General features: G+C 42.7%; 1 protein-coding gene and 2 pseudogenes across 1 annotated transcript; 2 read left to right on the forward strand and 1 right to left on the reverse strand.

Annotated features, from left to right (window-relative positions):
* Window positions 1–6,864: 6,864 nt before the first annotated feature.
* On the forward strand, window positions 6,865–8,835 carry LOC137641488 (zinc finger protein OZF-like). The gene has a single exon (XM_068374107.1). The coding sequence runs from the start codon at window positions 7,419–7,421 to the stop codon at window positions 8,424–8,426; it is 1,008 nt and encodes a 335-aa protein (XP_068230208.1). The 5' UTR covers window positions 6,865–7,418; the 3' UTR covers window positions 8,427–8,835.
* Window positions 8,836–21,932: 13,097 nt separating this feature from the next.
* LOC137643782 (adenylate kinase-like) lies at window positions 21,933–81,952 on the forward strand (annotated as a pseudogene).
* Window positions 81,953–82,514: 562 nt separating this feature from the next.
* On the reverse strand, window positions 82,515–117,249 carry LOC137647006 (crustacyanin-A2 subunit-like; annotated as a pseudogene).
* Window positions 117,250–135,000: the final 17,751 nt, after the last annotated feature.

The following is a 135,000-nucleotide window of genomic DNA, read 5'->3' on the forward strand; positions in this document are numbered from 1 at the left end:
TGGAGTTCTGGGACTCTGTGAGAGATGAAGGAGAATGATCTTGCGTCTAGAGACCATTCCGACTCTATCGGGTTTGTCCGAGATAGAGCATCCGCTGTCACATTGCGGAATCCTTGTAGGTGAACTGCAGACAGGTGCCAGTTCTTCCTTTCTGCCAGACGGAAGATTGTCAGGAGCACCTGATTTATCTTGGGCGATCTTGAGCCCTGACGATTGAGACAACGCACTACCACAGAGCTGTCCAGGGTCAGGCGAATGTGTATCGACGGGGGCGGGGAGAGTTTCTTCAGCGTCAGAAGAACCGCCATGGCCTCCAAGATGTTGATGTGAAACGTCTTGAATAGGGGAGACCAAGTGCCTTGAGCCTGTTTTTGGTGGGAGTGACCTCCCCAACCCTCCAATGAAGCATCCGTATGGATGTTGAGAGATGGAGGTGGGTGTTGGAGAGGAAGGGACCTTTTTAGGGCCCTCGCTTCTGACCACGGCTTTAGAAGAAGTCGAAGTCTGCTTGGGAGCCGTCTCTTGAGGTCTCTTCGAGCGATGGATGCGGAACGTCTCCAGACTCCCGCTGCATCCTTTAGCTGTGCACGGAGCACTGGGTTTGTGATCGAGGCGAACTGTAGAGAGCCTAGAACTTGTTCCTGCTGGCGTCTCGAGATCCGTTTGGATTTTTACAGTCGCTTGACAGACCCTGCTATTTCCTTCCTTTTCTTTGCTGGAATGGAAAGGCGGTGTGACTGAAGATTCCAGTGGATGCCTAACCATTGGAACTTCTGAGCTGGAGATAGACGAGACTTTTTCGCGTTTATCTGGAATCCCAGGTGTTCGAGAAACTGGGTAACTTTTCTGCAGGATTCTATACAATCCTCGGGCGAGGGCGCCCACACTAGCCAGTCGTCGAGGTAGGCCATCACCTGGACGTTTCGGATGCGGAGCTGTTGTACTACTGCGTCCGCTAGCTTTGTGAATATCCGAGGGGCCACGTTGAGTCCGAAGGGCATGGCCCGGAAGGCATAGCTTTTCCGTTGGAGTCGGAATCCTAGGTAGGAGGAAGCGTGATGGTTCATTGGTATGTGCCAGTATGCGTCCGCCAGGTCTATCGAGACCGTGAAAGACCCTCGAGGCAGGAGGGTTCTGATCTGTTGAAGAGTCAGCATCTTGAACTTGTTGTTCGATATGAATACGTTGAGGGGGGGATAAGTCCAGAATGACTCTGAGTCTGTCTGAGTCTTTCTTGGGAACACAAAACCGTCTCCCTTGGAACCTTGTGGACTTCACCCTTCTTATCACCTTCTTGTTCAAGAGGTCTAGCACATATTCTTCCAGGGGGGGGTTGAACGTTGGAAGGATTGCCGGAAGGTTGGGGGTGGTTGCGCCCAGCTCCAGCCCAGACCTTTCTTGATGATGCTGTGTGCCCAGGAGTCGAAGGTCCAGCGATCCTGGAAGTGGCGGAGTCTTCCTCCCACCGGAAGCACTTCATTGCTTCTGGGGTCCCGAGGACTTGCTGCCTCGGCCGCTAGCTCCCTGTCCTCCTCTGCCTCTGGAGGGCCGGCGAGAGGAATCTCTGCCGGAACCCCTGCCTGAGCTTCTACCCTTGGGACGTAAGGTAGTGGAGTGCTGCTCGAAGGCGGGATTGAAGGCCGGTGATGAGGACAAAACCGGCTGTGGGACCAAATGAAAGGTCTGTGGCGGCTGAGCGGCCACTTGGGGAGTAGCGGGTGCCGGAAACTAACGTCTGTGCTGACGTTGCTGGGGTCTATGCTTCGACTGCTTCCTCTTAGGCTGAGGACCGTCATCCTGAGAGGGCTTTCTCTTCCTAGACATGCCCCATTTGTTGAGAAGGTTCCTGTTCTCAGATGCGGCCTTGTCTGTGATCTCTTTCACTAGATCAGACGGGAAGAGGTACTTGCCCCAGATGTTGGAGGCAATTAGTTTCCGGGGTTCGTGTCTGACAGTGGCACTGGAGAACACGAATTCTCTGCAGGCTCTGCGAGCTCGCATGAAATGGTACAGATCCTTGACTAAGGTTGCCATATGAGATTTGGCAAGGACCATGTAATGGTCAGGGACTCTGGTGTCACCAGCCATTACGTCCATCTGGACCTGGAGAGTGAGAGATGCTGCCAGCCTCTCCTTCGTTTCCTGTTCCCTACGAAGGAGGTGTTCGTTTAGCTTGGGTCCGGATACGCCTCAAAGCGGGGGAAGAACTCCACTTCTTCCAGGGGTATGGAACCGATCTTATCGCTGACGAAGATCTTGTCATCAGCGATGCCCATATGCTCGGCGAACCGCCACGGATTGTCGCTCGAGCATGCGGGGAGGTCCTTGATGGAGATTTTGCGAGATTCCTCGGAACCTCCCATCGACCGAATGATCTTGTGAGTTTCTTGGAGCTTCTGCTCCATCACGGATTCAATGAGCCGAATCATATCCTGTGCCGTAGGTAGAGGAGTCGTGGTGGAGGACGTAGATGGGAGAGACACTTCCGACGGTGTAGGAGTAGGAGGGGGGATGGAGGGAGGGGCATCCTCCTTATCGGACTCGGTATATACTACCCGGTCCTCTTCTTCATCATCCTCCCCTTCACCCTGGGCCATAAGGGTTTTCTCGGTGTCCTCCGAGATCTCTGACATGTGTTCATCATGTTCTGAATCCAGGTGACAATCATTCATGGACTGAGCCATGACAGTATCAGGTTCCACTGTGATCTGGACGACGGGGATCTGTTCGACTGGGACCACTGAGTCTGGTGAGGCCTTTGGGAACAGCAAAGATCTCATTTCTTCTGTGGCTAGGTATGGTCCAATGGCGTTCTTTTGAAAGCCACGTACCCTCTTGCGTAGGTTGTCCCGAGCAGTGTCCCGAATCTCCGCTGAGGGAGGATCATAGAATGCTTTCTGTAGGCATTCTTGGCAGACCGAACAGGTGGTGGGGCCCCAGTACTTGAGATCCCCTCTCTTGTGAGCACAAGGGGCGTGTGTCCTACACGCCGTGTGTCCATAGAAGTGTGGCCGACGGACCGCGCAGAAGTCGTGGTCACACTTGACGTACTCCTCCTGTAAAGGAAAGAGACGATGAGTATTGTAGAGTCATAATATGGCTCGTATATAAAGTTAATTATTAACAAGTTAATATTAACATAAGTTAATTGTGATGCACAGAAGGGTGGGATGAAAGGAGACAGACGCATGCCTCGTGTAACCCGCCCGGCTGGTTGCCGTAGCATCAGACAGTCCCAGGTGGCCGTAGGCCTCCATGGAAGGTGTCTTGATGATGGGAATTCCATTTAGAATTACCATATTATAGACTAGGCTTGAAATCTTATCAAGAAAGTCTGGGGATCATGAGATCCTAGTAAGGTTCCGGCAACCAGACGTGCCAATTACACGTAGCGTGCTGGAAAGATGAAACACGCAAGAAGACAGAGTGAAAACTGAACAAAATGTACGATTCCGTACCAGTTTGTCTGCGTTAACAAGCCGTCTAGGTGCGGTTTTTAGGAGCTATCGCTAGTAAAGATAGCTGAGAGAAGGGGTGCAAGGCATCTTGCCGCCTCCGGACAGGTCCGGCATACCCCCGGCACGCCGGAAGCCGCTCGAGCAGAGTTTCTGGCATTCAAGAATGATCATTCTATGGTCAAAAGAAGCCAGGGTGGCGGCAGCCGGTAGCGGCGGCCGCCGGCAAGGAGCGGCGGTTCCGGCAGCCGGAGGCAGTCGGAGGGTGACAGGGGTAAGGATAAAGGAGCATAGCCGGGGCCGGGGGCCGGCTGCTAGTGCCGGCACTCCGGGAGGGGTCGGCAGTGTGCCGAGGCTATGAGGGAATGGAGAGACCACGGCGGTAAGCCGGCGGCCGGCGGCGATCCCCCGGCACTCGGGGGAAGGCGGCAAGGATAAGGAAGTCACCCGTAGCGGCGGTAATGCCGGGGTAGAGGCGGCAGGGGACAAGCACCAAAGAAGGAGGTGGGATGGCAAGGCTGTACTAGCCTAGTCAAGACACCTCTGGAAAAGGTACCACCATGATAGAGGTGAATCTATCATCCTAAGCAGGGGCCGCAATGACCGGGGGCTAAGGCAGTCCAAGAGAGGACAGGGTGTACCCAAAGAAGGGGTGGAGACTCTTCATGTCGACCAAATGATAACTGACTCCATAGCACTATGGAGGGTCTATGTATCAGAGCGGACAACACTGGGAGCACCACGGGGTCCAGCACTCCAGCCTAGGGTGGAGTGTAGGACAGGGGACATATGAAGCCTAACCTACTGGTAGGTTAGGCTAGGCAAGAGATAGGTTGGGGGGGGGGGGGAAAGGGTCTTCTTATAAGAAAGGATGGGTTATGCACCAGAGCGGCCACCTAGGAAGGGAGATGCACACCCTAACCTATAGTAGGTGGACCAACTGAAAAACGGTGCACGCGTATATTTCAGCAAGGTACATAAACCAACCCTTTCAACCTAACCTGGATTAGGGTTGTTAGACCCTAATCAAGGAAGGGAGAAGACATATCGCAAGGAAAAGGTCAAGGACCGATTCAGCTTAAAGGAGGGGATCCTACCTTTAAGGTCCGCAACACTAAGGGAGGGGTCATTCCCTTAGGTGGGGAGGCGATACAGTACTCTGAGGAGTCTTGTCCTATCACATGTAATAGGATACAAGATTACCAGAGGGAAGCCCTAGGGCTAGGGATGAAGAGAGCATATAGGGGTCCTATCATAAGGTTAGGTTAGCAAGGCACTCAAGATAACCTACCCCCTATATGGTCCCTGAAGGCGAAAAACACTTGCATCACTGTCAATGGTATTGTAAAATAATGCCAATATCTTCATAACTAACACTAGGATCACTGAAATATCATGCATTAACACTGGAATAGGCTCACTGGCCTAGGGGCTAATCAAAGCCTACAGGTATGGGGTCAGCGAAGACCCTAACTAATGCGTCAAAAACACGATATAAAGTTCCTAGCTATGAAGACTAAATAACTAATAGCGCTGATTAGTAATTTATATACCGGTAAGGCTGTTGCGGCTAACTAAATAAGGCATGCAAGCAACAGCAGCGTCATAAAATGGCGCTGACCGGTCTGGCAAAGCTCTGCCACAATTATGCAAATATCTCGAAAAGTAAGATTTACTTTAAGGCCAGAGCTTATTTAAACAATACCTAAACCTTTGTACTCAACTTTCCAGAAGAAGGTGAAGCTGAAGGTTGAGACATAGCGAGGATGCAAGTAGATAAAGTCGCACAAAGGGAAAAATACGTCCAAGCGAGCGAGCTACTAGCAAAGGAATGAGGATGGACGTGACGTCATCGAAAGCAATGGCGTCCGTCTGTTTACATCGCGAGTACCGATATCGCCACATCTAGATTGGCTGCAGCTCAGCTCCCAGCCACTCCCTGTCCGCCATATTGAAGCGTTAACTCTATATGGGGTGTAGATAGCTATGTGGCACGTCTATACATGCGTGTCCCCTGTTGTTACACGATGTCTTAAGGGGAAACCTTTAGGATACTCGCTCCAGAAGTTAGAATTCTGTGATAACCTGTGGTTTAATTCTCTGGGAAAATCCTAGTAGTGATTACCCAAGGAAGCTACCAAAAAGGAACCTTCCATCAGGACGCCATGGCTTGAGCCCAAAAATATATATATATATATATATATATATATATATATATATATATATATATATGCGTATATATATATATATATATATATATATATATATATATATATATATATATATATATATATATATATACACACACACATATATATACAGTCAGACTTCGTTAATCGCGGTTTCTTACTTCGCGGTTTCGTTTTTTCGCGACCAAGGAGAGGAGAGAAAATTTTTTTTTGTGATGATTGTTTACCTAACATTAGGAATTTGATTTCTAATAGTTGTAAATAGCATTGGGATGGCCAAGAACTGTGCAATACCTATTAAATAGAAATTCATAAAAATTGCAATAAAATTCAAGCTGGGCCATGATTTCAAATAGCCCACACTCCTTTACAGTGGGAGTGCTGCGCGCCACTACCTATCTCTACACCCAGCTGGTCCTAGCTCTCTCTCTATAGTGTGTATCCATTTACGGTGGTAAAAACTTAGTTATATTTGAAATAAACCGGGTTTTGATCAAACTGGTGTTTCACTTAACTGTATCAAATATTAATGCATGTAATATTTACATTTTAGTATTGTGTTTATAATTTAAAACAGTGAATTATAATCTCATGCATTGTTTACATTCAAATCAGCTGATCAAATCTACGTAGTCCATCGTCAACCTATATTCATGTTCACGATATCCCACTGATATGACCATTCACTTTCACAGAATTACTTCACTGATATAACCTATCATGCGTATGAATATGATATCTCCTTCACTTATTATATCATTACTCCTTTTACCAATTGCTTCCCAAATCCCTTTCGTACATTTACTTTGCTCTCCCACACACATCTACAACGTATCTTTCCAACTCTTTTGATTCTCATTATTTTTTGTGATTTCATTCATTTTATCTTTTCTAGCCTTCATTCGTTATTTTCATCTTATTAATCATTGTGAACCTCTTTCTTATCCCTCATTCCACGTATTCCCATTCCTATTTTTTATTCTTCCTTCTCGCATTTCCCAAGTCCATTGATTTTGCCAATTTATTTGAATTAACGTAAATGTGGCAGAGGAAAAGAGATCCAGGTTTGTATAATCAGGAAAAATACAAATTATTTCCTAATTTGTAATGTTAAATTATTTCAGGTGTCTGTTGTATAACATGTAAATTACATTTTTATTTTTTTTACCTTTTTTTAAGATATTGGCATGATAATGACATGAATATCATTTGATTTCAGAGCATTGATTAAGAAGATGTAATCAAGAAACTGCTTGGAAGGTTAAAGAGAGATGTTTTACCACATACTATATTCATATATTTTGCCGTAATGAACACATGGTCTCTGTGAAAGAAGGAAAGCAGCTGTAGTTCTTAAAACCTAACACTATAAGAATTATATATGGACTAATGATTCTGAAAATTTGTGAATTTCAAGTTTCTTCCTTTGTAATTAGTTAAAAGTGTAAAAGAAAAATTAATAATAAAGTTAATAGAATTAATAGCTGATCAATAATTCTCTCAATTTATATTAGGTGTAGACCTAGAATTTAAGAGAGATCTTTTTATTAATAATTTGGGTACAGTACAGGAAAACATAGTTATCAAATTCACCATGTAAAAATGCTCTGTCATTGACATACAGGAATGGTGAATACTGTAGTGTAATAATTCGTAGATATCTTTATACCAAGTTCTGTATTACATGATTAATGGTGAGTAAATGAAGTAATATTGCCTGTTACCAGGCAAGTTTTACACATTTACACAAGTTTCTGCTAATTAAATTATAAAAATGAATGCCATCATTAAGTCTGAAATCTCTTTAGAAGAGGAGCCCGAAAGTAGACTATCATTAGTTACTGTCAAATGTGAAAATACTGATGTTGGTCACTCTCTTGATTCAAATATAAGTGTGTCTGAGGATATTTTTGCCACACCACTGTTTGTGGGAAAGGAAACACATTATTGCAAAACAGCAAAAGATGATACCGAATCTTTACCCAAATCAGAAAATGTTAATGATAATTGTGACCCATTGTTCATTGAGGAAGAGACTGCAAAACAAGTTAAGAACAAAGGAATCCCGGATTCAGCTGTTAAAACTATGACAAATAAGATGTTTACATGCTCAGAATGTGGAAAAGCTTTTCGTCGTGTATTTCACTTCAATACTCACATGAGAACTCACACAGGGGAGAGGCCATTCACTTGTGAGTATTGCGGAAAATCATTCAATGAAAAAGGAAATCTTCGCATTCATGAGTTACTTCACACTGGAGAGAGACCCTTTGTTTGTAAGGAATGTGGAAATTCTTATAGTAAGAAGGGGGATCTCGCTTCACACATGAGAGCTCATACAGGTGAGAGACCATTTAGCTGTAATGTGTGTGGGAAAACATTTTGTCAGAGAGCCGGTGTAAATGTTCACATGCGAATTCATACAGGAGAGAGACCCCATGTGTGTAGTGAATGCGGAAAGGCTTTTCTCCAAAAAACAGTGCTCAAAAACCATTTGAGAACTCACACAGGTGAAAAACCATTTAAATGTAGGGATTGTGGAAAAACATTTGGACAGAAAGTGCATCTTAAGAGCCATATGAAAATTCACACGGGTGAAAAGCCCTTTGAGTGCAAAGATTGTGGAAAAACATTTAGTCGAAAAAGACTTCTCACTGTTCATGCAAGAATTCACACGGGAGAGCTCCCATATGTATGCACTGAATGTGGAAAAACATTTAGCCTGCAAAAGAGTCTAATAAGTCATTTAAAGGATCATGCAAATGAATCTTTACGGGAGTAGACATTTAACAAACCATATCGTGCAAGTACTGAACAGTAGTAATCTTCAACTTATGTTGTAACATTGTTTGAAAGCTATAAACAAATTTAGAAAATTGCTATGATAATTTGCCTCACCTTAAAATTGATAGTAAATGTACATGGAAGAGATGAATTCTATTGAAATTTGTACAAATAGTTTTTAATCAGAGAGAAAGATTTCCTTACAAATTCATCTCGGTGAAATTCAGTTGTTTGGTGTTAATCATGTTTGAAGGAAGAGTACATTTAACCTGGAAACAGGAGAAAAATTTATATTTGGTGATCATGGTAAAATCTCTTGTAAGAATATTTAGACTTATAAAACATCTACTGTACTGTGTACAGTATATAAAAACTAAAGTAATGATAGTGTTCAAATATAATAATAAGAAAAAAATATGGAGGAGTTTTGATAGCCTGCTCAATTTCAATTGTAAAGACACTTCCTAAATAATATTCAGTATTAGAAGTACAATAACTAACAAATTAACCCTTTGAACTCTAACCCCTCACTAAATTATTTGGCACCCAGGCCTGGTGCATTATTATTATTATTTTTTTTTTATTTAACTCGACTCTTCTTAGTACAAAAACTATGCAAGATAGAACTTTACAACTTCTATTACCTTATAGTTGAATTAATTTCCTTTCCATTAATTTATAATTTACATATTTTGTCAAATTTTCATATACATAGATAATAAAAGAAGAGCAACAATAGGTTATTGCTAGACGTAGATTACGTCCTATGGCGCCGATGAGTAGAAATAGTCCAACATGACTTAGTCCAATGGCGCTCAAAGGGTTAATACTATAGTTTGTATGGGTATCTTTAGAAATGGAAATTTTTCAATATTAAACTTACCCGATAATCATGTAGCTGTCAACTCCGTTGCCCGACAGAATTCTACGGGAGGGATACGCCAGCTATCACTATACTAGAAGGGGGTGTACTCACAAGCGCCACCTGTGGCCAGGTACTACAGTACTTGTTGTTGACGCCACCTCACTTTTTCCTCTGTCGTGCTTCCGGCAAGACGTTCTTGGATACGCTTATGATTTTGGAGTATTGTTCACGGTTTGGTGAAGTATTTCTCTAAAATTTGCAGCTATTCGCTATACTGGAAACTTCTATATTAGCTTAGTTAGCTTTTGGAATTAATTTGTTTAATTATGGTGACGAAGAGAGTATTAACTCTCTTTCACCTTTAAATGGCCGACCCTTCCCTTAGACGGAAGTGTTGGTGTCTAAGAGAGTATAGACTCTCTTTCTTAATTTTGCTTAACAAAAGTTATAGATTTATTTTATATCTCTCCGCCTCTTATAGGCCTCTTCGATTAACTTCCTTTTATTATAAACTTATTAAAATTAATTTTTATATTTGTTTTTATTCGACCTTCCTAATAGTAGGCGGTCTTTTCTTGGTACCGAAGTTAATTAACTTTGAGCCCGTCATTTCGGTTTTACCTGTTAACATATTATGCTATTTTAATGTCTTTGAAAGAATTTCTTTGATAGTCTCGTACTGTTTTCAAAGTTGAACTAACGTTTTGTTTTGTCTCTGCAGTTGTTGACGTTCAGAACGTTCAACTTGCGCTCTATCGTTACGATAGAGAAAGAATTTTCACGGTTTCACGTTGCAGTAAGAGTAACCGTGTCTAGCGTTTTGTTCATTCTTTCTTAACTTAATGGTTTTAATCCTAATAAAGGAACTTTTCATTTTGGGAAATATTTCAGTTTTTTCCTTTAACAATAATATGTTTTAACGATATATATGATTGGGCTCTTCTCTCAGGTTCTAAGTCAAGAGAGAGAGAGAGAGAGAGATATAGAGACGGAGGGAGAAAGAGGAGGATAAACGTTTCATTCAAGCGAGTAACGTTGTTATCGTTTTTGCTCTTCTCCCTAGTCTCTTTAGGGGAAGAAGGTAAACGTTTCTAGAGTGATCTAGTGTTTAGTCTCTTTCCAGCCACTGAATTATTTATCTTTCATTAGATTTTTCTGTTGCATTGTAATTCTGTTTTCGCAATTACTAACTTTTGAGAAAGGATAGAATTGCGTGTTTCAGGTACAAACCACTTAAAGTTTCGAGTTCAGTGAAATAAGTGCAAACAGAAAATCAAAGTGATAAGTGATTAGCGCAAAGTGTGTCAGTGTTGTGCGTGAGGGTACTTCTGTGCGCGCCAGTCGTCCTCCCAGTCCGGGACCTCTTGCAAGCTCCCAAGCCCAGGGGAGAAGCAATGTCGAAGGGCAAAAGGGTTCAGCAGGCCTTGATCGGCGCACAGAAGTATCCTCGGTGGTCGCGGGCGTGTCTTACCGAGACCGTCACTCCCACCCGCAGACGATTGAGCCCTTATTTTGCTCGTCTGCAGAAAAAATTTAGGGGAGAAAACGCTGGTCTCAGGTCTCAAGACCTCTTAAACGTAAAGTCCAGACCTATGCCAGACGTACGAAGTTAGAGTTCAACAACCCGGATGCAGTCATTGGGTTAGCTCTGACTCCCCGCAGTCATCAGTTGAATGCACTCCGTCTAAGAGGAGTAAGGTTCTGCCGCAACAGATCTCTGCTGTTAAGGCTTTACCTCAGCAGACCTTAGTGTCTGCCGACCCCAAGTTGACTCTACTGCAGTCCATGCAGTCACAACTTTCGGTCTTGATGCGTGAGTGTCGGGCTGAGAAGGTTGCGCCTCCGCCTGCGCTCGCTCCGCCTGCGCTCGCTCCGCCTGACCGCAGTACCGCCTGCCAGGCGTACGATGTTGAGCCACGTTATGAGTTTACTGATCCCAGTGGTGTGCAGCTCCCTCCGCCTTCCTTAAGGCAACCTCAGCAATGGGAACAGGAGGCTTATACCTCTCTTCCTCCGCTTCCACTTGCTGTTCCACCAGTGAGGCAACACTCGCTTGAGGTACAACAACCTCTCCCATCCATGAGTCAGTCTCCTCAGCTCTCGCTGCAGCGAGCTCAACCCTCCTCAAGGCAAGCACCTCAACACCTTAGCCTTGCGCCTCAGGAGCCTCAACTTGCGAGACTTTTACTGCGTTCTGCGCAGCCACTACCTTTTCGCTCTCAGCTCACACCGCAGGAACCTCAACTCGTTCCTCAGGAACTTGCTACTGCGCATCCGCCAACCACTCAGCAAGCTCAACCCTTGAGTTCAGCCACTCATGCCAGGAGTCAGCCTCCTCCACCCATGCGCCTACCTTCTGCTGATCAGCCTTTGCAGACTGAGCCTCAGGTGTTCCCTCAACAGAGTCTTGAAGAGGAAACCACAACTATTGTTGTTCCAGCTCGTTCTGACTCTGCTGTTCAGCTTACCTTACCTCCATTGTCAAACATTATGATAATGGAGGTTATTTGTATTACTTATAAAAATATATTTGTATTCCTTGCAATATATTTTTAACAATATCGCAAAATATGGCAAAAATATGAATCATGAGTTATGAATGTAAGGTAAATATTATGTTGATATTAAAACCCCATGCAAGCATGCATAAAGCACTCTAGCACTGGTCATGGAATTTCTGAGAAATGTTAAACGCCATGCACACGCTCTGCTTACCTTACAGCATGCTCTACATACAGCATGCTCTGCTTACAGCATGCTCTGCATACAACATGCTCTGCATACAGCATGCTCTGCATTCAGCATGCTCTGCATACAACATGCTCTACATACAGCATGCTCTGCATACAGCATGCTCTGCATACAACATGCTCTGCATACAGCATGCTCTGCATACAACATGCTCTGCATACAGCATGCTCTGCATTCAGCATGCTCTGCATACAACATGCTCTACATACAGCATGCTCTGCATACAGCATACTCTGCATACAACATGCTCTGCATACCTTACCGCATGCTTCTCAGTCACACATCTTTGGTTGTTGCCAACTCACTAGACTGTCAAGCAGTTTCATAACGTTGCCTTCTAGTCTGCTGCTTTTGCACCAGTGAAACCCTCACTGAGAGAACTTAGCTTTTCTAGGATATGGTCCCTGTAGATGAGAAAGTTCTTTTCTCCCTCCTTCTGATATTCCCTTGAGGACTCTGTCATTTGGAGGGAGCCTTTAGCTGCGTAGCCTCCTATGGACTTTTATTTAAGCATAACATGCTTCCAGGGAAGGTAATGGTTCCACTTCAGTCGCTAATCCCGTCTGTTACCACACCTGCTCCCATAGACCTTGAGCTGTGTTGCAAGACATGCAGTCCAAGCTTAGTCCTTGTTAGAGGATTTTTTGTTTACGGAGTCAATGTGTCACGGGGAAGACGTTCAACAACCAGCAGAAGTGACTTGTTGTGACGCAGTGCGGCAACCTCAGCAACCCGATAAGGAGTTGTCTGTACGACCCAGACAGTCTAGACAGATTCGGGTTGTCACTGTACTTCCTTGCTTGCCCATGGTTGACAGTTCACAGACTGTGCAGCAGTACCATGATCTTGTGTCCGGCTCCGTCAGACGACTGGCTTTTAAGAGCTCCCACAAGTCGTCGCTGTCTGGAGATTTTCAAATGGACTATGGATCTGACCAAGGAACTGGGCCTCCTGGTCAATTTTGAGGAGTCTCAGCTCGTCCCATCCCAGACCATTGTCTCCTTGGGTATGGATCTTCAGAGTCGAGCTTTTCGGGCTTCTCCGTCGGCCCCAAGGATCTTCCAAGCCCTAGAATGCATCCAGAGCATGCTGAGAAGGAACCGATGCTCAGTCAGGTAGTGGATGAGTCTAACAGGGACACTTTCATCGCTGGCCCTGTTCATCGTGTTAGGGAGACTCCACCTCCCCCCCCCTTCAGTATCATCTAGCTGCTCACTGGATAAAGGACATGACGCTAGAGACGGTCTCAGTTCCTGTTTCCGAAGAGAGGAGGTCTTCTCTCGCGTGGTGTAAGAACAGCTTTCTTCTCAAGGAAGTCTACCTTTGGCTGTTCAGAAACACGACCGCCGTCTCCTCTCGGACGCATCAGACACGGGCTGGGGTGCGACTTTGGACGGACAAGAATGCTCGGGAACATGGAATCAGGAGCAAAGGACACTTCACATCAATTGCAAGGAGTTGTTGGCGGTTCTTCTGGCCTTGATAAACTTCAAGTCCCTCCAGCTTAACAAAGTGGTGGAGGTGGACTCTGACAACACCACAGCCCTGGATTACATCTTCAAGCAGGGAGGGACTCTTTCGTGGAAGTTGTTCTAGATCGCAAGGGACCTACTCATCTGGTCTAAAGATCGAAAGCTAACTGGTAACGAGGTTCATTCAGGGCGGTATGAATGTCATGGCAGATCACCTCAGCCGGAAGGGTCAGGTCATCCCCACAGAGTGGACCCTTCTCAAGAATGTTTGCAGCAGACTTTGGGCCCTGTGGGGTCAGCCAACCATAGATCTGTTCGCTACCTCGATAACCTAGAGACTCCTGTTGTATTGTTCTCCGATTCCAGACCCAGCAGCAGTTCACGTGGATGCTTTTCTGCTGGATTGGTTCCATCTCGACCTGTATGCATTCCCGCCGTTCAAGATTGTCAACAGGGTACTTCAGAAGTTCTCCTCTCACAAAGGGACACGGCTGACGTTGGTTGGCTCCGCTCTGGCCCGCGAGAGAATGGTTCTTAAAGGTACTGCAATGGCTGGTCGACATTCCCAGGACTCTTCCTCTAGGAGTGAACCTTCTAGGTCTACCTCACGTAAAGAAGGTACACCCAATCCTCCACGCTCTTCGTCTGACTGCCTTCAGACTTTCGAAAGACTCTCAAGAGCTAGGGGCTTTTCGAAGGAGGCAGCCAGAGCGATTGCCAAAGCAAGGAGAACATCCACTCTCAGAATCTATCAGTCTCAAGGGGAAGTCTTCCGTAGCTGGTACAAGACCAATGCAGTTTCCTCAACCAGTACCACTGTAACCCAGATTGCTGACTTCCTGTTATATCTAAGGAAAGTAAGATCCCTTTCAGCTCCTACGATCAAGGGTTACAGAAGTATGTTGGCAGCGGTTTTCCGCCACAGAGGCTTGGATCTTTCCACCAACAAAGATCTACAGGACCTCCCTAAGTCTTTTGAGACCTCAAAGGAACGTCGGTTGTCCACTCCAGGCTGGAATCTAGACGTGGTCCTAAGGTTCCTTATGTCATCAAGATTTGAACCTCTCCAATCAGCCTCTTTTTAGGACCTCACATTAAAAACTCTTTTCCTCGTGTGCTTGACAACAGCTAAAAGAGTAAGTGAGATCCACGCCTTCAGCAGGATCATTGTTTTCACATCTGAAACGGCTACATGTTCCTTGCAGCTCGGTTTTTGCTAAACGAGCTTCCTTCACGTCCTTGGCCTAAGTCGTTCGAGATCCCAAGCCTGTCCAACTTGGTGGGGAATGAACTGAAGAGAGTACTTTGCCCAGTTAGAGCTCTTAGGTACTATCTAAAAGGTCTTAACCTTTACAAGGACAATCAGAAGCCTTATAGTGTGCTATCAAGAAACCTTCTTTTCCAAGTTCTAAGAACTCAGTTTCTTACTATTCAGGCTTCTGATTAGAGAAACACATTCTCATCTGAAGGAAGAAGACCTTGCTTTGCTGAAGGTAAGGACACATGAAGTGGGAGCTGTGGCTACTTCAGTGGCCTTCAAACAGAGCCATTCTCTGCAGAGTGTTATGGATGCAACCTATTGGAGAAGCAAGTCAGTGTTCGCATCATTCTATCTCAAAGATGTCCAGTCTCTTTACGAGTACTGCTACACCCTGGGACCATTCGTAGCAACGAATGCAGTAGTAGGCGAGGGCTCAGCCACTACATTCCCATAATCCCATAACCTTTTAACCTTTCTCTTGAATACTTTTTATGGGTTGTACGGTCGGCTAAGAAGCCTTCCACATCCTTGTTGATTTGGCGGGTGGTCAATTCTTTCTTGAGAAGCGCCGAGGTTAAAGGTTGTGATGAGGTCCTTTAGTATGGGTTGCAGCCCTGTATACTTTAGCACCTTTGAGTTGATTCAGCCTTCCAAGAGGAACGCTGCGCTCAGTAAGGAAGACGATCTTATTAAAGGCAGAGTAACGGTTCAAGTCGACTTCCTTACCAGGTACTTATTATTTCATTGTTATTGTGGATAACTGATTATATGAAATACGGGATACTTAGCTATCCTTTAGTCTTGTACACTGGTTTTTCACCCACTCCCCTGGGTGTGAATCAGCTACATGATTATCGGGTAAGTTTAATATTGAAAAATGTTATTTTCATTAGTAAAATAAATTTTTGAATATACTTACCCGATAATCATGATTTAATTGACCCACCCTTCCTCCCCATAGAGAACCAGTGGACCGAGGAAAAAGTGAGGTGGCGTCAACAACAAGTACTGTAGTACCTGGCCACAGGTGGCGCTTGTGAGTACACCCCCTTCTAGTATAGTGATAGCTGGCGTATCCCTCCCGTAGAATTCTGTCGGGCAACGGAGTTGACAGCTACATGATTATCGGGTAAGTATATTCAAAAATTTATTTTACTAATGAAAATAACATTTTGTTATTAATTTCTTTGAATTCCAATATCTAAGATATCACTGGTTGTATTAAAAAAAAATTTATGATCATGTTATAACTTTTTAGCAGTCCATATTTAGATATGATGATCCTTTTGCCACCTGATTCTGGTGTGCATATTCCTATTTTTTTTTTTTTTCAAGCACTGTCCTGTACCTTAAGTGGAATCTCATTTGATATCAAGTAGCAGATATTCAATGTTGGATTGAGCTTGAAATTAACCAACAAGTATGTTCTTACCAAACTAGATTTATAACTGATTTGCCTTTAAATCGTTATCATTATATTAAATTGGTTCTGTGAGACCATTGAGTCCCTGTCCCCAGAGCTGATCTGTATAAACCATCACATTTTAGACTTTCATAAGGCTCGTCCAAAGACTTTTTTTTCTTGTGTGGTAAAATTAATGAAGTTGGAAGATTGCTTTACTAGAACAATTCTTTTGAAGGGAATCGTTGTGAGAAAAAATAATACAGTACTGTATTGCTTTTTTAACACATCGTAACCTTCCAATTGGGTTATTGTTAAAATTTTCTTTGCAAGTTCTGTTTTAGGGCTCGGCCAGACCAAGCGCGGCTAGCGGCGAGGTTCCTGCGGCAAGTTGAAACCTTAGGTATCTTATGTAGGTGGCCAGATAGGAGGCGCGAGGCTTCCCGCGCCTCCTATCTGGCCACCTACATAAGATACCTAAGGTTTCAATTTGCCGCCATAATCTCTTGCCGCTAACCACGCCGCTAGCCGCGCTTGGTCTGGCCGGGCCCTTATAGTGAAGTGCAGTACTGCATTTGGATGGATAATGTGGGCTGAGCAGACTTTTTAAAACCATCCAGCTGTATGCATAATTTATTTGGGTTAGAATCATTACAGTACTGCTTTACTGTATAATTATTTTTATCATTGTTATCATTGCTATAATTAAAGTGTGCCAATTTATACATTTGGGAGATTGGTACTTGCATGAAATTTTTTTGAGGGGCCAGTTTCAATAATGCCACAAGGCTTGAAATCATTGTCAAAGAAAAAAATATTGTAGATATTCTGTGAATCTTAATATATTGTTAAGCACTACTACATAATGGACTTTCATAAATACTTCCAAATGTAAGAAACAGAAATATTTTCTTCATATGGTAAATTATAAGGTTAGTTCATATTAATTTAACACTACACAATCGTTTAATGTAAGTGCTAAGTTTCCTTTTGGGCATTTTTGTTGACCAGCTTTTAGTTTCAACTTGCAATAATTTAACTTTATCTTGACTGGAATCAGATTACCAAAGAATGCAAGTTTCAGGAGTTTAGAAGATGAATGTAAAGGTTACAGTGTGTTCGTATAAAACCTTTGCTTTGTAATGTACTGTATAATCTTATAATTTGATTCAAAGTGAGTGACTGCATGTCCACCAAACAAGAAAGAGGGAGAATCCTGCTAACCGAGGTGGTGAGAGATAACAATTGACTAATGGTATGACACCCATAATTCTCACTTGCCATGTTATAATATACCATAGATATTACCGGTAACACTTTACAGTACTTGTGTTTTGCTAAGAGTCAATAATATTGCTTTGTTCTTGAAAATGACACATTACCCAAAAAGTTTTCAATATTTCCCACTTTCTTCCTTTCAAGAGGCTTTCCTCTCGTGGCCATCAATGTGCCCTCTGGTGAGTAATAGCAACAAACCACAGTGTGGCATGACCACACTTACTTCCTGTTAGCTATAACTTCACTGAAAGTATTTGCCAATACTGTTTTAAAAATCCTTTTAGTATAACTTTGAGAGTTTCTTCCGGATTCGTTAGTAATAATTATTTATAGGCATTCATGATCATTATTCTCTTTTTGTCTTGTGCAGGGACTGCATTGTGATTTGAATTATTGTTGTGAAGAATGAAAAAATCTTTCTATTCCTCTTATAAAATAGTATGTTTATTTAAAAGCAGAACAGGTTGATAGTACTGACTACACAGTAAAAGAAAACTACCATTAACTTCAGGGAAAATTCAGAAAATCTTAGGCAAGTTGATGACGCTGTAGCCTGTAGTGGAGACAAGTATAGGAATGGTATGCCAGTTATCAACAAGTCCTCAGACGTTAACAAACCCTCTATTATTATCAACTACTCAGTCGTTAGCGAACCCTCAATTGTTATCAACAAGCTCATCTCAAGCTTTCCCTAATAATATAAATATAGTTGCTAGCACCTCTACTGCCATAACAAGTTCCTTACCTTATGCTAGATCAAAGGCTTCAGTTATAGGTAAACAAAAACAAACAGAAAAGGCAGTATTTATCATAGAGTGTTTCAGAATAGGAAAATTATAATTAAACTGGTGTAGAGGAAGAATCCTGCTATGAGTGGTATCCTATTTCTAGTCATTTTGAGATCATATTGCTGAAGGTATCCAAGTAAGTTACTCAAGGTATGTTCTGTTTATTCTTATTCTTATAAATTGTCAGAAGTAGTGACATCCAAGTTTTCTTAAACTTTGTTGGCTAAAATTAATAAATTATAAGGTTGAGTAAAAGGAAAAGTTTTTTTTTTTTTTTTAGATTTTTGCTTAGTGGTAAAACCTTCACAGCAAGACATTCTGGGATCTATTATTATTATTATTTGTTAGAAACCAAGAATAAATTATAGAGGTACGAATTGCAAAAGAAATGGAAAGCAAAACTGTTTCCTTATAAGGATTACAGTTAACGTAAATATTTGTGTCCGACTTTGGGGAATAGCCGTTCGGTCGTTAGCTTGACTCGAAGCTTTACCTATTTTTCTTAATAAATTAAAAGTAAATAACTTAATGCTACTTAGTATAGTAACTTAGTGTTAATGATAAGTTAAATGAATAATAAAATTAAACTTATGAATTAAATGACTTAAATTAGTAATTGCCTAATAGGCCTTAAGTTCGCGCGTGCGTAATATTTACCTGTCAAAGGTAAGAAGTAAATTACCTCCGAGGTTACCACAGCCACGGCGAACAGTTCCAATAAAAAGTACATAGTGGAAAGGCCGGCATTTTCATAGAATATTAACTGTGAACAAAACTAAACGTTCAATACCCAGAACTACGACAATTTTGGAAGACTTCAACATCTACCTTGTGATAAGTGATCTGCATTATTCTGTATCTTAGGACATGTCTGGGGAAAAGGGTAATGTAGGGCAATATCACAAAGTATTACTAGCGGATCTATTCTTTAATGTAAGTTGTTTTGGGTTTTGAGTAATTGTTTTGTTTATTAAATATAAATAAGGTTGGAATCAGAATAAATTCCAATAACATAGAGGGAATCAAAGTAGTTGAAAGTTTAACATACTTAGGAATGAAGCTAGACAGTAATAGGAACATATTTAAAACTCAGGAAAGGCTAATGATAGAAAAAGCAAAAAAAAAAAAAAGTTAATTCAATATATTCAGTTTTAGAAAAAATTTGCAATAAAGTAATAATGGGAAAAACGTTCTGGAAAAGTATTGCTTTACCATCTATTCTGTATTTTGTATGGCACAAACATTATAAATCTAACAGAAACTGAAATAGAGAAACTACATAGGATAGAGAATGGGGTATACAGGAACATTTTAGGTGCCACTAAAAGTACAGCTAATACTACTCTATGAGGAGAGATAGATGCATCTTATGAAAGCAAGGGTGATGGATGGGAAGCTGCAGTACTTGAATCGTACCCTGAATGGGAAGAAGGAAATATTGAAAACAATTATCCTGGATATTCAAGAAAAAGAAGGAAGATAGTGGAAACAACCAGCAAAGTAGCCTACTTAAAAGAATTAAGTATAGACATAAGATATAAGAAAAATTAACAAGACAGAAATAAAATCGGAAACCAGAAAGTGGGATATTGAAAAGTGGAAAGAAGAAATAGAAAGTAAAGTGAGCTTAGAAATACATAGAACGTGGAAGAAAGAAATTAAAGAAATGACCACACATTTGTTTCAGTGATATTCTTAGAGCAAGAACTAATACGTCAAAACTAAACAAAAATATAGTTTTTTTGTGAAAATGAGGAGGAAGATTTGATACATTTTTTTGTTGTTTTGCCAGGAATATTAAAAAGAAAGGAATGAAATAATTGAGCTTCAACAACCATACGAGGAAGACCTAAAGAAAACAGCCGGATTATTTTTTATTTAGTAAAACAAATATAGAAAAGAAGAAATAAGTATTAAACCTGATGTAGAGGAAAAGACAAAACAGTTTAAGCAGATAAACTTTGGAGGCGCCGTTGCATAGGTTATGTCCTACACCTGAACCTGAGTATGAGTTAAAAAAAACGAAAAAAAAAAAAAAAAAAAGCCAGAGGGTCGCATATATGACTCAAGAAATACGAAAATATGGGGATACGAGAAAAGTAGGAAATATGGCATTGGAAGTCAGAAAGAAAATATATGAAACAGTAGTAGTACCAACAATATTTGCTAATGTGGAGACCTGGAGTGTAATAAGAGATAAATATATGAAAGGTCTGGAAAACTTTCAATATAAGATAATAAGGAATATGTATGAACAACATGCAAGTACTCCATATTGGGGCATCCTTGCAGAAACAGGAATATGGTCAGTGTCCTGCAGAATAGAATATAAGAAATTAATGCTCTTCATAACATCATAAACTCTGATAAAAAAAAAAAGACTAGCAAGAGAGATAATTGAGGATCAGTTGAGAAGCCCCTATGGAAAGTGCTGAAGTAAGAGCATAGAAGAAATCTGTCGTAAATATGGGATGGAAGTTGAGGAAATGAGAAGTTAGAGGAAAAGGACCCGGAAAAAAAGAAATCAAGAAAAGAATTATGGGAAAAAATAAAGAAACTATTTTAGAGAAAAAGAAAGTGATGAAAAATTAACATTTATAGAAGTAAATGGCCAACAGCCTTATATCAGAGAAATGAATCTGGATACCCTTGTAATAAAGACAAGATTAAATATGCGCAATTTAAAACCGAATTTCGGGGGAAACTGTGGCGATAATTTGTGTGACCTGTGCAAAAATGAAGAGGATGCTACTGAACATTTATTTGTATTCCCAAAATTATGACAGTTAATGAAAGTAGACATAAGTATAGGTACGCTGAAAAATCCTAGCAGGGATCTGGCTGCATTTATAAGTAGGGGCAATGTGTATAAAAGAAGAATTTAAGAAGTCCAAACTGACAACGATAGGTTACCAAAACTCATGATAGCAGGGTGTTATCTTATCTGATTTCAAAGTAGAATGGGAAAAAGTAAAGATTGAGAATCTCATCATTAATTTATCTATGGTACAGGTAAAATAAACTTAATTACAATAATAAGAATAAGCTCAGAAGCTTTGCACCTATTTATAAAGTGATAGAGTGCCCACAAACTTATTTTGCGAAGTGAGCAACTAGGAATCACGAACCAGTGCGGTTATATGCTGGCTTATGGGAAATGGGAAAAAGTAAAAGTGAAAAAGGTACAGTAACAAAGACAACCCAGCAAGAGGTAGATTCTGTAATATTATCCCTGAAAAAATAAGAATACAAGAGACAGGGAAGAAATGAGCAATAAAATGTTGAAAACATGGGCCAAGACATGAAGAATAGCTTGAGAGAAAATATAATGTAATTGAAGAGAGAACAGAATTACCTGATGAATGGGATGGTCTAGAAATATTATCAGCGAGTAAGTGTAAAGACAGAAGATTAGATATAGACAATTGAAAGAGGACTTTATTACGAATACAATTAGCAAAATGTTTGAAAAATTAAGGCTAATGAAAATTAAAGATAAAATTAATGACTTAATTAGCAGATTCCAGTGTGGTGGGATAGAGGGTAGATCTACAGCAGATCACCTCATCTCAATGAATGCTGTAATAGACTATAATCATTACCTGGGAACCTCAACATATATATGGTTTGGGGATGCAGTAAAGTGTTTTGATTAACTGTTTGAAAGATTGTATCAAGGAATTAAGTATGATGGGAGAGAAAGATGATGAGAAGATGATATATAAATCAAATGAAAAAGCTAAAGCAATTATCAAGAGCTCCGTTGGATATACAGAGGAAATTAGGATAGAAGGAAACGTAAATCAGGAAACAATATTTGGACCAAAGTTATCTTCAATAGTCACGGACAAAGTTATATCAATAAGTGAGAAGACGATAACCCTGATTAGAAACATTAGAATCGAAGCCTTAATTGATGAAGATGATATGTTCCCTGGCAACAATCGACACAAAGTAGGAAGTCCCATAAGCAACTGCCGCAGTTTGGAAGAACTAAAGAAAATTACGTCTAGCACAAATCCACAGAAGTCTAGGGTGTTAGTAATTAGTCACCCCCCCCCCCCACAAAAAGAGGTTAAAAAGGTGAATAGAGTGGTTAAAAATGAAAGGATAGAAACAGTTAAGGAATATAAATACTTAGGAGAATGGTACTCAGAAAAAGGAAACCATAGTATCAGCATAAGCAAAAGTGAGGCAAAAATAGAACACAGGGTACAGAAAGTTAGAAAGTATGGAGACCGTAACAGAGTAGGATATTTGGCATTGCTAGTGAGAATAAAGATCTAAGAGACAGTAGTAGTGCCTACAATGTCTGCAAATATTGAGACATGGGGTGTAATAAATGAAAAATAAATAAAAGAACTAGAGAGTATACTGTACAAAATCACGAAAGAAATGTTTGAACAGGTTCTACCACACCATATTGGGGGCTAATAGCAGAAACAGGAATGTGGCCAGTTGAAAATAGAATAGATTATAAAAAGGTGATACTATTTATGACATGATAACATCAGATAACAAACGGCTAGTTAAGTAGGTAGGGGAAGATCAAATAAGAGAACCATATGGAGAATGTTGGGAGAAAAATATCATAGAAATATGCAATATATATGATATTAAAATTGAAGAAGTAAGAAAGTATAAAAAAGCTAGAATTAAAAAAAGATAAAAAGTAAAGTGGGAAATTAAATCAAAAGAAAAAAGAAAGAAAAGAAAGCAGAGATGACCAAACAAGTTAGTGAATAGTTATGGTAGAAGAGATTACATAGGAGAACTTAACACTAGCGAGCCCGTAATAGTTATGAAAACAAGGTTGAATATGCTAGAATTAAAAGAAAATTATAGAAACAGGAATGATAAGGATAGGCTTTGCGTGTTATGTAGGGAGGCAGAGGATAGCCTACTACTGAGCATATTTTTAACTGTAATAAGTTAAGGAAATTTAGGAATTAGAACTTAGAAATAAGGAATTTAGAAACCCCAACTAAAGAGGTTGCCTGGTATATTAGAAAGGGCCTAGAAGTTAAGTAAAAGTATGCAAGCTGTGCTGTCCGTGTTGGAGGTAACTAATGATAATGAATTTTCTGTAGATTGCAGCGATTTGCACCTATAACGCTTCATCTAGTAGTGTGCCTACAACTATCAGTGTGTTGTGGAGAGACTAACGAGGAACCTGGAGCCTGTGCGAGACTGAGAGTCCAACAGCTGATTGTTGTCATCGAAGCCTTCACATTTTATATGATAATCACTTTATAGTTTTTGCTTGAATCCTGAGGATATCCATGCGGTTAGTTTCACGATTTCGACTTCTCATTGTTTTTACTAATAGATTTAGTAAAGATTGTAATGGGAAGACGGAAATTTAATATTTCAACTTTGTAGTCTATCTTTTAATGATTCTACCTATAATTTTGAGATTTTTTCCTAAAATTCCGGGTTTGATATGACAATAAATTTTCTCACTATAAGCCCCATGATCCCAAATGATTTATGCTCATATGTTTACATGACAATATGTAATTTATTTAAGCTAAGCCCTACCTTATGAGATGAGTGCAGCAGGTTTTAGTCTACACTAATTTAGTTGGGTTGGGTAATTTTGTATTGTATTACAGGGTGAGATTTCGAACAGAAAATATGTTTTCCTATAGTAAATAACGTGAATTAACCGAATTTGATGTTCATTTCAATCGGAAACAAACAGATAAACCAATTCGGCTAACTTTGAGTTGCACGGTGTCACTTCTCTTACGAATGTACTGCGAACGATAACATTAGCAACGTTACCAATAATAGTGTTACCAACGTTGACGTATGGTACACAGAGTTACCAACGGCACTCTGACATTACTAACGACAGTAATGATAGATATTTCCATACGCATTTTAAATAATTTTTCCATATAAGTTTTACTCAATATATAAAAAGTACAAAAAGGGCACAGAACCTAACAAACCCACCTAACCTAGCCTAGTAGTGTGACAGGTCACAAAATAACATTTGATATACATCTGACTTTGGCAGCACTGGTTACTGTATTTTTTCATGACACAATCTTTGCAACGGCGTCTCCAAAGTTTATCCAGATATACTGTTTTATATTTTCCTCTGGTTATTATAATTTCAAGAAGGTAATGTATAGAGAAGAAAAGGCTTGTTTCACATTTATATATTGATTCCCCAGTATTTTTTCCCCACCCAAAACTCCGAGTTCCCACTGGGGGTCCCCCATTATCGGAGGATATAGATGTATATATATTTCTGAAACTATTCATTTGCGACGGGAACGAGTGTCATTTTCGAAGAGAGCGTAATTTTTTCTATAAGAAAAAGTAGTTGTTTTCCTAGGTTATATTGCCCTGTAATACACTACAATGAAACCAAATGTCTCTAGTAACACAATCTTGCTTTGGTTTCATTGTAGTGTATTACAGGGCAATGTAACCTAGGAAAACAACTACTTTTTCTTATAGAAAAAATTACGCTCTCTTCGAAAATGACACTGCGCAGAAACCCCTCCCCCCAGCGCAGAAGCTTTTTCCCATTTTATTACTCGTTTTATTATCCTATTCCTTTTAAAATCATCTCATTTTTCAATATTAAACTTACCCGATAATCATGTAGCTGTCAACTCCGTTGCCCGACAGAATTCTATGGAGGGATACGCCAGCTATCACAATACTAGAAGGGGGTGTACTTACCAGCGCCACCTGTGGCCAGGTACTATAGTACTTCTTGTTGACACCTCCTCAATTTTTCCTCTGTCGTGCTTCCGGCAAGACGTTCTGGGATACGCTTATGATCTTCGAGTATTTTCACGGCTTTTGGTGAAGTATTCTCTCAGATTTCGGCTGTCGCTTTACTGGAAAACTTCTATATTAGCTTAGATAGCTATTATTTAGTCCTGATTTAACGGTTAACGATCTTTTGCTTGATTTTGAAACCCCACTTGGCTAACTCTTTTGATTCAAGATGTCTGACATTTCACAAGCCCCCACCCATAGACGATGTAGGTCTTGTAATAGGCGTATTCCGAAGGCCTCGGTAGATCCTCACACCGCTTGTTCTGACTGTAGGGAAAGGCCCTGTCAGTTAGAAGATCGATGTGAGGAATGCGCCGGACTTTCGGAACTTGATTTTGTCCGTCTTCTTAAGTATTCAACCAAGTTAGAGAGAGAGAGAGTTAGGAGGAGTTCTTCTCACTCTTCACTTTTTTCCTCACCTCATGATCCCCTGCCTTTTCCTACCCCTGTAGTGGCTACCCCCGAACCTACTATTTGCCCTCAGCCTGATATGTCTGTTGTTTTGCGTGCCATTCAGGCCTTAGGCGATAAAGTAGAGTCAGTGGTTAATGATCATAAGTCTCTTATGGCCGAAGTCAAGGAACTTAAGGTCAAGAGTGCAGTGGGTGGAATTAGTGCCAGTGCTGTGACGAGTGCTAGTGTCAGTGCAGTGCCAAGTGCTAGTGTCAGTGTCAGTGTGGTGCGTGAGGATACTTCTGTGCGTGCCAGTCGTCCTCCCAGTCCGGGACCTCTTGCAAGCTCCCAAGCCCAGGGGAGAAGCAATGTCGAAGGGCAAAAGGGTTCGGCAGGCCTTGATCGGCGCACAGAAGTATCCTCGGTGGTTGCGGGCGTGTCTTCCAGAGACCGTCACTCCCACCTGCAGACGATTGAGCCCGTCTTTTACTCGTCTGCTGAGCAATTGTCAGGGAAGAAACGCTGGACTCAGGTCTCAAGACCACTCAAACGCAGAGTCCAGACCTCAAGAACTCAACCGGGCTGCAGTCATTGGATCAGCTCTGACTCGCCGCAGTCATCAGTTGAATGCACTCCGCCTAAGAGGAGTAAGGTTCTGCCACAACAGATATCTGCTGTTAAGGCTTTACCTCAGCAGACCTTAGTGTCTGCCGACCCCAAGTTGACTCTACTGCAGTCCATGCAGTCACAACTTGCGGTCCTGATGCGTGAGTGTCAGGCTGAGCAGGTTACGCCTCCTCCTGCGATCGCTCCGCCTGACCGCTGTACTGCCTGCCAGGCGTACGATGTTGAGGCTCCTCAGGATACCTTACCACGTTCTGAGTTTACTGTTTCCAGTGGTGTGCAGCTCCCTCCGCCTTCCTTAAGGCAACCTCAGCAATGGGAACAGGAAGCTTATACCTTACTTCCTCCGCTTCCACTTGCAGTTCCACCAGTGAGGCAACACTCTCTTGAGGTACAACAACCTCTCCCATCCATGAGTCAGTCTCCTCAGCTCTCGCTGCAGCGAGCTCAACCCTCCTCAAGGCAAGCACAACACCTTAGCCTTGCGCCTCAGGAGCCTCAACTCGCGAGACAATTACTGTGTTCTGCGCAGCCACTACCTCATCGCTCACAGCTCACACCTCAGGAACCTCAACTCGTTCCTCAGGAACTTGCTACTGCGCATCCGCCAACCACTCAGCAAGCGCAACCCTTGAGTTCAGACACTCATGCTAGGAGTCAGCCTCCTCCACCCATGCGCCTACCTTCTGCTACTTCTTTTGTTCAGCCTTTGCAGTCTGAGCCTCAGGTGTTCCCTCAACAGACTCTTGAAGAGGAAACCACTAATATTGTTGTTCCAGCTCGTGCTGATTCTGCTGTTCAGCATACCTTACCGATCTCTTCGCTACACTCTGGTGATGAGGCGTCTGATGATAAGGCGGCACACCTGGATCCCTCATCAGACGTGGATGAATCCAAGTCTTCTCCACCTTCTATTGACTTTCGTAAGGTCTTGACTCTGTTTAGGGAGGTATACCCAGACCACTTTGTCTCTGCTATCCCCCGCTCTCCGCCATCTGAGTTTTCGCTGGGCATGCAGCCAGCTAAGTCTACTTATACTAAGCTAGTCCTAGCAAGGTCCTCTAAGAGAGCGTTAAGGATCTTAGGGGAATGGTTGCAGACTAAGCAACACCTTGGAAAGACTTCGTTCATGTTTCCTCCGACTAAGCTCACTTCTAAAGCGGGCGTTTGGTATGCCACAGGAGAGGAACCAGGCTTGGGAGTACCTGCCTCTGCCCAGGCTAACTTCTCAAGTCTGGTAGACTCGCCTCGTAGAACAGCAATGAGGCGCTCTAAGGTTTGCTGGACCTTCTCAGACCTTGATCACTTCCTGAAGGGTGTTTTTAGAGCATTTGAGATGTTCAACTTCCTAGACTGGTGCCTGGGGGCCCTCAGCAAGAAGACCTCCCCTGCGGACAAGGATTCTGCCATGCTATTAATGTCCTGCATGGATAAGGCCATTAGAGATGGATCTGGCGAGCTTGCTTCGATGTTTGTGTCAGGGGTTCTTAAGAAAAGGGAACAGCTATGTACCTTCCTTTCCTCCAGCATCACACCTTGTCAAAGGTCTCAACTCCTTTTCGCTCCGCTCTCGAAGTTCCTCTTCCCCGAAGAGCTTGTTAAGGACTTGTCTGCTGCCCTGATACAAAAGGACACACATGATCTTGTGGCCTCATCGGCGCGTAAGACTAAGGTTGCTACCTCAGTCCCCAGGACTTATCGCACCCCAGTGGCTGATACTCCTGCTACGAGGTTCATACCGCCCTTTTCGTGGTAGAGCCCCCAGCCGAGGAAGCTCCCGTCCAGACTCTTCCAGGAGCAAGTCTAGGAAAAGTTCCAAGGCTTCTAAAGGAAAAAACTGACTCTCCGCATCTCCAGACAGCAGTAGGAGCCAGACTCAAGATCTTCTGGCAAGCCTGGGAAAAGAGAGGTGCAGACGCCCAGTCTGTCAGTTGGCTGAGGGAGGGTTACAGGATACCATTCTTCCGCAAACCCCCTCTGACCACATCTCCCATCAACCTCTCTCCCAACTACAAAGAAGAGGACAAGAGGCTAGCGTTGCACCAGGAGGTGTCGCTCCTTGTACAGAAGAAGGCAGTGGTTATAGTCCGGGACCATCAATCCCTGGGCTTCTACAACCGTCTCTTTCTGGTGGCCAAGAAGACAGGAGGTTGGAGACCGGTGCTGGACGTCAGCGCGCTCAATGCGTATGTCACCAAGCAGACGTTCACGATGGAGACGACGAAGTCGGTCCTAGCAGCGGTCAGGCAGGAGGACTGGATGGTCTCGTTGGACCTGAAAGATGCCTACTTTCACGTTCCTATTCATCCAGACTCCCAACCTTTCCTGAGATTCGTTTTTGGAAAGGTTGTCTACCAATTCCAAGCCCTGTGTTTTGGCCTAAGCACAGCTCCTATGGTGTTCACGCATCTGATGAGGAATATAGCAAAATTCCTCCACTTATCGGACATCAGAGCCTCCCTTTACTTAGACGACTGGCTGTTGAGAGCCTCCACGAGTCGTCGCTGTCTGGAGAGTCTCAACTGGACTTTGGACTTAATCAGAGAACTGGGTCTGTTAGTCAACATAGAAAAGTCTCAGCTCATTCCCTCCCAATCCATTGTGTACCTGGGAATGGAGATTCGGAGTCAGGATTTTCGGGCTTTTCCATCGGCCCCAAGGATAAGCCAAGCCCTAGATTGCATCATGAGCATGCTGAAGAGGAGCAGTTGCTCGGTGAGACAGTGGATGAGTCTCATAGGGACCCTTTCATCGCTGGCTCTGTTCGTCGAGCTAGGGAGACTCCACCTCCGCCCTCTTTAATTCCATCTTGCAGCTCATTGGGACAAGGGTTTGACTCTCGAAGCAGTCTCTATCCCAGTCACCAAAGAGATGAAGACCACTCTCTTGTGGTGGAAGACCAATCTCCTTCTCAGGGAGGGCCTATCGTTGGCTATTCAGACCCCCAATCTTCATCTCTTCTCAGATGCATCGGACTCGGGCTGGGGTGCGACCTTGAACGGAAGGGAATGCTCGGGAACGTGGAACGAGGAACAGGGAACGCTCCACATCAACTGCAAGGAGCTACTAGCAGTTCATTTAGCCCTGCTGAACTTCAAGTCCCTCCTGCTAGGCAAGGTGGTGGAGGTGAACTCAGACAACACCACAGCCTTGGCTTACATCTCCAAGCAAGGAGGGACCCATTCGAGGAGCCTATACGAGATCGCAAGGGACCTCCTCATTTGGTCAAGAAGTCAAAACCTCACTTTAGTCACGAGGTTCATTCAGGGCAACATGAACGTCTCAGCAGATCGCCTAAGCAGAAGGAATCAGGTCATTCCCACGGAATGGACCCTCCACAAGAGTGTGTGCAACAGACTTTGGACCTTGTGGGGTCAACCTACCATGGATCTGTTTGCCACCTCCATGACCAAGAGACTTCCGCTGTACTGTTCCCCAGTTCCAGACCCTGCAGCAGTTCATGTGGATGCTTTTCTGCTGAACTGGTCCCATCTCGACCTTTACGCATTTCCACCGTTCAAGATAATAAACAAAGTCCTTCAGAAGTTTATCTCGCACGAAGGGACACGGCTGACGCTGGTTGCTCCCCTTTGGCCTGCAAGAGAATGGTTCACAGAGGTACTTCAATGGCTAGTCGACGTCCCCAGGACTCTACCTCTAAGAGTGGACCTTCTACGTCAACCTCACGTAGACAGGTTGCACCCAAACCTCCACGCTCTTCGGCTGACTGCCTTCAGACTGTCGAAAGATTCGCTAGAGCTAGAGGCTTTTCGAAGGAGGCAGCCAGCGCGATTGCCAGAGCAAGAAGGGTTTCCACTCGTAGAGTCTACCAATCTAAGTGGGAAGTCTTCCGGAGCTGGTGTAGAGCCAATGCAGTATCCTCTACCAATACCTCTGTGACCCAAATAGCTGACTTCCTTTTACATCTTAGGAATGAGAGATCCCTTTCAGCCCCTACGATTAAAGGGTACAGGAGTATGTTGGCTTCAGTTCTCCGCCACAGAGGTTTGGACCTTTCTTCCAACAAGGACCTTCAGGACATCCTTAAGTCTTTTGAGACTTCTAAAGAGCGTCGTCTATCCACTCCAGGCTGGAACCTAGACGTAGTCTTAAGGTTCCTTATGTCACCTAGGTTCGAACCTCTCCAGTCGGCTTCCTTCAAGGACCTTACCCTCAAGACTCTTTTTCTCGTCTGCCTTGCAACAGCTAAGAGAGTCAGTGAGGTTCATGCCTTCAGCAAGAACATTGGTTTCACGACCGAATCTGCAACATGTTCTTTTCAGCTCGGATTCTTAGCTAAGAACGAACTTCCTTCACGTCCTTGGCCTAGATCGTTTGAAATACCTAGCCTCTCCAACATGGTAGGTAACGAACTAGAGAGAGTTCTTTGCCCTGTCAGAGCTCTTAAGTATTATCTTAATAGGTCTAAACCTATTAGAGGACAGTCAGAAGCCTTATGGTGTGCCATCAAGAAACCTTCGAGGCCCATGTCCAAGAACGGGGTTTCGTATTATATAAGGCTTCTGATTAGAGAAGCCCATTCTCACTTAAAGGAGGAAGACCTTGCATTGCTGAAGGTAAGGACCCACGAAGTAAGAGCCGTAGCTACTTCGATGGCCTTTAATAAAAACCGTTCTCTGCAGAGCATAATGGATGCAACCTATTGGAGGAGCAAGTCAGTGTTTGCATCATTTTATCTTAAAGATGTCCAGTCTCTTTACGAGAACTGCTACACCCTGGGACCATTCGTAGCAGCGAGTGCAGTAGTAGGTGAGGGCTCAGCCACTACATTCCCTTAATCCCATAACCTTTTTTAACCTTTCTCTTGAATGCTTTTATTGTTGTTTTTATGGTTGTTACGGTAGGCTAAGAAGCCTTCCGCATCCTTTTGATTTGGCGGGTGGTCAATTCATTCTTGAGAAGCGCCTGGGTTAGAGGTTGTGTAGAGGTCCTTTAGTAGGGGTTGCAGCCCTATATACTTTAGCACCTTTGAGTTGATTCAGCCTCCAAGAGGAACGCTGCGCTCAGTAAGGAAGACGAACTTAAAAAAGAGGCAGAGTAACGGTTCAATTCGACTTCCTTACCAGGTACTTATTATTTCATTGTTATTTGAGATAACTGTTATATGAAATATGGGATACTTAGCTATCCTTTAATCTTGTACACTGGTTTTCACCCACCCCCCTGGGTGTGAATCAGCTACATGATTATCGGGTAAGTTTAATATTGAAAAATGTTATTTTTATTAGTAAAATAAATTTTTGAATATACTTACCCGATAATCATGATTTAATTGACCCTCCCTTCCTCCCCATAGAGAACCAGTGGACCGAGGAAAAATTGAGGAGGAAAAATTGAGGAGGTGTCAACAAGAAGTACTATAGTACCTGGCCACAGGTGGCGCTGGTAAGTACACCCCCTTCTAGTATTGTGATAGCTGGCGTATCCCTCCATAGAATTCTGTCGGGCAACGGAGTTGACAGCTACATGATTATCGGGTAAGTATATTCAAAAATTTATTTTACTAATAAAAATAACATTTTATATTCCCATTCAATATTATTTATCATTCATTCTATTTTATCTTCCTAAATTGGGTTTATTTCTTTTGTTATTTCCTTTTCACTACCCGGTTTCACATAGATTCTTCCTCTGGACTAGTTTCCCTATCCAGTTCATTCATGGTAAAACCATCTCATTTTATATTTCCTTTCAATATTATTTATCATTCATTCCATTTTACCTTCCTATATTGTTTTTATTTCCTTTTCACTCCCCAGTTTCACAAATACTTTCCCTGGACTAGTTTCCCTACCCAGTTCATTTATGTTTACCCTCTAGACTCCCTTATTTTTCTGTTGAGCAATCAGGAACCGATACGTATTCAAAGTTTACACAAGGGGGTTGACAACTGATATTTCCCTATCCCCTTCCTTTGTCTCTTTAAGTGGTCTGTTTTTTCCTCTTCCACGAAGCCCTTTTCCTTTGTAACCTTTGAACTAGTCAGGTGTCTGCCATTTCGAGTGAGATTTATTTTTTCGTATTTTACGATGGAGGAAATTATAGATACTTGTAACGGCTGCAGTATTCCGTAGCTAAAAGCATTTGCTAAATTCCATGGTGATTTTTATGATTCTTCTGCCAATGTTGATATTTTCCTGAAATCACACAATGTAATTCCTCAACGCTTGCAGTGCCCCAAGTGTCGTTCCCCCCTATCTTGCAGGAAAGATATTCACATGTTTTATTGCAATACTGAATCCACCATACCTAAAACCAAAAAGAATCTTCGTTGTGGTTATACTGTTACTTCCTATAAAGGTACATTTTTGGGAAAAAGTCGTCTACCCCCATGGAAGACTCCCGTGACCCGGAAGTTTTGGCGTCTTCTTCGTAAAGGTAAGTGGAGAATTTTACAGTCTTCAGTAAATACCTGAGGTTTTTGACCTGTCATACTACTAGGATAGGTTAGGTGGGTTTGTTAGGTTCTGTGCCCTTTTTGTACATTTTATATATTGAGTGAAACGTATATGGAGAAATTAGTATGGAAATATCTATCATTGCTATCATTAGTAATGTCATCGTGCCGTTGGTAACTCTGTGTACCATACGTTAACGTTGGTAACACTGTGTATTATTGGTAACGTTGATAATGTTATCGTTTGCAATACATTCGTTTAGAGAAGTGACCGTTGAAATGCATATATTTAAATATTTTAACACAACATATATGACATTAGTGATTATATTTAAACATTTTAACAGAAAATATATGTTTTCCTGTAGGAAATAACGTGATCTAACCGGTTTTCACCTTCATTTCATCCGTAATAACAGCAACCAATTCGGCAACTTAAGTTAGCCGAACTGGTTGATCTGTTTGTTTCCGATTGAAGAGGTTTCTGGCATCCTGACATCGTAGGTTATTGATGCCTTGGCTCGCTTCGCCCGCTAAAAAACACAAACTCACCATGATTAATATTATTATTATTATTATTATTATTTGCTAAGCTACAACCCTAGCTGGAAAAGCAAAATGCTATAAGCCCAGGGGCCCCAACAGGGAAAATAGCCCAGTAAGGAAAGGAAAGAAGGAAAAATAAAATATTTTAAGAAGAGTAACATTAAAATAAATATTTCCTATATAAACTATGAAAACTTTAACAAAACAAGAGGAAGAGAAATTAAATAGAATAGTGTGCCTGATTGTACCCTCAAGCAAGAGAACTCTAACCCAAGACAGTGGAAGACCATGGTACAGAGGCTATGGCACTACCCAAGACTAGAGAACAATGGTTTGATTTTGGAGTGTCCTTCTCCTAGAAGAGCTGCTTACCATAGCTAAAGAGTCTCTTCTACCCTTACTAAGAGGACAGTAGCCACAGAACAAATACAGTGCAGTAGTTAACCCCTTGAGCGAAGAAGAATTGTTTAGTAACCTCAGTGTTGTCAGGTGTGTGAGGACAGAGGAGAATCTGTTAAGAATAGGCCAGACTATTCGGCGTATGTGTAGGCAAAGAGAAAGAACCGTAACCAAAGAGAAGGATCCAACGTAGTACTGTCTGGCCAGTCAAAGGACCCCATAACTCTCTGGCGGTAGTATTTCAACGGGCGGCTGGTGCCTTGGCCAACCTACTACGATACTTTTATTACTAACAAAACGGGAATTTGGTTTAAAAAGATGAGTGCTGGCTAGTTTTCCAGTTTTCTGTATATGAGTGGAATTCTCTATAAGAATGAATGATTGCTGGCAAGTTTGTCTTTTTTCTGTATTATGTTTAACCCTTTTACCCCCAGGCTATTTGGAACTTTCCAACCCTTAACCCCCAGGGGTTATTTTTTTTTCAAGCACATTTTGCAGTATATTGTTTCTAAATTGCTCTAACAGCCTTAATTTTTGTCATAGAGAGGTCAGGTTGGTCTCATTCTCTTGGAAAATGCCTGAAGTTTCTCAAAAAATTATCAAAAATATGCAAAAAAAATGTAAATGGCAGATTTTTTGCAAGGACGTACCGGTACGTTCATGGGAGTAGAGGGATGAGTTTTGTGAAATGTAAGGTTCGATTAAAAGGTGAAGTATATTTCTAACTCTAACTCCATTGTTCACATTTGGGAGACTGATGGTGAGTTATTGCGCATGCGTTGCTTGCATTTGCCAGCTCTTCTGTTTTTTTGTAGTAATACGTTATCATTATTTGGCTTTTTTAACCATTTACATGAGCTCACAACTATTTATGCACAAATTCCTGGATGTTGTCCTACAATAGCCATTTTTTCCACCCTCCCCTTCAGTTTGTTTCACCACTATCACATAAAGAAATCTCCAAGAGGGAAGTACAATCTTTTTCAAAATTTAGTGTAATTTTATCTATGTCGGTAATTATGATGAAAACCCTCTTTGTATAGTGTATAGCTGTTGTTGCTGATGTGAAAGTAAAAGATATCCCCGAAATTATGATCCACGGGGCTAGCGAGCACAGTTCAACATGCACAACTTGCCAGAACATAAGAGCAGTGATGTAATGTTAATTGTGCGAGCGTAGCAAGCCACGCCGGAGCAAAAACCATTAGAAGGACATGAAGTGAATCATAGATGATTAATTTACTTCCATTTTCAACCACTTACATGGACCATATAGTTTTCCAGTTGGGTATCTTGTATTTAGATTGCATTTCTGACCATTATTATTGCTGCAAATTACTCGTTTTCAAGTCTTTAATTTTAGTGTTGTACAGTGCAATATTGAATTTTATGAGAAATACAGTCATTCTTTCACTCCCTCAGGCCCCCAAGTTGAAAGACCGATACCGTGTTTGTCATCTGGCCACAGGCGATTTGCTTCGTGCAGAGGTAGCATCAGGCTCAGAACTAGGAATGCAGCTCAAGGAAATTATGGATGCAGGTAAACATACTGTGTTTTAACTCTTAAAGTGCCATTTAAGGTATTTTATGTTCGATTTTGCTACTGTACTTCCTTTGGCGCTATTAGATATGTGATGTTTTCAGTAATTATCAATTATTCCTACACGAATACAAACTTTCTTCCTTGATAGGAATGTACTTTCAATGAAGCTGCTTACAGCTGTTAAAACTTAACGAGGTTATGGTAGTTAGCTGGAAGGGTGGCTAGTAAGCCACATGACTGGCCACTAAACTCCCACTTGGCTTTCAGTCGCAAGATAATAAGGACGTACAGTACTATCTTCCACCTCTTCTGGCTTTTTTTAATCTTTTTATTTCTTTTTGACATAATTGTGATGGCCTATTGTGGTGTGAGAGGGATATTTAGAAGGAAGAAAGTCTCTGCTGGGGTTTCCCGATAACTGAAGCTGCATGACAGTTTTCTGTTGAAACCTGTCCATATCTGCATTTTTGTTACTGTGAAACAGCATTCCTGTTTGCTGTTTATTTCCCTATTTATTCTGGTTGATGACAACGTAATCCCAAGGAAGTTGGCAATGCTTAGGCATAATGTTTACCATCAGAAGAAGAAGATTTTGTTGTCGAGTGTTCCTATCATCAGTGTCTTACTGATCCATGAAAGATACTAAGGATGTATCCCGTTGTTGTGCTCTCTTCATAGATTTCCTTTGGTTTATATCCTTGTAAGAGCATTATTATTGGCCTGTGTAACCCTGTAGAAGGCAAACTTCTAGTGTTCTTCCTTTTCTTATACCTTATCTTCGTTAGTGAGTCTTCGCAACTAATTCTTGGAGAAGAACATGTAGGAGAGGTCATCGAAGGAACCCGGGAAAACCGATCAATGGGAGTTACGTATGATTGACTCCTATCATTTTTCCCACCCAGTCGGGGAGAAAGTTCTGAACTTGGAACCTGCCTTCTTGAGTAAGCGCTGATAGTTGTCCCATAATGGGAAGAAACATCCGCACACTCAACTTTGGGAAGGTGTCTTGGTACTTTGTAAGGGTGTTCACACACCTTTCACCTGTGTTTGCTCTCGTACCGGGAGGAGTCGGTGCTGAGAGATGTTCCATGGCGAGAAGAAACGTTGGCCTTAGCAACCCTCGTTGTTGGAGCGGAACCCGCTCTGCCGTGCTGGACGGAAGGGCTCTGTCCTTCTATCCCCTCTCCTGGACTTTTTCTCTCTCACTCGTTAGAGATAAAGAGGGAAGAAGGAAGTCCTGAGAGATGTCGTTTGATGGAAGGAAACATTTGAATGTCCTGCTCCTGCTTGTGTTGGTTGGAGGGCAGTTCTCATGACATTCCCAGCTCGAGAATACATGCGCACTGGGAAACACACACATTATATATTCACACACAGAAAATCCTCGTGTATCAAGAATCCACCCCCACCAAGAATCCACGTGCACAGGGAATCCACGCCCATCGATAATCTATATGTGTCGGAAGTCCATGCACACCTGGGATGTACGCACTTGGTCCCCACAATGCTCATGAGGACCTCTTAGGGAGATCAAGCTGCTTGAAACATTTTGCAAGTTAGTATATTTCTCAAGTCTTCGAACCCGTAAGACTAGTGTCGGAAAGGGCTTCGACCCTCAGGAGTGTGCTTTATTAGCGTAGCCCTGACAAAGCAAATAGCAGCGGCATAACTAGCCAGTTTCTCATGGTATTCTGAAGGATGGAAAACCTTCATCACCTTGATTCAGGAGTTTGTGGCCAGGAACTAGAATCAAGCTGTTCATGACTTCAAGTCCTTCTTCATCTCTTTCCTACAAGAACTGAATTTTAAGGACCAAGATGACTAGCCTTCTGTCCTGGGAGGACACTACAATTCTTCCTACAGCAATGGAAGGAGTATGAGTTGAGATCTTAAGAGACCTGTTTCTTTCTGGCTTCATGGGACTATCAGACATGCTTTCCTGTAGGCGGAGACGCAAGGGCCATCCTTGATTTGAGCTTACAAAGCCAGACATAACAGATCTATCCCAGCTCTCATGAAGAACCTATCGGGCACAGTTCTTGACGACAAGCGGGTAACATTAGACAACCTTTTTGTGCTTATAACCTATGGTAGTATTCTCTCAGGTTCCTGGATATGTGTCCTTGTCCTGGTGTTAGTTTTCTCAACAGATCTTGTAGCAAGCCTGGCTCCTTCACAGGAAAGGTGACATCTCATCATAGATGAAAGTTGCAATGTAATTCTAGAAAGGTTAGATTGACTGACTTTTTACCTTTTATTACAATTTTTTAAGGGGTTACAGCAGTCACTCCGTCATTTTCTGATTTTTTTTAGGGGGGAAGGGGATTAAAGTAGTTGCTTTGTTTTTTGCATGATCGGACAAAATGCTGATAAGCTACATAACTGAGCAATTAGTTTTATCTAAGATTTGTTCAGAAATATCACCCCATCCTCCCTGACAAAGGGTGAGGATGGTCAAATGTATGCAAACCCATACATTCTGACATGTCCTCCAATTGATGTAGTTTTTCCTTGACTCTACCAGTCCCTGGTAGTGACCTAGCCTAACACCTGCCTCATTATCATGGCCAGGTTGTTAGCCATAACTTTGTATTGAAGTCCTTTCCCATTCCCCAGGAAAGTAAACCAGCTAGTTGATTATAGGAACCTCCTCCCTCCTAAGGGTAGGCGTTTGTAATTGTGCAGGGACAAATCTCAAGTTTTGAAAGTAATTTTGTATTTTTGTTAAGTACAAACTGAGCCCTCTAAGTCACAATGCCTGCCTCAACCACCCGGTAAGTCCTAGGTTTAGTGACAAAGTGCGAGCTCAGTGGTCCTTGGGTTGGGGCTTGCCCGCCACCCCTCCAGCGAACTACTGCCTCCTCATAAAGTTTTAATAGGTGTATATAGCTTTGCTGAAAGCATAATCCAAAGGTTTGTACAGGAAAAATACAAATTGAAGTACTTTAAGTATTAGTGATATTTTCCTCATCTTATTTAGATACTGTAGGAACCGTATGATTGACTTGAGTTGATTGCCTTTTGTCTCCTGCTATCCTTATAAAAGCTAGTGTCTCTAGACACTCCCGTTCTGTTATTTCATTGGTTTTTATGTACAACCAGTCCCAGTACAGAGCTTTCATTGCCACTGGCATTGTCAGGTAGCATAGGACGATCTGTTTACGAATGTGGGACTGGGGCCTTTTGAGTGAAGTTGCTAAAACTCCCCACCACTACTCATTCTACAGTTAGCAACAGCATCAGTGGCTTCTAGTGAGCCCTCTGATTGACTTTGTCCATTTTGAGGCCCCACTTTTAGTAAACTTGGCAGGATCTTAATTTCTCTATGAAGGTCTGGAAAGTAGGCTTAATGGGGAGAGCATTTTCTCCAATTTTATTTGCAGATTGGCACATCAGAGGAAGGACTGAGTGTAACTCCCATTGGATCCTTTGCTAGGTTCGTAGTTCTGGATATTTAGTCCTGGTTTTATCCTCTCACTATTCACCTGGCTCAAGCCATTTTTTTTTCTTTTTTAATTCTAGCTTATACAGGCCATAAAGTCCCTTGTTTTTCCGCTATCAAAATTATTCTGTTGTAGCAGCATTGATCTTGTGTTAGGAATCTTGGGCTGTTTTGCCCAACTCGAGAATGTTAAGGAAATGGAAACTTGATTTCATTCTTGAACCCTTCTAAGACTAAATTCTTAGCTGGTGTAGGCTGAGACAATTAAATGCATAAGTTTTTGTTTGAACTTTGCCAATTATTTAGATTTTCTGTATTATTGGCTGCAACTATGGCGACTTTTTCATTAGTTACATATATATCTCGGTTAGCAGTGATATAGAATCTTCTCTTTTACCAATACATCATCATCATCATCATCATCTCCTCCTACGTCTATTGATGCAAAGGGCCTTGGTTAGGTTTCGCCAGTCTCTATCTTGAGCTTTTAATTCAATACTTCTCCATTCATCATCTATTTCGCGCTTCATAGTTTTCAGCCATTTAGGCCTGGGTCTTCCAACTCTTCTAGTGCCTTGTGGAGCCCAACTGAATGTTTGGTGAACTAATCTCTCTTTGGGGGGGTGGGTGGGTTGCAAAGAGCATGCCCAAACCATCTCCATCTACCCCCTCATCGTGATCTCATCCACATAAGTCATTTATAACTAGGTTGTTGATTTTTCTGCATTACAAGTGTATTACGGTTGCAACAGTTTGATAAAGAGGATTTCTATACATGCTTACAACCTATGTGGTCGTATGTAGGTAGTGCAGGATTTCATGATCTTTTCCATGTATTACTGAGTTAAGTCATTGAAAATTTAATTTTTTGTACTTGAAATTTTAAAATTGTTTTATATTTATTTTCAGTATAGTAACAAGTTTACTTTCTCCCCCAGGAAAGCTTGTTAGTGATGAATTGGTAGTTGGAATGATTGAGAGTAATTTAGATAAGCCTGAATGCAAAAATGGGTTTATTTTGATGGATTTCCAAGAAAAGTTGTCCAGGCTGAAAAGGTATGGTATTTTTAGTTCCTAGTTACTCCATAAAGAAATATTGGTACTTTCCAGTATGTTATGTTTAAGATCAGTAACTGAAAATTTATGAAAGCTAGTGAATTATTAGATCTTGCATACTCTGTTTACTATATTGTATGTGAAAGATCATTAAAATTACAGTAGAATCTTTTGAAATTTATAAAACTTTATAGGACCAAATGTCAATATTGAGTTTTGTAGACGTTCAAACCTCTGCTTTACATTTGTTTCACCCATTCATTAACAGCTCTTAGAATAAACCATAGTTTATTCCTACATGACATACAGACCAGCGTCCTTTATTGGTGACTGCTTCAGCACAAGTTGGAGACGGTTGTTAGAAATTTGTAACAAGTGGTTAAACTACTGGTGGAGCTCTATCTCCCTCACCACTCTGAAAGCTTCAATTTTGTTTCGGCCACTGACTAGTACGGATGTATTTCTGGGCTCAACCTGTGTCGCTCCGTGAAATGCTCCTTAAAGCACCATTTCAAAGGTATAAATACTGCTAAATATACCAGAGAAAAAAGTTGCATGGAATGCTAGGAATATATCCAGCTCGCTCACCCTTAAAGGGTTTCGGTATTAAAACTGGGGCGAGTGATACCACTACCAGAGGTTCCCTCCCAATTAGACTTCTCCCTCCTCAAAATCCTCCGTTATTACGAGGTGTTGTTCATTACAGCTACTGCCCCCCCCCCCACCGCCACCACCTATCCTTCTCCCATCATTCCTTGTTAGCACCCGTGAACGTTCGGACGTGTTTTTCGTAGCTCTGTTATTTTGTTTGTGTACGGATGTATTTTTAGCTCCTGATAAAGATCTTTTCATTTGCTCCCTGGGATGTGAATGCTGGTTTTTGACATGTGGAATGGAAGTCAAGCAAGAGATTTGTACTTGTCTGGGGGAAGGGTGGACGTTGTTACTGGATTATGAGTAAACCAGCTGTAGATTCTCACACATTGTGCTTCTTGTAAGGGGCATGATTCTTCACAATCATTGCTGGTTGCAGGTCGTAGCCGCCTGTGCAGTTTTATGTGTATGCCTTGAGGGAGAAGAAGCTAGTTAAGCCTTCGCCGGTGTCTGTCTGCAATGCCCAAGAAGACATTAGATTTTGTCTTTTGCTGCTTTAGTCTCGGTGATTGCATCGACTGCTGCTGGCCCTGCCTCTGTGCAAATGCCTCTAGTTCAGTCCGCGGGGAGTATACACCAGACTTAAGGAGCCCTGAGGTTTTGGTGGTGTGATGTACCCCAAGTCATCGCCACACCTTCTAGGAAGTTGGAAGTTCTTCTTTAGTTACTTTGTAGACCGCTGACGAGTACGACCTAAGGAAGTCTTGGACTTTCTTAGATTTTTCAGGTATGCTCTCCATGGCTTTGTTAAGGGAGCTTGTAGCTAAGGCTACTTTTCCCCCAGTTCCCTCAGTGCCAGTGTCTCCGGAGTTTTAAGTGATGCCGGTGGTGAAAGGTGTGGTTGCGCCTGCAGTGTCAGGAACTCTGGTGTTTCCCCCTAAAGCCCAAATTACTGTCAAAGCTCGGAGAAGGGCACCTGTGTCGGTTAAATAGTGCTTGCACTCGGAGGTGTGGAGCCTAGAGTTGGGTGCAAGCCTGTCTCGAGGCTGAAAGTGCTTGTGATCTCAGTCCATGACCCAGGCCCTGTCTCCTCCCTTATCTCCATCCTTTCCCTTGTGCCTATCACCTCGACTCTTGTGCCTGGGGTCCAAGGTTACCTTACCTCTCCCCAGTGACAGTGTGTCCCAGTGTTGTGGCTCCTGTTAGAGCAACCTTTGTGGTCTCTTCATCCTGGAGGGGTGTTGTTTTCACTGGTCAGACTTCAACTTCTCTGCTTGCAGAGTCTGAGGTGAGAGCCAGGAAATTGAAGTAGCGTGCGTGGATTCTTTTTGCCTCCTCTTTTTCGTCCTCCGACTCTGATTCTGAGTCATCTTCTAAGATGAAGAGGAAGAAGTCAAGGAAGGTCAGCCATTGTTGGAAATTCTGTTTAATTAATGTTGTTCCTTTTGTCGTTGCTACAGTATTTGGTTAGCAAATCATATATTCCATTGTTTATTAATTTTCTTTCTGGGTAAACCTGTGTTACCCAGTGATAACTTATGCATTATTATTATTATAATTAATGGTAGTTTACGCTTGAAGGGAAACCCAGCATATTGTATATTTTCGTTTTGACGGTAAATCCTTTGAAGCGTGAACTACTAAACAACCCTTTCGGAACTATCTGCTGGTGGTCTTGTTTTTTCCAGTAATACGAATTCTAAAGGAAACATCGCCAGCAGAGAGAAGGGAGTTGATAGAAGGTTTTCGTACTGGACGGACGGCTGGATATTACAGGAGTTAATTATATCCAGAGTTTGTCGAAGTCATATAATGGAGGAGTAACATAAACTCACTTTTCTCCGCCATCCTGCACAAGACGAGACCAGCCATAAGCGTCATAACATCAGGACACTATCTTCGCCAAATTTCTGAGGAATTTAATTGATAAGGTACGTCATTACGAAAGATATGCTGACTTCTAAAGTGATTCCCTGTCAATTTGTTTATCGTGGATAAATATTCCCTTGCTCGATTCCCAATTAATAAACCCTGTGGATTGGGTATTTAAACTATTCATAATTTATCACTGCTGTAACTTTGCGTGTTACCATATGAAAGTTTTTTGGATTAGAGGCAGTTTTTACTTAATTAACCAATGTTATGTTATGTTTACTTTACGCCGAAGTTTTCGGATCATTGGGCCTTTCGTGGTTAGGTGGTTGCCACGTTAAATTGGAGGCAGAATATGTAGGCTATATATTTTTCATTGCTCAGAATTCAATTTAATTGTAAAGTTAACTACTGAGTTTAGTGACTTGAGTGAAATAGCAGAGCTTGCGCCTTTACCTCAAAAATCTTTTTTAATTTGACTACAGTTATTGAATTGAGTGATTTAGCAGAACTTGCCTTTACCTTTTGAAAATAGTATTTCGTTTATGTCCTCAGGGTTTCTTGAAAAGCGAGGAGGGTAGGAGAAGGAAGACAGCATACCTGTAGTTACTTCTGACACAGGAAAATCCTTCTCTACATCAACAAGCCCACCAGTAACCTGTTCTAAATTTAACTTCACATAGAAGTTCAACATTTCATTAAAGTGAACCTTTTTTAATGGACTTGTTTTATTCCTTCCATCTTACAATTTTAAATATAAAACTTACCCGCTGGTTATATAAAAGAGCTGAAGTCCCTGACGCCAGGGCAGAAAATTCAAATCTCGCGCTATCGAAGATACGCCAGGTGTACCAACCGCACCCTAGCGGTAGAACAGGTGGAACCACGCACCAACTCCAGTTCTTCTCTCTGCCGTCATAGCTGGCTGACATATAGAAGTTCGCTCTCGTGTTTTACTCTCTTGGGAAGTTGTTTAGTGATGTACAACGTTCTTTTTTGAGTTTAAGCTATCGTTGATTATTTTCCCTTGGTTCTTATCTTGAAATCTTTTTGTTTGAGATTTTCTTTATTGTTTTTTCCCTTACTTTTTGCTTGTCGGTCTCTCACGTTAGCTTTAAAAATGGCCGACTCCTCCCCTGCTCAGCGTAGGTGTGTTAGTGAGGGTTGTCGTACCCGACTTCCTAAAGGATCTATTGATCCTCATACTATTTGTGTAAAATGTAGGGGTAAATTTTGTTCATTAGATGATATGTGTAATGAGTGTCTTTCCTTAACTGATGATGATTTTGTTATTTTCGATCGTTATGTTAGGAGACTAGAGAGAGATAGTTAGGCGTAGTTCTTCCCGATCTGTGGATAGAGCGTTACCTAATTTGCCTGTTCCTAATCCTATTCCTTCCCCTGTGGTGGTAGATCAGGAACCTACTATGAAAGACATGTTTACTGCTATTTTGTCTCTTGGTGAGAAAGTTGAGTCCTTAGCAGCCGATAGAAATACTATCTTTTCCGAGTTAAAGGTATTGAAAAACCGTGAGCCTATCGGAACTGTGGAAAGTGTTTCAGTGTCTGATGTGGTACCGAAAAATCGTGACTCTCTCGGTGTTGTGACAAGTGTTGCTAATGTGTTTAGTGTTGCGGAGGGTGCGTCGGCACGATCTTGTCGTTCACCTAGCCTAAGACCTCTTTCGAGCTCTCGAACCCATGGGAGAAGTAATGTCGAACGGCTTAAGGGAACGAGAAGCGTCATCAATTGTGCAGACGTCCCCTCGAACGTTCCTGTTGCCGTAGCTCAGGTCGTTCACCCTCATTGTAGGAAAGGTGAGGTTCATGCGTTATCCCCGTCTTCCGATGAAGGGTCGGGGAGTGAGATCTGGCGTCGCGCGTCAAGACCGCTTAAACGGACGCATGATGTTTCACAGCGTCGGGAATCGCCTGTGCGTCCAGGATGTAGTTCGTGGGGTTCACCGGAACGTTTCCGTTCTCCCAGCGCTTGCACTCCGGCCAAACGTACAGATCACCGTGTTCGTGTGGATATGATTCCTTCCGATTCGGACCTTGTTACTATTCATGCACCCCCTCTTCCATCGGATTGGCTTTCTTCCCCCGAAATGCGTGGTGACGTTGGTGCGAATCTTCCTTCTAGGAGTTCTGTTGATCCGAAATGGTCTGCGCTTATGTCTATGAAGGAACAACTCTCGTCGTTGATGGATTCTTATCAACCAGGTGTTGGTGTTATGTCTGGGCGTTCGATGTCAGACCAGTTATCGCACAGACGTTCGATGGTATCTGGTCTTGACGAGTTATCACTTAGGCGGTCTCCCAGTCAGTGTTCAACGCAGGAATTGGTAGGCGAGGTGGCTACTGCTCTCGCGCAGAAGGCCACACATGACTTAGTTACTCATTCGACTAGGAAAGTTTTGCCTCCGTCTTTCTCCTCTCGTAAACCTAAGGAATCTTCTTCTGGGTTCCGACCTCAGTCCTTTCGTGGGAAGTCCTGTGGAAGAGGCTCTTTTAAACCAGAAGGAAGGAAGCCTAGAGGCAGAGGGGGCAAGTCCGGCCGAGGTAAAGACTGACTGCCCTTTCCTTCAGACAGCAGTGGGTGCCAGGTTGACTCACTTCTGGGAGGCTTGGGAGAGGAATGGAGCGGACCCCTGGTCCGTCCAGGTGTTAAAGGAAGGCTACAAGATCCCCTTCCTGGCCAATCCTCCTTTAGTCACAGATCCAGTGGATCTTTCGCCCAAATACAGAGGGGGTCCCAAGAAGCAAGCCATGCTACTGCAGACGTCTCTTTTATTAGAGAAGCAAGCAATAGAGGAAGTGCAGGATGTTACGTCTCCGGGGTTTTACAACCGCCTTTTTCTAGTACCCAAGAGTTCCGGGGGGGTGGAGACCAGTTCTGGACGTAAGTGTGCTAAATGGTTACGTCCAGAACTCGATGTTCATTATGGAGACTCAGAAAACAGTTCTGGCAGCTGTGAGGAAGGACGATTGGATGGTCTCTTTAGATCTTCAGGATGCCTATTTCCACCTTCCGATTCATCCCAGCTGCAGACGTTATCTGAGGTTCATGAACGGAAACAAGGTCTTCCAGTTCAGGGCTCTTTGTTTCGGACTCTGCACGGCTCCTTTATTGTTCACCAAGATCATGCTGAACGTGGCAAGCATGCTGCATTCGAGGGGCATCAGGGCCTCTCTGTATCTGGACGATTGGCTGATAAGAGCCTCCTCATCCGATTGGTGTTTGAAGGACCTCAAGATGACTTTGGATCTCTCCAGAGAACTGGGTCTCCTGGTGAGCTCGGAAAAATCACAACTGATTCCATCCCAGGAGATTCTTTATTTGGGGATGGAGATTCACAGTCGGAGTTTTCGGGCTTTTCCGTCGTCGGTGAGAATCCAAGCAGCCCTCCTAAAAGTCCAAACGTTCCTGAAGAGAGATCTTTGCTCCGTCAGAGATTGGATGAGCCTTCTGGGGACTCTCTCGTCGTTAGAGAAGTTCGTGACCCTGGGTAGGTTGAACTTGCGTCCTCTTCAGTTTCATCTCAACCGACATTGGAAGAAAGGGGACAGCCTCGACAGGGATTGCATTCCCATCTCGGCTTCCATCAAGTATCTTCTTCAATGGTGGGACAACGAGTCCAGACTGAAAGAAGGCTTGTCTTTACTTCAGAGGAACCCAGACCTCGTGTTGTGTTCCGACGCCTCCAATTCGGGGTGGGGAGCCACCCTAGAGAAGTAGGAGCTTTCGGGGACTTGGACGGTGGAGCAAACCTCTCTCCACATCAATCAAAAGGAGCTTTTAGCTATTCATCTGGCTCTCATCGGCTTCGAAAAGCAGATCAGGGGCAAGGTGGTCCAAGTCAATGCGGACAGCACGACAGCTCTGGCCTATATTGTGAAGCAAGGCGGGACCCACTCTTGGCCTCTGTACGAGATTGCAAGACTGCTTCTCGTCTGGGCGGAGGAAAGGAAGGTGACTCTTTTGACGCGGTTCATCCAGGGGGTCAACAATGTGAGCGCAGACAGACTCAGCAGGAAAGGTCAGGTTCTCTCCACAGAATGGACTCGGCACCCGGACATCTGCAAGAGTCTGTGGCGGTTATGGGGTCGACCTCTCGTGGATCTCTTTGCCACCGCGAAGACCAAACGGCTAGAGTGTTACTGCTCTCCGGTTCCAGACCCCGAAGCTTTGCACATAGACGCTTCTCTGATGAACTGGTCACACATGCAGGTTTATGCTTTCCCTCCGTTCAAGATCCTTTACAAAGTGATTCAGAAGTTCATTTCGCACGAGGAGACCAGAATGACACTGATAGCTCCGTTCTGGCCGTCAAGGAGCTGGTTTCCAGAGGTACTGGAATGGATGGTGGATGTTCCGAGAAGCCTTCCCATGAGACCCGATCTTCTCAGACAACCTCACTTGGCCCGAAATCATCAAAACCTCCGAGCTCTACGTCTGACTGCCTTCAGACTATTGAAAAACTCGCTAGAGCTAGAGGATTTTCGAAGAAGGCAGCCAAGGCAATTGCAAGGTCAAGAAGGTCTTCAACCATCAAGGTGTATCAGTCCAAGTGGGAGTTGTTCAGAGAGTGGTGTAGAACTAACGCGATTTCCTCTTCCAGTACCTCGCTTTCCTAATTAGCAGATTTTTTCTTGGACCTTAAAGTTAAGCATAACTTCTCGTCATCTACTATTAAAGGTTACAGGAGTATGTTGGCGACGGTTTTTCGACACAGGAACCTAGACCTTTCTAATAATAAAGATCTAAGAGATTTACTTAGGTCTTTTGATACGACCAAGAAGATTCAAACAGCTCCCATCGCCTGGAATTTGGATGTTGTCCTTAAATTTCTCATGAGTGACAGATTTGAGCCTTTACACTCGGCTTCATTTAAGGACTTAACCTTGAAAACCCTTTTTCTGGTTACCCTCGCCACTGTGAAAAGAGTTAGTGAAGTACACGCTTTAAGCAGGAACATTGGTTTTCGGAATGGGAAAGCCATTTTTTCTTTGCAACTGGGGTTCCTGGCCAAGAACGAAAACCCTTCTCGGCCATGGCCCAAATCCTTCGAGATTTCTAACCTTTCTGATTTGGCTGGCGGTGAATTGGAAAGGGTTCTCTGTCCAGTTAGAGCGCTACGGCTTTATGTGGACAGGACTAAGAATCTGAGAGGTAACTCAGACGCTCTGTGGTGTGCAGTCCGGAAACCCTCGATGCCCATGTCTAAGAATGCCTTGTCTTTTTTCGTTAGATTGTTGATTCGAGAAGCTCATGCTCAGTGTGATGAGTCGGATCAGAGGCTCCTCAAAGTCAAGACACATGAAGTCAGGGCGGGTAGCGACTTCAGTGGCCTTTAAACAGAACCGTTCTCTGCAAAGTCTGATGGATACAACATTTTGGAGAAGTAAGTCTGTTTTTGCATCCCATTATTTGAAGAATGTTCAGACTCGCTATGAGGACTTTTTTGCGTTGGGTCCTTTTATAGCGGCAAATGCGATAGTAGGTGAATGATCTACCACTACGTTCCCCTTTTTCCTAATACCCCTTTTCTATCTCTTGGAACTCGTTTGTTATGGTTGTTTGTGGAGATTGGGCGTCAGTCTTCCGCAATCTTTGATTTGGTTAGGTGGTCAATTTGTTCCTTGAGTGCACCCGGAACAAGGGTATTGGTTGAGGTTCTGTCATGTTATAGGTGGTTGTACCGTTTGACAGCTCTTAGAGATTTTCAGCCCGAGTGGATTACTGGATCTCTTAAGGATAGCGGACGAAATGAGGCAGAGTATCATTGCTGTCAGCTTCCTTATCAGGTGAGAACTGCTTAAGTTTATTGTATGTAACCCTTAAGTGAATTTTCTATATGTAGCTGTCTCTGACCCGCCACCAAGGGGTGTCAATCAGCTCTTTTATATAACCAGCGGGTAAGTTTTATATTTAAAAATGATATTTTCATAATAAAATAAATTTTTGAATATACTTAACCGCTGGTTATATAAATTTAACACCCACCCTCCTCCCCTCTAGAGACTACCTATGGTATGGCTATGGGGCATGGAAGAACTGGAGTTGGTGCGTGGTTCCACCTGTTCTACCGCTAGGGTGCGGTTGGTACACCTGGCGTATCTTCGATAGCGCGAGATTTGAATTTTCTGCCCTGGCGTCAGGGACTTCAGCTCTTTTATATAACCAGCGGGTAAGTATATTCAAAAATTTATTTTATTATGAAAATATAATTTTTCAAGAGCCATAGTAGTAAGAAGGCTCCTTTCGACACCACTACTCTTTCGGGGTTGGAGGGTGTACTGCTCCCAGGTGGCTTCCCATCTTTTGGTGGACGGAGCCATGGCTCTGGTTCCTGGTACCTCAGTAGCTGTGTGGGACGGGTATTTGGCCCAGTACACTTTCTGCTGTCCGCTTGATGGCAGAGCATCAATGCCCACCATCATGTTTCCTTTCAGGATGATGGACTTGTGCTTCTCTCTCTTCCAGTGAAAATTTGTTCAAGCTGTTGGAGAGGATGGCACTACTCGAGGCTGTCGTTACCCTCTTTTGTAAATGGAAGACAGAGAGTCGGGGTTGCACAGACCCTTCCACTGTCTCACCAATGGGTGACATGGTATAGACATGGGGCTGAACCTTATAGTGGATGCTCTTATGAAGGGTTATTTACTACCTTTCAGGACCATTGATCCACCATCTAAATAACCAATAGAGCTCCCGTCTGATCATCCAACAACCTCGCCAAAAGTCCTGACATTGCTGACAGTGGTGGAGAGGGTACTTCAGTAGAAAGTGCTCAAATTCGTTCTAGAATTCAGTCTCCAGGCTTCTACAGTCGACTTTTTCTGGTGGGGAAGTCAACTCCTCTGAACATGTTTGTTCAACAAAGTTCAAGATGGAAACGGTGCAGTCTGTGCTTTCTTTCATTAGAGAGGGAGATTTCATTCTTTCGGTTGATCTGAAAGACGCATACTTTCCACTGCATGTTCATCAGTCCTCCTGCAAGTACCTCCACTTCTTCCTCTCTGATACTGTACTAGCTCAAGACTGTGCTTCTAAATGTATACTGCTCCTCAGATGTTCACTCAGGTGTTCACCTTGGTAGCGGCTTGGGCCGTCTTGCTAGGGATATGTCTGCTGATGTATCTTGATGATTGGCTGATCGTGGCCTCCTCGTAGTCAGTTGCTTCAGGATCAGATTCTCACATTTTGCCATGATATGGGTATTGTGGTAAACTGGGAGAAGTCTTATTTCTACTCAAGTAGAGGTTGAAGTATTTGGAGATACTGATAGAAATGGCAGCAGTGAGAGATTTTCCCTCAGACGATCGATTGAGCAGGCTCAAGGAGGTTGCGCTACTATTCTTGCTTGAGACGAAAGTAACAGGTCGGTGCTGTCAATGCCTTCTCGGCCACCTTTCCTCACCGGACAAATTCTTTTCCCACGGACATCTCCACCAGAGATTCCTTCTGTAGTGTCTGAAGGCTCACTGGTCCACCGACATGGATCCCCTGCTCTGGTGGGACAAGAAGCTCTGGCTGACTTTGCCCGGTGTCTGGACGAGGAAAACCTCACCAGGAAAGTTCCACTTAGACTGTCAACCCCCGGACATACATCTGGTCGTCTTAAGCGTCTGGTCAAGAGGACAAAGACATCTGCACATCAGTGTCTTTGAAATGCAAGCAGCCTTTTAAGAATATTTGAGGAGGCACTCAGGAGTGTTGATGAACGACAACACCACCGTAGTGGCTTATATCAACACCACATAGTGGCATACGTCAACAAGAAAGGGGACACTGTCTTACTCCCTTTCTGCGAGCCAACGAAGTAGATGACCTCTGGGTGACGTTCCATGCTGTAGAGTTGTCGACCAGGTACATTCCGGCCATTCACATAGTTCCTTCACTTTAAGTAGAAAGATTTTATCAAATGAAAGGGCGATACTTTTACTTTTTTTTAGAGTAAAATGCAATAGACAAAAGAAAAACAAAAGATTTATTCTGTAATCAGCAGTAAAACTAACAAATATGGAAGTATCTGTATACGATGTAGTAGAATATGTGCTCATGTATATATCTGATGGTGACAAATCTCATATGTAGCTACTGAGGGGGATTCAACACATTGCAGTTAAGGGGCTAAAGGTTGAAGTTTTGTATTATGTATAGGAACAAATCCTTTTTTTTTTAATCAATTTGTATTTTTCCTGACCATAGAAACCTTGAGACCTTTTTAAGTTGTACTACATGGCTCAACCATCCTGCTAGTCCTAGGCCAAAGGTCAAAGTAAAGGAGAGCGCTATTTGTCGGTTGTGCGGGGCTTCCCTGCCGCCCAATAGCCAGTTGTGTTTACTTCGTTAAAAGCTTAACAGCTTCGCAGAAGTCATACTCCTTTCAAAGTCTTGTGTTTGTATGGTTTGGAAAAATAGAAATTGATTAAGAAATCACATTTGTATATTCCAGTATGTTACTCGTACAAGAGATTTAATACTCCTTCCTTATAAATACTGTACAGTATAGCAATGAATATAATGTTTAACACTTGTAAAGTTCCATTTCAAAACAATTACAGTCACAAATATGGATGATACATGAAAAGAGAGTGAGATAAATTTAATGTAGTGTTTAGAATACTGAAGTTTTGATCATCAGCACCTTATTGTATACGGAATAGTCTGTAGCTTAAATCCATTCTTATGTTTGGATACAAATGTAAATTCTTTGGAGGTATTTGGAGAACGAATCTCTCTGATTGGCCATGTTTTGTTAACCGCTTACGTGATTTCCACAGCTGGATGATATGCTCGACACTAGAAATCAGAAGCTCGATTCCGTTATAGAGTTCAGTATCGAGGACAGCCTTTTAGTCAGAAGGATTACTGGCAGACTGTTTCATCCGGCCGCTCTTACCACGAGGAATTTTATCCCCCTAAGAATCCAATGACCAATGATGTAAGTTATTCCTTTATTTTCGTGATGTAATCATTATTATTATTATTATTATTATTATTATTATTATTATTATTATTGTTATTTCTGGGCTCTGACCTGTGCCTCCCAGTGAAATGCTCCTTTTACATCATTTCTAAGGTAATAATTGCTATGAATTTTACCAGAGAAAAAATTGTATAGGAATGCTAGGTTGAACCCAGCTCGCTCACCTTCAAAAGGTGTCGGTATAATACTGGGGCGTGATAAATCACAACCAGAGGTCTCGCACCATTTAGATATCTCCTGTCAACATCCCCGAACAGCGAGGAGCCGTTCAACATCCTAACTCCAATCGCTTCTACGAACGATCCCACCCACGCTAGTGACGTCACTCCTTTTCATAGCACCTGCTTTGACGCTGTTATTCTTTTCTCGGTGTGTGATTTCCTTTGGTTTACCCAGGATTTATCCCAGGATGTCGGATTCTACTGTTACTCCACCTAAGTTAAGTACCAGATCTATGACGTTTGAGATTTTGGAGGTAGTCTTGCCCTTGGTTATTAATTTATCTCAGTTTTTATATTATGCGACCCCGCATCGGGTCCGCCATGCTGGCTGGCTACCTCCTCTCTCTCTCTCTCTCTCTCTCTCTCTCTCTCTCTCTCTCTCTCTCTCTCTCTCTCTCTCTCTCTCTCTCTCTCTCTCTCTCTCTCTCTCGTTCTTGACACTTAGCAATCAGTCTTCTATACTGATTGTTTCTCGTCCTGAACTTTCTGGGTATCCACGGTTCACACCCCGTGTTATATTATGCTATGGTATTTATTTGTTATTACGATAAGTTATTTTATGATATTACGATATCTTTGTTCACTTAGGTTGGCATGCCTGGTCGCCTTCGGGCGTTACTAGTTTTACTTCGTTTTACGTTTTTCTCGTTCGTAGTAGCGATCATATTAGCGTATACGTTATTTTACTAGTATTATCAAGTTCGTCGGGACTTTTGCGAGGCAGTACTTAATTTATGTTTTTTGTTGGCACCTCACCGACACCTTGTTATGTTGGCAGCCCTGCCTAGCTCGGTCTCCCCCGCGCTGTTAGGCTTGGTCTTCCCCTGCCTCTCCGTTCGTCCCTTCGGGCTATCTTACGTTTATTATTATCATTGTCCAGCATCCCTCCCTTTTTCATTTATTACCATATCAGTAATATTATTATTATTATTATTATTTCATTAATCTAGTCTTTCCGTGTGATCTTTGTCGTGGGTCTCGGTTCAGGTTGGTACACCTGTTCTTCTGCCCCACTCGTTAGCCTCCTCCGCCCCGTACCCCCACTTCAGGGATGCCATCACTCGCTCTCATATTGAGGCTCGGAGTCAGCTTTATGTTTCATATCCCCTCTGGAGACATCGCCTTGCTCCGTCCCGGGCAGACCCTGATCGTGTGTGAGGCTTTTTATACATTATTGTTCAGTTTTCCCCCTACCCTTCCGTAGCTGTTTCTCCCCGCCGTCTCGATTGGCCATCGGTAGGCGGGTGGGATCTGGCTCGGTCTGGGATTTTATGTTGTGTATATTCATATTTATACACATTTTATTCCTGCTACTCCCTCCCGGTCCCGCACCTCACGGACCCATTACAGATCCCTGCATTTCCCCCTCCTCATATGGTGTTCCGCACTCCACGGACTCCACGTACCATTATTATTCCTTACGGGATCCCCGGACGTAGCCTTTGCCTTATTCCCATGTCGAGTTTGATTAATTCCTTGTGCCATCGACGGGTTTGACCCTCGACTCCCCTGTCCGCCTACTCCGGTAGGTTTTCATGAGCCCTGGGCTCTCTCTGTTGTCTCCCTGGAGCCAGCGTGACCTTTATCCACTAGGATTAATCTCCTTATATATTAACACACATCTATATAATCCCCTGTTCTCGACTTTTCCCCCTCCCCCCCCGGGTATGATCACGATTACGGACTGACTTATTCTTATCTGTATTGCTCTACAGCTTAGGTTTATTATTTCCGCTACAGCGGTGTATTCTAAGCTCCCGGAGCCCCCGGGCTCCTCCAGCTTGCCTACGGGATACTCATGTATCTTTTATTTTACAGGCAGTACGCTGTTCGATGACGGCATGCTCGGCGGTCCTTAGCCAACCCTGCGGCCACGACGTGTGTCGCTCACATGCCCATTGTGCTGTCCTGGTGGATGATCTCACTGTTTGGCATCCGGACAATTGTGTAGTACAGTGAGTCCTCGCTACTAAGCGGTTCGACTATCGCGGATTTCTTTCATAACGCATGTGTATACACATATTGCAGATTTTCCGGAAATTTCGAAAATACCGCGATATATGAAGACCCCAAATACGTATTTCGTTAATTCCATTAATACTGTAATAAGTAATATCTGCTCTTACTGATGGTTCATTGCATTACATGTGACATATAATTCAGTACAGAAAGAAATAAAACATGAAAAGAGAATGTGATCATACGATAATTCAGTATATAGTACGTAGTAAAATTAAATCGAACATGAAATGCAAATCAGATGCAGTCATACCGTATTTGAATGGTGTAAGGCTGCTAATGGCTACTGCTACAAATGTAATGGATGTGGATCTTTTCCATGAATATTTTGTATGTATACGTACGTAGTACTGCATCCAATAATATTCTTTGTTGCAAAAATCACATCTCGAATAAGCGTACATATCCTACAACAAAACAAGCGTAAAATAGCGTACGTAAAGCTGTATACGTAGTACCTTGTATTTGAATTGGTAACTACTACGTAGCATGTAAGACAGACTGATTGGTTCAAGTGCTGATAGATGACGAATCAGATCCCAAGTTTTGAAATCTAGCCTGTGATTGGTGTTTTGACCGCTTCTCCAACCCGCAGCATCTTTTCGCGGCCACTTCGTTTGCCGCTCTCTCGCCGGGTAGATGCTGCTACGTTACTGTGAACTTTAATCTGTGCTGTGGGTGACTGTTTTAAGTTGAACTTTTTGTTGAACTTTCTGTTTAACCCCTACTGTACAATGGCTCCCAAGCATTCTGCTTCTACTAAGTCTGGTAGTGAGCCTAAACGCCACCGAAAGATGATGACGATTGCTGAGAAGGTGACACTTCTCGATATGTTAAAAGAAGGCAGAAGTTACGCGGCCGCAGCCCGCCATTTTGGAGTGAACGAATCCACCGTTCGCAACATCAAGAAGGACGAGGCGAACATTAGAAAGACGGCTGCCATCACCTTTAGCCGATCAGCGAAGCGAGTCGTTACCAAGCGTAATAAAACGATCGTCCGTATGGAAGGTGCTTTAGCAGTCTGGATTGCCGACTGCCGGAAGAAGAACATAGCCTTGGATACGAACACCATCCGAACCAAGGCTTTGGGCTTGTATGAGAATTTTGCGGCAAAGGAACCTCAAGACGACGATGGCGACCATGCTGAAGAAGACGAAGATGATGTAGATGAACCTCAACCAGGGACATCCACTGATTCCCAGCCTCAGAAACAATGTTTTTCCGCCAGGAAAGGATGGTTCGCGAAGTTTCAGAAACGCTTCGGCCTGAAAAGCGTTTCCCTGCATGGCGAGGCTGCTTCCGCTGACACTACCGCTGCTGAAACTTACGCGAACGAGACGTTCAAGAACATTATCGCTGAAGGTGGATACAAGCCGGAACAAGTGTTTGATATGGATTAGACCGGCTTGTTTTGGAAGAGAATGCCGTCGCGAACTTTCCTGTTTAAAGAAGAAGCCAAAGCCTCTGGCTTTAAAGCGTTCAAAGATCGCATAACCCTCGTGATGTGTGGCAATGCTGCTGGATTTTTGCTAAAGCTGGGGCTTATTTACAAGTTGAAAAATCCTCGCGCTTTGAAAAATAAAAATAAGAATCTCCTTCCCGTGTACTGGATGCATAATCAAAAAGCATGGATTACGAAGATGCTGACCTCCAACTGGTTCCACCAGTGTTTTATCCCGCAAGTCGGCAAATATCTCGTAGAGAAGGGCTTGCCATTTAAGATCTTTCTCTTTATGGATAATGCTGGTGGACATGCAACTGATCTGTCGCATGAAGGCATTCAGGTTGAGTTCCTGCCACCCAACACCACGTCATTAATTCAACCGATGGACCAGGGGGTTATCAAGGCGTTCAAGGCCCTCTACACGAAGAATACCTTGGCGGACCTCGTTGCGTGTGTGGATGCTGCCCAAGAAGATGAGGATGAAACTTTCAATTTGAAGGCGTACTGGCTGAAGTACACAATAGCCACGTGCCTGCAGAACATCCAGAAGGCACTGCAAGAAATGAAACCTGCTACTGTCAATGCGAGCTGGAAGAAGTTGTGGCCCCAGATTGTTTACGATGACGAGGGATTTACACCGTCTGAGATTCAACACTGCAATACGCAAATCTGTGCAGTTGGCTGCGATAATTGGAGGTGACGGGTTTGGCGATAAGACGACTGAAGACGTCGACGAGTTGTTGGACTGCCATTCCCAGCCGCTAACTGACGCAGACCTAGAAGACCTGACGAAATCGGCCAGTGAAGAAGACAGTGAAACACAGGAAGAGACCCAAGAAAATGTCGAAGAAACGGGCTTAACATTAGAACGGCTTGCCAAGTTCTGCAACCATGTGAAAGAGGTGAAAGAAATGTCGCAAGAGTTGGACGAGAATATGGTTCGTTCTATGCAATTCTGCAACAAGATCGATGACGTCATGACTCCCTACAGGATGCTCTTCGAGCGAAAAAAGAAGCAGCGGTAGCAACTTCCGATCACAATGTTCTTCCAGCCTCGCAAAAAAGAGCCAGTTCCTCCTGCTAGTACGCCTTCGGAAGAAATTGAAGAAGTGTCCCAGGAAGAAGTTGAAGAGGTGTCCCAGGAAAAGACACCTCCGTCTGAAGAGACGTAAAATACTATCATTGGCTGCACAGTAGAAGACATCATCAGCTTCATCATCATCATTTCTACTGTGCAGCAAATTCATCTCCATCATCATTCAAGTTTTTCTTCAACTTCTTTCGTGGTGAGTACCGCATATACTTCTCCATAAATTCATTTCTTCTCTGTCGGTGCTAGTGACAGCATTGGTTCCGCTCGCGCTTAACCTCAAGTTTATACTGATTGGTGAAGTACTTGTTCATGGTTTTATGGCGTTCGCCGTGTTGGATTATTCTTAAGCAATACGATCTTCAAAAGAAATTCTTTTGAAAGGAGAGAAACTTTTTTTTTTTTTACCCTTGGTTTTTTTTTTTAATCTCTCTCTGGATTTTCCATAGAGAAAAGATGGCCGACCCTTCCCTCAGTGTACGGAAGTGTGTTAAAGGCTTTTAGTAATTATTTTATCACTATAAATTATTGTTGATAATTATAGATTTACCTCTATATATTTTATATCTCACCCGCCTTTATTCGGCCTCTTCGATTCGCTTTCCATTTATACTAAACACAGATAAATTTTATATTTTTTGTTTATAAGCGACCTATGCCTATTCTTTGTAGGCGGTACTGACTTGGAAAACGAAGTTAAACAACGTTGAGCCCATTCAACTTTAATATTTGTTTAGATTGATGAGATGAATATTTTTAGAAAATATTTTAAGAAATTTATTCTTTGAATAGTCTTCGTGCTGTTTTCAAAGATGAACTAACGTTTGGTTTATTTATGCTACGCAGTTTGTACTCTATCGTTACGATAGAGTAAGAGAGAATCACGGTTTCACTTTGCAGAAAGAGTTAATCGATTTTGACGTTTTGTTCATTCTTCTTTCAAACTGAAGTTTTTTAAATACTAATTTAAAGGAAACTTGTTAATTTTCAATTTCTTATTCCTTTTAGTATTTCCCTTTAGTCAAATAACCTTTTATTGACGAAGTCTCTTGTGAGTGACGAGAGAGAGAGAGAGAGAGAGAGAGAGAGAGAGAGAGAGAGAGAGAGAGAGAGAGAGAGAGGATCCAAATCTTTATTCTCATTCAGATATTTACTCTCGTCCCAAGTCTCTGTACGGGGAGAGAGAGAGAGAGGATAAAACGTTCTAGTTTTTATTCTCATCCCAAGGCACTGTACGGTGAGAGATTGAAAAACGTAGTCCTTAGCGATCTAGTTTTAGTCTCCTCCCATGTTACTGATCTTTTTTAACTTTATATATTTCTGTTTTATTCTATATATATGTATGTTTATTAATTTGTGCATGTGTAATTCATTTTGTACTAATGAGCTTACATTATACGACATTTTTCGCAATTCTAATATTTTGATTTAAGGGAGAATTGCGTGCTTCAGGTAGAAATCAGCTTTATTCATGTCTAATGTGAAATTATTTAAAAAATGGTCAGTGAAGAAAGTGCGAAAAACATGTTCAGTGTTGCGGAGGGTTCGTTTGTTCGTGCTTGTCGCTTGCCTAGTCCGAGACCTCTTTCAGGCTCCCCTGCCCCAGGGAGAAGGAATGTCGTAGGACCTAAGGAAGTGAGAGGTGTAAACCAACGAACAGACGTTCCCTCAAAGGTATCAGACGTTGCTCTTCAAGCACGTCCTTACCATAAGACAGGAGAGACGAAGTTCTCCTCGTCTTCCGTTGATTCGTCTTTTAAAAAACCTTGGCATAAGGTTTCGAGACCGTTGAAACGTAAATTAGTTCCTTCAGAACAAGATCAATGTCTTAGATGTAGTCATCATGAGAGTCCCGTTCATAGCGATGACGTTCATGTACAGACGTTTCTGACGTCACGATCTATTCCGAGTGCGGTTGATCCGAAGTTAGGTGTTTTGCAAGATACAGTATGCTGTTAAAGCTTTCTTCTTTAATGAAAGCTTAGATCCTGTTCCTGTGCGAAAGGATCCTTTGCTTGTTGTACGTCACGGTTCTGGGATACGTGATTCAGGTCTTCAACCTTCTAAACGAGATTTGTTACGTCACGCTGACGTTATCCCTAGTGTCAGCTTTGCTGTTAAACGAGATGCGGAGCATAAACTCTCGAGGTAACTTTGATCGACAGTCAGTTAAGTCGAGTCATTACTTTGATCAGCAGTCACTGCAGTTCCGCCGAGACTTTGAACGTCAGCCACCGCTATCACAACGTGACGTTGAGCTGCAGACACCGTAGACACGACGTGACGTCGAGCGCCATTCACCGAAGTCACGATTTAGCATCGTACAGCAGTCACCGGTGTTACTACGTGACGTTTGAACGTCAGTCACTTCAGTCTCGACGTGTAGTAGAATAACATTCTCTGTAGTCACGACGTGACATCGACCCTCCAACTTTAACTTCTGTTCATATACAAGTTGATGTAGCCTGTCAGGCTTTTCCTTCATGTCATTTTGAATATAAAGCTCCTTCTCGCAAGACTTTAGATTTATCAGATGATGTGCCTTCTGAAGAAGAAGTTGATGACCCCCTTTCAACTACTGTAATGTACCTTTGGGGATTCATTCAGAAGAGGAGGAACCTAGGGTTGTCCAACAATCCCTTGTTTTTAAATTATGAATTTCTTTAGGGAAATTTTGTCCTACTCATTTTGTAACGGCTGCTCCACGTTCTCCGCCGTCTGAGTTTACTCATGGCATGACTTTCTTCGACTCCTACATATACGAAGTCAGTTCTCTCTCGTTCTTCCAAGAGAGCCATGCTCTTACTGGGAGACTGGTTGGAATCCAGGAGAAGTTTAGGAAAGTCTGCTTTTGCTTTTCCTCCTCCTTAAATTAGCTTCTCGCTCGAGTGTCTGGTGTGACACAGGAGAAGTTCTCGGCTTGGGAGTACAGTACCTGCCTCTGCCCAGGGAGACTTCTTAAGCCTAGTGGACTCTCCTCGTCGTCTAGCCATGAGACGCTCCAAGATTTTAATGTATTCTTCAGAGCTAGACCATCTCCTGAAAGGAGTTTTTCGAGCGTTTGAAGTATTTAATTTTTTGGATTGGTCCCTGGGAGCCTTAAGTAAGAAGGTCTCTCCAGCGGACAATTTATTGCTGTACAAATTATGTCATGCATGAACAAGGCCATAAGGGATGGCTCCAATGAACTGGCAGCCACGTTCACTGCAGGAGTACTTAAGATGTAAGTGCAATCAATGTGTTCATTGTCAAGACAAAGTTCACGATGAAGACTACCAAATCTGTCTTGGCAGCAGTAAGGGAAGGAGACTGGATGGTCTCTCTCGACCTTCAGGATGCATACTTCCACATCCCGATTCATCCAAACTTTCAACAATGTCTGAGGTTTGTGGACGGGAAAGTAGTGTACCAATTTCGAGCACTGGGCTTCGGCCTCAGTCCTGCTGCTCTTGTTTTTACAAGGCTCATGCAAAATGTAGCAAGCTTTCTACATTTTTTCAGGGATCAGAGCCTCCCTTTATTTTGACGACTGGCTGATCAGGGCGTCGTCATTAAATGGCTGTCTGGAGAACCTCAAATGGACATAGACCTAACCAAGGAGCTAGGTCTCATAGTGAACGTAGAGAAGTCATAACTTATTCCATCCCAGACTGTTCTTTTTTTTGGGGATGGAGATGCAGTGTCGAATTTTTCGGGCCTTTTCGTCTCCCACAAGAATGGAACAAGCTCTGTTAAAAGTACGTCACTTGCAAGAGAAAAACAGTTGCTTTGTAAGAGTTTGAACGAGCCTCGTGGGGACTCTTTCATCGCTGGAGCAGTTTATCTCTCTGGGGAGACTCAACCTTTGCTCTCTCCAATTTCACCTAAACTATTGGAACAAGGAGAAGGGCTTAGAGAGTATCTCTATCCCAATCTCCAACTCAGTCAAGACATGTCTGACTTGGTGGGACAGCAACGTCAGACTTCGAGAAGGTCTTCCGCTTGCGATCAAGAACCCAAACCATGTGTTGTATTCAGATACATCGGATTTGGGTTGGGGAGCGCCACTGGATAGTCTGGAATGCTCGGGTCTTTGGTCCACCGATCAGAAGAAACTCCATTTAAGGCAAGAAACATCTCTTTTTTGACGTGATTCGTGCAAGGAGAAATGAATGTCTTAGCGGACTGCCTCAGCAGAAGAGGACAAGTCATCTCCATGGAGTGGACGTTGCACAAGACTGTGTGCGAGAAGCTATGGATGACAGGGGGTCAACCCACCATAGATCTTTTTGCAACTTCACTGACAAAGAGGCTCCCAACTTACTGCTTTCCAGTTCCAGATCCAGAGGCAGCCCACATAGACGCTTTCCTGCTGGACTGGTCTCACCTAGACATCTATGCCTTCCCACCATTCAAGATCCTAGACAAGGTTCTTCAGAAGTTCGCCTCTCACGAAGGGACCAGGTTGATGTTGGTTGCTCCCCTCTGGCCCGCGAGTGAGTGGTTCACAGAGGTACTTCTATGGCTAGTAGACATTCCAAGAAGTCTACCGTTGCGGATGGATCTCATGCGTCAGCCTCACGTAAAGAGATTTCATCAAAGCCTCCCCGTGCTTCGTCTAACTGCCTTCAGACTATCGAAAGACTCTCTAGAGCTCGAGGGTTTTCGAAGGAGGCAGCTAGAGCGATCGCGAGGGCTAGAAGATACTCTACCATCAGGATTTATCAATCTAAATGGGAGGTATTTAGAGACTGGTGCAAGTCCTCCTTTATTTCCTCTTCCAGTACCTCTGTAGCGCAGATTGCAGATTTTCTGCTTTATCTGAGAAGTGGTCGCTCCCTTTCTGCATCTACCATTAAAGGCTACAGAAGCATGTTAGCTTCTGTTTTCAGGCATAGAAATTTGGATCTATCTAATAACAAAGATCTTCAAGACCTTCTTAAGTCTTTCGAGACTTCCAAGGAGCGTCATATTTCTACTCCTGCTTGGAACTTGGACGTGGTCCTGCAGTTCCTTATGTCAGACAGGTTTAAACCGTTAAGTTCGGCCTCCCTGAAGGATCTTACCCTCAAGACTCTTTTCTTGGTGAGCTTGGCTTCTGCGAAAGGGTTAGTGAGATACACGCTTTTAGCAAGAATGTCGGCTTCTCCGCTAATAAAGTAGTATGCTCTCTTCAGCTTGGTTTTTTGGCCAAAAATGAACTTCCGTCTCGTCCATGGCCTAAATCGTTTGAACTTCCCAGTCTATCTGAGATTGTTGGGAATGAAGTTGAAAGAGTGCTGTGCCCCGTTAGAGCTCTTAATTTTATTTATCTAGAACTAAACTGCTGTGAGGTTTTTCAGAGGCCTTATGGTGCTCCGTTAAAAAGCCCTCTTTGCCTATGTTGAAAAATGCGTTGTCTTATTTTATTAGACTCTTGATTTGAGAGGCGCACACTCATTTAAGTGAGAAGGATCGTAATTTGCTTAAAGTTCAGGCTCTTGAAGTTAGAGCGGTAGCAACTTCAGTAGCATTCAATCAAAATAGATCCCTTAGAAGTATTATGGACGCGACCTTTTGGAGAAGCAAGTCTGTGTTCGCTTCATATTACTTGAAAGATGTCCAGACTCTTTATGAGGACTGCTACACGTTAGGACCATTCGTAGCAGCGAGTGCAGTAGTGGGTGAAGGTTCTACCACTACTTTCCCTTGATCCCAATATCCTTTTAATCTTCTCTTGAAATTTTTAATATTGTTTTGGGTTGTACGGGAGACTAAGAAGTCTTTTGCAATCTTTTGATTTGGCGGGTGGTCAAAATATTGTTTCTTGAGAGCGCCCATATTAAGGGTATTGATGAGGTCCTGTTGTAGGGGTGTTCACCCTGATTATAACAGCTCCTAGAAGTCTTTCAGCATCCTGAGAGGATCGCTGGGCTTCATAAGGATAGCGGACTAATGAGTCAGAGTATTCATCAGAGTCAGCTTCCTTATCAGGTACCTATACTTAAGTTTGTTTTTTGAATATTTGTCAAAAACTCTTGAGCATATACGCCTTTATTGTTTTAATACTGGTCTCTACCCACCACCATGGGTGTGAATCAGCTATATGTATATTCACCGGCTAATTTTAATATTTAAAAATGATATTTTCAATTTAAAATAAATTTTTGAATATACTTACCCGGTGAATATATATAATTAAAGGCCCTCCCTTCCTCCCCGATAGAGACCCTACGGACTGAGAGGAACTGAATTTATGGAGAAGTATATGCGGTATCTGGCCGATAGTTGGCGCTGGTGGGCACACCCGGCAGCCTTCATGGCGATCGCTCGCGAGTTTTTGGAATCTGTCGACCGTCGGAGACGTAAGCTATATATATATTCACCGGGTAAGTATATTCAAAAATTTATTTTAAATTGAAAATATCATATTTATCACTTTCATCATGCGCGTTAAATGCCTTCGTTTGTTTATTACGATCGAAGATGGAGCGTACTTTATGATGCCGCCGTTTCAGGCGGCGTCATAAAGAAAAATATTTCATTTGGAAGTCCTAAAAAAACTTAAGTAAAACATTGGTAATAACAAAATCAACATACTGTATAATCAATATAATCGATGCAAAAACTAACCTATACACAGATGTGTAAATGCGTTTGTTTCTTCATTATGATCAGAGATAAACGTAAACAAAACATTGGTTGCCATTTTTTATCGTGCTTTTTGGCGGGTTTAGGAAACGCATGATATAAAATTGCCTTTAATATTCGTGCCTGTTTTAGTTTAGGGTACTGTAGTACTGTACATGCATTAAGTGTTCTGTACATTAAAGGGTAGTTTGTTAACAGTACTACGTACGAGGGAAGGTTTTAAAAGTCTGAATATACATGTTAAATAAATACGTAAATATGGTGTCCCTACTTCGCGGATTTTCACCTATCGCGGTCGGGTCTGGAACCTATCTACCGCGATAAACGAGGGCTCACTGTATACTACAAGCTGGCCTCCACCTTAACCTCTGAATCGGTAAGTAGAATTATTCTTAGCCTTTTTTTACAGACTTGGTAAGTGGAGTTACAATTTATTACAATTAATTAATTTTAATTGCATCATTTTATTTTGCTCCTCGCATGCCCTCTTCTAGGGCCTCGTGTTCGGAGGCTCCTGGTCCCCCCCTCTTTTCTCTTCGGCATGAAAATTCCTTACCTTCACTAATAGTCTGTTCTCTTTCAGAGCTCTGAGCCTGCTAAGACTTCGGCTTTAGCGACCCTCAAGGTCTGGATTGGCGGCTTCGCCCGGAATGTAAAGGCTAAGCAACCTTACATTTTATCTGAACAATGGTGTTCTCTCCTTTATCCGCTTGCAAAAACATCAGCTGCGGTCCCCAAGGAGTTGGCAGACCCCATCATCGAAAATATTGAGTCCTTGCTTTTGGCCCCGGACCAAGAAGAGACGAGGGGGACGATAACGGAAGACGTCGCAACCCTTAATTTAGACGTAGAACCCATGGTTCTTGAGGAACCCGACATAGGTAGGGAGATAGGTGAGTCAGGTGGGTCCCGGGCTGAGATTCCTCTCCTCAGCCCGACTTTCTCTTCTACTTCAAACCAATCTGCCTTTCAAGGTTTTCCGGGGACTTCCGGTGCTGATCTCCAGCTCCGGTCTGTGATCCCCAAGGTTAAGGCTCACCGCAGGCCTTTGCATAAGACCCACAAGTCTTCAAAGTCATCGAGGTCGTCCAAATCTTCCTCCACTAGAGTCCCCAAAGACTCGGTCGCCGTGCCCTCGACTTCTCAAGGACCGGTCTCTGGTTCGGCATCCGTTCCCCCTCCGGCGGGACCATTTAACCCGGCGGATTTCTCGGAGACGATGTTGTCTTCGCACACTCAGCAAGCCATCGTGACTCTTCAACAACAGCAAGAAAAGGTTGCAAATGTCGAGAACCTAGTCCAGGGACTCATGCGTTTGGGGCTGCCACAACAGCAGCAATATGCCATCCCCGACGCCTCTAAGCTCCCACCGTTTACAAAGAGTAACCCCTGGAGGTTAGCTCTACATGCCCCCCTCTCGGATGGCATGTTGTCCATCGAAGGTTTCGGAACTCGACCGATTGAAGACTTTGAGTTCTACCCGCCGGGTCTGCAATTTCCCTTTCCCGGCTTCGCTTGCTTGACTGATTAGTCTCTGATCCGCCTAGATAAAGTCCCTAAGGAGACTGTGATCTTCCCCAAGGAACAGACCCAGTCTGTTTTGGTCCGCGCCTTCAACAAGTGGGATTGTGTGAACACAATGCTCACACCCCATAAGAACTCGTACACTATGTTTGTGATAGACGAGCATACCGCTACTCCATGCACAACCAAAATCATGGAGATAGCCTATCAGGCTTCCAAGGAAGAGAAGCCCTTACCTCAGCTTCGAGAGATGGAATTGACTTCCCTTCTCTTTCCTGGTGACCATGAGTGCTGGCGGAACGCCCCGTCTACCTTTACGGTAGGCAAACTGACCCCGGACTGTGCCTTGACGCAGTTCAGTGAACACCTCCCCAAGCTACCGGAGTCCCTAATCAAAATAGAGTTTGAGACCCGGTGTAGGCTCAATAGATCCATTAACTCTACTGCTCTATCAGAGATGACCGTTGCCACTTACGACGAGGAACCTATCTTTAAGGTCCTCACGAAGTCACTTCTGCAAACTTTGTTGATTGATGCATATGACTTCCATAATGCCAGATTCCGTTGCCGACGACATGTATTGTCGGAGGCTACTATTCGGCATGAACCCAATAGGCTCATCAAAGCCCCGGTCTGGGGTCCGGACCTCTTCCCGGAGGATATGGTTAACACTGTTCTCAGCGAGGCAGCTCGAGTTAACCAAAGCCTCAAGGTTAGGTGGGGCCTAGTTTCCAAAAGGAAATATGAACCTACTGGTGCTCCAGCTCGTGGCAGGAAAAAGTTGAGGCCCTTCCACTCCTCGCAGTTCAGACAGCCTCTTCAAGTAGTGCAACCTGTCCCGGTTCAGTCTGTCCCTGTTTCACAGGGCTCCCAGCCTTCTACCTCTAAGGGCCAATCCCAACAGCAGTATGTGTTGGTCCCTCAGACACAAGTCGCATCGACTTCGTTTGCTGCCTCCCCCGCCTCCAACCCCACTTACGAATCTCAGGGTTCTTTCCAAGGCTACCAGCGCCACAGGGGTTCCAGAGGTGCCTTTCGTAACTGAGGTGGCGGAAGGGGTTCCCACCGAGGCAAGGCTTTCCGCGGAGGCAGATGCGGCAAATCATCATCAAGCCATTGAGAAGTTGCAGGTAGGAGGGAGACTATACAAATTTCGGGACCATTGGAAGTTCAGCAATTGGGCTTCCAGCATAATTTCCAAAGGTCTGGGGTGGAGCTGGTTACAAGGACCCCCTCCACCAAACAGTTTCTACCAACTCCCGACAGAAGAGCTACGTTCATTTACAAAGGATCTGTTGCAAAAGAATGTAATCCAAAGCATGCATCGCTTAAAATTTCAAGGTTGCTTATTCAGCGTGCCAAAGAAAGGTTCAGACAAACGAAGAGTAATCCTGGACCTGTCTTGTCTAAACTCCTTCATTCGTTGCGAAAAATTCCACATGCTTACCGTCTCGCAGGTGCGGACCCTACTTCCCCGTGGGGCCGTCACCACCTCCATAGATCTTACAGATGCCTACTATCACGTTCCAATAGCAAGGCATTTTTTGCCCCTTTTTAGGCTTCAAGCTGGGCAAACAAGCCTATGCTTTCAAGGTGATGCCATTTGGGCTTAACATAGCGCCCAGAATCTTCACCAAACTAGCAGAGACGGTGATTCAGGAACTTCGAACCCAAGGGATTCAAATAGTGGCTTATCTCGACGATTGGCTGATCTGGTCGAACAACGTCCGAAACTGCCACATGGCGACGAACAGGGCCCTCTCCTTCCTTCGACGTTTAGGATTTCAGGTCAACCTCAAGAAATCCCGTCTGGTCCCGGAGACCAAGTTTCAGTGGCTGGGGCTACAATGGGACCCAAATTCCCATACATTGTGCCTGCCAAAAGCCAAAAGGAAGGAAATAGCGAGGAACACGAAACAGTTTCTCAGGGACAAGTTGACATCCAGAAGGAACCAGGAAAGAATACTAGGTTTCTTACAGTTCGCCTCCGTCACAGACATCGTCCTAAAGTCCAAACTAAAGGACATAAACAGAGTGTGGCGCTCCAGAGCGACCAAGAAACGTTGAGACAGGCGAGCTCGCCTTCCCCCAATCCTGAGGAAAAGTCTGCAGCCATGGACGAAGGTCAAGAATCTTTCCAAGTCAGTTCCCTTGCAATATCCTGCCCCGGGACTCGTCGTTCATACAGACGCCTCCCTAACAGGGTGGGGAGGTTACTCTCAACACAAGAAAGTCCAAGGGTTATGGTCTCCGATATTTCAACAAATGCACATAAATGTCCTAGAGGCCATGGCAGTCTTGCTTACCTTAAAACGTCTCAGCCCAGCCAGGAATCTCCATATCAGACTGGTCCTCGACAGCGCAGTCATAGTCCACTGCATCAACAGAGGAGGCTCCAGGTCAGCGCACATAAACCACGTTATGTTGGCGATTTTCTCCATGGCAACATCATACAAGTAGCATCTATCAGCAGTCCATCTGGCGGGGGTCCGGAATGTAGTGGCGGACGCACTTTCCCGGACGACCCTGTTGGAGTCGGAGTGGTCACTGGACAATCGAGCCTTCCAATGGATCTTATCTCAGGTCCCGGGTCTCCAGGTGGATCTGTTTGCGACGGAATCCAATCGCAAACTAGAATGTTACGTAGCCCCCAACCTAGACCCTCAGGCTTATGCCATGGACGCTATGTCACTAGACTGGAACATTTGGAAGACGATTTATCTGTTTCCTCCGATAAATCTCCTGCTGAAAGTACTGCACAAGCTCAGATCTTTCAAGGGCCGAGTGGCTCTGATAGCCCCCAATTGGCCCAAAAGCAACTGGTTTCCCTTGTTACTAGAGCTAGGCCTCCGCCCCCGGCGGATACCCAATCCTGTTCTAACACAAGTAGTACAAACGCGCAATGTGTTAGCTTCCTCAAGGATTCTGAATGCCCTAACTTTATGGACTTCGTGAAGTTCGCAGCTCAAAAGGGTGCAAACATCGACCCTCTGAATACCCTATTCCTGGAATCAGACAAAAGAGAATCCACCCTCCGTCAATATGACTCAGCCGTCAAAAAACTGGGAAAGTTTTTGAAAGACTCACAAGTTGAGAAAATGACGATGAACCTAACTGTGACATTCTTTAGAACTCTCTTTGAATCGGGCCTAGCAGCCAACACGATTACTACGATCAAATCAGCCTTGAAAAAGATCTTCCATGTCGGCTTTGACATTGATCTGACGGATTCATACTTCTCTTCCATTCCAAGAGCTTGTGCCAGACTGAAACCATCAACTCGCCCTAGCGCAGTTTCTTGGTTCTTGAACGATGTCCTAAAGCTAGCCTCTGACACTTTGAATGAATCTTGTAACTATATGGCATTGTTAAGAAAGACACTTTTTCATTTGAGCCTCGCCTCTGGCTCTAGAATCTCAGAATTGTCGGCCCTGTCTAGAGACCCAGGTCATATAGAGTTTCTCCCTTCGGGTGAGGTCCTTCTCTCCCCTAACAAAGTATTCCTGGCTAAAAATGAGGACCCCCAAAACAGGTGGTCTCCCTGGAAGATTGTTCCACTTCCTCGGGATCCATCCCTGTGTCCAGTTACCACCCTGAAATCCTACTTAAGTAGAATGTCCACTACTTCCACAGGGCCCTTATTTATTAGAGAGAATGGAGGAACTATTACCCTTAAAGGAATTAGACAACAAATTCTTTATTTTATTAAACAAGCTAATCCTGAGTCATTCCCACATGTCCATGATATTCGAGCTGTTGCTACTTCAATTAACTTCTTCCATCATATGAAATTTGATGAGCTCACAAAATATACGGGTTGGAAGTCCCCTAAAGTTTTTAAACGCCACTACCTAAAACCTTTAGAAGCTCTTAAATTTGCAACAGTAGCAGCTGGAAATGTAGTTCCTCCTGAAGGCTCTGAGTCCTAATCACAACGTCTTGCTCTGTCCTCTTTCCCTCCTGCCTGGCTTTCTTATTGTTCCTACCTGGTTTGGTTTGTCCTTTGCCATACACCCTTATGGTGTATTATTTTTATTTTACATTGATATATGTTCTACGAATTGTTTTGATTCATACATTCTTAACCCCTCGAGCTGATTTTATTTTAATTTTGATATGTGGCCGCGGGGGCATATAAAAATTAGATTAGCGCCAACGTTATCCCTGCGTGTCGTAAGAGGCGACTAAAAGGGACGGGACGAGGGGGCTGGAAACCCCCTCTCCTGTATCTACATCTTGTGAGACAGCAACAAAGAGATAGAGCTGGGGGGAGAGTGACTGCTCCCTGCACTCTAGTTTTGGGGTGTTTGAATGTGCGTGGATGTAGTACGATAGAGAGTAAAAGATGTGAAATTGGAAGTATGTTTAGGAATAGAAGGATGGATGTATTGGCCTTGTGTGAGACGAAGATAAAAGGAAAGGGTGAAGTGATGTTTGGTGAAATGTCTGGTAGAGTGTCTGGGATTGAAAGGGGAAGAGCGAGAGAGGGTGTGGCTTTATTGCTGAGTGAATGGATGACAGGTAAAGTAGTGGAATGGAAGGAGATATCATCTAGGTTAATGTGGGTAAGGGTTAGGTTGGGTAGGGAATGTTGGGCGTTTGTCAGTGCGTATGGGCCAGGTAGTGAGAAAAGTGAAGAAGAGCGGAATGAGTTCTGGAATGAATTAACTAGGTGTGTAGAAGGACTGGGTAGAAGGAATTATGTAGTTGTCATGGGTGACTTAAATGCTAGAGTGGGCACTGGAGAGGTAGGTGTCATTGGGAAGTATGGCGTACCAGGTGAAAATGAGAGTGATGAGAGACTGGTGGATATGTGTGTTGAGCAAGAGATGGTGATAAGTAATAGCTTTTTCAAAAAGAAAGATAAAAATAAGTATACATGGGTAAGAGTGGCAAATGGAAGAGTAGTAGAATGGGCATTAATGGATTATGTGTTGATAACTAAAAGAATGTTTGGAAGATTGAAAGACGTGCACATGTTTAGGGGTATGGCTAACGGTATGTCTGATCACTTTTTGGTGGAAGGAAAATTAGTTGTAGCAAAAGAGTGGGGGAATAGAGTAGGTGAATGTAAAAGGGAGCTAGTGAGGGTTGAAGAGCTAATAAAACCGGGGGTAAAAAGTAAATATCAGGAAAGGTTGAAAATGACATATGACGCAGTGAAAGTAAGAGAAACTGGCAATTTAGAGGAGGAGTGGAAGGTAGTAAAAGAAAATTTTGTTGGGATTGCAAGTGATGTGTGTGGCAAGAAGGTTGTTGGAGGCAGCATGAGGAAGGACAGTGAATGGTGGAATGAAGGAGTGAAGGTAAAAGTGGAAGAGAAAAAGAGGGCTTTTGAAGAATGGCTGCAGAGTAATAGTGTAGAGAAGTATGAAAAATATAAAGAGAAAAATGTGGAAGTAAAGCGCAAGGTATGTGAGGCAAAGAGGGCAGCTGACCTGAGGTGGGGTCAGGGATTGGGTCATTCATATGAAGAGAATAAGAAGAAGTTTTGGAAAGAAATGAAGAGAGTAAGGAAGGCTGGCTCAAGAATTGAAGAGACAGTGAAAGATGGAAATGGGAGGTTGTTAAAAAGAGAGGAGGCAAGGAAAAGATGGGCGGAATATTTTGAAAGTTTACTGAATGTTGAGGATAATAGGGAGGCAGATATAATTGCTGTTGCAGGTGTTGAGGTGCCAGTGATGGGAGATGAGAATGAGAGAGAGATTACAATAGATGAAGTGAGGAGAGCACTAGATGAAACGAGAGTAGGAAAAGCGTCTGGTATGGATGGTGTGAGAGCCGAGATGTTGAAGGAAGGGGGTGTGACTGTACTTGAATGGTTGGTGAGATTGTTTAATATGTGTTTTGTGTTGTCAATGGTACCAGTAGATTGGGTTTGTGCATGTATTGTACCACTATATAAGGGTAAGGGAGATGTGCATGAGTGTTGTAATTCAAGAGGTATTAGTTTGTTAAGCGTAGTTGGAAAAGTGTATGGTAGAGTAATGATTAATAGGATCAAGGAAAAAACAGAGAATGTAATCTTAGATATACAGGGTGGTTTTAGAAGAGGTAGGGGTGTACGAATCAGATTTTTACAGTAAGGCAGATATGCGAGAAATATTTAGCAAAAGGTAAGGAGGTGTATGTTGCGTTTATGGATCTGGAGAAAGTGCATGATAGAGTTGATAGGGAAGCAATGTGGAATGTGATGAGGTTATATGGAGTTGGTGGAAAGTTGTTGCAAGCAGTGAAAAGTTTCTACAAAGGTAGTAAAGCATGTGTTAGGATAGGAAATGAAGTGAGTGATTGGTTTCCGGTGAGAGTGGGGCTGAGACAGGGATGTGTGATGTCACTGTGGTTGTTTAACTTGTATGTTGATGGAGTGGTGAGAGAGGTGAATGCTCGAGTGCTTGGACGAGGATTAAAACTGGTAGACGAAAATGACCATGAATGGGAGGTAAATCAGTTGTTGTTTGCGGATGATACTGTACTGGTTGCAGACGCGAAAGAGAAGCTTGGCCGATTAGTGACACAATTTGGAAGAGTGTGTGAGAGAAGGAAGTTGAGAGTTAATGTGGGTAAGAATAAGGTTATGAGATGTACGAGAAGGGAAGGTGGTGCAAGGTTGAATGTCATGTTAAATGGAGAGTTACTTGAGGAGGTGGATCAGTTTAAGTACTTGGGGTCTGTTGTTGCAGCAAATGGTGGAATGGAAGCAGATGTACGTCAGAGAGTTAATGAAGGTTGCAAAGTGTTGGGGGCAGTTAAGGGAGTAGTAAAAAATAGAAGGTTGGGCATGAATGTAAAAAGAGTTCTGTATGAGAAAGTGATTGTACCAACTGTGATGTATGGATCAGAGTTGTGGGGAATGAAAGTGACGGAGAGACAGAAATTGAATGTGTTTGAGATGAAGTGTCTAAGGAGTATGGCTGGTGTATCTCGAGTAGATAGGGTTAGGAACGAAGTGGTGAAAGTGAGAACGGGTGTAAGAAATGAGTTAGCAGCTAGAGTGGATATGAATGTGTTGGCCATGTTGAGAGAATGGAAAATGGCTGTCTGCTAAAGAAGGTGATGAATGCAAGAGTTGATGGGAGAAGTACAAGAGGAAGGCCAAGGTTTGGGTGGATGGATGGAGTGAAGAAAGCCCTGGGTGATAGGAGGATAGATGTGAGAGAGGCAAGAGAGCGTGCTAGAAATAGGAATGAATGGCGAGCGATTGTGACTCGGTTCCGGTAGACCCTGGTGCTGCCTCCGATGCCTTAGGTGACAGCGGAGGTAGCAGCAGTAGGGGATTCAGCATTATGAAGCTTCATCTGTGGTGGATAATGTGGGAGGGTGGGCTGTGGCACCCTAGCAGTACCAGCTGAACTCGGTTGAGTCCCTTGTTAGGCTGGAGGAATGTAGAGAGTAGAGGTCCCCTTTTTTATTTTGTTTCGTTTGTTGATGTCGGCTACCCCCCAAAATTGGGGGAAGTGCCTTGGTATATGTATGTATGTATTATATTTGCAGTTCTGCTTGATTTATGATCATCCCTGTATGGGATTTTTTACCATGTATTTATTACTATTCATACCTTGTGGATTACTTACCTTCGGGTTACCTTATTAATTGTTTTCAGTAGATTTTCTCCACTCATAACCATGTTGATCACTTGCCTATGGGATTCCTATCCCTGCTGTTTTGTTATTAAATTTCACCATGTATTGCTATTTTTGTGTTATTTTCTCCCCAGGTAGTTAGCCATATTGGGTCCTTATTCTCTGGCACTATTTCACTGGGCGGCACAGGTCAGAGCCCAGAAAAGGGATTTTGACGTAGGAAAAATCTATTTCTGGGCAAGACCCCTGTGCCGCCCAGTGAACCCAACCGTCCCTCCCTTCCGGGCCCCAATCTGGGGTGCTATAGGAGTGACGTCACTAGAGTGGGTGGGATCGTTCATAGTAGCGATTGGAGTTAGGATGTTGAACGGCTCCTCGCTGTTCGGGGATGTTGACAGGAGATATCTAAATGGTGCGAGACCTCTGGTTGTGATTTATCACGCCCCAGTATTATACCGACACCTTTTGAAGGTGAGCGAGCTGGGTTCAACCTAGCATTCCTATACAATTTTTTCTCTGGTAAAATTCATAGCAGTTATTACCTTAGAAATTATGTAAAAGGAGCATTTCACTGGGCGGCACAGGTCTCTCGCCCAGAAATAGATTTTTCCTACGTCAAAATCCCTTTATTATTATTATTATTATTATTATTATTATTATTATTATTATTATTAGATAGGAAAGGTCCCCTTTTTTCATTTGTTTTTTTATGTCAGCTACCCCCCAAAATTGGGGGAAGTGCCTTGGTATATGTACGTATGTACTGTATTATTATTATTACTAGCCAAGCTACAACCCTAGTTGTTAAAGCAAGATGCTATAAGCCCAAGGGCTCCAACAGGGAAAAATAGCCTAGTGAGGAAAGGAAATGGAAATAAATATAAGAAATAATTAACAATTAATAAAATATTTTAAAAACAGTAACATCAAAATATATATTTCCTAATATAAACTATAAGAAGACTTCGTCAGCCTGTTCAGCATAAAAACATTGGCTGCAAGTTTGAACTTTGGAAGTTCTTCAGTACAAATGGTTGTTGCCCATGAAAGTTCTAAAATGATAGAATATGGGAACTTCTAGGAGAAGGACACTCCAAAATCAAACCACTGTTCTCTAGTCTTGGGTAGTGCCATAGCCTCTGTACCATGGTCTTCCACTGTCTTAGTTTAGAGTTCTCTTGCTTGAGGGTACACTCTGGCACACCATTCTTTTGAATTTCTCTTCCTCTTGTTTTGTTAAAGTTTTTACAGTTATATAGGAAATATTTATTTTAATGTTGTTACTTTTCTTGAAATGTGTTATTTTTCCTTATTTCCTTTCCTCACTGGGCTATTTTCCCTGTTGGGGCCCCTGGGCTTATAGCATCTTGCTTTTCCAACTAGGGTTGTAGCTTAGCAAATAATAGGAATAGTAATAGTAATATTCTTTCAAGTGCTTTGTTTTATTGATAAGTGGAAGATCATTTCAAGCATTGTCAGAATATGTAATTTGTAATGATTTTAATTGTTATACGTATGTATTTTTATAGTTTTTATTTTTGTTATAATGTTGCAATATTATTTTTAAGTATTTTTTTTCTAGAATTTTGATATAGGTTTTTTTTTTATTGTAGAATATGGGATTGTAATAATAATTTTTATCTTTAGCTATCTATTCAAGTACTGTATATCTAAACCCATAAAAAGTTTGTGAACCCAATTTGTTTACACTTCTTGTACTGTGGATTTAAAAGTTCTATGTATAGAAATATGGAGTTCCTAAACCTTCTACACAATTTGAAATGCATTTTAATGGCTTAAGGCCTTCATCCTCCTGATATATCACTACTGTATAGGATATTGGAAATACGTTCAGGATGACCTGGAGGGCGCGCGTAGTAGGTGTCGGTGGGGTAGTCAAACTGTGTTCTCTAGGGCCTGTCACTGCCCTCCCCTTTGATGAAGGGATTATCTAAATGGAAGACAGCCTGTGAATAGTGGTTTTCACACGCCCCTGTTGTATACACGACACCCACAAGGTGATCGCGCGAGGTTAGTAACCTCTGCATTCCATGCTTCTATCTTTCTCTAGTATATTTGGAAGATTTATATTAGAAAAGTGTAAAGAAGGACTTCTTTCACCGGGCATCACAGGTCTCTTCCCAGAAATAGATTTTTCCTTCGTCAAAATCCCTTTTCTACCTTGAATGCTAAGAGATTAAAAGCCAATATTGATGTTAATTCTTTGAATATTTGTAAAAGTATAGCTTTTGAATGGTACTTTTGGTTTTATATTTTGACTGAAAGGTTTGTGTTAGTGAATGTAAAAGTCCAGCTAAATGCCAAGCATAGTCATCAATTCTTTCCTAAGTAGATTTCTGTTTCAACTGAACTTTTCAATGCATATATTACGGCTCTTGGAGCAAAATATCTAGGAGTACTATCTGATTTCAAAACCAAAATTGCATTTGCGTTCTTTACCGTACCAACTTTATCTTCAAATACGTCTTGAAACTGTGATAAGATATGGTCCACTGACACTTTATTCTTTTTCTTATTTTGTATTTACTATGTAGTGCTTTCTTATATTTAAATCTGTAGAAATAACGTTAATAGTGGAATTTGTTTCTCTTGTATGGCAGGTAACTGGTGAGCCTTTGATTAGGAGGTCCGATGATAATCCAGAAACCCTGATGAAGAGACTTTCAGCGTATCACAAATCTTGTTGATTATTATGCCAGAAAAGGTAAGTTTTCTCTTCCTTATTAATTTTACATATGTGTATACTACTAGAAGAGTTTGAAGACCCAGGCCTACAATGCTGAGGACTATGAAGCGTGAAGTAGGTGGTGAAGAGTGGAGAAGTACTATTGATGTAAGAGCCCAAGATAGAGACGACTGGCAGAATCTAGCCGGGGTCATTTACGTCAATAGCCGTAGGAGATGATGATGTATACTTCAACTTAATATAGAATTATTTTCTGTGATTTTCTAAAAATCATACTCCAAAAGCATCTTATATAAGAAAGCCTCACTGTGCATGATTTATGGTTACTTAGAAAATTTGAGAGAAGTTAAGAGGCATTAATGAAGATTAGAGAGGCTCCACTTACACTTCAACTAATTGTCTGATGCAGTTTCAGTAGAGTTTATTGAAAAATATTTTATCTTCAGGGACTCAGGTCTGTGCAAGTTTGCGGTAGATCGAGCAAGTGTCATGAACACAGTTGTCATTCAGTCTCGGAAATTTGATCAAATTATGTTGGGTAAGAATCTTTATCAATCGTGGTTTTTTTAGTAATTATTTCTTGAATGAAGATAAGGGGTTTTGACCAAACCCAGATTGAGTGAGTGATTGATTTTCATTGTCATAGCAGATGTAAGTAACCACTTTCATGTAATATTGAATTGATGTAAACCAGGATGGAGGTTACGCACTTGGTCTTTAGTTGCCGTAGGGTGGACTTAAGAATTATGAGATGTAAAGTGATTTAATTTGTGTATATTATGAAGGCTATTTAATTTTGTTAATACCCTGGGGTGGTATATCAGCTATTTAAAGCTGTAGAGCAGAGTTTTCTCATACAGTATTTATTAGTATGAAATATTTGATTTTTTATAACATTGGAGTTAGGTTAATGGTACAGTATAACAATACTGTATATACAGTACTGTATTAAGATAATTTGAGGATTTGGATCTTAAAATTTATAATGTTAGATTAAAAGAATATTCTAGGCTTGACTACTGGTATAATTTTTATACATTTATATTGCTATTTTTTTTATGAATTATCTCATTTAACAGACCATTTTTTTTCTTTAACAACGGATGTATTGTTTGTTTTGGTTGATATTAAAGATATTTATGTTTGTCTTCTGAAGAAATCTTTAGGTATGGGAGAGGCCCTACCAGCAAATATAATCGACATAGAATGCGAGGTAATGGTCTGTGAAGGGTTAGAGATACTGTACGTTAACTGTTTTATGGTTTGATATAGAATTGCTTGACTAATGGTGTGCTCGTCTGTTTTTAACTTGTGTTAGTGGCGTTAGACTAAGAACTCTCCACGATATAGAGAACCGTTTTACATTGGAACTTGCTATACAGTTCAGTACATTACATAGCTCGGAGTGAGAATTATCCCTAATATAACTGTGCTCTTTTCTGCAACGGTCGATGGATAGAAATGTGTATATGAACACAAATAATATCATTTGAAAAATATTGGATACAGTGAGAAATTAGCTTCAATTAGTGTAATTATTTTGTACTAAAACCTCTAGGCTACTGTATTTATGACGTGCGCATGTGTGTGCATCTGTGTTGTTTGTGTAAGTATCTCTTATCATGTATGAAGCTTCATCTGTGGTGGAAATGTGGGAGGTTGGGCTGTGGCACCCTAGCAGTACCAGCTGAACTCGGCTGAGTCCCTGGTTAGGCTGGAGGAACGTAGAGAGTAGAGGTCCCCTTTTTTGTTTTGTTTCTTGTTGATGTCGGCTACCCCCCAAAATTGGGGGAAGTGCCTTTGGTATATGGATATGGAGTACTAATACTGTAGTCCAATAGAATTTGGACATAGCCCTATAATGTTATTTAAAGTTTTTCACTTGATTCTTATAATTTTGGGTGTAATGGAGTTTTCTCTTACAACAATGTTCGCTATCACCAAGAGAACCATTTAAATTACACTTTCTGATACTTTGACAAGGAACCTATATTGAGACACCTGTTTTGTTCTTTTCTTTAGAAATTTATGAAAATGTGACATTGCAGTGTTAAATGAATTTGCTGCTCTACTGAAGCACTATCTGGTTGATGGTTTTCAACAAAATTTAGTATTTTCTAAAATATTAAAAATCTCTTTTCACTTGATTCAAGATGTTTTGCTTTTTGTCCTCTTCCTCAGACGAGATACCAATCTTCCACAAACTCTAGCTGCTGCTCCCTATGCAGTTCCACCAGCTTCTCGGTTGTCAGCTGCTCATTATGTTCTTCAAACAGCTCCTCGATGTTGTCCTGGTCCTCTTTCAGCCCTGTTGTCTTCCCCAAAGGCAGAATTTCAAAATCAATTGCAGCCTCTGTGGGTTTGGGTTTGGGTTTAACCCTTTAAAATTCCATTCTGGAATGGATTCAGGCTACAGTTTCCTCTGGGGAGAATTGAGGACTGTTGGTAACTCCTCTTCAGGGTTTATATATAATTTTGAGGCAGCCAATGATGTGAAAATGTTCTTTCTAAGACTCTCCAAGGGTGAGGTTAGTTCTTCTGGAGGACTTGAAGCATGGTGGAACTTTGCCTTAATGTCCAGCTATTTTAAAGTTGAGATCACCTGATCCATGGGCTGAACTAATGGAGTGGTGTTGGGAGGAAGGAACTTTTAACTTCTGTAGGTCATCTTCAAGGCCTGGAGGATGGGCAGGAGCATTGTTCATAACTAATAAGACTTGGAGTGGGAAGTCCTTTAAAATGTTATCTCTTGACTCTTGGACTGTAAACATCATTTATCCATTTGGTGAACAGGACATTCAGATGATTCTTCTGCATTCTGCGCTTCTTAAAGGGTTGTGGATTCTTCAAGTGATACACCAAGAGTGGTTTGATCTTGAAATTCCTGCTGGCATTAGCAGTGAACAGGAGGTTTACATGGTCTTTCAGGGGCATGTGATCACTAATTTCCTTCCCTTCTGCTGTAATGTAGGTCCTCCTCGGCATCTTTTTCCAAAACAGCTCAGTCTCCTCACAATTGAAAACCTTGTTACGTAACACTGAATCCACGATCTGTATTGTCCTGACATCAGACCTCGAAACCTCATGACGAGCAGTGCTATGGATACCAGTTCTCTTAAAATTGTCAGACCATCCCTGTCTCACCTTAAATGTTATTTCTTCATGTTCAGGAGACATACCTGTTACCTTCTTCACGACACATACCTGTTACCTTCTTCACGACACATACCTGTTACCTTCTTCACAAGGTCTATATACAAAGTCTTTTTCTTCACAAAGAAAGTTTTGAGTATTATAGCAGTAACACCTAAGTAACTATTTAACATCGTCTAAACCAGGAGGTTTCTGTTTTGTTACTGTCACAACCCGTTTTGTAACATCCATTTGTTTGGTAGCTTTTTTGTTTATGAAGATTGTACAAATTGTCGATGTTGTACGATTGTACATTTTTGCAATGTCTTTTATCAGTTCTACGGTTATCGAGTTCTTTTAAGTGCCTCCCTTAATCATCTTGGAGGCCATTTTCATTATAATATACTAATGTACTATATTCACAGAAGTAATAGTATCAACAAAGCACAAAATTATAATAATGATGATAATATGAATGTACAGTATGGTGTACAGTATGTATTTGGAGAAAGGGTTAGGAGAATATTGGCTTGTTTAGAAAAAGCAGCTTGTGTCTCAAGAACACAGGTCAACACAACAATGAAGTATGGAATTAGATTATTGGGAAAGTTTAAAGGACATCCAATGGTAACATTATGCACAGAAGGATAAATGAGATCAAGAGGTTTTTGTTTACCCGTTACTTTATTATTATTTTTATGATTCAATCTAGAGTATGTTGGGAAAACCTACATTTAAATCGACATACCTTACCTAGATCGCACCATTACTGGTGTGCAGTTAGATTATTCATTTTTAATTTCCCACGTCAACCAATGTTTGAAAATTAAAGTCTTGGTGTTTTGCAGGTCTCCACTGCGCCGTTGACGCTTCTCGCCCAGCTGCCGAGGTTTTCATGGTGTTTTGCAGGTCTCCACTGCGCCGTTGACGCTTCTCGCCCAGCTGCCGAGGTTTTCAATACTATAGATACAATTTTCCAGAATGCTAAGAGTAAGGACTTGGTGATGTTTCTATAAGGACCAGGTACTCCATATCTTTTCTTTTGCAGGAATTCACTTTTTTTTTTTTTTTTTTTTCCAACTGAGCCACAGTATTAAATCAACTAATACCTGGAGTGTCACTGATTTGTAGTCACCTGGTTTCCTTAACACAATTGATTTATAGCATTATAGTCAATTTCTTTCAATGAGGCACATTTGCACAGACTCACAGCGGTGCCCTTTTTGCTCGGAAAAGTTTCCTGTTCGCTAATTGGTTAGAATTTGTCCAACCAATCAGCGATCAGGAAACTTTTCCAAGCTAAAAGGGCACCGCTGCGAGTCGGTGCAAATCTGCCTCGCTAAAAAAAATGGACTATAGTGTATACCCTTATTCAAGTTATATAATTAGTCCTTAGGGTTTTGGTGATTGGTCATTTTGATGATTTACTCTTAATTTTCTTTTTAAATTATCCTTAATTTCCTTAGAATAATCCTTTATTTCACTAATATTACCTTATTCCTTATTTCTGTTGTTTTAATCAGTTATTTTTGTTTAATCATGCATTATACTAGAACAACAAAGGTTCTTATTTATTGTAACAGCTCTGAGTTTGCAAAGAGGGTTTTTTTTTTATTGGTTTAATATCATACTGTGTTGTCCCAAATGTTTGCATAGGAATTGGGCGTCATTGAAACGTAACCACTAGTATTGCTACCTAGTTTTGTCTATGCATAACATGGAACCTGGCCAAGCAGTATTTATCGTAGAAGCTGACCACACAAACTCACACTAGGTGTTCTATAGGCTCAAAATGAGGTAGGCGAGTCTTCTTTTGGGAGAGAGTGTTTGGATCAGTCTAAAAGATCTCCCTAGTGTCACTTTCGAAAATCTGGAATGGCATTTATACACCTGAATACTGATATGATTGGTTTTTGTGTCCATGTCCGCCAACTGTATTAGTTGTCTTTGCCATACACAGGACCTTCTTCATGTGTGCCCTTTATATTTGGAGAAATGGCTACTTTCCTTTTGGTAGGGGTGGGAGAGACTTTAGTTATGGCAAGGAGCTCTTCTAGGAGAAGAACACTCCAAAATCAAATCATTCTTCTCAGACTTAGGTCTTGAGTAATGCCATAGCCTCTGTACCGTGGTCTTCCACTGGTTTTGGTTAGTTATCTTAGCTTAATCTTCATTTCATTTTGTATGACTAAGTCATAGTAACGAAAGGAACTCTATTACCTTGAAAACTTTAGGATTATTTTTATTTATAAGCAGTCAATTCACAAAAATCCAGGTCAGGGCAACATGATGTTTGGTAAAAACAATCATAAAAATTCCTCCAATACCTGATTATTCAGTATATACAGTATGATCCTCTACGCAATTGTACTGTTCATAGAAAATTTGTCTGTACTCATTAACATCATAATCAACACTGTGTAACCTGTATGGTAGAAAGGCTTACAATATGCAAGCATTATACTAATGTTCCCAAGTCTGCATTTGTTGTTGTTTTTTTTTTTTTTTTTTTTTTTTTGTAGTGTTGAGAATATTAAGTAAAAAGTTTCCATTTTCACAATAAAATTGTGCCGTATTCACAACTTTTAAGATTGTTTCAATAATGCTGCTTCTGTGAGTTTTGGCATGTCAAGTGACTAGAAGTACTTTGGAAGAATTGGTGTCCTAGAAATTATTGTGGAGCAGATAGTCATAGCAACTGTGCTAAGAATAATTCATTTGGAGATTTTCATGATTGCTTTTAATTTGCAATTGAGGTTCCCTGAAGTCCATGAGTCTAATAAGAGTGGATCATTGTTTCCAAGCTTCAGGCAGAGATTAGATAATCTTTCTGGGTCATGATTATAGCAATTCTGGTTTCTTTCTGGGTCATGATTATAGCAATTCTGGTTTCTTTCTGGATCATGGTTATAGCAATTCTGGTTTCGTTCTGGATCATGGTTATAGCAGTTCTGGTTTCGTTCTGGATCATTATTATAGCCTATTCTGGTTTCTTTCTCGATCATGATTATAGCCATTCTGGTTTCCTTCTGGATCATGGTTATAGCAATTCTGGTTTCTTTCTGGGTCATAATTATAGCAATTCTGGTTTCTTTCTGGATCATGGTTATAGCAATTCTGGTTTCTTTCTGGATCATGGTTATAGCCATTCTGGTTTCTTTCTGGATCATGATTATAGCCATTCTGGTTTCTTTCTGGGTCATGATTATAGCAATTCTGGTTTCTTTCTGGATCATGATTATAGCAATTCTGGTTTCTTTCTGGGTCATGATTATAGCAATTCTGGTTTCATTCTGGATCATGATTATAGCAATTCTGGTTTCTTTCTGGATCATGATTATAGCAATCATGATTATAGCAATTCTGGTTTCTTTCTGGATCATGATTATAGCCATTCGGGTTTCTTTCTGGATCATGATTATAGCCATTCGGGTTTCTTTCTGGATCATGATTATAGCCATTGTGGTATCCTAAGATATTGAAGAGAATAATCCTGCCCTTTTTAATTGCTATGATCTCTTAATCCTGTCTTTTTTAATCTCTGAGCTAGCAACATTCTAGGCATTAAGAATGAACAGTTTAGTTGGGAAGTAGACAAGTTTGAGACCTCTGCTGTTGATAAGGCTCCTTTTGAAGGTCATTGACTTTTGTATTTAAAAGTTTTGTCACTTCATGTGGTGTCAAAATAATGTAATTTATTGATCTATTATAGAAAACCATTAAGTTGATGGAATTTTGTCAATGATTTATTTTTTCTTAAGGGGAAAGATCTAACATCATATATGACTAGTTAAAATTGATAAGAACATCTGTGTATATAAGATTGTCAGTGCCTCGACTGTTGCTGGAACTTCAAACCCAGCAAGCTGATGTGTGGGTTTTCTTGGAATGGGAAACATTTATCATGGCTGGAAATGGTAGTGATTGATGGTCGTTAATTTAAACTGGGGAGGTAATATTTCCTCTTTGAAGTCTCAGAGCTGATTTAATTCTTATTTATTATACCAAAGGATCATGTACTAAAGGACACGTAGAATTTGAGAAAATGAAAATTGTGTAATTTTACTATATTGCAGAATTTGCCAGCAGCCTAGGTTCCAAATAGTAATTTCAACGTATTCAAGCTAATGGAGTGATCCCTAAGGTTCCTGAGACAACCAGCAAATTAAGATTGCCATTTGAAAGTCACTTTCAAGATTAGAATTCGAAACAGGATTGGAGTGGCTGCTTTCGGTGCGGTTGCCCTCAACCAGCAGATTCAACTGCCAGCGTTGTTTATGATGATTACCCTGGTTTGTACAAGTCAAAAACAACTTTATTAGGATTTAAGGTACCCTTATGATTTTGTGAAATTGGAAAATAAATGATCGTACTTTTCAAATTAGAGACTTCTGGTCAAGACGGTTTATACATTGTTTGAGATTTTCATTTATGTCACGTTATAACGGTATTAGACATGCTGCGTAAACAGAGGCTACGCATGAAGCGGAAACATGAAGAGGCAGCTGAAAGAGTTTCCTTGTTAAATACTATAATCTAGACATGGTCACAAGTCCTCTTTTATGACGAGTTTTAGCCTCTCGCTACCTCTTTTTGTATTAAGCTTCAACTTGTTCAGAAGAGATGTTTCCCTCTGTATCTAGCTATTTTATTGACTTTTAATGGCTTGTTTGCTAGATTGCATATAGGAATTTTAAACAGAGATTTTTTTTAATCAATATCTTATTTTAAGGGGCTTTATTCCAGTAAGCATTGGATTTTTTTTTTTTGCTTTTATATTTGTCATTTGTATATTATCTCTTAAGCTACTAGACCTATATAGATTTATCCTTTCAAGTCATTCAGATCTTGCCGATATATATAAAGTCCTTGAGAGGGTCAGCTATTTGTTGATAGTCATCTGTGAGGATATAATATAGATAGATGAAGGGGACCCAAGGTTATTTTAGGTCGTCCAAGGTTATTTTAGGTCGTAACTAAATTATTTTAGTGATTATCAAAGGATGCTTATATCAGTTAGATCTCTAAAACTTAAAGGTTTTTAAATGTGGTCTAGTTCATTTTGTGTTTGTTTTCATAAGTATGGCCAGGTATGTCTTGGTGAATTTTTGTGGATATAGTTGTTAGTGTTGCATGACATGGTATGGTATGGGTAAAGTGACGTGACGGTTGTCTAGAGAATTCACAAGTGGTATCTTTGTTATGAAATAGCACTGTGTGCTGAGGGTAAAATTGGGTTGAATAAAATAAATATTCTGTATGCAGTATTTTACTTACATTTTTTGATTCGCCAGGCAAAGAATTTTCTTGCAATACAGATCATTTTGGTTAATCCAATTTAAATTTCAACTGAATTTTTGTTTTCCTTTAATTAATCACAGGTCTGAATGAGTGTGACAGTTGCTCTGAACATCAACAAGTTCACTGGTGTCTATGCCGTAGCTCTGAAAAGAGACGAGAGCATTACAAAATGGAACTAATGGAGTTTCAAATCATTTCTGAAAAGGATCTCAACATTTCACATTGGTTGACAGTCATTTGGTAATTTTCTTGCATAATGTAAGACTAAAAGGTGTTCCAATAAAAAAATGTCATATACAAGAAACGGTCAGACAAACCTCAAAAATACTACGACAATGCTTTACTGCATCTGGATTTAGCGTTCGGTTGCGAGAGTAGATAAACAAATTCGGTTTTCATTCCCATTATACTGAGACAGGAATGGATGCAAGAGAATGTGTCGTAGTCTGTATCCACAATGTCAAATGGAGGAGAAACTGAAAAAAAAATAATTGATAATTATTTTTGCATATACAGTAATACTGAAATTCCTTATATTCAATGTATATAGATCATTTTAAAAGTACAGTGCATATAGTTAATGATACCTGTATTTAATTGTTAATATGTTTTTATTTTCATTGTTCCAACACTTACAGTAATATAAACCCTTTCACTCTTTACTATGGGTATATACCTTATCAGAAGCTGAAAATAGCCATAAAAACTTTTAAGTAAGGTAATAACAACCCGCCGCTAATTAGGTGTGGTAGACAAGCCACCTGCTCCCACACACACTGGTCATGACAACTTTTGCTTCTTGTTCTTTCACATTAACTTTAAAAAAAATAACTGGCCATTACTGTAAAATTCTCTCTCTTTTCAGGAGTGTCTGTTGATGTTTGAGGACTGCTGATATGCAGGTTTACCCTGGTGTTAAAGGTTGCCTTCATGTTGTGCCTTCATGTTCGCTGTGGAAACTGATCCTCATGCCCTTTGTCCTGCTTGCAGATGTCACTTCTGCTCACAGGAGTCTCTGTAGGATGGGTGTCAGGAGTGGTCACCCTCCCAGTGGGTGTGATAAGTTTAGAAGACTAAAAAAGTAAAAAAGAAGTCTTGAATCAATTCTTCTCCTTCGGGGTCTTCCTCGAAGGCAAAGAAGTCACAAATTTTTACTCAGGTGTCTTGTAACCTCCCCGCTCGGTCTCCTCCAGAGAACGAATGATTAACAGTGATGACCAATTGACCCCGGGGCAACCCTTAGGTTCAGAGGCCTGTCGTTTTCCTTAGCAAAGCTGCACCAACCTTGGCCACAGATGAGCCTCGTTCCATTGAAACTGTGCGTCAATTCCTGGCTAGCATGGGGATTTTGGGTTCCCCTCTAAGGAAATGCTTTTGGGGGTGCTACAGCAGAGACGTTACTGGAGTACACACCTGCCTCCCTAGGGGTTAACTACAGTCATTCCTTTAAGAAAGACTTGGGTGGGTGACCATCCAGAGCTTCTCGTGCTCTTACCTGCAGCTCACTTCACATCTGCTCTTCCACTCTTTGATCATGTGGCTCTGGGGTACGAATGAGAGCAGTTGCAGACCGGTGCTCCTCGGAGTCATGACCAGTTAGGGAATACTTTCGAGGGCAACGCAGAAGCTGACCACAGTCAGTCTTTCCAACCTTGCTGATTATGCAGCACACCCTCAACCTTATTTCGCTCAGTGCAGCTTGATCCTACAGTGTATGGCACATAAAGCTTCTTCGCCAGGTGTTGAGCACCTCTCGTCCGTGAGCAAGGCCTTCCTCACCCGAGGGGTCAACCCCTTCAGTATTTAGAAAAAATGTTCCCGATTTGTAGAGCTACTAAGATGGGCCCATCGCGCATCTTACAATTGTTGCTGGGGCCAAATCCTCTGAATAGATTCTCATCAATGATGCAGTGAAACAAATTTAGATATTTCTTACAGATGATTATTGAACTAGTACTCATCAAGTTGGCCTAGTTTGTAGCAAAAATTGTGAACAGCAACGTACACATAATGGCATTTATTTTGTACTATAACATGTAGATGTTTGTGTTAGAACTTGGTATTGTTTGATATGCTATTTAGCCATCCCCTCTGGGTGTACCATTGAGGATTGAAATTTTTATTCTCTTTCTCTCAGGAATGATATAAACTTTTTTTTTCCCTTTTCAAATAAATTTTTTTCTTGTTTTTTATGAAGACAGCATTTCATCCCAGTAGCTTACACCTTTGTGTCCCCTTCACCACTGCTTTTTTCTTAGTATCTTTTTTTTTTTTTTTTACTTGACCATAAAGCGGCTTATATCTGAATAATATGATGCAATTATGCTGTTAGCTAGGTCCCCTTGCCCAGTATAAATCAAGGGGCAAGTGCCCAGTGCTCCGTTCTCTTGACCTGTTACCTAGATTTTTTTGGGTATTCCACCGTTTTACCTTTTTGTGTAGTGAACATTGGAGTGTGGTCGGTATTCGGACACAAGGCAGTTGAGTGCTACCTCTTGCCACAGTCCGCAAACCATTACATCAATGCCTCGATCCAGCTCTTCCAAACGCTGCTCTTTTTAGCAAGATGACAATGCTGTATGCAGGCTGTTCCCAGTCCCCTGCCCTCGCTGTCGTCGGGCACAACAAAGCACTCTGCTTTTTGCGAGGCCAGGAGGCCCTTCGGGACCTCCACCTCAGGTTTCCTACCCCTTACTGGAAAGGACCTTCTTTTCCTGCTGTGCGTCAGTCTTGCTTGCCACCATCTGAGCTTGTGCCCCCTCCTGTAGGAGTGCACAAGGCTACTCACCAACCTCCTGTGAGTGCTGAAGAGTGATCGTGCTTAATCTCGTGTAGCTTTGGCGCGTTGGTGCGCACACCTTAGCTTTGTGAGTGTCTTGTGCAGTGTTGCGCAAGCTCTTCACGTTGATGAAAGCCTGCGTGCGGCTTTGGTCGCACGCTCAAACTCGTAGCAAGTATCTGACACGCACTACCTTAGTAGCATGCTCTACGCTCACTATCGCGCACTACATCTATGGCAGCCAGTTCTTACTAGTGAACGTGATATGGCATCTTTTTGCTTAGGTGGAATGCACATACTCGAGTCTTAGCCGAGTTTGGATTCAGGTACCCCATGGCATATAGTACTTTTGAAAGGTGGTGGCCTATGTGGTCAGGCATAGATTGTCTGTATAGATGACTCTGCGGATAATTGGTGTAAATGGTTGATCGTTCGTATATATATTAGCAGTAGTGGTGCAAAGACTAAATCCAGTGGTAGTTCATTCTTTTGTGCTCTAATCTGCTTTCAGTGCCATCCATCTCAACTTAAATTTGTGATTCTCTAAGAGGCTTCGGATGATATCCACTAAAGTCTTGTTTTTCCATGTTTTGGATAGGTTCAGAAGTAGGCCTGTGTGACTCAATGTCGTATACAGCTGTAAGGTCTACGATCACTGCTCTGGTGATTTGCTGCTGTTCAAATCAGTTCTCAGTTAGGCTGAGGACCTGGCCACACCCGGAGTGTCTTGCTCTGAACCCAGCTTGGTCTGGGGTGAGGAGGTTGTCTGCTGAGTTTGAAATTGTTTAATATTAAACTCTCAAGAGTTTATAGAGAGTACATCATAATGATATGGGCTTATAGCTCTTTGGGTTTGTTGGATTTTTGTTGTTTCAGGAGGGCAACTAATTTATTTTTCTCCATTTTCAGAGTTTCTTCTTAGTTCTTTATGTGAATTAAAGAGAACACTCACTGTTGTGCCTTTGGCCCCAGATGTTTCAGGAACACATTCAAAATACTATTTTTCCACAACTTTGTTCAACTTTAGCAAGTTGATAGGGCTACCTTCATCTAAGATTGTCGTCTCTTCCTTTGGCGACATTCCTTGGTCTTTGGTAAACCATTTGTTGGTGTACAATGTCATTGGGCTTTACGCCTGCTACTTATTGTGAGCTATCATTGCTGACTCTTGGCTCAGTAGTGTTAGAGCATATTCTCCCATTTCAATGGTGTCTAAGCTATAAAAGTCTTCGTTGTATGAGGTGGTATAATTGTCACACAGTTCTTTAATTTGGTCAGTCATTCTTAGAATATTTTCCTCTTTGCAGCCTTTAGGTATATTCTTTTGAGCTAGTATCCATACTAGTTTGACAAATTCATTATGTTGACTTGGTTCACTTGGTATGATGTCAATATGTTGTTCAATCATTTCAGTAAAGACTGTATATTCTGCTTTCCTCATCTTAGGAGATATTTTGATTGCCTGTGTCTTACTTGGTGGAATTCAATCAGTACTGGTCAATGTTGGGACCTTAGTATGTGGTCTAGAACTGATTGAATAAGGAGATTGGAGCCTGGGGAACTGTTGAATGCAAGGTTTGGGTTGTAACCTCTCTTCCATCCTCTGCTGGTGAAGGTGGGGGGGGGGTTCTATTGGGTCATATAGTAGCTCAAGGTTATTGCTCAGAGCCCAGGAAGTTACCTTTTCTCAATTTGCATTTTCATCCTCATATCTCGAATTTGTACCGAGGCTGTTAAAGTCCACAATGATTAATTTAATTTTCCCTTTAGGGTCTAAGGTAGGGCCACTCAAATGGTTCATTGGGTTTATATATGGAGATGATGATCAAGTGTGATGTTCTAGTGTTCTGTCTCCACCTTAAATATTTCAGTGGGGCCATTTCCTATTTTAGCAGTACTTATTACTAGTGACTTTTCTTTGACAAAGGGTGTGGTGACGTGGGTTCTCCCTCACTGATCGATGCTGTGGCAACCCTCAGGGTTAAAACCTCTTGAACTGGACTATCAGATCTGTGGATGAGAGAATTCTCGCGTCTTAAGTGTCTGCCCTGTCAAGGAGCCTTCCTGGCTTCTGTGTCAGCTGCCATTGGTTTGTTTGTCGTGGCCATCCTCCAAGCAGTCTTGCGGCTTGACAAAATGGCTGGCAACGTGACGTACTTCACGCAGATGACAGGGTGGTTATGTCAACCCTCAACTTCGTTGCAAAGTACAGGAGACTTGTGCTAACCTTTTTACCAAACCAATGGGCTAGCCTAACTAGGTTGTAAAGAAGAGGAATGCCGTGTTGTCCCAATTTGCAAAAAAGTTAGTCCAAGAGCAACTTGTACTAAGAAACACATCGTTGATGGATTCCACGTCAATCCTTAGAATCGACAGCAACAGTGGAAAAGTTTAGGAAAGCTTGCACCATTCCCTGATCCACTGTTCAGTAACTTAACTTTCAAGAGTCTTGGCCCCTCAAAGGTGTCTGCAACCAAATCTTTGGCTATGACTACACCTGTGTGAGCGGTGGGAAAAAAAGCTGGCCTGGGCTTTCTTGACCTCAATCGTGTCCACCAGCAACTTCTACTTGAAGGGGACCTATTCATGCACAGCCATTTTTAGACCCCTAACCTGGCAAGTACAGGTCGAAAGAGGGGGAAGTTGACGTTCCCCCTCTCCTACTGCTGCAAATAGGGGCATGCCTGTCATGTCATTGAGCAACTTGGCAGTGACACGAGGCTGTCCATTAGGTAGTGAATTTCCTTTGGAACTGTCAATTGTTATGTTTTCAGGACTGTCACCTACTCCCTATTATGCAGACTAATAGTGTTCTTGATGAATTATCCTCCAACATCAGCAAAAGGCCTGGCCCTTGGAGGAGGTAGAAGAGTTGCTGGAAAAGAATGTGAGAGATGATGTTCGTGACAGAACTGGCGTCTGTAGTTAACTCTTCCTGCTAAAGAAGTCTACTGGGGGCTGGAGACCAGTGATTGACCTTCCTCCCATGAACCAGTTTGTTTAGTAAACCAGCTTCAGGATAGAAATGGTACAAATTGTACCGAATTGCATCAGAAAGACATCGTGAGATTGCTTACTCCTTTTTTCATGACCTAGGAATCATGATAAACTAAGAAAAAGCTTTATCTTGCACCCAAGCAGAGGGTGAAGTACTTGGGCATGCAGATAGACAGCAGCAAAGAGACTTTTCATCAGTCAAACTTATTAGAATGCTCAGAGGCAGAACAACCGTTTTCTGTACAAGATGGCACTTCCAGCAAGATTGTTAAAGTCTTCTCAGCCCCCTTTCCTCAGAAAAAATCGTTCTATACAGGCATCTCCTCCAGAAATCTCTAAAATGACTTTTTATGCTCACTAGAGGACCTTCAGGGTTTCAATGGGCCCTCCTGTTCCACGGGGTGTGTGTGTGTGTGTGTGTGTGTGTGTGTTTTAGTAGATATGAGCCCATCTTGCTTGGAGGCCAGACGAAGAAAACCTCACTAGCTTCATCTCGTACTCTGCTCCTCTGTACATGCACCTGTTCCTCTGTACATGTCCCTGTTCTGGGATGCATTGGAGTTATGGGGTGCACACATGGGTGATCTGGTTGCAACAAATGTGTAGTTGGCAGAAGAAAGTAATGTACATTGTCCTAGAAATGGCAGCAGCTTTTCCAGCACTTAAAAGTATTCAAAGAACATTTGACGAGGCACTTTGTATTGCTGATGAGTGACACTATTGCAAAGCTTATGTTTAAAAGCAAAAATTCAAAGTCTACCTTTCCAAGTTGACAAAGCAGATATACATCTGGCGGAGAGCAATGCCATGGAGCTGTCAGTCGGGTGCATTCTTGGCAAGAGGAATTTGCTAACAGATTCATTCACTTGTCAGGGGCAGGTTGTGGGATTGAAATTGTCCCTACATCTTTACATAGCTGAAAGTTTTTTTTACCTTGTGGGGCTTACAAAAAGTCAACCTGTTTGCATCATGGCTAAACAAGGACTGCTTGGTATTCCATGCTGTGTTCCAAACCCATGGGCAGTATTTGAAGGCACTAATAACAAAATCTTCTAGCCCTGACTTGCTGGTTGGTCAACTGAATCTTCTAGCCCTGACTTGCTGGTTGGTCAACTGAATCTTCTAGCCCTGACTTGCTGGTTGGTCAACTGAATCTTCTAGCCCTGACTTGCTGGTTGGTCAACTGAATCTTCTAGCCCTGACTTGCTGGTTGGTCAACTGAATCTTCTAGCCCTGACTTGCTGGTTGGTCAACTGAATCTTCTAGCCCTGACTTGCTGGTTGGTCAACTGAATCTTCTAGCCCTGACTTGCTGGTTGGTCAACTGAATCTTCTAGCCCTGACTTGCTGGTTGGTCAACTGAATCTTCTAGCCCTGACTTGCTGGTTGGTCAACTGAATCTTCTAGCCCTGACTTGCTGGTTGGTCAACCGAATCTTCTAGCCCTGACTTGCTGGTTGGTCAACTGAGTATTGATCATGCTGGGGCTTAGGATGACCCTGGTGGTATCCCAATCTATTAGCTCCTCTGGACTAGGCTGTCAGAGAATTAGACCCATGGAACGTGCTTCTGTCAACTGCACCTTCAAGATGGAGTTGCTTACACTATATGGTTAGAGACTCCAACATCTCTGAAGTAGGTTTTTTGTGGGGGATTGTACACAGGATGTCTGGAGACTATTAATGGTCCTCCATAGCTGTCTAACAGAGAAAGTGGGTTATCATCTATTATTGGTGTTACAGGAATATTCCTATCAGAACATTTCAAGTGCCCTCGTCTATCTTGGCCAAGAGAAAAGCCTTGATTGCTGCTGTGAAAGGTTACCACAGCCTTCAGACTAGGATATAGACCTCTCCTTGTCTATGCTCGTGAGGAGCTTTAAGCAGTCTTACCCCAGCCCGGAGCTTAGGCCTTTGAGTAGTCCATGACCAGTGTTCTCAGGCCTCTGTATACATGGTGTATGAGCATTTTGAGAAGATTGTCAGACAGATCTTTCTCTCAAAAGTGCCTTTGCTAGCCTTAGCATCGGCTGAGGGTTGGAAGAAAGTCTGTTTTGTGCCTGGATCAATGGCTAAAACCCAGAACCTGTTGGCCAGTTACCTAAGGTCTGAACCCTCCATCTCCTCATTAATGAAATGTTGGGTGGTATTGGAGAGGAGATGTTTATGTATTATGTGAGGGCTCTACAGTGGTATTTGAAGAGGAGACTACATTTTAGGTCTGAGACTATATAATAAGCTCCCACAAGACATCCGAATGATTGAAGACATTAAGGCTTTCAAGAGGAAATTGAAGGCATTTACTTCATCAGTCATACAGCAGTGACAATTTAACAGTAAATGAACAATACGCGATATGAAACGTCAAATACTCTGAACGAACAGGGTAAAACGACAGTGGAGGTTCCGAAGAGAGAGGGGTTTCCCAGCTGTATGGGACCGGAAAAGCAGCCGTCAAAATAAAGTAGTGTCAATGACTTCTGTTAGTACTAGTAGAGAATAGAAAGGCTTTGAGTTATGATCAAAACAGAACACCTCAACCAATGAGAGGGTTAAGGCTCGAATGAGAGCTCGTGGAGTCGTGGGTATTTGTCCTTCCTAGCCCTTCTGAAAGAATTTTGCAGGGCACAGATGATGAAGGCATCAGTTTGGAAGTGCCAAACAGCCTTCATCACTTTCTTGGCCTTGTGGGTATTGTTTAGTCAGCCAAACTTTCATGTGGGGCAAAAAGCATCATGTCTAAGGTAATGCATTTGATATAAAACTGGAATGAAAGGTAGAATTAACTGGCTCTTCTGCTTGTTTCCTTTCATTTCCTAGGGGTGAAGCAGTCGTACTGTTACACACCAAATCTAAGGTTGATGCTGTTAAGATGCATTTCTGAGCACCATTCTTATTAGACTAGATTTGAGAGTAGTAATTCTACTTCATGTTCTCTTTATGAGGGAGGGATGCAGTATTTTATTCCATACTGCATCTCCCCTTTGGCGAATGAAGATTCCTATGTTGACCGAGTACTAGGTCCATACCAGTAACTAAAAACTGGGCCTGGCCCTATCGGCCTAGACAGAGGAAATACTCTCTCAAATTAACATCCTGTTTGGCGATTGTTGGTTCCAGTTTCGAGATTGATTGTAAAACTTATTTGGATCCATTCTCATGTAATTTATGAAATTAGTTCTGAATCACTTCAACTTCCGTAGTATTGTACCATGACTTCCAAATTTTCTTGTCTTTCCAACCACTGCATTAAATTTTCTTCCTCCTCCTCGCTTTTGTTTCCAACATACAGCAATTACAAAATACAGAAGAATTATCTTTTTATGCATATAACTGTCCATTTTCTCATTGCCCGTACACCCATCGTTCTTGGTGCCGTCACGAGTTACCTCCACCAGGCGCTCTGCTCATTTGGATGCGAGCATAAACCCCTTTACCAAACTTTGTTCGATGAGAAACTATGTTCTGTTGTGTGGACGAAGCCTAACCCAACTCTGTTGAAGGAATGCCTTCCTGTTCTAAGTTACTGCACCCAAAAAAATTTTGGCAACTCCTGTATTTTGAAATTAGGGAGTGAAAACATAGAAGAACGTGACTAGAGTTAGTCTTAGATCCCTCCCCGGGGTTTTACAATATGTTGTTCCTAGCAATTATGACTTTGGGAGACAGGAGGCCATTTCTAGATGTCTTGATTCTAAACAGACACTGTATATAGTTCTGACAAAAGTTTCCATGGAAAGAGGATTGTATGTTTTTGATAGATTTGACATGCTTATTTTAACTCCCTATTCACCTTTAACCAAGGAAACACACTGGTTTATGGACAGCTCGGGAAATATATTAATTCAAATGCACGTGTCTTGGACTCGGAACTGGCCCTCGGGTATTCACCAGCCTGATAACTCCAATCTCAAAATAGTTGAGATTTCTGAACAGAGTTCTGTAGTACCTAGACAACTGGCTAATCTTAAGAGTTTTGATTCAATTCAAAGGATTCTACAAATAGGAATGATTAATAGCAACTGTGCCTTTTCAAGCTTTTCTACCTGCTAAGAGGATTCAGCCATTCTTTGATTTGTTGGACAAGTTCAGACACATGACCCCACCTCATTAATCCTTTCTCCTTCTAATGGCATTTCATCTTTATTGCATATTCCATTCTAAGGATAACCTTCAATCAAAGGGATTAACCGGTGATGAAGTGTGGGACAGAGGTAGATGGAGAGTGCTGGCCAGAAACATTGACCCCACATAGAAATGGGAAGGGATGTAGACAAAGAAGAAGAAGAATTGCATATTCCATTCTCATCATGTGCCTTTCTTCTATTTATCTTAAGCCCGACCTCATGTAATATTTCATGCAATTTGTTAAGCAAGCATTGCAAATCCTGCGGTTTTCTGCTAATAAGGACAGCATCATCAGCATCCTTTAGGTTGGCTAATTTCCTATTACCAATTGAATTATGATAATTTTATTTCTATACTCACCCGAGATTCCTATCATGCCCCTCACCTCCCCACTAATTAGTGAGGTCACGAGGCTGTCGAGCATGTTTTAGCATACCCAAGCATTGATTGCCTTGCACTTACTGACATATAACACTGTACTCCAGTACTCGGAGGAAAGATGAGTAAGTTTCCTCTGAGCTCCACTAGAGGGACAAGGCTAGTACAATACAATGAAAGAAAAAAGTTTTAAGATTTAGGATGGACATCGACTCAACCAGTTTCGATTGGAAAGCAATATGAACATCTGGTGAGAATAGAAAGTTAATTTTATCATCAAAATATGTTATTTTTATTAGTAAAATAAATTTTTGAATATACTTACCCGATAATCATGTAGCTGTCAACTCCGTTGCCCGACAGAATTCTATGGAGGGATACGCCAGCTATCACAATACTAGAAGGGGGTGTACTTACCAGCGCCACCTGTGGCCAGGTACTCAAGTACTTCTTGTTGACACCTCCTCAATTATTCCTCGGTCCACTGGTTCTCTCTGGGGAGGAAGGGAGGGTCGATTAAATCATGATTATCGGGTAAGTATATTCAAAAATTTATTTTACTAATAAAAATAACATTTTTCAATATTAAACTTACCCGATAATCATGTAGCTGATTCACACCCAGGGAGGTGGGTGAAAACCAGTGTACAAGATTAAAGGATAGCTAAGTATCCCATATTTCATATAACAGTTATCTCAAATAACAATGAAATAATAAGTACCTGGTAAGGAAGTCGAATAGAACCGTTACTCTGCCTCTTTATTTAAAGTTCGTCTTCCTTACTGAGCGCAGCGTTCCTCTTGGAGGCTGAATCAACCCAAAGGTGCCAAAGTACACGGGGTTGCAACCCCTACTAAAGGACCTCTACCAAACCTTTAACCCAGGCGCTTCTCAAGAATGAATAGACCACCCGCCAAATCCAAGGATGCGGAAGGCTTCTTAGCCTACCGTAACAACCATAAAAACAACAATAAAAGTATTCAAGAGAAAGGTTAAAAAAGGTTATGGGATTAAGGGAATGTAGTGGCTGAGCCCTCACCTACTACTGCACTCGCTGCTACGAATGGTCCCAGGGTGTAGAAGTTCTCGTAAAGAGACTGGACATCTTTCAGATAAAATGATGCAAACACTGACTTGCTCCTCCAATAGGTTGCATCCATTATGCTCTGCAGAGAACGGTTTTTATTAAAGGCCATCGAAGTAGCTACGGCTCTTACTTCGTGGGTCCTTACCTTCAGCAATGCAAGGTCTTCCTCCTTTAAGTGAGAATGTGCTTCTCTGATCAGAAGCCTTATATAATACGAAAGCCCATTCTTGGACATGGGTCTCGAGGGTTTCTTGATGGCACACCATAAGGCTTCTGACTGTCCTCGAATAGGTTTAGACCTCTTAAGATAATATTTGAGAGCTCTGACAGGGCAAAGAACTCTCTCTAGTTCGTTACCTACCATGTTGGAGAGGCTAGGTATCTCGAACGATCTAGGCCAAGGACGTGAAGGAAGCTCGTTCTTTGCTAGGAATCCAAGCTGAAAAGAACATGTTGCAGATTCGGTTGTGAAACCAATGTTCTTGCTGAAGGCATGAACCTCACTGACTCTCTTAGCTGTTGCAAGGCAAACGAGAAAAAGAGTCTTGAGGGTAAGGTCCTTGAAGGAAGCTGACTGGAGAGGTTCGAACCTAGATGACATAAGGAACCTTAAGACTACGTCTAGATTCCAGCCTGGAGTGGAAAGACGACGTTCTTTAGACGTCTCAAAAGACTTAAGAATGTCTTGAAGGTCCTTGTTGGAAGACAGGTCCAAACCTCTGTGGCGGAGAACTGAAGCCAACATACTCCTATATCCTTTAATCGTAGGTGCTGAAAGGGATCTCTCATTCCTAAGATGTAGAAGGAAGTCAGCTATTTGGGTCACAGAGGTATTGGTAGAGGATATTGAATTGGCTCTACACCAGCTTCGGAAGACCTCCCACTTAGACTGGTAGACTCTACGAGTGGAAACCCTTCTTGCTCTGGCAATCGCACTGGCTGCCTCCTTCGAAAAGCCTCTAGCTCTAGCGAATCTTTCGACAGTCTGAAGGCAGTCAGCCGAAGAGCGTGGAGGTTTGGGTGCAACCTGTCTACGTGAGGTTGACGTAGAAGGTCCACTCTTAGAGGTAGAGTTCTGGGAAAGTCGACTAGCCATTGAAGTACCTCTGTGAACCATTCTCTTGCAGGCCAAAGGGGAGCAACCAGCGTCAGCCGTGTCCCTTCGTGCGAGACGAATTTCTGCAGAACTTTGTTTATTATCTTGAACGGTGGGAATGCGTACAGGTCGAGATGGGACCAGTTCAGTAGAAAAGCATCCACATGAACTGCTGCAGGGTCTGGAACAGGGGAACAATACAGCGGAAGTCTCTTGGTTATGGAGGTGGCAAACAGATCTATGGTAGGTTGACCCCACAAGGTCCAAAGTCTGTTGCACACACTCTTGTGGAGGGTCCATTCCGTGGGAATGACCTGATTCCTTCTGCTTAGGCGATCTGCTGAGACGTTCATATCGCCCTGAATGAACCTCGTGACCAGAGTGAGGTTTAGACCTCTTGACCAAATGAGGAGGTCCCTTGCGATCTCGTATAGGCTCCTCGAATGGGTCCCTCCTTGCTTGGAGATGTAAGCCAAGGCTGTGGTATTGTCTGAGTTCACCTCCACCACTTTGCCTAGCAGGAGGGACTTGAAGTTCAACAGGGCTAGATGAACTGCTAGCAGCTCCTTGCAGTTGATGTGGAGTAATCCTTGTTCCTCGTTCCACGTTCCCGAGCATTCCCGTCCGTCCAAGGTTGCACCCCAGCCCGAGTCCGATGCATCTGAGAAGAGATGAAGATTGGGGGTCTGAATGGCCAATGATAGACCCTCCTTGAGAAGGAGGTTGTGCTTCCACCACAGGAGAGTGGTCTTCATCTCTTGGTTGATAGGGATAGAGACTGCTTCGAGAGTCGAACCCTTGTCCCAATGAGCTGCAAGATGGAATTGAAGAGGGCGGAGGTGGAGTCTCCCTAGCTCGACAAACAGGGCCAGTGATGAGAGGGTCCCTGTGAGACTCATCCACTGTCTCACTGAGCAACTGCTCCTCTTCAGCATGCTCATGATGCACTCTAGGGCCTGGCTTATCCTGGGGGCCGATGGAAAAGCCCGAAAATCCTGACTCCGAATCTCCATTCCCAGGTACACAATGGATTGGGAGGGAATGAGTTGAGACTTCTCTATATTGACTAATAGACCTAGGTCTCTGATTAAGTCTAAAGTCCAATTGAGATTCTCCAGACAACGACGACTCGTGGAGGCTCTCAACAGCCAGTCGTCTAGGTAGAGGGAGGCTCTGATGTTCGACAAGTGTAGGAATTTTGCTACATTCCTCATAAGATGAGTAAAGACCATAGGAGCTGTGCTTAGGCCAAAACACAGGGCTTGGAATTGATAGACAACCTTTCCGAAAACGAATCTCAGGAAAGGTTGGGAGTCTGGATGAATAGGAACGTGAAAGTATGCATCTTTCAAGTCCAACGAGACCATCCAGTCCTCCTGTCTGACCGCTGCTAAGACCGACTTGGTCGTCTCCATCGTGAACGTCTGCTTGGTGACATACTCGTTGAGAGCGCTGACGTCCAGCACCGGTCTCCAACCTCCTGTCTTCTTGGCCACAAGAAAGAGACGGTTGTAGAAGCCCGGGATTGATGGTCCCGGACTATAACCACTGCCTTCTTCTGCACAAGTAGCGACACCTCCTGGTGCAATGCTAGCCTCTTGTCCTCTTCTTTGTAGTTGGGAGAGAGGTTGATGGGCGATGTGGTCAGAGGTGGTTTGAGGCAGAATGGAATCCTGTAACCGTTCCTCAGCCAACTGACAGACTGGGCGTCTGCACCTCTCTTCTCCCAGGCTCGCCAGAAGATCTTGAGTCTGGCTCCTACTGTTGTCTGGAGATGCGGAGAGTCAGTTTTTTCCTTTAGATGTCCTGGATCCTTTCCTAGACTTGCTCCTGTGAGAGTCTGGACGGGAGCTTCCTCGGCTGGGGGCTCTACCACGAAAGGGCGGTATGAACCTCGTAGCAGGGGTATCAGCCACTGGGGAGCGATAAGTCTTGGGGACTGAGGTAGCAACCTTAGACTTACGAGCCGATGAGGCTACAAGATAGTGTGTATCCTTTTGTATCAGGGCAGCAGACAAGTCCTTAACCAGCTCTTCGGGAAAGAGGAACTTCGAGAGCGGAGCAAAAAGGAGTTGTGACCGTTGGCAAGGTGTAATGCTGGCGGAAAGGAAGGTACACAGTTGTTCCCTTTTCTTCAACACCCCTGATACAAACATCGACGCTAGCTCACCCGATCCATCTCTAATGGCCTTATCCATGCAGGACATTAATAGCATGGCAGAATCTTTGTCCGCAGGAGAGGTTTTCTTGCTGAGGGCCCCCAGGCACCAGTCGAGAAAGTTGAACATTTCAAATGCTCTAAACATCCCTTTCAGTAAGTGATCCAGGTCTAAGAAGGTCCAACAAACCTTCGAGCGCCTCATAGCAGTTCTCCGAGGCGAGTCTACCAGACTTGAGAAGTCAGCCTGGGCAGAGGCAGGTACTCCCAAGCCTGGTGCTTCCCCTGTGGCATACCAAACGCTCGCTTTCGAAGTGAGCTTCGTTGGAGGGAACATGAAGGAAGTCTTGCCAAGGTGTTGTTTAGACTGCAGCCACTCCCCTAAGATCCTTAATGCCCTCTTAGAGGATCTAGCTAGGACAAGCTTAGTATAGGTGGACTTAGCTTGTTGTACACCCAGCGAAAACTCAGATGGTGGAGAGCGGGGAATAGCAGAGACAAAGTGGTCTGGGTAAATCTCCCTGAGTAGAGCCAAGACCTTACGAAAATCAATAGACTGTGGAGAAAGCTTGGATTCGTCCACGTCTGATGAGGGATCCAGGTGTGCCTCCTCATCATCCGACACCTCATCACCAGAGTGTAGCGAAGAGATCGGACAAGAATGCTGAACCGCAGAGTCAGAACGGGTAGGAACAATAACAGTGGTTTCCTCTTCAAGTAACTGTTGAGGGAAAACCTGAGGCTCAGACTGCAAAGGCTGAACAACAGACGAAGCAGAAGGAAGGCGCATGGGTGGAGGAGGTTGACTCCTAGCATGAGAGGTTGAACCCAAGGATTGCGCTTGCTGAGCGGTGGACGGAGGCGGAGTAGCAAGTTCCTGTTCCTGTGATCTGAGCGGAGCATGATGAGGTTGAGGCTGCGCAGAACAAGGTAAAGTTCTCGCAAGCTGAGGCTCCTGAGGCGCAAGTCCAGGGTGTAGAGGAGCTTGCCTTGAGGAGGGTTGAGCTCGCTGCAGCGAGAGCTGAGGAGACTGACTCATGGACGGGAGAGGTTGTTGTACCTCAACCGAGAGTTGCACCACTGGTGGAGCAGCAAGGGGAGGCGGAGGAAGAGTGGAATGATCCTCCTGATCCCAAAGTAAAGGTTGCCCTAAAGAAGGCTGAGGCTGAACACCACTGGGAACAGCGAACTCAGAATGTGGCTCAACATCGTACGCCTGGCAGATGGTGCTGCGACCAGGTGGAGCGAGCGCAGGCGGAGCGAGCGCAGGCGGGGCGAGCGCAGGCGGAGCGAGAGCAGGCGGAGGGAGTGTAGGCGGAGGCGGAGGTGCAACACTCTCAGCCCGACACTCACGCATCAAGTCCGAAAGCTGAGCTTGCATGGACTGAAGAAGAGTCCACTTGGGATCGGCAGAAACGACAGTAGACTGAGGTAAAGCCTTAACAGTCGAGCTCTGTTGTGGCAGAACCTTACTCCTCTTGGGCGGAGTACAGTCGACAGATGACTGAGGCGAGTCAGAGCTGAGCCAATGACTGCAACCTGGCTGAGCACTCGCGGACTGGACTCTACATTTAAGCGGTCTCGAGACCTGAGACCAACGTTTCTTCCCTGACAGTTGATCAGCGGACGAGATAAAGACGGGCTCAATCGTCTGCAGGTGGGAGTGACGGTCTTTGGAAGACACGCCCGCAACCACCGAGGATAATTCTGTGCGCCTAACAAGGCCTGCCGAACCCTTATGCCCTTCGACATTGCTTCTCCCCTGGGCTTGGGAGCTTGCAAGAGGTCCCGGACTGGGAGGACGACTGGCTCGCACAGAAAAATCCTCACGCACCACACTGGCACTAACACTAGCACTTGGCACTGCACTGACACTAGCACTCGTCACAGCACTGGCACTAACTCCACCCACTGCACTCTTGACCTTCAGTTCTTTAACTTCGGCCATCAGAGACTTATGGTCACTTACCACTGACTACTTTATTGCCTAAAGCCTGAATAGCACGCAAAACAACAGACATATCAGGCGGAGGGCAAACAGTAGGTTCGGGGGTAGCCACTACAGGGGTAGGAAAAGGTAGGGGATCATGAGGTGAGGAAAACAGTGAAGAGTGAGAAGAACTCCTCCTAACTCTACCTCTCTCTAACTTAGTTGAATATTTCAAAAGACGGACAAATTCCAATTCCGAAAGTCCGGCGCATTCCTCACATCGATTTTCTAACTGACAGGGCCTGTCCCTACAGTCAGAACAAGCGGTGTGAGGATCTACCGAGGCCTTCGGAATACGCCTATTGCAAGACCTACATCGTCTATGGGAGGGGGCTTGCGAAATGTCAGACATCTTGAATCCAAAGAGTTAGCCAAAGGGGGTTCCAAAAACAAGCAAAAAATCGTTAACCGTTAATCAGGACTATATAAAAGCTATCTAGCTATTATAAGAAGGTTTCCAGTAAAGCGACAGCCGTTAATCTGAGAGAATACTTCACCAATTAGCCGTGAATAAACTCGAAGACCATAAGCGTATCCCAGAACGTCTTGCCGGAAGCACGACAGAGGAATAATTGAGGAGGTGTCAACAAGAAGTACTTGAGTACCTGGCCACAGGTGGCGCTGGTAAGTACACCCCCTTCTAGTATTGTGATAGCTGGCGTATCCCTCCATAGAATTCTGTCGGGCAACGGAGTTGACAGCTACATGATTATCGGGTAAGTTTAATATTGAAAATATGTATTTACTATCTACTGTATACAATCTTGGTCCTTTAAAGTTAAAACATCCCATCACAACTCCCCCCCCATTCCTGAACTTAAAAAGGGAAGCATTTTTGACAGGCGAGTGGGTCGGTTGACTTACCCGTGCTCACCACCTGTCTTTCATTAGCTACAAAATTAACAAATTCAACTGTCACTTCAGACATTCCCTTTTTTAATGGACTTGAACTTGTGTTTATACAGCTATAAAAATAAAAACATATCTTAAAATTGGTTAGATTTACTATAAAAGTTTAACTATAGAATTACTTATTTATACAGTACACTATTAATAAGAATATTGAGTTACTCAAAGGCTTCTAAGCTTAACTTTATAAATATGATCAAATCCAATTGAAAATGACAACAAAAGGTATAACTTTATGATGAAAAAAATAAGAAACTTATTTCTGTTGAATGTAGCAAATTTAATTTTGAAATAATAGTATTCTGTATACAGTAGAAAAGTTCATGAAACTTCATAGTATATAATTAGGACTGTAGGCCCACAGACATTTCTGTTAAAGGGAACAAATTCTCCTATTTACAGCTCCTATGGTTTATGGAAATAACCTTCACTTTAATGCTTTCATTTAAGAAAAGATTTAAGGAATCAAAAAATGAACCCAAAATTATATAGGTTGTGCCATAATGAAAATACATTGCAAATAAACATGATTTCCAATTACTGTACATTAAATTGCAATATAATTGTACAATACTGTACTATGATTTTAATGAAGCATCTGCCTCCTTAAATGTTTACAATCAAATACTGTATTGACTTACCTCCAGGAGCAAAATCTGTAATATGAGCAGGGTTCTGTGGATCAATAGCGAGGGTAGCTGTTGTAATGGCTGGTGATCCAGAACTGTCGAGGCCTTCTGATGCAACATGCATAGTATCTCCAACCATCGTGTAAGAACTGGCTAAACAAGACTTTATAGTCTGAAATATGCTTGGCTGCGACTGTATTTCATACCAGTTACCGAGGTACTGAAAAACAAAAATGATGAGATATGGTGGTTATCTCAATTTTAGACAGCTTGGTTAAATAGTCAATTCTGGCTTTTAACCTTAGTTTTTAAATAAATTAATAACTCAAGAACAACTCTAAGGATAGTCGCTCCAGGGGTTAGAACCCTGTGATACCCGACTGTAATTCTCTTATAATATCACTCAGAGAAATATTATACAGTAAGAAGCTGCCTGAAAGAACTTCCACCAGGACGACATGGATATCTCACCCAAAAATAAATTTCTTGAATGTCAGAATCCGTTAAATAAATTAATGACAAGAACAACTCTAGATTATGTCCCTATCATGTTAAACAAAAACATTTATTTACTCACTGTAATGTTATCTAAATTATACAGATCTAAAATTTTTATTCATTACTGTAATTACGGTATTTAGACAAAGCATAATGAAAAACATACTTTACCTTGTCAACAGAAAAGTTTTCCTTCAGTTTTAGTTTGGGACAGGACGCTCCGTCACTGAGTGCTACGTTTCCAATTGTTACAGCGATAAAGATGTATAAATATTTCATATTTCACCAACTGAAATTTTAAAGTTTATTTGAAATGTAGACAGCAGCAGTAAATATTTACTACAAACTATACTACTGTATCTAGTTTATTATTATTATTTGTTGTAAAAGATGAAAAACCTGTCATAGGTTTTATTGCTTACAAAAACTGGAGTCACCTCCTGAAACAATAGAAACAACCACTATTACAACATGCACTACTTTACATGCACAATAACAAATAAATACATCAAAGTAAGGGTCAGACAACACAGGGACATCCACAAGCAATAATGCGAGCGAAGACACACAAATAGCGACATAATAAGCTGGTAAATGCAAGCAGAGAAACAACTTACATGAGAGCATAAATGTAAAACTACATTGAACATATATTACCACATTCTCCCCACCTATGAAATTCAAGCAGCATAATCATCAAAATACTTAGGAGCCCGCCGGGTCCTTTCGGACCTCTGGAGTGGTACAGGTGTAGTGCCTTGACCAGACGCAGCAGGAAGCTCTTGAACAGCACTTTCCCTGGGTGTAACGTTATGAGTGACTTCTTGAAGAGCAGGTTCCGAGCTTGCTCTAGCATCTGGACGGCTCACCTCAGACTCTGATATACCTAGAGACTCTAGAGATTGCGGCAGTGAAGGTCTGGTGGCCTCCACGCTGCTACTATCATCACCACTTAAAGGTGCTAGATGCCTCAAAGACACAGTGGACTCTCTACATACATACATATACCAAAGGCACTTCCCCCAACTTTGGGGGGTAGCCGACAACAACAAGAAACAAAACAAAAAGGGGACCTCTACTCTCTACGTTCCTCCAGCCTAACCAGGGACTCAGCCGAGTTCAGCTGGTACTGCTAGGGTGCCACAGCCCAACCTCCCACATTTCCACCACAGATGAAGCTTCATACTGCTGAGTCCCCTACTGCTGCTACCTCCGCGGTCATCTAAGGCACCGGAGGAAGCAGCAGGGCCTACCGGAACTGCGTCACAATCGCTCGCCATTCATTCCTATTTCTAGCACGCTCTCTTGCCTCTCTCACATCTATCCTCCTATCACCCAGAGCTTTCTTCACACCATCCATCCACCCAAACCTTGGCCTTCCTCTTGTACTTCTCCCATCAACTCTTGCATTCATCACCTTCTTTAGCAGACAGCTATTTTCCATTCTCTCAACATGGCCAAACCACCTCAACACATTCATATCCACTCTAGCCGCTAACTCATTTCTTACACCCGTTCTCACCCTCACCACTTCGTTCCTAACCCTATCTACTCGAGATACACCAGCCATACTCCTCAGACACTTCATCTCAAACACATTCAATTTCTGTCTCTCCATCACTTTCATTCCCCACAACTCCGATCCATACATCACAGTTGGTACAATCACTTTCTCATATAGAACTCTCTTTACATTCATGCCCAATCCTCTATTTTTTACTACTCCCTTAACTGCCCCCAACACTTTGCAACCTTCATTCACTCTCTGACGTACATCTGCTTCCACTCCACCATTTGCTGCAACAACAGACCCCAAGTACTTAAACTGATCCACCTCCTCAAGTAACTCTCCATTCAACATGACATTCAACCTTGCACCACCTCCCCTTCTCGTACATCTCATAACCTTACTCTTACCCACATTAACTCTCAACTTCCTTCTCTCACACACCCTTCCAAATTCTGTCACTAGTCGGTCAAGCTTCTCTTCTGTGTCTGCTACCAGTACAGTATCATCCGCAAACAACAACTGATTTACCTCCCATTCATGATCATTCTCGCCTACCAGTTTTAATCCTCGTCCAAGCACTCTAGCATTCACCTCTCTCACCACTCCATCAACATACAAGTTAAACAACCACGGCGACATCACACATCCCTGTCTCAGCCCCACTCTCACCGGAAACCAATCGCTCACCTCATTTCCTATTCTAACACATGCTTTACTACCTGTGTAGAAACTTTTCACTGCTTGCAACAACCTTCCACCAACTCCATATAACCTCATCACATTCCACATTGCTTCCCTATCAACTCTATCATATGCTTTCTCCAGATCCATAAACGCCACATACACCTCCTTACCTTTTGCTAAATATTTCTCGCATATCTGCCTAACTGTAAAAATCTGATTCATACAACCCCTACCTCTTCTAAAACCACCCTGTTCTTCCAAGATTGCATTCTCTGTTTTATCCTTAATCCTATTAATCAGTATTCTACCATACACTTTTCCAACTACACTCAACAAACTAATACCTCTTGAATTACAACACTCATTCACATCTCCCTTACCCTTATATAGTGGTACAATACATGCACAGACCCAATCTACTGGTACCATTGACAACACAAAACACACATTAAACAATCTCACCAACCATTCAAGTACAGTCACACCCCCTTCCTTCAACATCTCAGCTTTCACACCATCCATACCCGATGCTTTTCCTACTCTCGTTTCATCTAGTGCTCTCCTCACTTCCTCTATTGTAATCTCTCTCTCATTCTCATCTCCCATCACTGGCACCTCAACACCTGGAACCGCAATTATATCTGCCTCCCTATCATCCTCAACATTCAGCAAACTTTCAAAATATTCCGCCCACCTTTTCCTTACCTCCTCTCCTTTTAACAACCTTCCATTTCCATCTTTCACTGTCTCTTCAATTCTTCCGCCGGCCTTCCTTACTCTCTTCACTTCTTTCCAAAACTTCTTCTTATTCTCTTCATATGACTGACCCAGTCCCTGACCCCACCTCAGGTCAGCGGCCCTCTTTGCCTCACGTACCTTGCGCTTTACTTCCACCTTTTTCTCTCTATATTTTTCATACTTCTCTATACTATTACTCTGCAGCCATTCTTCAAAAGCCCTCTTTTTCTCTTCCACTTTTACCTTCACTCCTTCATTCCACCATTCACTGCCCTTCCTCATGCTGCCTCCAACAACCTTCTTGCCACATACATCACTTGCAATCCCAACAAAATTTTCTTTTGCTAACTTCCACTCCTCCTCTAAATTACCAGTTTCTCTTACTCTCACCTCGTCATATGCCATTTTCAACCTTTCCTGATATTTACTTTTTACCCCCGGTTTTATTAGCTCTTCAACCCTCACTAGCTCCCTTTTACATCCACCTACTCTATTCCCCCACTCTTTTGCTACAACCAATTTTCCTTCCACCAAAAAATGATCAGACATACCGTTAGCCATACCCCTAAACACGTGCACGTCTTTCAATCTTCCAAACATTCTTTTTGTTATCAACACATAATCCATTAATGCCCTTTCTACTACTCTTCCATTTGCCACTCTTACCCATGTATACTTATTCTTATCTTTCTTTTTAAAAAAGCTAGCACTTATTACCATCTCTTGTTCAACACACATATCTACCAGTCTCTCACCACTCTCATTTTCACCTGGTACGCCATATTTCCCAATGACACCTTCTACCTCTCCAGCACCCACTCTAGCATTAAGTCACCCATAACAACCACATAATTCCTTCTACCCAGTCCTTCTACACACCTAGTTAATTCACTCCAGAACTCATTCCGCTCTTCTTCACTTTTCTCACTACCTGGCCCATACGCACTGACAAACGCCCAACATTCCCTACCCAACCTAACCCTTACCCACATTAACCTAGATGATATCTCCTTCCATTCCACTACTTTACCTGTCATCCATTCACTCAACAATAAAGCCACACCCTCTCTCGCTCTTCCCCTTTCAATCCCAGACACTCTACCAGACATTTCACCAAACATCACTTCACCCTTTCCTTTCATCTTTGTCTCACACAAGGCCAATACATCCATCCTTCTACTTCTAAACATACTTCCAATCTCACATCTTTTACTCTCTATCGTACTACATCCACGCACATTCAAACACTCTCTACCATCAGGAAACTTGACATGAGCATATTCAGGATTAGCTTCTACTATTTCTACTTCATCTACTAGAGGGTCATTCTTGCTGTGCCGTACTTGCCGACTTAATAGAGCGGGACCTTTGGTGATGAGCCAGGTAGGCAACGTACGACCTGACGTGGACTTCCGAGGATGCTTTAGGAAATGCTCATGTGGTGTACAATTAGTTGATGTATATAGCAGGGAACGGATAGAGTGAAGTGCATCTGGGAGGACAACTTCCCATTTCGAGACATCAAGATTCCTTGTTCTGAGAGCTAACCGAATGGTTTTCCATATGTTTCCATTGTACCTCTCCACCTGGCCATTGCCCCTTGGGTTGTAAGGCGTAGTGCGACTGGTAGCCACTCCTTTCTCTAGTAAGAATTTCTTCAGTTCTTCTGACATGAAAGAGGCTCCCCTGTCTGAGTGTACGTATGCTGGCAATCCGAATAGTGCAAACAGTTGTACCAAACACCCGATGATAGCACCAGCAGTCCTGTCTGAACAAGGGAACACAAAAGGGAACCGTGAGAATTCGTCAATGACTGTGAGCAAGTATCTGTTTTTCGACTGTGACGGAAGGGGCCCCTTAAAATTCAAGTTCAATCTCTCGTATGGCTGAGTAGCTTTCACGAGATGGCCATCATCAGGCTTATAGAACTGAGGTTTGACAGTAGAGCAGATTGGACAAGAAGCAGTAACCTTCTTTACATCCTCAACAGAATAAGCCAGGTTCCGAACTCGGATGAAATGCACCATCCTTGACACTCCAGGATGACATAGACTTTCATGCAGTTGTTCGAGTTTGTCTGTAGCGAGAGAGCATCTGCAGGAATATTTTCCGTACCTGGACGATACAATATATTGTAGTGGTAGCATGACAGTTCAATGCGCCACCTGGCTATCTTGTCGTTCTTGATTTTGCTTGAAGATCTTATGTCGAACATGAATGTTACACTTCGCTGGTCAGTAATCAGCTTAAAGTGATGACCAATTAGGTAATGCTTCCACTTTCTGAGGGCCTCAACTATGGCATAAGCTTCCTTCTCTACTGAAGAATGCCTTTGTTCACTGTCAGAGAGAGTGCGAGAGAAGAACGCTACAGGACGTCCATTCTGAGTGAGAGTAGCGGCAATGGCATGGTCTGAGGCATCTGTTTCAACTGTGAAAGGGGATGTAGGATCAATGGCTTGCACCACGGACTTCGCAATTTCATTCTTCAATTTCTCAAAAGTCAGAGAAGCTTCAAAAGACAATGGGAATCTCGTGGAGTGTGAAAGAGGCCGGACTTTCTCAGAGAAGTTGGGTATACATCGTGAGTAATGAGCAAGCAACCCCAACATTCTCCGAAGAGAGGCAGTATCCTTGGGAAGGGGTAGACTCAAGAGAGGCTGCAGTCGTTCTGGATCAGGTCTGATCTCTCAGTCCTTTATAGAGTATCCCAGAAGATTTATAGACTGTCCTGAAATCAAACTTGTCATGATTAAATGTGAGGTTGTAATCTCTCGCCACTTTCAAGAAATGATTTAGGTTTTTGTCATGCTCCTCTTCCGTCTCCACATACAGTCACATTGTCCACATAAGCAAATGCCCCTTCCTCCTTTTCTTTTGCAAGGATCTGATCCACAACTCGTTGGAAAGCGGCCACTCCGTTCTTCACACCAAATGGGATTCGATTGAACTCGTACAGCTTTCCACTCGCCTCAAAATCAGTGTACAACTTTTCGTCTTCTCTTATTGGCACTTGGTGGTAGGCGCTCTTCAGGTTCAAGGTGCTAAACACTTTATATCTTGAGACATTGTTCACGGTTTCATCGATCCGAGGCAAAGGGTAAGCATCCAGCTCAGTAAACCTGTTTATAGTTTGTGAATAATCAATCACCATTCTCTTCCTGTGCTTGTGCCCTGCAGTGATTAGCACCTGGGCCCTCCATGGAGACTGGCTGGGTCTTATTATTCCTTCTTGTAGCATTCTACCAATTTCAGTTTTGACAAATTCCTTATCAGCCTGAGAGTAATGTCTCGACTTTGCAGCAATGGGTCTGCAGTCTGCTGTCAGATTGCTGAAGAGTGCGGGCGCAACCAACTTCACTGCTGCCAGCCCACATATCTTGAGTGGTGGGCATCCTCCTCCAAAAGCCATTTCTAGAGCAGAATGATTCTTCAAGAATTCATTCCCCAAAATTACATCACTACACAGGGCTGGCAGCACTGAGTTTTACACTAGGATTAATTTGTCCTTACAGCTCCACATCCACACAACAAAGACCTAAGACTTTGGACGAGAGAGACGCATCAGCCATGGAGACGTGCCCGTCGTCAGGAAGTATGATTAGGTTGTTTTCTTTAGCAATCTTCTGACTCACAAAATTTTCCGAGCTTCCTGTATCAATAAGTGCATTAACAGGGAGACCATTAACTTTCAAACAACTCAAAGATTTATTAAGACTACTAGGCGCAGCCCCAGACACAGTAGCCAGTGTTGCTGCCGAATATTTAGTTTTACCAGCAGAGGTATCCCCTACCAGTTTCCCTGACCTACACACTTTTGCATAATGTCCTTGTTTCTTACACTTTAGACATAAAGCTTCCCTAGCAGGACATTTGAACCGAGGGTGCCGTTTCAAACCACAGAGAAAACACCGATTGGCGCCAGTAGTGGCGGCATGATGAGCAGTTTCATCACTACTTTCTAAACACACTGAATCACCTGACTGACTTTGTGGCTGAGGTACAGCAGCAGTAATTGGCTCAACAGTAGTATAAGAAGCAGAATGTTTCTGAGCCATCTCTAAAGTGCGTGCCTGTTCATAAGCAGTTTGCAAGTTAAGAGTTATATTTTCGAGTAGTCTTTGACGAATGGCACCAGAAGAAAGTCCATTGATGAATGCATCTCTAACATAAGTTATCACACGCCTGCTCTGCCGACACTGCTTTGAACTGACAGTCTTTTGCTAGGAGCTTCAGAGCTTGGAGAAATTGGTCTAGAGACTCATCTGACCCCTGTCTACGTGTGGCCAGGACATGCCCAGAAAATACCTCATTTCTAGGTTTTACATACAGTGATGTCAGCCTTATCATAAGTGTCACAGTCTGCTATGTAGTCGTACACTCGAGGAGCAACGTAGTTGGTGAGTAGGATTAGTTTGTCTGCACTGGGAGATGTCTTCTGTACTGCTTAGTAGAAGTTGTTGAATGTCCTCAGCCAGTGCGTCCACTCCTTAGCAGCGGCGGCAGAATCCGGGTCAGCCTCGAAGCGTTCTGGACGTAGAAACCGTTCCATGGCCTCTCAAATTTTTGTGTGCAATAAATTGTTGTGAAAGATGAAAAACCTGTCATAGGTTTTATTGCACACAAAAACTGGAGTCACCTCTTGAAACAATAGAAACAGCCACTATTACAACACGTACTACTTTACATGCACAATAACAAACAAATACATCAAAGTAAGGGCCAGACAACACAGGGACATCCACAAGCAATAATATGCGCGAAGACACACAAATAGCGACATAATAAGCTGGTAAATGCAAGCAGAGAAACACAACGTACATGAGCATAAATTTAAAACTACATTGAACATATATTACCACATTATTATTATTATTATTATTATTAGCTAAGCTACAACCCCTGCTGGAAAACCAAGATACAATAAGCCCAAGGGCTCCATCAGGGAAGATTAGCCCAATGAGGAATGGAAATAAGGAAATAAACTACATGAGTATTGAATAATGAATATACCTTTAGGATCCGTAACAATGTTAAAATAGGTCTATCATATATAAAGGATCAAAGACTTATGTCATCCTGTTCAACATAAAAAATTAGCTACAAGTTTAACCTTCTAAAGCTCCACCAATTTAATTACCTGACTAGGAAGATCATTCTACAACATGGTCACATCCTAAATTTCCAAAAATTGTCAAGTTGTTTCATTACAATGTGAATCTAAATTGGGCCTATCTGGGCACCCATAACCAATGACAAAGTAGTAGCAATGATGAATTAGCCTCTTCTTCTCTGTTTGTTAGAGTAGTTGCAAGAGTGCACCTATGAAAATGTTGCAATTCTCCTTCATTTACTGGTGTCTGCATTTCAATGAACACAATATATGTTTGTCATTACATTTTGATATTAGATCTCGAACCATTAAGTGGTTATTACGATGGATGGTTAATTGTGTGTCTCCTACTCCCCATGTCTTATGCAGTTATCCTGATCCTTGCTAATGTTATCCTCTTTGCCTATATGAAGTCGTTTAGTTGTGACTATGTGGTGGTGAAGCTGGAATTTTTCGAAGACCCTAGACTCCTAATTAGAGTACAACTCTAGGTTCCAATATATTCACAGCTTTCTTGATATATATCCTAACTACTTGTTACTGTATGTTTCTCGATGCAAATGATCCTTTTTGTGGATTTTGCCCATATGAGATTTCTCTTATTTCTTTCCTTGCTATTTGCTAATTTTGTCTAAAATACTACTGCTGTGGTTGGCAATACAAATTCAAAGGAAATGGACAGAGCTAAAGCATACTATACTCCATTTTGCATGGTAAAGTGATAAAGTTGAAGATAATTTGTATTTTTCCTAAGTATAAAAACTTCAAGCTCAAATTTGTCATTTGTTAAAACCCAGATAAACGATAAAAAAAAAAAAAATTAGCTTATACACATTTGGAAAATTATAGTTTAGTTATACCTTTTACATTTTCTATGGTTTTCTACATAGGGAACAGAGAAAATTAATTCAAAGGGTGACTATGGTATATAAAAAATTATTTTTATATTTGTTCCTAATTTTTTTAGTCACTCCAAGCAAATCCTTCACAGCACACGGCTGCATAGGTACATAAGATTGTCAAAATTATATATACTTGCTTTTAATCATTAGTACAAAACCCTGGAAAATCTTCCAAGTATTGGAAATAATTGAAAGGAGTTGTTGGCGGGTGTGGACGTGTTTTAATGCTCTGTATCGAAACTGGCTTTAAACGGAATCATTGTGCATCTCGTTGTTTATACTATGAAAAATATCTTTATGGGTGTTTGCTAGTACGTATTGATATTAGTGAAATATAGTGTTAAAAATCAGTGGTTTCCTTGTATGTGAGGTCTGTAGCGAAAGGCCTGACCCAGCATTTTTGTGTTGGGGCGGGGCTACTTGAAAAGTCATTGAAAAATGACTCAATATGTCCTTCTCTAGAAAACGAAAAGAAAAACTTAATCCTGTGAATGATCTCGATCTATTTGTGACTGAAACTGACACGGTACTCCAAGGAAAAGAGGAAAATATAATGGCAGCAGCTAATGAAGAATGTGATGACGGAGGCAATCATGGCATGTGTGGGCACTGTGAGTCCTATGTCGCTGATGGGATACAATGCGATGAATGCCGAAGATGGTACCATGATGAAGAAACTTGCTCTAATTTAAGTGATGGCACAAGTATTCTTTTACAAAGCAGGAACATCATTTATAAATGTCCAAGATGTGTCGAGACTGCAAATCCCAATGGTTCATGGGAAGACATGATGAGACTAAGCATCAACATAGAGATGAAGGTAAATGTACAACAACAGATGTCTGGTTTTGTGGATATGATAACTGCTCAATACATTGATATGCGTCAAGAAATTGTTGAGCTGAAAGAGAAACTTATGGAATACGAACAAGAGAATGTGACCAAGACCACATATGCAAGTATGTTGAAATACAAAAACCACTTTGGTTATCAATTCTACGGAGGAAAATACGAAGGCTTCAGAGATCAAAAAAACTATCATGAAGAAGATAACCACGAATGTCGAACAGGTCAAAACCTCTAAGCAAGGCCACTTGGTAGTTAATTTTGCGGATAAAGCTGGGTTAGAAAAGGCTAAAAATGACTTGGAAGAGGTAAAGAATGACATTAAGGTAGAAGTAGATAAAAAAAGGATCTACTTAAACCGAAGATCAAGGTCTGCAATATTGATGAAAATGAAGATGATATAATTGCCAGTATAATGGAGAAGAATGAATGGTTGAATGATATATGTGAAAATGAAGAGGACTTTAAATTAATCAGGAAGTTTAAATCAAGACAAAGCGGTAAATTACATGTCATTATAAAGTGTAGTCCAACTATCAGGAAAGTCTTCCGTAAAAGGGATGATAGAGTATATACCACGCTTGGAGGATGCAGCAAAATTTATGATTCCTACAATGTATTTAAGTGTTATAAATGCCAAGAATTTGGTCATACTGCCGAAAATTGTAGCAAGACTCGGGTATGTGCCAAGCGTAGCCAGGAACAAAGAACCACGGATTGTACTGTAAATACGTTAAAAGTGTCATAACTGCACAGTGAGGAATTACAATGATACGAATCATAAGACCTATCATGATAACTGTAAAGTATACAAGGAGCAGCTTAGCAGGATAAAAAATAAACCCATCATGGAGTCTAGCCCATTGGTCAAGTGTGGTCTGATAAATATTCAATCAGTGGGGAATAAAACCATAAAGATTAGAAATCTTATTAACGAAATGGAATTAGATTTATGCTTATTAACGGAAACTTGGTTGCAGGGAAATATTAGTGATAACTCAAAGATTCAGGAGATGACGCCGTGTACTCACGATTTATACCACGTACCAAGAAAGAACAAAACTGGAGGAGGAGTGGGTGCCTTCGTGTCGAAAACCTTCTCCAGGGTTTCTATCATGAATGAAATAGTATTTGAAACGTTTGAATATATCTATTTAAAACTGACAAGAAACAGTAAGGTATTGAATATAATATCATTATATAGACCACCAGGGAGTAATATGAGGAAATTCATTGAAGAATTTAGTATTCTTGTGGGTGTGGTGGATGATATTAAAAATACATTAATTGGTGGTGACTTTAATTGTTGGGTAGATGATGAAAATGATTATTATAAGACTAAAGAACTCAAGGAAGTATTTGAGTTGTTTAATTTAATAAACAGTGTTTCGGTATCAACGCCAGTAGGTGGTCATACACTCGACTTGGTCATATGTGGAAAAAATTCAGACCTAATAAGAAACCTTGAAGTGGAACCAGACTTTGAGATCTCAAAAACACAAACTCATCACTTTTGATGTTAATATAAATTGCACCAGAGTATTGAAAAAATGGATCACATATAGGGAACGGGAAAATTTCGATGCTGAAAATTTTATTGAAGGTAGTGTAGCGCAAATGTCTTGTGAGAACATACAATGTGAATATATGGTAGACAGAGAATGTGTTTGGTGTTATACCAAGAAATATAACGACAATTTTGGAAAAATGTACGATACCATGTGCATAAAGAACAAACAAATAATTTTACGCGAAAATGTTAGATGGTATAATAGTGAGCTATTAAAGGCGAAAAGACACAGACATAAGATGGAAGGTAGATGGAAAAGAGCCAAATCATCAAAAGCCAGAAATCTATATAATAAGGCCAGAAATGACTATAACATCCTGTTAGAAAAAACAAAAAGAAAATTCTACAACGGCGAATGTAAAAAAAACAATAACATGAAAGACTTTCACAAAAACCTAGATGATTTGATGGGATTAAAGAAAAAATATGTCTTGCCTAACAATGTGCAGAGAGATTTTCTATAATCGTCAATGAAAAAATTGATAAAATCTATAGAGGTTTCCCCCAAAATCACTTGGAAGGACAGTCAGCTATGCCAGTCCAGTGGAGGAGGGAAAGAAGTTAATAAAATTTAAGGAAATAAATATGTGCAACTTGTTAAAGGTTAAGAGAGAAATGAAGAATACATATTGTGGAAACAACCCTTTCCCAAACAGTTCAATAAGTGAAGCTCCAAACAAGCAAGTTGTATATAATATTTACCTGAACATAATTAACCTAAGTATACCACAATCCTGTTTTCCTAGCTGTGAAAAAACTGCGTTGATCAAACCAATTTACAAAGGAAAAGGTGATGTAAACGAGCTAAATTCATATAGGCCCATTTCAAATTTATCCTACATGTCAAAGCTTATTGAAAAAGTCATAAGTGAGCAATTATGGGCGCATATTGATGAGTTAGAGGTATTCCCGGAAAATCAATCGGCCTGCAGAGCTAATCATTCTACAGAAACTACCTTATGCTCAATAATGAATGATATGATAGGTCTTCTTGATGAGGGAAAGTGAGGAATCTTGATTATGTTAGATCTTAGTGCTGCTTTTGACACTGTTGTGCACAAGTACTTACTTGACGACTTAAAGTCTATTGGAGTGACTGAGGAAGCACTGAAATTTTTGCGAAGTTACTTAGTGAATAGGAAGACTATTGTAGAAGTTTCTGGAAACCGATCCAGTGAGAGAATTCTTATGAAGGGTGTACCACAGGGTAGTGTTCTGGGCCCTATCTTGTTTAACAAATATACTATCGAGCTATCACACATCTTGAAAAAACAAAAAGTGGGCTTTAAACTATATGCAGATAATACTCAGTTTTACCTCTCAATTTCAATAACACAAGATACAGAGAAGAAAATTGACGAGATAATGACAAATAAAAACATGGATGCAGAGGAAAAAGCTCAAATTAAATGATGATAAAACAGAATGTATGTTTTTTGGCACAAAGGTGGCTTTGAAGAACTACCAGTTAATTCAAAGTATAAAAATCGGTGATGCTGATATTGGGATTGTGCCTGTTGTGAAAAATTTGGGTGTACTGATAGATTGTAATTTGTCAATGAGGGACCAAATTGTGAACACGGTGAAAGTGTGTAACCATCACCTGAGAAACATAGCATTTATTAGAAAATATTTAACATAAGGCAGTACAAAAATTTTAGTGATGAGTCACGTAATATCAAGGCTTGATTATTGAAATTCTCTGTACTACAAATTGCCCAATACACTACTAAGAAAGCTTCAAAATGTGCAAAACCGGGCGGCTAGACTGATAAAAGGCATTAAACTACGGGAGAGAATAACTCCTGCATTGATCGATCTACATTGGTTACCTGTTAAGGCTAGAATTGAATTTAAGATTTGCTTGTTGACCCACAAAGCACATACAAGTGATAAGCCTAAATATCTTCGTGATTGCTTGTTCCGCTACCAGCGCCGCTGTAAGAGTTAGACATGCTGATGACCCACACAGACTATTCGAAATTAGTGTGAATCATGCAATAGGAGGAATAATGTTCAGTTATGCTGCACCGAGACTCTTCAACGACCTTCCACTCGATGTCAAGAATAGCAAAAATGTGGCAGAATTCAAGGAAAACCTGAAGACTTATCTTTTTAGAAAGAGTTATAATAGTGACCTGAAAACTATTAAGCCTGAATACAAATGCTAGCAAAATAACTGATAAGATACAGAGCAAAATATTAACTGGAAAGAAATTATTTTTTTACACAACAAGGTCCGCCTGAACAGACTCTTAGTGTCTGACGGAGGGCGAGAGATAAACCCGTAAAAGTAAGTAGAAAACTAAAATTTGATTTCTGAACTCCATGTTTGGGAAGTAACCACCACAAGTAATTCATACTTTACAACTAATAACTGGATATTAATAACTTGGGAATAAATACTACACAAGTAATAGAGTAAATATATACAGAATTTTAGAGTGAGGCCGGTTGAAAATTCAAGTTGACAAAATATTCAAAGCGAGTCTTCTACCTATCGCGAAAAACATCTATCAGACTCAGCTTATTTATGACTTAATATCTGTAGCAGTGTCACGACCTGATTTGGGTAGGCCGTGACCCAGATTCTTTGTTGGATATTAAATGAGATAGTTGCCGGTAAATATGCAAGTACAGAGAATGGGGAGGCAACAGTCAAACACCAAGAAAATGAACAAAGTTTAATAACAAATTAATACCTTAAGACTAAGACCTTAGAACTAAAATAACCTTGTACCAAGTCATCTCAAAGACTTAAATGAACATACACGATAATGTACAAGGTAATACTTAATCCTAATAGAACAAACTTAATTCCATGCAAAAATAAATACCAAAAAACTTAATCACTAAGCATAAAGAACGAATGCAAAAACTTAATACATTAAACATCAAGATTATGTGCGCAACTAGAGCGGGCCTCAAAGACTAAACCTTAATTCTAACAAGAAACAATCATAAACACGAATGGGATAATGAATAACCCTTAATCCTACCTACCTAACTAAATAATCAATTCACAAAACACATACAAAATTAGCAAAATTTCCCTGAAAGAGAATCACGACAAGATACATCTATTCATTAATATATATACAACAAACCTTACGCCTCGCCTATAACGGCAGAGACCAACACAACTCGTCTCTAAGCAAGTATAAAAAGAGCAGTAGGTCAGCCACAATCAACTTAAAACGTCTACGAGGGCGATGTCCCTCTCCAATGATATTAATTCTTAACAACGAAGATACTCGAGGTTGCACGTAAAAGGGGAAAACCTCTTACCTATGGGATGGCTCCCTAAACGTAACTCCTCACGGGCTATTCAACCTCCGACGTATAATGCAGCACAAAGATCCTTGATCATGGCGAGGTACGGCAAGGTACAATGGATGCAAATCCTACAGAGCTGGGGTCCTACGTCAGCCCCACCTATACGTGCGCTCCTTGCACGAGAGGGGATACAAAAAGCAAGGACGAGTCACACTTGACTTACGTGCTTGCCAGCAAACTTGTATGTGCCGACGTCAAGAAGAAAAGCAGTCGCGAGTGACACTTTCCTCACTCGCTAAATCCTCAAAGCAGCCAAACTTGAATTAAAGATGATATGAATCGCTGCAGCGTACGTCTTGTAGGGGAGAAAATATTGCCCGAACTAGCGTCCTGAACACTCGGCAATCCCACCACAACTCCGTCGCTGACACCCTTAGTCCGATCCAACCAAAAGTAAACAGAAGTTAATAACAGTTGTTCAATAGTTAACAACAACTAAAGGGAGGGGGGGGGGGTCACTGAACAAAAAGATGAGTTCCAACACTGATAATATACTGAAATAAAAATAAATAATGTACCAGCATATAAAAACACACACACTGACGTGACTCCTCCCTCCTTCAAAAAAAAAAAAATTTATTCAAATGGAATAAAATTTTTAGGCAAGGAAATAACAAACAATCACAGACAAATTTTAAGAAAATTACCTTACTCAAAACAAAAACAAAGGCTATCTTACAACTAAACCAATACTACCTTAAAACTAATAAATAGTCACCATGACAAATAGTATTACGCATTTCCAGGAATAAAATACAACCCCCCACCTGGCAATGTACCAGTACGAGGATCAAGCTACACTTTGAACAAACTCCTCCAATAAACATTGACCAAAAACTTTCACATAAGAGGCAGACTTCAACCATCAATAAATCTAAACCCAAAATCAGAGGAGCGGTCAACTTTTGGCCCTCCCCTCAAAGTCCTCTGACTTCCTCCAATAAACATTAGGGGCAACAAAAAGAAATACTGATTAATTAATGACAAAAGAAACTTATTACTACATAAAACACAAGGAGCGTGATCGGGACCAAGGTAACAGAGCAGAGTTATACCGACCTACATCCGAGATAGTGTGTCTGGGATGCAATTGTCCACTCCCCTAACATGTTTAATAACCAAAGGAAATTCTTGCAACTCAAGAGCCCACCTTAGAATCCTTTGATTAGCGCCCTTCATACGCTCGATGAATACTAACGGGTTGTGGTCCGTCCAAATTTCTACTGGGAAGGAAAAATTGGTGAAGTAGGGCTTGAAATGTACCAAGGTGCGGACCAGGGCTAGAGCTTCCTTCTCGATGGTAGAGTACTTTCTTTCCGCTGCCAGCAGCTTACGACTGCAGTAAGAAACGGGGCGTACTATCCCATCTTTACCTCGTTGGAAGAGGAGAACACCCATCCCCACGTCACTAGCATCCACAGCTATTATAAATGGCTCCTGAAAATTAGGGGAGGTTAATATGGGATTGGAAACCAACAATTTTCATTTTGAGAAAAGCCTTCTCACAATCCGCCCACCACAAATTTTTTACCCTTTTTTAACAAGTCCATCAGAGGCTGAGCAAGGTCAGAGAAGTTTGGTACAAACCGCCTATAATAACCCAGCATTCTTAAAACCCGATGCACTTCTCTGACGTTACACGGTCTCTTCAAACCTACTATGGCATCCAGGTTAGCTCGTTTAGGAGTGACCTGCCCAAGATCTACCTCATGTCCTAAATAGCTAACCTTGGCCTTCCCAAAATGACATTTCTTCAAATTTACTACTAAACCAGCCTCAACTAAGACCTCAAATACCCGCTTCAAACGACGCATATGGGTCTCCCAATCGTCGCTGTGGACCACCAAGTCATCAATATAAATTTGAACACCATCTAAACCACAAATAATTCTATTCATCAGCCTTTGGAAGTTACAAGCGGCGTTCTTCAATCCAAAAGGCATGAATTTACACTCATAACCCAAATGGATTGGCAAAAGCTGAAATTTCTCTGGCTCTATCAGATAAAGGAACCTGCCAGTACCCCTTCAACAAATCTAATTTAGTAATGAACTTGGAGGGTCCTATCTGATCGAGACAAGTCTTCAATTCTGGGAAGAGGAAAAGAATCACTTTTAGTATGTACGTTGACCTTTCTATAGTCAACGCACATTCTAAACTCACCATCGGGTTTCTTTACTAACACCACAGGAGAACTCCAAGGACTAATGGAGGGCTAGATGAGGTCATGCTCCAACATGTATTTTATTTCCTTCTCGACGAAGGCTCGTTTCTCTGGGTTCAGTCGATACGGACTCTGCTTTACTGGCAAGGCATCGCCAATATCTAAATCATGTTGGAGAAGACCAGTCCAGCCCGGCGAATCCTGCCATAAATTAGGGAAAGACATTATTAAACTTAATATATTTTCTCTTTGAGGTGCCTCCAGATGCTTCAACCCTGATTCTAATAACTCTAAACTTTGAAAGTTAGTATTAAGAGCATCTACAGACACCCAACATAATTCATCCTCTTCAAAATAATCAACAGAGTCCAAAATAGTAGCTACGGACTCCAAAGGTACCCTCTTGGGTTCTATACTACCACAGGAATAATATTTTAGACGGTTAATATGAAATACACGGCATTTCCTCCGAGTACCAGGTACTTCAATTTCATAGTTGACCTCTGATAACTTCAATACCCTCCAAGGCCCCTCAAATTTGGGCTCGAGAAAGTCACAGAGACCTGTACCTAAAACCAAGACTAAATCACCTGGTTCCAAAGAACGTACCTTACATTTCCTATCATAATTGGCCTTCATTTTACCCTGATCAGAGGCTAAATTCTATTTGGCAAATTGCCAAGCCACAGATAACTTACTTCTTAGGCTATCTAATACTTCATTTATGCTCTGATCAATCACTTCCCTGGACTCCGAAAACTCATGAAAAATCTCTAATGGACCACGAATCTTGTGTCCAAAGACCAAATCAAACTGAGCGACACCTGTGGACGAATTGGGAAGATTACGGATAGCAAAGAGAGCATAGGGAAGCCCCTTATCCCACTCCTCTCCTTGCTCAAAACAATATTTTTTTAACATTGACTTAAGGGTCTGGTGAAATCTTTCCACCACCCCCTGACTTTCCGGGTGATACGGTACCCTGGTAAGGTGCTGAATGGCCAATTCAGCACACTTACTCCTAAAGATCTTACTTGTGAAATTCGAGCCACAGTCAGATTGAATCTTACAAGGAAGACCAAACCTGGAAAAAAAATCTATTAATTTGTCAAATATTGCCCTAGATGTTATCTTCCTCATAGGGATTGCTTCCGGGTATCTGGAAGCCCTATCCATAATTGTCAAAACATACACAAAATCAAAAATTTTAAGTAATTTTTATTTTTTTCTAACATACTTACCAAGAACTACTTTCTTAAGAGTTACCTGTAATCTCCTCTCAACCGACCAGAGTTTTGTGTAGTATACCCTACCTCTGTTTTCTATGGAGGACTAAACCAGGAGTAAGGAGAACGTGCCCTGAGGTACCTGAGCTAGGTCGGCATTAGCTTGGGTTCCGCTAGTCAGTAAGTTCCTCGGATGGTGCAAAAAGTCCCTGCAAGGGCAGAAAGGCACTCGGGGAAGGTAGGGGGGGGGGCCATTACCCGAAAGTAGTTCTCGGTAAGTATGTTAGGAAAAATAAAAATTACTTAAAATTTTTGATTTGTTCCAACACAGATACTTACCTCGAACTACTTTCTTAGGAGACTTACACTTTAGGAGGTGGGAGTGTCTTCCTGACCTTCGGACCCAGCTAAGCGGACGACAAGTAACCTAGATATGAACTAGGCTCTTATAAAATAAAAACTGGAACTGGAACGGTAGGGCAAACTACACAAAGAGCTCACGTTAGTGTCTAAGTACTCGCCCTTTAAAAAATTTCCTGATGCTGAGTCCAGTGACAAAGTTGCAGACGTGTTCTTCATTGGTTACATGTGTGTGGTTATCTCCGGTAGGGATAGGAAAACTGGGATTAGGGTGAAAAGGAACGAACCTGCGTCTCCTGGTTTTGCTATCCACGATTGCACCTGGGGCTTCACCGTTAAATCACTTGGAGAGCGGAGATGACTGTCCCAATGGAAAACCCGTCCAAAGACCTCCTTGAGTAATCCTTGAGATAATGGGCAGTAAGGTCGACTGGTTCGACCAGGTGCCCGCCCGAAGGATCTGGCCCAATGCCATGTTCTTCTCAAAGGCTAAAGAAGTGCTTAGGCCTCTAATTTCATGGGGCCTAGGAGTACCTGGCAGGGCCAGTCCCTCCTCCTTATAGGCCCTGGCAATAACTTGTCTCAACCAAAAGGAGATGGTATTCTTCGATACCTGCTTCTTCGTAACACCTGTGGAGACGAAAAGACTCTTGATACTCGGCCGGAGATGTGCAATCCTCTCAAGGTACTTCCTAACGGCACGGACGGGGCACAACCTCAAATCCTCTGGATTCCCAGTCTTAGGAATGGCTGGCAGTGAGAACCCCTCGAACTTAGGATCCCAGACTGCTGGATTCTGGGTTGAGGGAGATTTCTCTCCACCCCTTCGAATGAGAGACGTCGTAAGACAGCCCATGGATCTCTCCTACTCTTTTCACAGAGGCCAAGGCCAACAAAAAGACAGTCTTGAGAGTGAGATCCCTGTCTACAATATCTTTCATCGGTTCGAACGGAGGGCTACTCAACATCTTCAGAACCCTAGCCAAGTCCCACTGAGGCACCTTAACAGTTTGAGGAGGGCAGGTTTGTTCAAAGCTCCTGATAAGCATAGAGATGTGTCTAGAGGAGCCCAGGTAGATGCCCTTCAGAAGGAAGACTTGACCCAAGGCTGCACGTACTTCTTTTATAGCTGGGATTGACATCCCCGCCTCGTCTCTGTGATATACTAGAAAGTCTGCGATATCTGGGACTGAGGCTTTGAGGGGCTGAGGTTCTTTGAAGCACAACACTTTGTAAAAGAGGCCCATTTCGCTTGGTAGACCGCTGCCGACGACCTTCTCAGATAACGCGACATCTTTTCTGCAGTTCCTGACGAATATCCTTCCTTCCTCAGGAGTCGCTCGATAGTCTCCAGGCGTGAAGGCGTAGAGACAGTGGGTTGTCGTGGAACCTGAGAAAGTGTGGTTGTTGTAGAAGATCTGGCCTGTCGGGGAGTGGCCATGGAGAAAGGCATGCCAGGTCTTTTAGATCCGCGAACCACTCTCTCTCCGGCCACCAGGGCGCTACCAAAGTCATCCTTAAGTTTCGGGCAGCCCTTACTCTGTTGAGCACTTGCCTGATCAACGTGAAGGGGGGAAAAGCGTACAAGTCTAGGTGGTCCCATTTGTGCTGAAAGGCATCCTCCAAGGCTGTCATTGGGTCTGGGACAGGAGAACAAAACACGGGGAGTTGTGCGTTCAGTCTGGTTGCAAAGAGGTCCATCACTGGGGAACCCCATCTTTGAATGAGGAGCCTAGCTACTTCTGGGAGGAGGGACCACTCTGTTCCCACTATCCGACCCATCCTGCTGAGACCGTCTGCTAGGACGTTGTTCTTCCCAGGGATGAACCTTGCCAATAACACTATCTGGTTCGAATCCGCCCAATCCAGGATCTCTAAGGCGAGATCGCACAACTCCCTTGACTTGAGGCCTCCTTGCTTCTTTATGTACGCGACTACTGTGGCGTTGTCGCACCTCAACGCCTTAGTGTTTACCCTTAGAAGTTTGATGAACTGCAGACAAGCTTTTTGGACTGCCTTCAACTCTAGGACATTGATGTGTAGGCCTTTCTCCACGTCCGTCCAGGTTCCTCTCGCCGTCTCGTTGAGGAGATGTGCTCCCCATCCCTCGTTAGAGGCGTCTGTGAATAGGTGCATCTCGGGAGGCTGGGTCGCGAAGGGCACCCCCTTGAGCGTATTCGACCAGCACTGCCACCACTCCAGGGAGGGTATTGTGTTTGGCAGAACTGGGATTAATTTTTGGGGCGAGTCCAGTTGGTTCCAGCAACACTTCAAGTTCCATTGTATGCCCCTGAGCCTGAGCCTCCCCTAAGGAACCAGTTTCTCCAATGACACCAGATGACCTATTAGCCTTTGCCAGTCCTTGGCTCTCCTGGGTTGCCCCGAAAGGAAAGGCAGAAGGATCTTTATTAGATTGCTTACCCGTCCTCTGACGGAAAAGCCTTCACTAGTCGGGAATCCAGTGTCATCCCCAAGTAGGTCATCCTGGTGGAGGGAGACAGGTTCGATTTTTCTGGGTTGATCATGATACCCAGATCCTAGCAAAATTAAAGATGCTTTACACCTTGCTCCCTCAAAACGTCCTCTGAGGAGGAAAGGAGCAACCAGTCATCCAGGTACCGGATGAAGCGAATACCCCGCTCGTGAGCCCACACCGAGACAGTCGTGAAGACACTCTTGAATACCTGGGGAGCTGTTGACAAACCGAAGCAGAGGGTCTTGAATTGCAGGATCTGGGCACCCCATTTCACTCGGAGAAACTTTCGGCTTGAGGGGTGGACCGGGATTTGAAAGTATGCGTCCTTGAGGTCTATGGTCATCATGTAGTCTTTCTCCCTCAAGGACTGCAAGACCGACTTCGGAGTGTCCATTTTGAAATCCGTCTTGCAAACAAACTTGTTGAGAGCTGACAGGTCTATCACTGGTCTCCATCCCCCCCGTCTCCTTTTCTACCAGGAATAGTCGGCTGTAGAAACCCGGTCCCGGATGTAGGACCTCTTCCATGGCACCCTTCTCCAACATAGTGGACACCTCTTCTTGAAGGGCCGCCCTCTTCAACGGGTCCTTGAGTGCCAGCCACTCCGTCAGGCTGGCCGGAATCAAAGGGGGAGGTTCCGTTAAGAACGGGAGCCTGTACCCTTCCTTCAGTACGGAGACCGTCCAGGGTTCTGCTCCATGAGCCCTCCATGCTTGCCAATGTCGTCTGAGGCATTCCCCAACCTGAGGCTTAGGCAGGAGTAGGGGGCCTCCCACTCTACCTCCTCCTGGAGGAGCGGCCTGAACGGCCTCTCCTGGAAGCTGAATAAGCTGTTCTAAAAGAGGCAGACGCTGCTGGATTGAATTGAATTGAATATAGGATTTAGGCATTAAGCCAAGCACTGGGGCATCAAGGGCCATTCAGCGCTATATAACGAAAATCATTCAATCATATCTGTACACTCACACCATTTAGTATCATTTTAACCTTTAATACAAATCGTAACACTTTCATACAATAAAATCTAGATGTGAAATAAATAGGGATTAAAAGGGTAAAATAAATAAATAAATTAATAAAATCAATTATAGCTCGTAATATAACCCAATACTTTGTATAAATTTTCTCAAGTTCAGGGTATTACAGTTTTCCCCCAGTATATCTCTTAAAGGTTTGTCCTGGAGTAAATGTGTCCTCCTCTGAAGATTAAAAACAGGACAATCGACTAAAATATGTTTAACATCCATTGTCACTTGACAGGTATTACAAAGAGGGGCCTGTCTCCCTTCCCCACTCTTCATTAAATAATTGTGCATTGCATGTGTATGGCCAATACGCAGCCTAGTTAAAATAATGGTATCCCTTCTACTTGTAGAATTACAAGATGACCATTTATCCACCAATGGGTGGATTTGTTTCAATTTTGTATTGGTGGTTAGTTCAGACCATCGAGCTTGCCACTTATTTTTACAGTAAAGATGAATCTCACTTTTAAGATCTTTGTAAGGAATACTCAAGGGGGATAGATTACTTAGCCCTGAAGCTTCCTTTGCTGCCTTATCTACTTGTTCATTCCCATCCACCCCAACATGGGCAGGGACCCAACAGAAGTGAACACTGATACTCTTCCTAGACTGCAGAAGTTACTAACCAGTCCTGCACCTCTTGTACTAGATGATGGCCTGGCATAATTTGTTTTAATGAGAGTAAAACACTAATGGAGTCCGTAAAAATTGTATAAAAACTATTTTGGTTGCCATTTTTAAAAATATGTTGGACTGCGAGAATTATTGCGTAGAGCTCAGCAGTAAAAATTGAACAAGAGGTTGGGAGTTTCCTTCTAATAACAATATCCCCCACCACAGTTGCACTTCTAACTCCTGCAGCCGATTTGGAGCCATCTGTAAAAACATGTTTCCCATGATGTTGAGCAGCATGATTTAAAACTCACTTTTCATTACCCTACTAGGTAAGGAATTTTCCCTCCTGCCGTAAAACATACTTTAACAGGTGGATTACACCAAGGAGGAGACTTGGGATATCCTACCTCTGCTATCTGTGCTGTTAACAAGCCTACTTCTCTAGCATCATTTTTCAGCATCAACATGGAGACTGTCAATGGGAGATGTTCTGTAAGCACCTGTTCAGATGCGAAGCCCAGCATTGTGAACAATATCAAGTTTTCCAAGTAAAGTCTTTGTAGCTGACCCATATATTTGGCATGCATAGTCTGACTTGCTCAGATACAAAGATGTATAAATTCTAAGCAAAGTTGTTCTATCAGCACCCCAATCAAAATGCGATATCACTTTCAGAATGTTCAGTGACTTCTTAACCCTGATAGATAGGTCATTTATATGGGAACCAAATGTCATTTTCTTGTCGAAAATGACTCCAAGAAACTTGACACTATCCTCATATGGCAAAATACAATCATTTAAGAAAAGGGTGGGGATCTCTTCCCTTTTAAGAGTACGAGTAAAGCGAATGGCTTTGGTCTTCTGAGGAGAAAACATGAATCCACGAGAATTTGCCCATGCGGAAGCAGCATTTATTGCAATTTGAAGATTTTGGCATGCTTGTAGTGCAGATGATCCACTACAATAAATTGCAAAGTCATCGACAAATAGTGATCCTTGTATGCCAGGAGGTATGTGACTAATGAGACTATCAATAGCAACAGCAAACAAGGTCACACTCAATACGCTGCCTTGGGGGACACCTTCTTGCATGTAGGATGAAGATAGTTCTGACCCTACTCTCACTTTAATTGAGCGGTTTGATAAAAATTCTTCAATAAAAGAGAACATATGTCCTCCTATACCCCATGAGGCCAATTGCTTTAAAATACCACCCCTCCAGGTGGTGTCATATGCCTTTTCGAGGTCAAAAAAGACACCCACCACCTGGTTTTGGTTAGAAAAAGCATTTGAAATTTCCCTTGATAACATCAGCAAAGGGTCTAGAGTACTTCGGTTCTTCCTAAAATCAAACTGTCTGTTAGATAAAAGATTTTTTGATTCTAGATACCACACAAGTCTGTTGTTGATCATTCTCTCAAATCGTTTGCATATGCAACTGGTCAAGGATATGGGCCTATAACTAGATGGTAGTTCTGGGTCTTTACCAGACTTGTGGCCTGGAATTACAATTGAAGTATGCCAGGAATCAGGAGATGTATGGGAAGCCCATAGACCATTAAAGGTTTCTAATAAAAATTCCTTGGTATCCACTGGAAGATGTGATATTTCATAACGGATGCCATCCTCACCTGGGGCAGTTAAAGAAGAGCTGGAGATAGCATTTTGCATCTCCTCCATACTAAAAGGCAGGTTAAAAGCTTCAGTATTTGAAGAAGCAGGAGGAACAACAGATGTTGATGCTCTAATTTGTTGAAATGCTGGGGAATAGTTGTCAGCACTTGATACATGAGCAAAGTGCTTAGCAAGAACCTCTGCTACATCTTTGGGGTCAGATATATATCTATTATTTTCCCTTAATATTGGTAGAGGCTTAGGGACGAATTTACCTTGAAGTTTTCTAATCTTGTCGCATAGACGCTGCTGGAGCCCCTCTACAGGGGGGCTGTGGTGCTGAAGCCCACGAGGAAGAAAGGGGCGTCTCTCCTCGTCAGGCTAGGAGGGGCCTGAGAAGTAGAGGGCCCGTCTGATGCTGACCTCTTGTAGGGGGGCCTCCTTACCGGTTGAGGTCTGGGAGCGGCCACTTCCTTCCATTTAGCTACCTTCTCCATTATCTCCTCCAGCTGTTTTAAGGGGAACAAGGAGTCACCCCACACAGGAAGGCTCCTCATAGCCCTCGCCTCCTTGTCCGGGATCTTCCGGGAAAGCTTCGCCAGGATAGTATCCCTCTTGCGCAGAACCCAGCTCGCTAAAAGGGCAAGGGACTGATATGTAAGGAACTTCAGAGTCTTGCCCCCGGAGATGATAAGCTCCTTCAGTAGGTTCTGTTGCTCCGGGTCTGTCAAGTCATAGGTGGCTTGGACCCATACCACCGCGGAGGCCCACCAGTCCAACCAAGAGGAGACGTGCACCAAGTCTTTCGACATCTCCTCCATCATCGCTGCCTCCGACTGCGAAAAACAAATCGGGGCCGAGGAGGCTCTGTCTTCCGGAGCACCCTGTCCCAGAACTTTGAGGGAAGGCTCCCGGTCGCTGTCCTTCTGGCACATAAAACCTACTCTGGGACCTGAGTCCCTGTAGCAACTTCAAGGAGCTCTGTGTTTTGGGAGCTTCGGCATTGCCTGCCACAACTTTGTCAACGTGAGCCCGTCCCAGGACTAGATCCCTGGCCACAGGCAGGGCCAGGGATGTTTTCTGCTGGACGGGTGCCTCCATCAACCGACTCCAGCTCACCCTCCTGGCCTCGAGGAATATCTTCTGGCCGAGTATTCCTTCATAAAGGTCCTATATCTACTGCCTAACACCACACCTCTCCTCCAGCCTTCGTATCAGGCCTATTACTTTCCGATACGCCGATTCCTCTGTTGGGAACCTTCTCTGCTGTCAGCAGTACCTTCCGCCTGATCCCGAGGAGCCGGGTCACTGGGCACTCCTACCGGGCGCTTTGGCTCTGGATCAATAGGCACTCCCCTGCGGTGGTAGCGGTCTGCCCCGACGGGAACCTCCGCACCAGGGTTGGGGGCCAGGATGGGCATCGCCGTGCCGGTGAGGACTACCATCCGTGTAATCTCTCTGGAGGACGAGGACGCGGTTCCCGTGCGCTGACCCGACGGAGGAAACCGTTCCTTTAAGTCAAGGGCCAAGCCAGCTGTGCCGACTCGCCCAGGCTGCCCGTACGGAAGCACGGCTCCCCCCGCTGGGCGGGGTGAGCCGGGAGCTTCGCGGCCTTCTCGCATTTCTCCCTGCGAGGGTCATATTTGCGGCTGGACGATGGCCTTCGCGGCGAATAATCCCTGGACCGTCGGTCAGGGGAACGCTGCAAATCACTTCTACAGGGAACGAAGACCCAATCACCATCGGGGGACCTTCTCTTCCTGTACTTCCTCCGTGGTGACCGGGACCGTTTTCTACTGTATCTCGAGTGGGATCTTGAGCGGGAACGCCTGCTCCTGGACCGCTCCCTCCGTCGTCGGCGCCGCCTCCTCGCTTCACCTTCTGAAGAGATTGAAGAACCTCCATCTGAAGAGCCTGACAATACTGTACAACCCGATCGACGGGCGGGAGCGGGGGTCACGGAGGTCTTCGCGACCTGCTGAGTTCCAGAGGTCGAGGGTTGTAGGAAAGAATCCGGAATCGCCGTCAGAGGAACTGGAAAGGAGGTTGGCCGCACTACACTAGGGTACCAGGTATCCAGGCCCTCTTCCATCCACATTGGGGACCTACCTAGCGTTTTAGGGAGCCTCCACCCGAAGGGCTTACTTACCGTAGGGTCCAACTTCTCCTGGGCGTCACCAGCCGCTGAAGGCCCACGAAGCGGGCGAAGAAACAAGCACAACGTTACTACTCCACATGGGGTCGGAGGAGGAGACGTGCCCCCCCTAGCACAAGGGCAGAGACTCCAGAACCATCAGACACAGCACTACCAGGCTCCCCACTAGCCTGAGAAGGCTCAGCAACCCCCACATCATATATATTAGACTCCTGGGGAAGGGCCCTCGGCACTTTCCCCGCAACGGACTTACCTCGTCCCCTGCTCTGGGTAGGGGAAGGAGACAGAGAAGCCCCGTCGGACCGTCCACTTGGCGACGGTAACGGCGAAGAGATGCTATTCTTACTGGGCGAACGTTTCGACGACTTCTTTTTAGTGCCATAACACCCCCACTGGATCTCATTCCAGCTAACACTCTCATCGCACGTATCCGACGGCGAGCACACACTGCCTTTACAGGAAGAGCAAAGGGAATGACGGTCCACTTCGGGCTTGGAAAGGAACGCTCCACACGACTTTCCGGCTCTAGGCCCAGGACAACGGCGGATCTGCTCCATCGCACACAACCGCAAGACACAAGTACGAAGGGAATAATCAAGGAATTCACTTGGGAAACACAAGGAAAGGCAGTGAACACGCGAGAACACAAGCGAAAAGCACAGAGATACCATGCGGTAACCACGTGGGACACACAAGTCGGGACACAAAGGGTCGTAAGAGAATGAGAGCGGCATGATGGTATCACGACGCGACCAGAGAACTACCAACTAACGGGACCCAAGCTAACGCCGACCTAGCTCAGGTCTACCCTCAGGGCACGTTCTCCTTACTCCTGGGTTAGTCCTCCATAGAAAACGGGTATAGGGTATACTACACAAAACTCTGGTCGGTTGAGAGGAGATTACAGGTAACTCCTAAGAAAGTAGTTCGAGGTAAGTATCTGTGTTGGAACAAACCTGTTTTAGTACGGGGCAATGGATCAACTACATCAACTACAGTGATACCTCTGGATACGAAAGTTTCTGCTTACGAAAAATTCAGGATACGAAAAGTGATTAGAAGATTTTTATGCCACAGTATACGAATAAAATTTCAGGATACGAAAACCTTACGAGATCCCAACTCTTCGCCGAGAGTAATTTTAAAAAGCGCGCGCCGCCAGACTTTGAACTTGAGTAGACTCACTTACAGCCTCCCGCTCACCCATTGGTTATCTCTCCCTACTCAGACGCTAGCTGACGCCATAAGATCCTGCTTTCCTATTGGTCGGCAACTATCCCAGCTTGCTTACGCACGGGCGTTCATCTCTCTCTCTCTCTCTTTTCGTTCCGACTGCGGTATCGTTAACAGACATTGTGTGCTTTCGCTTGTTTGACGTAGTGTTAATATACAGTACATTCGTACGCCACGTGTTATCGTTATTACAGTAAACATTCGTTACTGTGCACTGTACTGTATTAGTGTTTACTATACATAGTACTGTATATAACGTACATAGTGTTTTATATTACGTATTACTGTAGCCATGGGTCCCAAGAATGTTGCCGAAGGAAAAAAGAAGACGATGATGCTCTCGATGGAGACGAAACTTGAAATCGTAAAAAAGTACGAGTCTGGCATGCGTTTTAAGTGCGATCGCCAAGGAGTATGGCCGGAATCCATCTACGATAGGCACCATCCTGAAGCAGAAGGCGGCCATCAAAGCAGCGACACCTTCTAAGGGCGTCACTATTTTCTCCAACAAGAGAACCCACGTGTATGACGAGATGGAGAGGCTGCTTCTTGTGTGGATCAAGGACAAAGATCTCAGGAGACACCATCACTGAGACTACAATTTGCCAGAAGGCCTCTGCCATTTTCAGTGATCTTGTGCGTTCTCAGGCCGAAGAAGGGGCAGGAGAAGGAACATCCCAGCAGGAACCCCCTGAGTTCAAGGCTTCTCGTGGGTGGTTCGAGAAATTAAAGAAAAGGACTGGCATTCATTCAGTGGTACGGCATGGGGAGGCAGCCAGCTCTGACACGAAGGCCGCCGAAGCCTTGTTAAAACGTTCGACGAGTTGACTCTGCAGGAAGGCTACACTTCGCAACAAGTTTTCAATTGCGACGAAACTGGACTTTTTTGGAAGAAAATGCCTCGTCGGATGTTCATCACGGCGGAGGAGAAGAGGTTACCCGGACATAAGCCTATGAAGGACAGGTTTACCCTTGCTTTTTGTGCAAACGCCAGTGGGGACTGCAAGATAGAGCCCCTGCTGGTGTACCATTCAGAAAATCCCCGAGCCTTCAAAGCCCACAAAGTCATCAAGGAGAACCTTCCCGTGATGTGGAGGGCGAATGCTAAAGCCTGGGTAAAGAGGCAACTTTTCATTGATTGGGTGAATGTCTGCTTCGGTCCGACTGTCCGAAAATATTTGGAAGAAAAGCGCCTCCCTATGAAATGTCTGCTGGTGTTGGACAATGCTCCAGCTCACCCTCCTGGCCTCGAGGAATATCTTCTGGCCGAGTATTCCTTCATAAAGGTCCTATATCTACCGCCTAACACCACACCTCTCCTCCAGCCCATGGACCAGCAAGTTATTTCAAATTTTAAAAAATTGTACACGAAGCATCTCTTCCAGAGATGTTTCCAAGTCACAGAGAGTACAAACCTCACTCTGCGTGAATTTTGGAAAGATCACTTTAACATCGTGATATGCCTCAACTCATCAATCTCGCTTGGCAGGAAGTTTCAAGGCGTACCCTGAACTCATCTTGGAGGAAGCTGTGGCCTGATGCTGTCTCTGCACGAGACTTGAGGGGCTCGGGAAGCCTGGAGGCGAAGCCGAGATCGTTGACGATCCTGAACCCATTCAAGCAGTCTGAGGTGGCTGACATCGTACATCTTAGTACGTCCATGGGGACGGAAGTTGGCGCGGAGGATATAGATGAACTTATCGAGGAACACCACGAGGAGTTGACGACGGACGACCTGAAGGAGTTGGAGACGATGCAAGTGAGTGATGTTCAAGAGCAGTTCTCTAGCGGTGATGAGGAGGATGTTACACCTTTGAAAACGGCGGACATCAAGGAAATTCTCGCACGTTTCCATAAAATGGCAGACTACGTCGAAAAGGAACATCCAGAAAAAGTTTATACCAACCGTGCGCTTCAACACTGCAATGACGTTTGCCTAACGCATTTTAGAAATGTGTTGAAAAGTAGGCAGAAACAAGCTTCAAGGGTAGTTTCTTATTAAAGAGGCCAGCGGTATTAGTAGGCCAAGACGAAGGTGAAAGTGAAGAAAAGAAACAGAAAAGAGGAAGTGATGAAGAATTAGAAGGTGAAAGTAAAGAAAAGAAACAGAAAAAAGAAAGTGATGAAGAAGTAGAAGAGATTTAGAAAATATGAAAAACGTAGTTATAAAAAAGCAAAAAAAAAAAAATCTAATTTTAAGTTTTATGTTACCGTTAAGTGTTAAAGTAATTTTTTCTTTCATTTTATAGTTTTCCATACGTAATGTTAAGTGTTAATTATTTCTGCCATTTTTTTATTTCGTAAAGTTTAAGTGTTAATGTGTTAAGTGTGTAAATTACTGTACGAAGTGTCACTTGTTTCGTTTTCTGCCTTATGCCATCCTCCTCTGCCGCGACTTCGCTATCGGACATCGTCTCAATCAAAAGGCAAGTTTCAACTTTTTTGTTACACTAATCAATTGTAACCTTCTTTTCAGAGTATCAATCCTTAATTTAGGTGTACGTACAGGTAACAATACACCTTCACTGATCCAAATGCTTTACATACAGTACCGTAACTTTTATACAGTACTAAAGAAAACGGACCGTTTTCTTGGGGCTTGGGGGGGATAACTAGGCTATAACTACAGTACATTATTGAATAATCTCATAGTGGTTTCTGGAATGGATTAGGCTGTTTTTAACTGTTGGGTTAATTATTGAATGATAGAAATGGCTGCATTGCATGTTTATTATAACAGTTTAGCGTGTTTATGGAAGAAAAGGTGTCTTCTCATAAGGCTTGGAACGGATTAGGCCATTTACATGTAAAACGCGACTCACGTATCCTGAACGGATTACTTTCGTATCCTGGAGCATCACTGTACTAATTCAGAAAATGGTTCACCTAACGAAGGAATTGGATGTAAGGGAGCCCTAGGAACCCCTTGATTAGGTTTCCCCATCACCTGACAGGTTTCAAAAATGGCAACATATTTCTTTACCGAAGACTTCATCCCCGCCCACCAAAATCTCTTGGCCACCTTCTGAAAAGTTTTACCTATGCCAATGTGGCCAGCAAAAGGATCTTCGTGAGCCAAACTCAAAACAGTCTCCCGATACTTAGTGGGAACAACCATCTGTTCGTTACCAGAGGCCGAGAGAGCCGGCCTAGTCAACGGACGGCCCAGACGATACAACAGCCCCTCATACACCACGAACCTAGGCTTGGATAAGTCCTCCGTTCATTCAAGCTCAAAATTAAATTCATCCTTCTGAACTTGAAAAAAGGATTTTCGGTCACACTCGGGTTTCAACTTCTTAAAAAATTCTTAAACTATTTCTACATGCTACTGACCCGGGCCCATCTATGTCTACTTCTAAACTACTACAATTAATATCAGAGTCTATTTCAACTTCAGCGGCTTTTTTAGCCGCAGCATGAGTAGTTACCGTCACTGGCCAAGCAGTAATAGACACAATGGGAAACACCTCATGTCCTTGAGTGTCGGTTCCCACATCATTTCCCAAAATGCCGTCAATCCCTGGGACTGGCAAACTGTCTACCACAGCCAGCTCAATACAGCCACTATACTCAGGGAAAGACACCTCTACCCGAATTAAAGGCGCCGATACTAAAGTGTCTGGGAATCCACCCAGGACTACATATTCACCTGAAAGAGAGCACTTGTTCATTAATGACTTAGCTAAACCTAAGGACCTAGCTGACCCGGTATCCCTTAGAAACTTAAGACCTAATGAGCCAGAAGACGTCTTCAGCTTACCTTCGTATACATATTTATTAAAAGGTCACAAAGAAGGTTTAGTTTTATCTACTGGGGAAGATATGCCATGATCTGAGGGATTACTGATGTTCTCCTGGTTAGTACGAGACCCCACGTCATCTACTTTAGCTACCGCTAAGACAGGAGACCGACTAGCAGGATTAGTGAGGTTCTGGCTTAAATAATTCTTCCGGGTAAAACATTGAGCCAGGTGATGTCCCGGCTTCTTACACTAGAAACAGTTCCCGCGAAAAGTGCCTGTTTTTCCAGGAGTTACCTGCTTATTAGGGGGAAAAGACAAGGTTTGATTAAAAGTCTTATTAACCGGGTTATTATTCTTAGACCAATTTCTACCCGGGCTGGTTACTTTAGGAGGCCTGAAATGAGGAGAGGATGAATTAGTAAAATTAAAACTACTTGACCCAGCCTTATGGGTTAGAACAAACTCATCTGCAATTTGGGCCGCATTGGCAAGATAAACAGCCTTCACCTCCTCTAGGTGTAATTTCAGCTCCCTTCCACAAACCTTCTTGAATTCCTCAAGACACACGAGCTCTCTCAAAGAGGAAAAAGTCCCAACCTGACGACTTTTCACCCAGTCATCAAATTGTTCCTCCTTGAGACGAGCACATTCCACGAAGGTCATGGAAGGGGGCTTATTTACCGTCCTGAACTTTAACCGATAAGCCTCAGGTACCAAATCGTACGCCTTAAGTACCAGAGACTTTACCTTATTATAGTCCCGGGTAATGCCTTCCTCCAAAGCATTATATACTCTTAAGACTTTCCCTACCAGTCTGCACTGGATGATAACTGTCCAGAATTCTCGAGGCCAAACCAGACTAGTTGCAACCCTTTCAAAGGCCTTAAAGAATTCGGGAATGTTACTCTCCTCGAAAATAGGGACTAACTTCAATGCAGCCCCGATATAAAATTTATCCTGCCTCAATACATTAGGAGAACTAACTTGATGAGACCCTGCTTGGCACCTAGTCAACTCACATTTCAACCTAATAATCTAAAACTCATGTTTCCTGACCCTTTCACTCTCCTCGTGCTCCAATTTCAAAAGCTCTATCCGCTTACAAATTACCTGATACTCCTCTCCACCTGGACTTTGGGTTAAAAGGAGTAGCATTAATGGTGTTAACTTGCCTACCTCCTGAAATAAAAGGATTAGCAGAGTTGTTGGGTTTTAAGGGAAAATTAGCTGGACCCTCATAAAGGAGATTCACCGGGGATGGATCCTCGAACAAAGATAAACCAGGATTAACACTTACATCCTCCTCTCTCTCCTCCTCGGACATGCCATCAGACACAGAGTCAGACTTGCCATTGGAAGTTACTCCTTCCTCATCACTGGCCGGCAAGGGCAACTTGGACACTACCAATTCCAGTATCAGAGCACGAGTAGCTGATGCCTTAAAAGTTAGACCTAACCACCGAGCACATTGCAACAAATAATTCTTATTCAGTACATGGACATACTGAGCATAATTTACGGACCCTAAAAAGGCACTAGTGTAAAAAACAACACCCTCCATTATGACAACTAATTTACAAAAACACACATATCAAACAATGACCGAAAGCCTCAGTGATGCTCCATCACCACAATCTCTGTATGCACCCGCAAACTATCCTGTCACGGTCGCCACAATGTCACGACCTGATTTGGGTAGGCCGTGACCCAGATTCTTTGTTGGATATTAAATGAGATAGTTGGCGGTAAATAAGCAAGTACAGAGAGTGGGGAGGCAACAGTCAAACACCAAGAAAATGAACAAAGTTTAATAACAAATTAATACCTTAAGACTAAGACCTTAAAACTAATATAACCTTGTACCAAGTCATCTCAAAGACTTAAATGAACATACACGATAATGTACAAGGTAATAATTAATCCTAATGGAACAAACTTAATTCCATGCAAAAATAAATACCAAAAACTTAATCACTAAGCATAAGTAATGAATGCAAAAACTTATAACATTAAACATCAAGATTATGTGCGCAACTAGAGCGGGCCCCAAAGACTATACCTTAATTCTAACAGTAAACAATCATAAACACGAATGGGATAATGAATAACCCTTAATCCTACCTACCTAACTAAATAATCAATTCACACAAAACATACACAAAATTACCCTGAAAGAGAATCACGACAAGATACATCTATTCATTAATATACATACAACAAACCTTACGCCTCGCCTATAACGGCAGAGACCAACACAACTCGTCTCTAAGCAAGTATAAAAAGAGCAGTAGGTCAGCCACAATCAACTTAAGACGTCTACGAGGGCGATGTCCCTCTCCAATAATATTAATTCTTAACAACGAAGATACTCGAGGTTGCACGTAAAAGGGGAAAACCTCTTACCTATGGGATGGCTCCCTAAACGTATCTCCTCACAGGCTATTCAACCCCCGACGTATAATGCAGCACAAAGATCCTT

Source organism: Palaemon carinicauda, chromosome 1, assembly GCF_036898095.1.
Source record: "Palaemon carinicauda isolate YSFRI2023 chromosome 1, ASM3689809v2, whole genome shotgun sequence".
Classification (NCBI taxonomy): Eukaryota; Metazoa; Arthropoda; class Malacostraca; order Decapoda; family Palaemonidae; genus Palaemon; species Palaemon carinicauda.

What these genes read in the sequence shown, in the direction of transcription:
- LOC137641488 (XM_068374107.1), top strand. Translation starts at nt 7,419, where the DNA reads ATGAATGCCATCATTAAGTCTGAAATCTCTTTAGAAGAGGAGCCCGAA.